Below are 142,636 nucleotides of genomic sequence, written 5' to 3'. Positions count from 1 at the left end.
CAGCCCAGCATACACACAGAGTCTATCTGCTTATGCTGGGATATTTTGTTGTTGTTCTAGGCAAAAAATACAAATCTGGGGGGCTGGCCCCGTGGCCGAGTGGTTAAGTTCGTGCACTCCACTGCAGGTGGCCCAGTGTTTCGTTGGTTCGAATCCTGGGCACGGACATGGCACTGCTCATCAGACCATGCTGCGGCAGTGTCCCACATGCCACAACTAGAAGAACCCACAACGAAGAATATACAACTATGTACTGGGGGGCTTTGGGGAGAAAAAGGAAAAAAATAAAATCTTTAAAAAAAAATACAAATCTGTATTCTTTGTCATTTGTGTCCACTGAAATCTCTGTCAAATCACTAGCTGAGGGCTAGGCTAACATAACAGAGACTTCAGTGGCTGCACACAGCAAAGAATATAGACTTTACAAAATTAACTCAGAAAAGAGAACCAAGCACACAGACAAGAACTACAAGAAGCAGCAACAATAAACCCTAGTGAGGGAGGAGAACGTGATTCCTGGAGTTGCCATATTACATACAAAATGTGCAGTTTTCAACACAAAATTATATGTCATGTAAAGAAACAAGAGAGTGTGGCCCATATACACAGAAAAAAAGAAATTAGTAGAAACGTGACCTGAGGAAGCCAATGTTGGACTTCCTGAAAAAGAGTATAAATCAACTATTTAAAATATTTTCAAAGAGCTAAAGGAAACAATGAGAATGATGTGTCAAGAAATAGAGAATATCAATATGGAGATAGAAATTATAAGAGGAACTACGGAGAAATTCTGAAGTTGAAAAGCACAATAACTAAAATTAAAAATTCATTAGAGAGGATAAACAGCATATTTGAGCAGGCAGAAGGAAGAATCAGCAAACCTGAAGACAGGTCAATTAAGATTAACCAGTCTGAGGAGCAGAAAGAAAAAATAATAAAGGAAAATGAACAGAGCCTGAGACCTATGGTACAGCATCAAGCACACCAACATGTATATAATGAGAGCCCCAGAAGGAGAGCAGAAAGAATATCTGAAGCAACACTTGCCAAAAATTTTGCAAATTTGATGAAAGACATGAATATACATATCCGAGAATCTCAATGAACCTCAAGATCCTTACTGAGACACTTTATAATCAAATTGTTGAAAGCCAAAGGCAGAATCCTAAAGTCAGCAAGAGAGAGATGATTCGTCACGTACAAGAGATCCTCAATATGATTAACAGCTAATTTCTTTTCAGAAACCATGAAAGCCAGAAGGTAGTGAGATGACATATTCAAACTATTGAAAGAATAAAATGGTCAACCAAGAATTCTATATTCAGAAAACTATCTTTCAAAAATTAGGGAGAAATTAAGACTTTTTCAGATAAACAAAAATAGAGAGTTTGTTGCTAGTAGACCTACCCTACAAGAAATGCTAAAGGAGATCCTTCAGGCTGAGATGAAAGAACACTAAACAGTAACTTGAATCCACATGAAGAAATGAAGACTAGCAAAGGTAATTATACTGGTAAATATAAAAGTCAGTATTAAGGCATTTGTACTTTGCAACTCCTTTTTTCTCTATATAATTGAAAGGACAACTACATAAAACAATGATTATAAATATATTGATGGGCACACAATATATAAAGATGTAATTTGTGACAATAACAACTTAAGGCGGGGCAGGGCTATATAGGAGCAACATTTAGTATATTGTTGAAATTAGTTGGTATTAACTTGAACTGGATTGTTATAAAATAGAATGTTAATTGTAATTCCAAGGCAACCACTAAGACAATAACTAAAAAATATATAGTAAAATAAACAAGAAGAGAATCAAAATAGTACACTAGAAAATATCTCTAACACAAAAGAAGGCAGTAACATAATGGAGGAATTGAAGACTAAGAAAAAGTATAAGACATAGAAAAAATAGCAAAATGGCAGAAGTAAGGCCTTCCTCGTCAGTAGTTACATTATATGTAAATAGTTCAAACTCTCCAATTAGTGAATGGATTAGTGAATGGATTTAAAATATAATCAAAGTATATGCTGTCTACAAGATACCCACTTTAAATCCAAAGATGCAAATAGGTTGAAAGTAAAGGGATGGAAAAATATATTCCATCTAAACAGTAACCAAAAGAGTGTTGGAGTGGCAATATTACAGACAAAATAGACTTTAAGTCACAAATTGTAACAAGAGACAATGAAGGACATTATATAATGACAAAAGAGTCAATCTGTCAAGAAGATATAACAATTATACACATATATGCACCTAACAATAGAACTCCAAAATACATGAAGCAGAAACTGACAGAATTAAAGGGAGAAGTAGACTGTTCTATAATAATTGTTGGAGATTTCAACTCTTCACTTCCAATAATGGATAGATCAACTAGAGAAAAGATACACAAAGAAACAGAAGGCTTGAACGACACTATAAACCAAGGAGATCTAACACATAAACAAAACACTCCGCCAAACAACAGTAAAATACACTTTCCTCTCAAGTCCATGTGGAACAACCTCCATGTTCATAGAGAGACCATAGGTTAGGCCACAAAAAATTTTTCAATAAATTTTAAAAGATCAAAATCATACAATGTATATTCTCTGACCACAATAAAATAAAGTTAGAAATTAATAACAGAAGGAAAATTTGGAAAATTCACAAATATGTGAAGGTCAAACAACATGATCTTAAACAACCAATGGCTCAAAGAAGAACCGAAATTTATGTAACACAGTGAAAGTGGTGCTAAGATGGAAATTTATAACTGTAAATGCCTACACTAAAAAAGAAGAAAGGGGCTGACCCTGTGGCATAGTGGTTAGGTTCCACGTGCTCCACTTTGGCAGCCTGGGTTCACAGGTTTGGATCCTGGGCATGGACCTACTACTCATCAGCCATGACGAGGTGGCAACCTACACTCTAAATAGAGGAGGATTGGTGTGGATGTTGGCTCAGGGCTAATCTTCCTCAGGCAAAAAAAAGTGAGGAAGGTTGGCCACAGATGTTGGCTCAGGATGGATCTTCCTCACCAAAAAAAAAAGAAGAAGAAGAAGAAGAAAGATCTTGAATCAAATAATCTAACTTACCACCTTAAGGAAATAGAAAAAGAAGAGAAACTAAATCAAAGCAATGAGAAGCAAGAAAATAATGAAGTTAAGAGCAGAAATAAATGAAATAGAGAATAGAAAAACAATAGAGAGAATCAATGAAATCAAGTTAGTTCTTTGAAAAGAGAAAAAAATTGACAAACCTTTAGCTAGACTGATTAAGAAAGAAACAGAGAAGACTCAAATTACCAAAAGCAGGAATGAAAGTGGGGATATTGCTAGTGACCTTACATAAATAAAAAGGATTATAAGAGAATACTGTGAACCATTGCATGCCAACAAATTAGAAAACCTAGATGAAATGGACAAATAGAAACACACCAACAACCAAAACTGACCCAAGAAGAAACAGAAACTCTCAACAGACCTAATAAAAAATAAAGAGACTAAATCAGGAATCAAAAACTTCCAAAAGTAAAGTTCAGGACCAGATGGCTTCATTGGTGAATTCTACCAAACATTTAAAGAAGAATTAACACAATCCTTCTCAACTCTTCTGAAGAACAGAAGAGGAAACACTTCTTAAATCATTCTATGAAGCCAGCAGTACTCTGATACCAAAGCCAGACACAGACATCAAAGAAAACTAAATACCAATATCCCTATGAATATAGATGCAAAAAATCCTCAACAAAATACTAGCAAATGGATTCTAGCAGCATGTTAAGAGGATTATACACCACAACTAAGTTGAATTTATCCCAAAAATGCAATGGCAGTTCAACATACAAAAATTAGTCAATGTAGCACATCATATTAATAGAATGGAACAAAAAACCAACTGTGATCATCTCAATTGATGCAGAAAAAGGGTTTGACAAAACCTAACACCCTTTCATGATAAAAAATGCTCAACAAACTAGGAATAGAAGGGAAATCCCTCAGCATGATAAAAAGCATCTATGAAAAACCCACAGTTAACATCGTACTTAATGGTGAAAGACTGAATGCTTTCTCTCTAAGATCAAGAACAACACAAGGATGTCTACTCTCACCACTGCCATTCAACATTGTATTGGAGTTCTACCCAGGGCAATTAGTTAAGGAAAAAAAACACCTAAAGATGGCAATACTCCCCAAAGTTATCAACAGATTCAGTGCCATCTCTATCAAAATTCCAACCACCTATTTTGCGGAAATGGATGAGCTGATTTTAAAATTCATATGTAATTAAATCTTGAAAAAAAGTACAAAGCTGGAGTATTTACTCTGCCCAATTTCAAATCTTAACTACAATGCTACAGTAATCAAAACGGTATGATACTGGCATAAGGACAGACCTAAAGATCAATGGAATAGAACTGAGAGTCCAGAAATAAATCCATCCATCAGTGGTCAACTGATTTTCAACAGGGTTTCCAAGACCATTCAATTGTGAAAGAATAATCTTTTCAATGAGTGGTCGTGGGACAACTAGACAACCACATGCAAAAGTATGAAGTTAGATCCTTACCTCATACAACATTCAAAAATTAACTCAAAGTAGATCAAAGACCTAAGAGCTAAAACTATAAAACTCTTAGAAGTAAACATAAGAGTTAAGGCCTCGAATTTGGCTAAAAATTCTTCGATATGGCACCAAAGCACAAGCAACAAAAGAAAAATAGATAAATTGGACTTCATCAAAATTAAAACTTTGATATATCAAAGGGTACTATCAAGAAAGTAAAAAGGTAACTTACACAATGGGATAAAATATTTGCAAATTATATATCTAATCTAATAAGGGATTAATATCTGGAATATATGAAGAGCTCCTACAACTTAACAACAACAAAACAATCCGATTAAAAACTGGGCAAAGGACTTGAATAGACATTTCTCCAAAGATATAGAAATGGCTAATAAGCACGTGAAAAGATGCTCATTATCATTAGTCATTAGAGAGACACTAGTCAAAACCACAATAAGATACCACTTCACACACTCTGAGATGGCTATCATTTAAAAAAATGAAAAATAACAAGTGTTGGCGAAGACATCAATGAGTTAGAACCCTTATTATACATTGCTGGTGGGAATATAAAATGGTACAGTTGCCGGGAAAAAGAGTTTGGCTGTTCATCTAAAAGTTAAACATAGAATTACCATATGATCCAGCAGTTACACTCTTAGGTCTATACCCAAAAGAATAGAAGATAGATGTTCAAACAAAAACTTCTACAAGAATTTCATAGTGGCACTATTCACAATAGCTAAGGGCAGAAACAACCCAATATTCATCGATGAATGAATAGATAAACAAAATGTTGTACAGTCACACACTGCTTAACAATGGGGATACATTCTGAGAACTGCATTGCGAGGTGAGTTCATCGTTGTGTGAACATCATAGAGTGCACTCACACAAACCTAGATGGTATAGCCTCTACACACAGGCTCTATGGTACTAATCTTATGGAACCGCTGTTATATACGCAGTCTGTCATTGACTAAAACGTTGTTATGTGGTGCATGACTGTATATGCACATGATGGAATATTATTTGGCCATAAAAAGGAATGAAATACTGATCCCTACTTTGACATGGTGAACCTTGAAAATATTGTGCTAAGTGAAAGAAGCCAGACACAAAAGGCCACATTTTGTATGATTGCATTTGTGTGAAATGTCCAGAATAGGCGAATCCATAGAGACAGAAAACAGGTGAGTTATGAGGTGCTGGGGTGAGGGACGAATGGGGATTGACTGCTGAATGGGTACGGGGTTTCTTTTTGGGGTTGTGAAAATGTTCTGGAGTTAGATAGTGGAGATGGTTGTACATAATTATGAATGTACTAAAAGCTACTGCGCTGTAACTTTAAAAAGGCTAAAATGGTGAATTTTATGTCATGCGACTTTTACCTCAGTAAAAAATACAGCACCCCAATCTTGCAGGATTTCACCCCTCGGCTGGCATCTTAACTTTTCTTCTAAGAGGCCCCTCCAACATTGTAGCAGGCCAACAGTAGCTGCTGGTGATGCGTCCCATGGGAAGATCAATGGGGCCTGTGATCATGTGCCTATTGTCATACTTCTTTTGCCGTTACGTGGGTCCCTTGGTGTAAGACAAGGTAATGTGGGGTCTTACAAGGATAAGTCAGACACTTTGTAAGTTCCCAGGTGGTGGTGTGGCTGAGGCACTGTGGGCAGGAAAAGCAATGAGAAGCAGACGCTGGCTGCTGGAAGCTAGGCCTGGATGTAAGGAGCTGTTAAGGCCTGAGGGGATCAGAGTGAGGAACCAACAGTACATTTTTCAAAAAAGAAGTTCAAATCCATGAAAATCTTCCTAACTGAGATGTCCTAGGACATGCCAGCACTTTTGAGAGGGGTCCTCTGGAAAAATGAGATGACTTTCCATCTTTGTTAAAAACCAAAGCCTCCATTTACGATGCAACATGGTCAGCACCTTATATATACTGTCTCTGCTGATTCTTTTAGAAGCTCTTCAGGACAAATGTCCTCACTGTGCAACCAGGGGAACTGTTGCCTGTATATCTAAGTCACTGCACTGTGATCACAGGACTAAGAGGTGGAGGTGACCATGAACATGGCTACTGCTTCTCTAATGAGGCTTGGCAAATACATGGCCCGTCTGCCACGATTACCTACTCTAGTGCTCACAGCAGACATTATCAATCAATCTTAGCTTCCTTTGCCTCTGAGTCTGGCTCAGCTTTACCATCCTTTGCAAGACAGTCACTCAATCGTAATTGGCACATAAGACGAAAACTTGTCTGCCATCCTAGCATCACACACCACACTGCCTTCCTCAATCTGAACTGGCATCTCCTGCATCTACTTTTGAGCTAACAAAAAGGCCCTAAGTCAATCCAGAAGACCCCTCTAGATGATGTGGCCATTTCTTACCTGAGGCCAGAATGAGGCGTGGTTATGAAGCCTGGGAAGTAGTGGGCCAACTGAAGACAGAGACGAGGGTCAGGAAACTGAAAGAAATAGGAGGAACTAAGGGCAGGAGGCCAGGGTCCCAGCCCCAGGTCTGCTTCATTTCCAGGAGGAAGCAAGTGACTCAGGCCTGGCCAGTCAGTCCCAGTGATTGAAAGGAGCACACGACCAGGACAAGACCCATCCTAATGAATCCTGGCTGGGTGAAATTTGAGGGAAGAGGTAGGATGGCTAAGCTGTAGAATGTCCACTTGGTGCTGCTGTGGCCATATTGCCACCATGTAGGGAGTATCTGGCTGAGAACAGGGTCAACAGCCAACAAAGCAGAGCTAAGGGATGGAGCAAGGCAGGTTCCTGGTGATACTGTCTGAGTTCCTGGATGCAGCCATACCTACAGTCAGCTCCCCGTGCTCATTGTTTTTTCCTAAGTCAGTGGAGTTGGTTTTTTGTCAATTGCCAACGAAAAAAATCCTGGTTAATATAATCTATTTGTCTTCCATAACTGCTCTTTGCCTTAATTATCATTAAAAAACATGCCCTTCATCTTCTGTGTGGATTAAGCATCTGTTCACTTATCTTTGCCCAAATTATTTCTCCCCTCCCCACTCTTCCTGCTGCATGGCACCCCACAGGAACCTCCTGGGCTATCTGCTCAAACTCCCCCGGGGTTTACGAGAGAGAACAGCCAGGCCAGCCTCTGTGCATCTTTTGGAAAATCTCCTCCTTCTAAGACAGGAACTATTGTGTTTGTTACCCAATGTTCCCTATGAAGAAATCACGACATCAAATCCTCTCAGAGTGCGGTGCCAGGAAAATGTAGGTGCTATTATTATCACAGTGGGAAACAGGGATCCTGCCAGGCCCACAGGCGTCCAGGAGGCGGTCAGCACAGACCTCCTCCCACGTCACCTGAAAGCAGCTCCCTCAGCACAGCCTGGGAGCATGGAGTCAGGGACTCTCTGCGCAGCCCACCACTGTGTCGCCTCGCGCCCTTGAGCGGCTCACTTCCCAGGTTCTCCTGAGTAGACTGTCTGAGGCAGGTTTTGAGTCAGGTTCCCCTCTGAAGACTGAAGGGATTCGATCAGACCACCCCGTGGCAGTCCCCCAGTCTTGGCATTCTGCAAGGTATTCCTCTCACAGGACATCTGGCAGAGATTTGGCGTCAGTCAAACCTCAGTTTGCCCAATATTACCTCCACTTCTGCTGAACTCAGTGCTTCTATATACAGTACTAGGGTTAATAATCCCCACCTTTAAATCGAGACTGTTGACACAATGGAAAGAACGTGGGTCTTGAATCAGATAAACTCGAGTTTGAATACTGGTGCTGCCATTTGCGAGGCAAGTCTCTTCCTCTCTCTAGAAGCCTCAGTTTCTTCATCTGTGAAATAGGCATTTAGCACCTGTCGTGAAGACCTGGAGAGGTAGGAGACAAACCATGCGTCATACCTGCATGTAGTGGAGGGTCAGCAGGTGGCAGCTCTTACGATCATTGTGCTTATTTACTCTAGAATAATTGTCTGATACCGTCCCCAATTTCCGCCACTGCGCTCGTCCTCTCTGGGGCTCTGACGCTGGGGTTCCTCCTGCCTCTCATCAGAGGTGGGGCTTCTACAGCTGAAAGCTTCATCCAGAGGCGTCTCAGCGACTGCAGCAAATTCCTTTCAGTCTGCAGAGCCCATGGTTCCCGCAACTCTTCCTGTTGAAAGGTGTGCGCTCAACTACATGTGATGTGTCCTCAAATACACAGTACCCTACGCACCCTCCTCTCCCGGGATCCTAATTCTGGTTCATGCTTTGTAGTGGACATAAAGCCATCCATTCTTCACACGATTTGAATCTCAAACTTTCCCACGATCTCATCCATTTCCCCCTTTTGTCCTTGTGTGCTGCTGCGCAGCTCGGACCATCTATTCGGAAGAGCATGTGACACTGAAAGGGACTAGAACCTCTGAATCTTCGAGTTGGAGGGGAACAAAGGGGACTTAGTTGAAGCTTCTTCTGGTGCTACCCCACCATTCGGCCTATTCTTACTTACCTCCAATGATGGGGAATTCACTAAACACAAAGGTGGATAATTTCATCATCCACACAGTTATCAGTTAGCTGCCTGGCTCACTTGATAAAATGTCACTCAACAGCAACAAAACAGCTTCTCTCATGGGGAAGACATCTGTGAATCATAGTTCTGAAGAACAATGCTGTTTTCTTATCCACCTCCTTCCCCAACTCTGAACTTTGTGGCCACAAAAAATGGAGATATGACATTTTTCTCTAAAATAACAAAACTCTGTTAATGTGTCTCTTTTATTCACTCACCCGCTAGACATTCCCATAAAGAATCTACTTTAGATGCCCACAAAGAATGCATGGTCAATTCTAAACATAATTAGTTAGCTTCCAGAACGAGGAGGAGAAGCATTTATGGACACACATAAATCACGTCCTTGGCTTAATATCCTCTTCTACTTTCCAAGAGGGAACCCGGAGCAATTTCAGGACACGACTCGGGGTGACATTGTTTTCCTTGTGTAGCTTCAGAAACTGAGGAACGGGGAAGCGAAGGTCACCCAAGAAATCAAGGGCAAAGGCATGCGCTAAATCCCAGGAATCTCAGACCTCCCGGCGCAGTAATTGATCCTCTAAGATAAATGTTTGTCTTGCTAACCAGGGAAATTTACTGTGGTCCTTACAGAGGGATTCTTGAGACTCAATATTATAAACAGGGAAACAGGGCCTGGTAATAAGTTGAGTGATTAACTGGCAGAGAAAGCTTTCAAGGAGAAAAGGGATCAATGAGCTGAAGAAAAATCAAACATCTTTTAGAAAGTTTTCCTGCTCCCTTACATAGTTTTAATTCTTCATGCTCAGACTCTTCATTACACATTTTTGAAGTGGGTTTTTATTTTGTTTCTTAGTTTTTGCTTTTTCAGTTCTTTTTCTGGCAAGTTTACTTGATTGCATCTCCAACTTAGATAATTCCTCAGGTTGAATTGAACTTAACCTTTGCCCAATGAAGCAGAACAGCCTCCTGCTTATCTGAAGTAAATGGGACCGAGAGGCCGTGGAATAATCAGAAACGTAATCAGAAATGGCTGAGATAGAGCACGTGCTGCTTTTCTGCCAAGGAAAGGGGCACAAGGAGGAATAATGTCGAGGTCACGGGATGCAGGTGGTGGAACAGCTCTGTGAGGCCGACTCCCAGCAGCCTCCCTCCTTTGAGGCAGCTTCTCAGAGCAGTGGGAGCGCATGTTTGCGCTGAGTTGTTAGTTACCTGCCCAGCTCTGCCTTGTGCTTGCTGTGTGACTTCAGCAAGTTGGGCAAGCTTTCTGAGTCATGGTCTTCTCAGCCAGCTCTTGCTAACCTGGCAGGCTCCATGGGGGTGGGGGCTGTGTCTGTCATGTTAATTAGTGTTGTCTTGGTGCCTCGGAGATAACAGGCACTCAGTAGTATCTGCTAAATGAATGGATGAAATAAGGGGATCGTCACCAGTGCTGCAGGATCACTGTGAAGATTAAATGAGAGATTGTACATAAAAGCCTAGGACATCTTAGATGCCCCTTAAACAATAGTGCTTCCATAGCCAGACTCTTTCCATCAGCGTCAGGGCTGAGCAGGAGTCTGCGGTGCACTGTAGGGCCCCTTGTCTGCACGTGGGAAAGCTGAGACTCACTCTGTGGATCTGTTTGTTTGTTCATTCACTTCACTTATAGAACTGAGCTGCCTCATAGATGTTATGCACTGTGCTGGGCCATATATCAAGACAGAAAGTCTCTATGATTATGAAGTTTACATTCTAGTGGGAGGAGACTGAATGAGGAGACAAATAACTACATGAGTAATTTCACATACTAACAAAGTGCTATGAGAATAAGAACACAGGTAGTGTGAGAGGGTGCGACAGTGGTGGGGGTGCTACGTTAGATGGGGTGACCAGCTAGGGCCTCTCTGAGGAGATGACAGAGGAGCAGAGACCTGAATGACTGGAAGGACAGAGCCATACTAACTTGGAAGCAAGAGTGCTCTGGAACACTGCTTCTTCCTTGGTTTGTTTTGATGTTTGTTCTCAAAGGGCTTTTTCCAAGGAGAGGGGGGCATGACTTTTATTTTGATATAATTTCAAACTTATAGAAAAGTTCAAAATAGTACAAAGAACTCTTATCTTCTAGATTCACCAACTGTTTATGTTTGCCCCATTCTCTTTCCTGTCTTTATGTATATAAATATATAATATACATATTATACACATACACACACTCATGCACACATACTTTTTTCAGAACCATTTGAGAGTACATGATGCAAACATATTGCCCCATTACCCTATATTTGTGTGTATTTCCTCAAATAAGAACACAGTCCATAATTAAATTTGTCAATTGCTCCAACAATAACCTTTTAAAATTACACATATTTTTCCAGGTCCCGGATCACATATTACGTTTAGTCCTCATGTCTCTTTAGTCTCCTCTAATCTGGAACAATTCCTTAGCTGTTGTTTGTCTTTCTCGACCTTGAGATCTTTTAAGAGCGCAGGCCAGTTATTTTGTGGAACATTCCCCTATCTGGGTTTCCCGATGCTTCCTGAGGAGTAGATTCAGGTGATGCCTGTATGGCAGGAATGCCAAGACATGATGCTGTGTCCTTCTCAGTGCATCACAGCAGGAGGCACGTGGTGCTGGTCTCCCACTGTGGGTGATGCTAACTTTGATTGTTGGGTGAAGGTGGTCTCTGCCAGGTTTCTCCTCTGTAAACTTCCTACTTTCCCCTTTGTAACTAATAAGTCATTTGTGGGGAAGTACTTTTAGAATATAAATACCCTGTTCCTCAAACTTTCACCCATTAGTTTTAGCGTTCACGGACGACTTTTCTCACTCCATCTTTCTTTCTATACTTACTAGTTGGCATCCTACTGCAAGGAATAGTTTTTCCTTCTCTCTTATTTATACAATCATTTACTTCTTTACATATGAATCCATCGGTTTTTTATTCAATAGGTTATAATCCACTACTATCAAATTCATCTCAGATTTGACCAGTGAAAGCCCCTTTAAAATGTAGCCCCTGTGTCCTTTTGACACGTCCCCATAGCTTTTCAAGCATTTCCTTGCTTTCTGGCACAAGATGTTTCAGGCTCATCTTCCACTTTCCCTGCACTGGCCCTAGAATCAGCTTTTTCTCCAATGAGCCCAGTTCCTTTTGGTGTTAAAAGATATTCAGAATCCAAAATCGAGGTGCCAAGTGGATTCCTGCTCCCAGGGTGTTATTGCCTCTAGGCTGTCTCAGAGGACAGAGTGGGAAAGCTCAAACTTCAATGTGCACATCAGTCACAGAGGATGCTGTTAAAGTGCAGACTCTGATTCAGTTGGTTGGCTTTAACAGCTGGGATGGTAACAGGTTCTGTTTTTCTAACAAGCTTCCAGGTGATGCTGACATTACTGGTCCACAAGCCACATCTTGAGCACCAAGGAAGGATAATGTTTCTCAAACTTAGGCATGCATCGAGATCACCTGGAGGGTTTGTTAAAATACGTATTCCTGGGCTCTACTCTCAAAGTCTCTCATTCAGTAAGCTTAGGGTGGGGACTAACAATCTGCGTTTCTACCAAGTTCTCAGGTGATGTTGCTATTGCTGATCTGGGACCACACTTTGAGAACACTGATAAAGGACATTGGTTCTCAAATGCAGCTACACATTGGAATTCCCAGGGAGTAGTTTTTTTTTTTTTAAATACTTATCCTTAAGGCCCCAGAGATCATGATTTGATTGGTATAGGATGTGACCCAGGCATTGAGAATGTTGTGAACTCTATAAGTGGTTCTATCGCTCAGCACAAGTAGAGAAGATTGTTCCTGGAAGAGGTAGGAGCAAAGCAAAGGCCTTTAAGAGGACTGAGCTTGACATTCTCAAGAGCCAACAAGAAGGCCAGGGTGGTAGGGCAGAAGGAGGTGAGGTAGAGGGCGGGGATGGGATCAGGAGGGAATGAGACGGCTGGGACGTGTAGAGGCTACTCTGGTGAGATGGGAAGCCACTGGAGGCTTTAAGCAAGGATGACATGACCTGAATGCCCTAACCATGAGCCTCACCCGACAGTCTCAAGGCCAGCTCTCCTCCTGCCGGTCCAGGAGCTTTCTACCCAATGAGTTTCCATTGTGACGAATAAAGGATGAAACAGCTTCACCTCCTTCTCTAAGTGCTCCCCATACTTTAAGTATTGCCCATTGATTTTGTTTAGAATTACTTTCCAAAGCTCTGAAATCCTTGAAAAGTAAGTTTAGGCATAGTAATAAAGTATTATGTCACAGGAGAAGGACCTATTGGATAGGAGGAATCTCTAATTATTGATAAAGACATGCAGGAGTACTTTGCTTTAATAAGAAAACAATGTATGTTGCACAACAATGTGAATATGCTTAATACTACCAAACCATTCCCTTAAAAGTGGTTAAGATGGTAAATTTTATATGTGTTTTTACCACAATTTAAAAAAAGATAATATTCATCATATATCTGAAAGACAAATCTGGAAAGCACTGAATTCTTCCATTTGTTAATTTTTATTTGTTCTTCAGGAAAGTTACCATGGGTATTTCAGTACCATATGGAAAACTATATCATACTATTAAGAATAATAAAGAATTTAAGACAAGAATGGAAAAGAAAAAGAAAATATATAAAACCATGAACTTGGGAAATGGATAAAGTCGGGGACCACTCCCTTTAACGAAAGGATTCTTCATGTGAAAGTTTTGGTACCACGTTCGCCTAGGTGACAGCGTCCCTCACAGTGTCACTGGCACTGAAAACATGAGTCACTTGACATGCAGCATTGCAGAAGCAGCACGAGCCTGGAGAGAGAGGCCCACTACAGTCCTTCTACGACTCAATTCCAACAGTGATAATAACTCTGAGATTTTGCTTATCTGCTCTACTCCCTCCAGGCCATTGCGCAAAGTGAGTGTGCTTGGATCGGCCAGGATTCCTGTGACACGATTCACATTCTATTTTGATTCTGGCAGTTGGTAACCTTTCTTCTAGGAAATGGAAAAAAAACCCTGTTGGTGATACTCTATTGTCCTGAGCATGCGAGGGCAGCAAGGCTGCCCCCGGCAAACTGAGCAGAGGCAGGTGTGGCCCCTGGGTAATTTTTAGCAACACTCCCAGGCCGATACTTGACGATGGCCTGCAACCAGCTCTGTCGACCTGCATGAAGATGACCTGCCCTTTCCCTCGGTTATTTGAGCCCTGGGTTTTTCCTGGGCAGGAGTTGACAGTGATGTCATTATCTCGTGATATTGTTGGGTGACCTTGTTCACTGAGCTGGTTCCACTCATTTCTCTTGTACCCTAAAGTTGAACTGAAAAAAACGTTGCCGAGAACCAAGCAGAGGGAGGGTCGAGCCCTGCAAAGGGGAAGCCCCCTTGTCCCCCTCATCTGATTTCCAAAACTTTATCATGACTAGCTTTTATCCAACCCAGTTTCTAGCAATCCTCAGCCTGGAAAAGCCATAAAGAAAAAACAATGCAAGAAGAGATCAATGAGATTATTTTTTAAAATGTTGTAGGAGACTCAGTAAGAAAGAAACCATGAATTCATAAAGAATGGCTTTGATCCTTGTTATAAAGACAGATAAACATTTACGAGTGGTCCTTTCGGACTCTGGACCAACCACAGAGGCCTGGAAGGCAGCTAGGAGACCTGAAGCACTGTGTGGAGCCACTGGTTTACTTAAGGGAAACAGAGATGAGCCGAGCTCCTGCTGCCCAGCAGGCCCTGAGCTACACCCTGTATGGACGTCACCTAAGCCTCAGCCCTTCTTCATGCGCTGGGCACTGCCACTACCCTCATTTTATGCAGGAGGAAACTGAGGATCAGAGACACTGGGTCTGTTATTCAACTAGTAAGTTGTGGGGCTGGGATAGGATCACAAGGCTTCTGGACTCCAAATCTGCATTCTTTACCTCGCACATACAATTGTTGGCTTTCAGATACTGTAACCAAGAGTTTTTCAAGAACTCCAAACTTAGGCTCTTTTCATCAGCAACAGAATGATCCCAGGCCTTCCCCCCAACACACAATGTTTAAGCTGAAAGGACATTGCACGGATGAAGACACTGAGGCTGTGAGTAGGTGAAAGTATCTGCTTAACAGAGTGGTGGCGTCTGGCCTCAAACCCCGACAAAGCTCTATCTGACCACCGGTCGCCTACATGCACAGGACGGAGTGCTGACAAAAGTCATCTTGTCTGGAGTGCGGCCTTGTCAACAACCTCATTTTAGGTCAACAGGATGTGGGCACAATCAGAAGGGCCTTTTACCTTACAAGCTGCTCCCTGGGGACCAGACGGCACGTTGTTTTCTTTCCTTCTTTGCTACTGGCAGCAATAGATATTGTTGGGTTAGAGTTCCACAAACTGTTTGGATTTAAGGAAATAAATGACACCAACTTTGCAGGCCAACGTTAATACGGTGAGGGCAAACCAAGAAAAGTTGGAAAACAAAGAGCACAGCGCCACCTGGTGTTGACAATACTGTGAGTTTAGGTGTGCTCTCTCCGCAAGAAGCGTGGATGCCGGCTCCCTGCATTTCTCTTCAGGGGAGGAATTGAGGCCCAGAAAGGGTGAGAGGCTTGCCAAAATTCACTAAACATGGGATGAGAGAGCTGAACCTTGAGTATTTGATTTCGGACTCTGTGTTCTTTCCACAGGCACAACTCGGGGGAAGAAAGCAGTCATTTTCCCCTTCATGAACATGGAATATGAGTTCGTATGTGCTCCAAATGGCAGCTGGTACTCATAAGGAAGACCCCTTCCTTTGAAGAGGGGAGTGACCTTTCTGGTGGTGACGACCTCTGCAAAGGATGTACCTCATTCCTCTCCAGAAGAGAAGAGGATACACAAGAAGCGACGTGCGGAGCCCAAATTCCTACTTCATGGATGTGAAATGCCCAGAATGCTATAAAATCACCGCCGTCTCTAGCCAAGCGCAAATGGTAGTTCTGTGTGTGGGCTGCCAGCCCACAGGAGGAAAAGCAAGGCTTACAGAAGGAGGCAGCACTGAAGTACCCCAATCAAGAAGAGCGGGAAACCATCCCAATAAACACATTTTACACACACACAAAAAATGAAGAAAAGAGAAGGGAAGTGAGGTATTGATGTGCGATGAGAAGGAAGTGGACCGTGCAGCTCTACACGGTGCATAACCCCAGGGGCTGTGGTGCGTGAGCAGCGCTTGCTGGTGTTGAGTCACATGGTGGCCCCGGTTTAGGTGGTAGAACTCGATTAGCTTGGACTTGCTTGTGGCCTTGGGCAAGTCTCTCTCACTCTCTTGGCTCTTCCTTCTCATGTGTACAACGAAGGTGCTGAATTACACCTGAAGCTCTGAGTCTCCGCGGTCTGGCCCCTCTGACCTCATCACCACCACCCTCCCTCGGCTCACTCTCCTCCAGCCCACTGGCCTCCGTGCTGACCCGTGACCAGGCAAGACTGTTCTTGCCTCAGAGCCTCTGCACTGGCTCCAGTTGCCTGGACTAATGCTGTTTTGCCAAATCCCCACAGGGCGGACTCCCTCCTGCTGTTTAGATGTCTGCTGAAATGTTACCTCTTTAGACGAACTTCCCCTGAGCCCCTCTGATGTTGTGTCCTCTACCCTGCTCCTGTCAGGCCCATCATCTTACCCTCCCTGTCCTTCATAGCACTTAGCATTGTGTACTCAGTGTGCTTTGCTCAGTCCTCTACTGACAGAGCCTGGCACTTAGTAGACATTTCTAATAATTTTTTAATTGATTGCATTAAATTATTTTACATTCGTGATCCTCCTGATTGCTATCTGGGGAGAAAAAATGTTGGAATAAGATGAACGAGTGACCTTAGCAAACTGAACTGGCCTCCCAACACTACCTCCACTTCTGAGACTTCTGAACTTGGTGTCCGTGATGTGTCGGTAACATTCCAGTCACTGTCATAGGCTTCTTAAATAAAGGTTTTCCAATCCTTACACCTGACCTTAGGGCATAAGTAGGCGCATACCCAGTTGGCAGGCGGCATAGCTGGGATCTGAAGCCAGGTTTCTCGCACGCCACCACACTTCCAGACTTTATGGTCAGTTTTCCATGCCACCAAGGGCAATTCTGGGGGTCCTGTCATCACCCAGAGCCCAGATCCCCACAGCACTGTAGGTGGGTGGGAAGAGCACCTAGGAAAAAATCCCTCTGGAGTAATCAGTGTTAGAAACCTCAGTGGGGCATGTTGCTTCGACATCCAGGAAGCTTCTAGAAGCAGCCAAGAAAATAAGAATCTACATGCTCTGGGTATTAAAATTGAGCAATGGATCTAAAAGAATGTTAAACACTTGGCCTTGGCTTCCTAATTTCTAGGTGTTAGTTTTCCATGTAAATTGATAACTAGTTAGATATCTACAGCTGGCATATACTGCTATGTATACTGGCATATACTCAGCTAAATGGTAATGGGAAGAAGACGGCTAGAAGAGCAAAAAACTGAAAAGCATTGTCTAGTTGTGGGGAGGATAACACAAGTATCTGGAAAACAATGTGCCAAGTCCACCTTCGAAAGTACCATTTGCCCTGAATGGATAAAGAAGTTGTGGTGTATATAGGTCTATATACATATAGTATATACACATACACAGATATGTATATATAGATTTATAGTGGAGTATGTCAGCCATGAGACAGAAGGAAATCCTGCCTTTTGCAAAAACATAGATGGACCTTGAGGGCATTATGCTAAATGAGATAAGCCAGACAGAGACAAATACTGCAATGCCACCACTTATATGTGGAATCCAAAAAAAAAAAAAAAACAAAACAAAGTAAAACCCTTAGAAACAGAGAGTAGAAAATTGGTTACCAGGGGCTGGGGGGTGGGGGAAATAGGGAGAGGTTGGTAAAAGTGTACAAACTCTTCAGGTATAAGATGAATAAGGTCTGAGGCTCTACTGTACAACACACAGTGATTATAGTTGGCAACACTGTATTACATAACTAAAATCTGCTGAGAAAGTGGAACTTAAATGTTCTCAGATTAAATAGAAAAAAAGATAAATGCGTGAGGTGATGGATGTTAAGTAACTAGATGGTGGGAATCCTTTCACAATGTATACAGGTACCAAATTTCCATCAGGCCCAGCCATCAAATAGGTCTAACCTCCATCCACAGACTTCCTCTCAAGGTGCTCCAGGGCCTCCTGCTAGATTCCAGAACAATGGCTTCCAACCAGTGTCTCCACTATGAAGTGTGTTCCAAGAAATTTATTACCAAGAATCAAGTGCCAAAGGGGTTTATCTTTCTATACAGACTACAAGTTACCTTACATAATAGGTATTCTTAGTCTCCAGCTCCCATCCACCCCTTCCTCTGGGCCCCTTCAGAGAACTGCCCCTCTCCATGCTCAGACGGTATGGTGCAGGTAGGGAGAAACCTCCTTAGTTCCAGGATAGGCATGTGGCTCAGACCTGGCTAATCAGAGCCCTACATTCCCATGGCATAATGACTGGCTTTGGACTGGCACATGAACCAGTGGAGGAGAACGCGACCACTGCAGCTGGCAGGCAGGTAGGTTGTAAGCCTGGATCGCTCCAGGGTGGGGCTTGCCCAAGAATGACACCAACGTAGTTCAGCAGAGTTGAGTGACGGAAACATCAACTGAGCCTCTTGATCCTGCCAGGGTAAGTCCCGGAATTTTCAGTTACTTTCTCTGTCCAAGCAGGTGAGCCTTGGTCACAGCTGGCAACTGCTCACACAACGGAGCACTCCTCCCCTTGTGACTGCAGGCGAAGAGCAATGTGGGCAACAGGTAAGCATTCTGTGTTATAAAGGGGTGTGGGGAACCACTTTCTGTCTCTCAGTGTGCAGAACGACCCTTCTAGTTTGGGCAGATCTTCAAAAATTCTATTTGAAACGTGAAAATTGTTCATTTGTAGCCAATGATTTTGGTCTAACTTGGGATACTCAAGTTACTTGGGTTTCACGTTGGGCACATTTCATCCAGGCTTACAACCTACCTCCATTTACAACCTACAGTTTGTCTGTCCATCTTTCTTTGTGGGAGGGAATGACGATTCCTGACAATCTCTCAGGAAATCACCAAGACAGGGCTGTAGGTATCGGCATCTGTTTGAGATGGTCAGATGTTACCTATGTGACACCGTGCTGCAGACACTACCAGTCACCAGCTCCAAGGACGGGCTTGCCAGCTTGCCAGAGCTCAGAGTGCTATGCAGCCTCTGAAGTCCAAGGCATGGCTCCTGGGGGGCCCTCTGACTGCATAAGCCCTCAGAGGGCAGCACCCGTGCAGACCTGTAGAGGAAGCCTTGATTGGAGGACTGTGGTAGGACGCTGCCTGGGCAGTCCCTGTTGTGGACTGAATCCCAGCTCCAACCCTCCAGGCAGGTAGACCCGAGCTCCAAAAGGGGTCACAGACCCCACACTGCTTCCTTTCCCTCTATCTAGTAACACGCAGATGGTTATCCTGCAACTAATCTTTCATTGCCCCTCTCCCTATACCTTAGCAGCTAGGAAGGAAGTGGACATTTGTATGTTGCAGTTGATTTTTACATGCACATGAAGGTAACTGTGTCAGATTTTAAGGCTCATGGTTTTTAGAAACAAGTATGTGCAAACAATAGTCCTCACAGCCAAAAGTTCTAGTGTAATCTATCAGTTTTAGAAGAAAAAGGAGAAAGATGATGAAGAACTGAGTAGAAAGTGTCCAGAAATTAAACATGGATATCAGAAGCCACTAAAAATAAACTCAATGCTGGAGAGACTTGGAGAGTGCGGCAGAGCAAGGGGGCCAGATGGCCAGTCATGCCATGGCTGTGGTGGATATTAGGAGCCAATTTACTACTGAGTCAGGGTCTCCACTCAACGCCTGCCCCACACTCCCACAGGTTCACATCCTGCCTTGTGCTGTGTGACCCACAGGCAAGCACTTTAAGCTCTCTGAGCTTCAGTTTCTTCTAACATTCTGCAGGACAAAGTTGCTGTAGGGATTACACAGGAATATGTATACAAATTGCTTTTGCCTGGTGTACTTTGTTCAACGAACGATGGTAATTATGATGATCTATCATCATCATCATTTAGGCAAGAGTTCTACTCAGAAAGGGTGATCCTAATGATTGACCACTTGCTGCCATCAGAACCACAGGTCCCATTTATTTTAACAGTGAACAGGTTGCTGTAAACAGGTTACCTATCAGGACTACTGAAGCCTGAGGACCAAGGGTGGGGGGCAGAAGCGAAGGGAGGTTCTCTCCCGTCTGTGCATGTAAGATAAAACCTCCGTCAGCTCACCGATGCTTATTTTTCCCTTCTCCATTAGCTTGCAGGGACAGCTACAATAAATAATGAAAATGAGACCTTTTTACACAACGTCTACTGAAAGCATCTTTCTTGCACATGGCTTAAAATACTGTGCATGTATGTTAGCATATCGTGTTGATAACGGATTAACAAACACACATTCAGCCTATTTACAAACAAGCCATTCACATATTGGATTTTCTATATTTCAAAATGGAATAATAACCTATATAGCGGAGTACATCAGGTTCTAAGCCCCATGTTAACTAAGTTTCAGAGACTGTTAACAAGTTTAACACATACCTAGACTTCCCCCCTTACCTTTCAAGCATTAAGTACTGACTGACTGAAGCTAGAAATAAATATAGCTTTGCTTTCAGCCACTTTCAGTTTTATGTGCCACTGAGATGTTGTTTTAGACCTCTCATGATTAATGGCCTGTGATCCACAAGTGGGAAGATGGTTTCTTCGAGTCACAAAATATGGGCAGCATTGGGAGCTATGACCAAGCTGAACCACACAGTTATGTAACTGCTAAAGCCTGACCTTAGAAATATGTCAGGCCAGGCAGAAGTAACAGAAATCCTGCTTTGTCTTTCACTGCAGCATTAATGTTTAAGGTGACACAGCACCCCGGCCACCCCCACTCCCCCAACCGGTTCTGATGTGCGTGAGCTCCTCTGTGCTCTCACGGCATCCTATCCGTGCATTATTCTATCAGCACTAGTCTCACTGTTCTGCAATGGTTGGAGTAAACAACTGCCGCCCCAGAAGACTCCAGGGGAGGAAGCAGACTGACAAAACTGGAGTCCCCAGTGCTCACCCGGAGCCCCGAACACAGCGGACGCACTACAAATGTGCACAAATCAAGTGACTGCAAGCTGTGCGCTTACTTTAAAGGATTCATGAGACAGGAGACTGCACTGAAAAAAAAAATCAAAAAAGGAAACAACAAATTTAATTTAAAGAAAAAAACAAAACAAACTGCCTGAAAAGACAATGGAGCAAATCAACTCCTGAAAACAGAGTTCTGCATCTTGGTGATCACATTTATTGGAAGGGGTGGAGAAAAATAAACATGCCATTTTGCTTAAGAATTTGTGAGTTATCTGCATATCAACTCATTTCGGGTGTGGAAGAATCCTTGGTCATTTCTTAATATCAAAATCTAGGCAGGCTTCTCTTTTGAATATCTTCTACATTTAAAGAAGCAATCATACACACTATTTTCCACATGGATAAATCCTTTGTTTCAGCCAACTCTCAATGGAGGGGCAACTAGTACAACACCATCTCCCCGGACAAAGAGCATCGGGATATTCCGTTTTGTTGACTGGAAGAAGAAAAAAAAAGAACAGATTTATACAAATATGTAGTAGTAGTATTTATTTTTTAAGCGAGAAATTTGAAAACAAAAGACCAAATAGATTCATCATAACACAAACTGATTTTAAAAACCTGATCACTTACCTTTGTAGCACAAAGAATCATTCCATTAACCTCACTTTCCCTCAATATTAATAATTGGCAGAGACTGGAGCTATTGATCTTAATCCAGTCTCCTCCTCTCCTGGTACACAGCCAGACTACATTTCTCATGCTTCCGTGCAACCAGAAATAGCCATGGATTGGGTTTTCACCAATGGAAAGTGAACAGAAGTGACTGACTGACCCATAAACCTCCTATGAATGCCCTCTGTGGTCTTCCCCCCACTGCTGGATGGACTCAGATAATGGAGAACTGAGGGGATGGCAGAGCCACAAGACAGAAGCAGCCTGGGGCCCTGACTGAGCACCTCTAAGAAAGCTATTGTACTGCCCTAAAACCCCACTCAGGACTGTTCTGTGGGCGAGAAATAATATTCTATTGCAGCTGAGCCATTACGAGTTGCTTCTATGTGCTACTCACTCACACATATGGAATGGAGACCTGGGGCATCAGCCTGGGGGTCAAGCCTTAGGCAGTAAGGAAACAGATATGAAATGTTTGAAAGCCTCTTATGCCTTGGCAAAACATTCGGTAAAACCATTGCCTGCAAGGACTTGAAAGTAGCCCAAGGATCTCCCAAAGCTATAGGTTCTGGGAGAAGAGGGTAGAAAAGGCCAAATGTTAGTAGATGTTGCTGTTAACCTGAAGTCCTCAGCAAGGCAGTGTAAGAGACAAGCCCAGGCAAGGACCAGCTGCTATCGGGCAGAGATTACAAGAAGGGTTAGAAAAGCCAACTGTTTTTAGACTCCAAACTGAAGACAATAAGCAGGAAAAAAGCTGAGGAACAAAGCCCAGTAAAACTTCTCAGTTAAACAAACTCAGCCCTGAGGCAAAGATCAGATTAAGGGCGTTCCCTTCCCACCCAAACCTACTTTTAGCAAATGGCCTCAAAGTAATCAACATTCATTTGAGGGAGAGGAACAGAGGTGAGGAACCAGAGAAATAAAGGTGTCTATAAGCTGTGTCTAGGGAAGAACTTTATCTGAGGTTACTGGCCCACAGAATTAACTGGAAGTAAACAGATCAGAAACATCCGAAGTCCTAAGTTTTTAAAGAAATTGCATTGCCAGAGAAACCAGAGCTTGGCTAAAAAAGCCTTTGACTGAGTCTTCCAGCACAAGCAAGAAATTAGCTGTGAAAGCTCTGCAGCTCCCATTTAGGGTTGCCAGATTCAACAAATAAAAATACAAGTCACCCAATTAAATCTGAATTCTAGATAAACAAAAAAATTTTTTTTGTATAAGTCTGTCCTAAATATTGCATGGGACATACTTGACCTAACCAAGGTATTTCTTCTACTACCTGGACAGGAACATTCGTGCCTCCCCAGGGGATTCATCATTACCAAGGACCGGTAACTGCTGTCTGTTCCCATTCTTTCCTTTTCTGAAAGGGACTTTTTACCATGGATATCCTGTCCCTGCTCTGCTGCAGTGCCTGTGAGAGGGGCAACGCAACTAATTCACCTTTTTAGCTTACAGGAATCTGTACCACAAGTGGCCAGACGTAGATCTGACAGAGAACTGCATATCGTGTGGAGAGGGTGGACCCTGAGCTGCCTGTCCTGGGGCAGAGGTGAGGGTGTTCTGTGTGTGGGGAGCAGGGTTCGGAACACCCACTCTTGTTGGTCTTCATAGCAACTCCATGATCAAACTTACAAAGCTCAGTATAGCTATGCTGAGACCAGTGTAACAGCTCGCCTGGAGGATAACACAGCATGCCAGCCAGGCAGCAGCGGGAGGTCTCTCAGTGGGAGCCTTTACAACAGGCCAAGGACTGTTCTCTAGTGACTCAAGTGACAGCTCAGTTACCTGGTGGGTGCAGAAGCCACCCTGGTTTAACTGCTCTATGCTTCACAAAGTAAGCAACTGTCCCTGAGTGTAGCTTCAAAGTCACTAAGGAGGGGCAAGTGCCACTCCAAGCGTCACATCATGCTCAGGGAAGCCCAAAGCGACAGGTTAACAGTGTTTAGAGCTTATTCATAGTTCTCCCAGTTCACATGCAGTTTGTGAAGCAGTGGCATGTTCACCATAAGCATGTTTTCTAGTAAAACAGTTGACATTCCACTTTTATCAGGTTTCTAGGGAAAAGAGAATTGGTTAATTAATCCACGGTCATTTGTCCATGGAGAAGAGGATTTTTTTTTGAAACCCTTTGCTGATAGGTATACAGAGAGATTTGGTTGCCAGAGGGGCAGACTATAGCAGAAATTGCTAGCTAGTCATAAAAATTCCATTTTCTTTCCTTCTTGGGCACAAAAACTGTATTTCTCAGGTTCCCTTGCAGTTGGGTATGGTCATATCACTGAGTTCTAGCCTAAAGAATGTGAGAAGATCTATGTGGCACTTCAGGCCTGGTTCCTAAAACCTCCCAAGAGCATCACTCTGGTTCTTTTTGCTACCACTGGCTGGATGTGAAAGACAATAAAGACTTAGGGGATGACAGAGTTACAAGAAGAAAGCAGCCTGAGCTCCTGAATGACTGTGTGGAGGAAACTTGCCTAGAACAAGTATGTGATCAAGAAACAACTTCAATTGTGCTGAGTCATTACATGTGGAGGTGGTGGGGGGGATTTGTCACCATAGTCTAGCCAACGCTAACTAATATGCCCCAAAGGGTAAACTTTCAACTATCCACGTGTGAGTTACCTCCCTTGGGCTGTCTGTTTATATTATCCACCCAGGAGACCAGGCTATAGACAAATAATTCTTGAGAATGAGGACATGAGCAGGTATAAGGGGTTCAGCATGTAAACTTAACGTCCTTTAGGTAAGAAAAGGATTCTATAAAGTCAAGATCAGAAAAATGTATTGGGGGCTGGGGGCTGGCCTGGTGGCACAGCGGTTAAGTTAGCACATTCCACTTCTTGGCGGCCCAGGGTTCGCCAGTTCAGATCCTGGGTGCAGACGTGGCACTGCTTGGCACGCCATGCTGTGGTAGGCGTCCCACATATAAAGAAGAGGAAGATGGGCATGATGTTAGCTCAGGGCCAGTCTTCCTCAGCAAAAAGAGGAGGACTGGCAGTAGTTAGCTTAGGGCTAATCTTCCTCAAAAAAAAAAAAAAAAAGAAAGAAAGAAAAGAAAAATGTATTGGCTTTCTAGTAATGGTGGTGAATTTCATCCAGAATTTAAACCACACACACATATATACACATATATGTATGTACAAATATGTATACATACATATTTATATATAAATGTTTGCATGAGTGGACTTCACATTCAGTCTCAAAAAAGTTGAATGAATTAGTTTGAAACAGGAAAGATTTTATTTCAGTGCCAAGGACTGCAGATCCAAGCCTTGCCAGCTGTCAAACATATGGCCGGGGTAGGGGTTTGGGGAGGGTGCGCACACATGCACATATATATGTGTTCTCTTTATATGATTATGTATCAGGTACTATGATAGACACTAGACACAAAGAGATGAATAAGACATAGACCCATCCTTCTAGAATCCCCATTCTAGAAGTGAAGAGAAAGCAGAGAAGGTATGAATCTACCCTATAAGAGTACTTACACATAAGCAAAAGATAAAATTATTTATGGCAGGATATCATATCAGCAATGATTGAAAGATTTGTATCAGCAAAAGATTGAAAATGGCTATCTGTCCATCAATAGGAAGTTAAATAAATTATGGTACATCTATACAATGGAGTACCATAAAGCTAAAGCCAAAAGTATAGAGAAGCTATATATGAAAATGGAAAAAGTTCAGACATATTAAATCAAAAGAGCAAGGTGTGTAACAACAGGCATGGTATGCTATCTTTTATTTAAAAAAAATGGGGAAGGAAAAGAGTTTTTATTCACATATGGATAAAGACACTGGGGGATTCAAGAAACCAGTAACAGTGATTATCTCTGGGGGGAGGGGGAGTGAAAAGAAGATGAATAGAGGACGGGGTGGAAGACTTTTCATTACATTACTTTTCATGTTTAGTGACTGTTTAACTGTGTGAATCTATTATCTGTTCAAAAAGTTAAATTAAAATGGAAGCAATTTAAAATGGATAAGAAACAAAATATGGTACGTATTCAGTATAAGTGATATATAATATGGGATCATAAAAAGAACAATTACCTATGGACTGGGAAGTTTGGAGAGCGAGAAGAATTACTTCCGTATGGGGGAGTTGGTCTAGAGCTGCTCTGTCCAATACAAGAGCCACTAGCCACAGTGGCTAAATTAAAATTAAATAAAATTGAATATTCAGTTCCTTAGTCACAGCAGCACATATTTCAAGTGCTAAATAGCCATATATGGCTCATGGCTACTGTATTATGGGACAGTATGGATATCGAACATTTCCTTTATTGCAGACAGTTCTGTTGGACAGTGCTCATCTAGAGAAAGGTCCAAGGGAAACGTCTGACGCTGTCTAGAAGGCCTGCAGGCAAAGGTCTGCTAGGTAAGGGAGGCTGCTGCAAGCAGAGGCAGCAAGATGGCTCAGGTACCAAAGACGGCACAACATCCTCAGAGAAACTGGCGAGTCAAACCATGGGGAGTCTGGCGACGGAAGGTGGTAAACATGATAGATGTTTGAAAAGGTAGGCTGGGGCCAAGTAATACAGACCTTTAGCAGTCTAGAAAACGGACACATGAATAACGGAGGGCTGAAAGCTGACAGAGTATGACTACTCTCAACCTCCCCATTAACAAATCAGTAGTCAAGTTAACCACTCAGAAGTCCATTATATTACATTACATGGAAAAACCTATGGTGCGTGGGTCTCCCTGTTTTGGTAATATTGATGCTCATTAGTAATTTCAACAGAGGAAAGAGAGAGTAAAACATAACATGAGTCAGGTTGAGGAACCATTCAGTCTGGTTTCCTATCTTGGAGGGAAGTACCATGCTGCCGAATGAAACTGACTTTAGATATTTCTCACTATATTATCTTTCCTTTCTCTATCTACAGTTAATACACATTTACACACTCCAAGGAGAAACTACCAAATACATCTAAAATCCTACAAGGTTGCTTGTACAAGAAAATAGAACTTCTGCGTGGAAAATGGAACAATACTATACTTTCTAGAGAAGAAACTGTTTTGTCCTTACAGTTGAACTGAGAAATATTTTCATTTATCCGAAGATTTAACTTTTAACATTTTGCCTAATAAATCATGGCAATGGAAAGAAAAACACCTCACTAACTAAACAAACTTTGCTTCTCTTCTGCAGCTGCAGCTCTGGAGAGGAGGGCCATGTACACTCGGCGCAGCGGGCTGTAGCTGAATGCTGCCTTTTGCAGCAGCCGGCCCTCAAAGGCGGCAGTCAGGATCTTTAGGGAGATCAGTGACTGCGCCGAGAATCTGTTCGACACTTCACTCAGAGAATGCACATGTGCACAGACACACAACACTGTCAAACAGTTTCAGAGGAACCCTGCTCCAAGCAGATGGGAGCAGCACAAGTTGTGGATCTGCGGTCAGCTCGCTGCAAACCTGAAGTGAGCAGCACTGTTCCTCTCTCTGTAAGAACGGAAACCACAGCTGAGGAGTCATTTCTGTCATAGGCAGAATTCAACACAAGAGCATGAAACGTTTATGAAGAATCTATTTCTGTGATGAAATTTTTAGGTTAATAATGTTACATGAAAAAAGTAGAATATAAAATTGTATATTCTATATTACATGACATTTAAGATATCATCAGGCGTCTTGGGGGCCGGCCTGGTGGCTGAGTGGTTAAGTTTGCATGCTCCGCTTCGTTGGCCCAGGGTTTCGCTGGTTCGGATCCTGGGCGCATCCGCTCATCAGGCCACGCTGAGGCATCCCGCATACCACAACTAGAAGAACCCACAACTAAAAATACACAACTATGTACTGGGGGGATTTGGAGAGGGAAGTGCCAATCTTCAAAAAAAAAAAGAAAAAGATGTCATCATTTGTAAGCTTCAGTGCAACTAAAAAAAGCACAAATGCTTCTAATTAAACCATGACACAATTAATTCCTAGCATATCTGTAAGATACAGCTCCATTTTAGAGATGCTAAAATGTAAGAAACAGAAAGTGCATGTTAGAATTGGTACATTATGTCATGTCCATGTTAATAATAAAAAAAAAACGGCAACAAGAAAGACTGGAAGGAAATATAGGAAAATATTTCAGTGGATATTTCTGGTTGGTGAGATGGGTGGTTATCTTCTTATTATTTTTGTCTTCTAAAGTCTCTTAGTGAGTATGCGTTATTTATACGCTCAGAAAAAAATACATTAATTTGTGTTTTTGTGTTTTTTGGAGGAAGATTAGCCCTGAGCTAACATCTGCCACCAATCCTCCTCTTTCTGCTGAGGAAGACTGGCCCTGAGCTAACATCCGTGCCCATCTTCCTCTATTTTATGTGGGACCCCTGCCACAGCATGGCTTGACAAGCGGTGCATAGATCCACACAAAGGATCCAAACCAGAGAACCCTGGGCTGCTGAAGAGGAAGGTGCGCACATAACCACGGTGCCACCAGGCTCACCCCTACGTTAGTTTTTTTTTAAGTGCAGGAGACGCAACATAATTCTTCTGAATTTCTTTCCATTGAGACCAACAGCGACAAACACTAGGCGATGTTTCAACATAGAAGGAGTCTGATATTTTTGTAGGAAAACAACTTCACACAGAATAGCTTTCAGGGATCTTGTTAACATACCACCTAACACAAAAAGGTTCTGTTGATAAGATCTCTGTTCTGAACAGAGATGATTGCGACACTGTTACATTTTGCTAACACAGTTGAAACTTTCATTTGCTCCAGATGCTTTCCAAGGTGAGATTCTCATTTTTGTCTTTGAGGCCCAGCCTCATGACCTGCCACCATAACCACCCACCCTCTTTCGGCAAGGGATTTTCCAAAGCTTTTCGGCTTTGAGAGGTCTTGCTGCTTTGCCTAAAGACTGAGAATCATGTCTTATCAGACAGAGCAGGATGTGAGATCTCTTCTCTGCCAGGCAGAAATATTAGTAATAGGTGTGTTTCCATAACTTTCTTTAAAACGTAAAAGTATGTTTTATGAGCTTCTTGGGTACTGAAACTAACATAATTTGCATTTCTAACAAGCTCAACGGTGACACCAATACTGCACAAGGACAGTTTGAGACACTCTTAGAGAAACAAATACCATGTCTGCTGTCTGCTGGTACGAAGCAGTCCTTTCTTCCGGTTTCCTTCAAGCTGCAAAAGGTGCATCTAGTTCTAGGATAGTAAGTTTAGTGAAGGCGTCTACATCAAAACCATTCATATAATTTACCCAAATCCCTTACTCAGTGGTCATATTTCTGAATTAAAAAGTCCCTTCTCTTACCTTCACATGGCATCCACTTCATCCATGACTCCCCATTAATTCAATTATAGTTTTCTGGAGATCCAGTGAACAGAAATGAACACAGCATTTTCCAGGGTAAGCACCTTCTATGATTGCTCCCCATAATCCCTGCCTCTAGGCGTTCACGCCCTTGTGTAATCCCCTCCCTCTGAGTGTGGGTGAAACCTGTGCCTTGCTTCTAACCAACAGAATACTACAAAGGTAATGGGATGTCACTATTATGATCAGATTACATAAGACAGTGACTTTCATCTTATTGGCCAGCTCTCTTGCTGGGTTTGAGGAAGCAAGCTGCCAAGTAGTTAAGGCCCACGTGGCAAGGAACTGAGGTGCTCAGTCCAACAACCCTTGAGGACTGAATCCTGCTCACAACCATGTAAGTGAGCTTGGAAGCAGATCCTTTCCCAGCTGAGCCTTCAGATGAGCCCACAGCCCTTATGCAGCCTCATAAGAGACCCTGAAGCAGAGGACCCAGCTAAACTGTGTCTGGACACCTTAACCACAGGAACTGTGAGCTAATAAATGTGTCCCTTTAAGCCACTAAGTTTTGGGGTAATTTGTTATCTAGCAATATGTATTCTTAAAAGAAAAAGTCCTATGGTTATATAAGTTTGGGAAAAGCTGTATACTATATACTTTCTTAGAGATGGCAATGCAGATTAGCTTTGACTCAAGCCTGTTTCACTGGGCTCTTACAATTAAATACAACATATATAATAACACGGACAGCACAGTGCCTGACACACAGCAGGCATTCACCAAAGGTTAGTTCTCCAATCTCTCCCATTTCCACTTGTCTACTGTTAAAGTAAGTTTACATTATGATAGAACACTTTCTCCTATCTAGTGTACACTTTCTAAGATATTTTGCTTAACTGTTTACATTCAAAGTACCTGCAACTTCTCTGTGTAGTAGGCACTTTCTAAATTAGATTTTAAAGCCTACAACGGGAAGGACCAAGCACAGCTTGCCAGATCCTAGAGATTTATACTAGCATACCTCGTTTTATTGTGCTCTGCTTTATTGCACTTTACAGATACTGTGATTTTTACAAGACCCTCTACCAGTAAAAAGATTATGACTTGCTGGAGGCTCAGATAATAGTTAGTAACTTTTAGCAAAAAGGTATTTTTTAATCAAGGTCTGTACATTGTTTTTTAAGACATAATACTGTTGCACACTTAACAGACTATAGTATAGTGTAAACATAACTTGAATACACACTTGGAAACCAAAAACTTTGTGTAACTCACTTTATTGTGGTGGTCTGGAACCAAACCCATGCTATCTCCGAGGTATGCCTTTACGATAATCTCTTGTAGTCAGTCTATCCATGTTAGCTCAGCCATTGCTGAGCTATCTAGCAGAACTTGGTGCTATCCTGCTAACACCATCCACCAGTTCTATCATCAATTACTCTGAGCCCCAGGCCCTGATACAGAGAAAGGAACCCTGCAGGCTTTGAAGCCACCTAGGCCTGGGTTTGAAACCCCTACCATCTCTCTCCCTAGCTGAATCTGGTTTCCTCAGCTGGCAAATGGGAGTCATAACACTGACCTCAGTGTTACTGGGAAATTAAATGTCATAAAACATACAAGTGTTTGGCACATAGTAGCTACGCAACATGTTACCATTCTCCCCTCTCTACTCTCTTCCTGAGTAAGTGAATATTTATTTATTTTTTTCCTTTTATGACAAAGTATTTCCTTAAAATCAAATTTGTGTGTTTTCCCCTAAACATTATTTAGCACAGAACTCAGAACAAGAGGTTTTCACATTTGAATGGAACCTAAGAGCTCATTACCAATCATCTCGTTTTTCAGGCAAGGAAGTGAATGCAGAAAGAGGCTAATCAACTTACTGTTACAAACTATAATACTGTCAAATCTTGGAAAAATAGACCCACTGACATCCTCAAATAAAATCAACAAAAAGGCAAAATATTAAAAGCCTAATAAAACTGGTTAGCAAGTTATATACCAGAAGCTGAAACTGGATAAAAATCAATTCTTGGAAGGCTGTGACTTTTCATCTATTCATGCTGTTTCCAATTCACAGCTATTTTATTTTATTTTTTATTTATTTTTTTTGAGGAAGATTAGCCCTGAGCTAACTACTGCCAGTCCTCCTCTTTTTACTGAGGAAGCCTGGCCCTGAGCTAACATCTGTGCCCATCTTCCTCTACTTTATATGTGGGACACATACCACAGCAAGGCTTTTGCCAAGCAGTGCCATGTCTGTACCCAGGATCCGAACTGGTGAACCCCAGGCCAACGAGAAGCAGAACGTACGCACTTAACCGCTGCGCCACTGGGCTGGCCCCCCAGTTATTTTAAAACTTAATAGTATGCACCTTGCCTCTCTAACAAGACTATCCTTCATTATCTCTCCTCTCTCCCCTACCCGATACTCCTTTAACGACCTGAGCATATACTTAATGCCTACAGCTACAAGGCACTATGGGGAACACAACAAATAATGTCCTGGTCTCTGCCCTCAAATAGCTCATAAGATGAAAAGCAATATACAAATGAAAAAGTAAATAAGATCACTGTCAGTGGAGAGGGCCGAGAATTAGAAGATCCAACCAAAGGAGGAAAGAAGGTCGAGATGGTCAGAGAAAGTGTCACAGAAGAGCTGGGGCTGAGCTGGTTCCTGAAACAGGCTTTGTAGGAAAGAGACAGGGAGAACATTCCAGGTAGGAGAAATATGGGAAAAGAGAAGCAGACTATAGATGGCACACTCTGAGGACAGTGAGTGGACCAACTCGGCTAGAGGAATCATCAGAGGGGAGACAGGAAAGTTATAATCACACTCTGGAGGGCCTCAGCCTGAATCTGTGCTTTGCTCTACAGGGCACAGAAGGCCTTAAAAGTCTCTAAGCATGACTGTGACAAATGAAAGCAGTGTTTGAGGACCATTACTTTGGCAGTCAGACATGCATGGGCTGGAAAGGAGGTGGACATGAAGAGTAGTACCTGAGCTAGGGTCATGGCAACGGGGAAGCAATGACACATAAATCAACGTGAAGAATAGACTGAAACAGTTACTGATCACAGTGAGTGAAAGGGAGAAGTCCCAGGAAATTCTGAGACCTATGGTCTAAATAACTGAGAAAATCATGCACAGAAATAGGAAATTGAGAATGACCCTATTTTGCAGGTGAAGAACACCAGGAGCTTAGTTTTAGATGCACTGAGTTTGAGATAACATCTAAAGTGGAAATGTTTTCAATAAGAATCTTGGAAATGAGAGAGTGAAACTCAGAAAAGGAATAAAACTGGACACACAGGTTTACCCAAAATCATAATGGCCACTGATCACCACGTCACCAGCTTGGCAAACACCAAATTCACTGTACCCTGTTATAATCCTGGGAGGCAGGCACAGTTACCAGCATTTTACAGAGGGAGTCCCTGAGGCTTAGAAAGTTTCTATAACTTTGTCTGCGTTTACATAACTAATCATCAGCAGCCAGGATTTGAACCCAGATCTCTTAAGAGCTCAAGCTTTCATGCAACCTCTCAATAAATCCTCAGTAGCTGTAGGAAGTGGTCCTATTACCATCCTCATTTTATAGACAAGGAATTATAGTCACAGACAGGTTGGGTAATTTGGTACAATTATATAGCTGGTAAGCAAGGGAGTCAAGATTTGAATCCAGGCAGTCCTGCAATCTGAATCCACATTTTCAACTACTATGCTCTAGAAGAGTTAGAGACTGGCTTCCCAATATTTAAAGGACTTAACAAATGTGATTTTCTTTTTATGTTGAACAATGAATGTGCAAAGATCTGGAAGACCTGCATAACTCAGTGACCTAATATTTTCCAAATGGCCAGCGCTTGATGTTACAAAATCACGTGTGTGTAAAGATTCAAAGTGCAAGGCAGACCAATAAATTTGCATATAACAAAAGTATGAAAAGTTCACTGATGTGGTTTCAGATTCGACAATGCAACTTTAAGAATCTACCCCTTGTTGAGTTTGGGTGTAGCATCAAAGAAGAGTAGCCACAAAAAAAACACCTCCCTTCTCAAACTACTCATCTGTGGAACTTCAGATTTTCTTCAACTATAACATATCACAACATATTAAATGCAGAAAAAAAGATGTGAGAATCTAGATATCATCAACTAAGTCAGGCATTAAAGAGATTTGCAAAAATGTAAAACAAAGACACTTCTCACTAAATATTTTGTTTTAGGAAATATAGCCATTATTCATTAAAATGTTACCTATGTTAACATGTTATAAGTTTATCATTATTTTTAACGAGTTAATAAGTATTTTTAAATTTCTCAGTTTTAGTTTCTATTAAATATTGATAGATCAAATCCACATCAAACAAAAGAACATTGCCCAGTATCACTGTTATACACTAGTACATATATGCATCTTAGACTGTCATATCGCATTGAATCCTGGCCACCCTATAAGGTAGCTGGGAGTATTCCTGCTTACCAATGTCGAATTAAGTCTGCAAAGTCAATTCCCTTGCCTCACGTACTCCAGGTAGGAAGTGGCCAAGCCAGTACTGGAAACCAGGTCTGTCTGACTCCGAAGTTTTTCCTTTTATTTTTTACTTATTTATTTATTTTGGTGAGGAAGATTGGCACTGAGCTAACACCTGTGCCAATCTTCCTCTATTTTGTATATGGGACACCACCACAGCATGGCTTGATGAGTGGTGTGTAGGTCTGCTCCTGGGATATGAACCTGTGAACCCCAGGCTGCCAAAGCAGAGCACGTGAACTTAACTACTACGCCACCGGGCCAGCCCCTCAAAGCCTGTGCTTTTAATTGCTACACTCTGAGTCCATGAGTAGGTGTCAAAACATGACAGGCTTTCCATAAATGTCAAGCTGTTGGATGTTGAGAACAACTGACATTTTAAAAGGGATGAATAGAATTGCATGACTTACTTTATATATCTCTTCATATGTTTCTTCATCAATTTCTATAGTAGTCACAGTTTCTTCTACATCTCCCAATATCATATTTAAATGCTGATCATAAGCCTGAAGTGGGAGGGTGCGGGACCAAGAAATTTAATAATCAAATTAAGAAACAATGAATAGGGCTTACAATATGCAAATGGCTCAATTACAAGTAACCACAATACTTATACCACAAACTTTCACACAAAAATAAAGATAATCCTGCTGTACTAATATACTGTTTCTCTGCAAATCATTCCAACAATAACTTAATTGACCTGATAAAAATACAACACTATGTGGCCAAAAATGAATTTACTCAAAATAACTTGAAATCATTTTTAAACTGTCCACCCTACTTGTTATTCAAGGCAGCCACATCATTTATAATATTTAATTATGAAAAACAGCAAATTCATCACTTTTCAGTAGAATTCTTTCAACTCCCTCTGGAACAGTGTGACAAGAAAGATACAGTAAAGGAGACAAAATTCTTCAGCTGCTAAGATGACGGCAGTGCAGTCTCCTAAAGGCATGAGACACTGCCATTCAACCCTCCCTGTCTCAAACTAAGCACCCCAAGGTAAAGCAAGCAGAGCAACACCCCGCCCGTTTACAGCCTAGCTACAACCGGCACCTGTGGGCTCAATCAATAAATGGTGCAACTCAGATATTCAGGGATGTCCTCATTCCAAGCTCCAAAGCTCATGCATTTTACTAAAAGGTGAACCTTCGGGGACCTTGTTCCAAACGCACTTACACTTACTTCTAACAAGGTGTTAAATGGTTCACCAGCTCACACCAAAATGAAAGCGGCTGCCAGGCAGAGCACACCAACAAGAGCAAAGATCTACAGATAGGGGCCAGAGAACAAACAGAGAAGCCTGGGGGCCATGCAGGATAGAGGCAACTGAGTCTAGGCAGGGAACTGGAGACGCCTCCAAGAGTTAAGGCAACACGTCTGTCCTGGGATGTCTCTCCATGTGCCAGTGGCCCATGTGATTAAGCTCAATTCTATTTTTCCTGGCAAAGGTGTTGCGATTCCATTTCCTGGGGTTCCTCTTCCCTCAAGGCTAGCTGTATATTAAGACTACTGCCTCCCTAAGCCCCTACTTCCTTTCCAAGCACAGGAGGTTCTTTGCCTTTAGGTTTTATGGAAGGTAGAATCATAGTACTTAAAAATGGGGCTGAAGTCAGACAGCCTAGGTTCATACTCTGGCCCTCCCTTTACAGGCTGTGTCACCTTAAGCAAGTAACTTCACCTTTCCGAACCTGAGCTGCCTCAAGTGCAAAACAGGCATAATTACTATCTACCCGCACAGGGTTGTTATAAAGATTAAATGAGATATTACATACAAAACACTTCGAATAATAGTACATGGCATATAATAAATGCTCAATAAATATTAGCTATTTTTAATCACTGTAGGGCAGAATCAAAGTAATAAAAACAACACACTCAGGAAAGTAACAAGTTATCAAGAAGAGGCAAAACCTTCAGTATGCTCTCTTTATAAATAAATAGGACCACTTCAGGGGACCAATGTTGTAGAAATATTTGCAGATATACAAAAAGAAATACGTACAAAAATGCTTACTGTACCATTATTTATAGTAGCAAGAAATGGAAAACCATCTAAATATCACTACCATCAATACAGAATTCTATGCAGTCATTAAAAAGAATAAAGGAGATTTACAGGCACTCATGATCAATAATTTCCAAGAGTAAGTGAAATAGAAAAGTGCTCAAAATATAGTAATATAGCAAGATCCCATTTACTTTTTTCAGAGGTGGTTATGTGGTGCAAATATACGCATATGGACCCATTTATACGTACACACGTGTAAAGATAGGGAAAAGATCTGAAAGACTATACACGACTTTTAACAGTGGTTACCAATTGAAAAAATGGAATTTCATCTTTTACTCTATGCATTTCTGTGCCATTTTTTACAACCAACTACAAATTTACGTACATGTCAGTAATTTAAAGAAGTTTTAAATAAGAATACAGGACAAGTAAATGTTATTTACAAATAAACAGAAGGAATAAATGAAAGAAATGGATATGTTCTTTAATAAACACATCATTTCTGTTAACAGAAAATAGGTTAAAAATATGAATAAAATAGTTGTATTCAGCTTGCAGAAATATAGGTGACTTTCCACCTCCCTCTTGTCTACATTCAAAATACTCTTCCACAGTGGACAGTTTTTACATTTTAAGGGGGAAAGGGTAGGTGGGATGACAAAGCATAATCTGATTTCCAGGTAATTTAATAAATTTACTCACATGTAATCTACCTCGAAGCTCTCTGTCATTTCTCATTTTCACATAAATTCGCTCATCCAGGCTGAGCCTGATCAGATCCAAGGGCTCTTCTACGGTGTTGGTAGTTTGTTGCTGATAAAAGAAACAGGCTTAGTAAATACAGTAGTAGGGAGAGCATGGTGTTCGAATCACTGCTATGCTGTGTGACTGCGGACAAGTTACTTAACCCCTCTGCGCCTCAGTCTCCTAATCTGTAAAACGTGGATAACAATAGTGCCTACCCAGGACTGCTGTTGTGAGGCTTAAACGACATATATGAAGGCTTAGAACAGTGCCTGGCACATACGTGCTACACAAACGAGAGCCGAAACACACATACACAGGAAGGAGTTAAACACAAGATAATCACGACTGCACTTTGTTCTCTCAAAACCTAAACTACCTGACCCAATTTCAAGGTTTAGGGAGTCACTCTCAGAGACTTTAGCCCTACCTCCAATATCACTTAGTAATTTGAAAAACATTCACTTAATGACTACCACACACTAGTCAGAATGCTAAGCAAGGATAAGGGTTTGAGGGAAGATTACGAGTTCAGTACAGGGCAGGCTGAGCTTAGGGTGCCCAGCGGCCAGTAGGATGACTACCTTTAGCAGGAAGCAGAGAATACTGGTGGAAAGTACTAGCTTTGGAGTCAGGCAGCGTGGGTTCAGCCGCTGACTCTGCTACTTACAAACTGAGATTAAAAATCATGCCGTCTCTAATTGTCTCCTTGTTTGTAAAATGAAGCAGCCAGAATCTTCCTTTCACGATTCTTGTGAGGATTAAATGAGCTAATGTATTTAAAACAGTACCTCGTAAAGAGAAAAGTACCAATAAACGGTTCAAGCTATTACTACTAGGGAACTGTTGGAAACACAGGTCTCAGAGAGATGAGGGTGGGATGACTTGGAGTCATGCATAGGGAAAGGAGAAGCCAGGAGAGTTGATACGATTCTTGAGCTTCTTCAGTGAGCACATGATGCCAGCGGAGAGTGACTGAATGCCGCAGGCTCCACAGCGTGAAAAGGCTAGATGGGAAAAAAAATCCTGACTTCAACAGGTCCCCTCCTCAGTGGAACAGGTGTTTGTTAAGGGCCAGCTAACCAATACTGGATTAGAATACTACAGAAGTCAGTCCCTGCTCTCAAGGAGCTCATTTTAGTGGGGAGAGGCGCATAAATGACTACTATACTGTAAGAACAGACTCATGACAGAGCCCTACTGCTCCTTCAACCTCAGTCTGGGATGCCCACTGTCCAGCTTTTAATCCTGTAGCTTTAAGGACTGCCTTTTCCAAGAGGCCTCCCCGATCATCCAATTCACTCACTCAGTAACTATCTGAGTGTTTCCGGCACTGTTCTAAAAGCCGAGGACAGAATAGCGATTAAAACAAAACTCTTGTTCTTAAGGACCTCACATTCCAGTGCGGGGAGAGAGACATTAAACAAAGCAGCATACACGTGGTATGAACAACTAACATGCTTTGAAGAAAAATAAAGCAGACTGGGGAAGAGTGCTATTTCCTGCAGGTGGCCCGAGAAGCCCTCTTCGATGAGGTGAGATTTCACTAGAAAGCTGAAGAAGCTGTGGCCTGATCCACAAAGATATCTGAGGAAGAGCGTTTTGGGAAGAGGGAAGAGCAGGTGAGAAAGCCTGCAGGACCGTCAATTATTCTGTATCACAGGTCCTTGCTCGTGTGCTCCATACCACACCGTTCCTACATAACGCACGTATTTATGTTTACTTTTCATCTGTCCTCCCCAGAATATAAGCTCCAAGTGGGGACAGGGATCACGTACGTCCATGCCGGTGTCCCTGGTGCTTAGAACGGTGTCTAGGCAAACGCTGATGTTCACTACGGATTTGCTGAATGAGTAATAATTGTTTCGCCCTTAACTTTACCACCACGCTTTCTTTCAGGATTTCGACAGCTCCGTGAGGCAGACAGGGATAATTATTTCCATTCTACCGATAAAGGTGAGACTCAAGACAAAGGAAGCGACAAGCGGGAGCAATAACTAGTTTTCAGGCGGGCTTCGGACAGGAAAAGATCTGAGGGCCTGAGGCAACAGTCGGAGGGGGCGCGGTTACCAACGGGCCGACTAAGGCCACGAAGACCTGGGAAGAGGCGGCATGACAGGCCACCTTCTCGCGAGTTTGCAGAAGACAACCCTGGCACGCACAGCCGAGCAGGCCCAGGGCTGGGAGCCGGGAGCCGCTCCTGAGCGAGCTCCGAAGAAGTCACTCACCTGATCCACGTCGTCCGCCATGTTTCAAACCCTGCGCTCTTTCCTGCCTCTCGCGAGAGTACGCGAGCCCCCGCCCCCCCCGTCTCCGGAAACGCGAGGAAGCAATGCACCGGAAGCACAAAGAGAACTGTTTTGCACCTTCTTGCTTCTTGAGGTTTGCATTGGTCGTTTGGGGCTGGGGCGGAGCTTCGCCCGGGGGTGGAGACTCGGCCCGTAAGGAAGGGGCGTGGCCGTGCCTCGCGCCACCTGGGCCGCCGCCCGCGGCTTGGTGCGTCACGCGTGGGGAGAGTCTTGCCCGGGCAACATGGCTAGGAAGCGCGCAGCCGGCAGCGGGCGGCGGGGGCGCGAGCCGCGCGGCCAGAAGGCCAAAGGCGAGAGCGCGGCCCGGCGTGAGCAGAAGGAGGCGGGTGAGAGCGAGGCCGAGCCGGGCTTAGGGGGAGATGCCGGAGGAGGGCAGGGGACAGGCCCGGGTGGGGGAGCGGGGAGCCGGCGCCTGGAGGTGGAGGGTCGAGGGAGACAAGCGGGGGCCGCTGCCCGGGTCCTCCCCGATGTCGTTGCGTCTCCTCCGCGCGAGGAGCGCTGCGCCCTGAGCGGCTCCCCCGCCCGACCCGACAGGAGCTCCCCTGCGTAGCCTCTTTGCTGCTGCCTGTTGCCCACAGGATAAAGTCTAAGCCTTCTGGCAAATGCACAGGGCTGGACAGGCGAAAGGCAGTGCAGTTATTTTGTGTCCGCAGAAGACGCATGGACCAGGACGTAGAGTGCAGTGGTGTGCTGACTCCCAGACTATCTTCAGCTAAGTCTCACCCAAGAGTTCGAGGTTCGGAGCCAACCTGACTCTTGCACGTGGATTTCCAATAGGCGTCTTATATGTGCCATGGGCAAAGCAAGCAAAGCAAAACTCTTGGTTTTCCCCGGTACACCTGTTCCTTCCCCACACTTTTCCATCTCGGTAAATGATCCCTTCACCCAGTTGTCAGAGCAGACCCCCCTTTTCCTTGCACGCACACATCCTGTGAGCGAGTCCTGTCAGTTCAACCTCAGAACTATAGCTCCAATCTCTCCACTTCTCTTTATTTCCGCGGCCACAGCCCTTGTCCAAGCCACCATCACTTCTCAGCTGAAGGATCGCAGTCACCTCTTCACTGGTCTTCCTACTTCCTTTCGTTCCTCTGCAGTAGTACTCTGCTCACCAGCCCAAAGGATCCTTTAAAAAAAGGTCAGATCGTGCTGTGCTCCTACTTCAAACCCTCTGTGGCTTCTCTTGGTGTAAAGTCCAGCCAGATTCCTCACCGTGGCTTACAAGACCCTACTTGATTTGGCTGCTGCTACCTCTCCTGTTGTCTCCCACCACTCCTCCTTGCCAGATACTCTCCTTGTTGGCCTCCTTTCTGTTCCTCAAACATGCCATGTTATTTCTCACCTGGAGCCTTTGCCTTTGATGTTCCTTCTGCCTGGAATGTTCTTCATGGCTCTTGTCATGGCTGATTTCTTCTGTTCCTTCAGGTCTCAACTCAGACACTCCTTGAGCATCTATCTAAGATGGTCTTCCCCAGGCCCTCTTGATCGCATAGGCCCTCAAGCCCTTGTCACAATCTGTAATGATCTTGTTAATTTGCTTGCCTCCTTTTTGATTGCTTATCTTACTAGACTTTAAGTTTCATGAAAGCATGTCTTATGTTTTGCTATATTTTATCTTGTCATCAGCCCCCCCCCCCGTATACTAAGTGCTCAATAAATATTTTAAGTAGTTGCGAAATGCATGCTTTGGAAAGGATTTCTGAGCTTCCTGATAACTGGGTAGAAGATTAGGTAACCAGCAAGGACTCTGACACTAGATTCACCAATTCTGTGATTCTGTATATAAGTTCGTTGTCTATTAGGAAATAGTCAAATGGTAACCATTTCTAAACATAGAAGGTGATTTACCTCACAATTAATGAGTTCCATTTTATCAATTCATTTACTCATTCAGATAACATTTTTTGAGTGTGTGCTATGTGCTGTACATGAGCTAGATGACATCGGAGAGAGCTTTCTTGGAAAAGCTTAGAGTGTGTAGTGTTGACATTTACAAAAAATACCCAAGGCAGAATACACAAGGTGTGGATATCATGGGAGAAGATACAAGGCTTTGTGGCTTCTGAATAATCACGTTTGACTGGAGAGATTGGGATGTGCTCTCTGGAGGAGTGATGTGTGATGCGTGATTTAGGATGGGTGATATTCAGCAGATGGCTGTGAAAGAGGGTTGGTGCTGGGGCTGGCCCCGTGGCCGAGTGGTTAAGTTCGCGCGCTCCGCTGCAGGCGGCCCAGTGTTTCGTTGGTTCGAATCCTGGGCGCGGACATGGCACTGCTCATCAAACCACGCTGAGGCAGCGTCCCACATGCCACAACTAGAAGGACCCACAACGAAATATACAACTATGTACCGGGGGGCTTTGGGGAGAAAAAGGAGAAAAATAAAATCTTTAAAAAATAAAAAAAAAAAAATAAAAAAAAAAAGAAAGAGGGTTGGTGCTCTAGTCAGACGGAATGCATTCTGAATATGTGGCAATTCAAAGATTAAAATCATTCCTCCCAGCTAAACACTTCACCTGGCACCAGCTTGGTATAGCTCCAATGCTGGGTACTTATATACACTTAGGTAAACTATTTTGGACAAATAACTTAGTGTCTCTGAACCTTGTCTGTGAAACAATACTCCCTTGCAGGGTGGTTGTGAGTTTTCAGTAAGCATATAAGGCTCCTGTCATGGTCCATCTTAGGACATCATTTGGGTTAGCTCTAACAGTTCAGCTTAAATGTGAAGATGCCCCCAGGTTTTGCTCAAACGCTGCCAGGCCGAGGAGCTGCCGGTCAGTTCCCACGGTGGCCTCCGGGAGGAGCTGCGGTCTTTGCTGTGGGTGAGCAGGGGAGCAGGTGTGGTGTGGGCCGCAGGTGCCGCTGACTCGGTGATGGTCGAGTGCAGGTTCTAACAGCACTTCCGTGCATGCAAATGAAGGGGACACTTGGCTGCTTTCAGCAGTTAGGGACAAAGAAAACATTATTTCCTTGTTTCTATTAGGGCAGCTCTGGTTTCTTCATATTTCTTCTCTGTTAATGCTTTCATTGATGTAATTCATTAATTCCTTCAACAGATATTTGTTGAACACCCACTATTTCCAAGCGCTGTTCCAGGTACTGGACTTACAGTAGGGAACAGAACAGGCAAGGTTGCTGCTCTCATGATGCTTGTAATCTTTGGGGAGGGGTGGGGAGGGCAGACAATAAGACGTTAAAAACTCGATTCACATGGTGATAAGAGCTATGAAGAAAATAAAGCAGGTTGCTGTAATGAAACAGACGTAGGGGTGGGGAAGAAGCAGCTAAGTCTGAATCACTGGTCAGAGAGGGCCTCTGGGAGGAGGTGTCATTTTGAGCCAGTTGCTGATGCCCTGAAGGAGCCATTCAGGGAAGTTCTGGGGGAAAAGGCAGAGGGAACAGTAAGGTTAAAGACTTGTAGGAGGGAATGAGCCTGACCGTGTGGCTGGACACAGTGAGTGGGGGGGCGAGTGGTAGGAATTGAGGTGAGAGAGGTTGTCAGGGCCCTTGGCTTGGGGACCAAGCTGAGGAGTCTGTGTTTTATTCTAAGTGCTGTGAGATGCCGCTGGACGGTTTAAGCAGGTGTTCTTATTGAATCTCAGTTGATGGCCAGGCAAGCCGTGGTGGTGATCCCTGCCCTGCGGAATGGCCGCGCGGAGCTCAGGGAGGCTGGTTAGACATGTTGGATAACTCGGGGTCTCGGAGGGTCCTGGAAAGTAGCCTCTAGATTCTCTGGGACCAAAACACACAGCAGAGGATAAAGAAAGAGAAGTCGTCCGTATTTCTACCATCAAGAAGTAACTACCACCAAGTAATGGGATTATTTCCTTTTAGTCTGTGTTTCTTTATGCAGTGGAAACCAATATAACTGAGTTATATTTCATCGTGTGACTGTACCGTAATTAATGATTATCTCATGATTGGAATTCAGATTATTTTTTAAACTTTTGGATATTATTTTGATTCAGTTTTTTGTTTCCATTCCTTCCTCCTTTTCACTCCTCTACCTCTCTTCAAAGAACAGAAATATACAGTGGGCCTTTTAACCAGTCAGATCAGTTTGGTGAGGAAGAAACAGTTCCTCTGAAGCGTCCTCCCCCCTGTGTTTTTAGATTAGTAAAAAGTCTTGGCATCTTTGCTTATTAATAGAGAGCTAAAGACCATCGATAAGACCCAGAAATCCTGATGTTAAGGGCACCCTGCTGAAACCGTCTAGTCCGAAACCTTTAAGCAGCTTCCGGTCTTGGAATAAGAAATCTATTCCCCAGATGCTAAATAATTAATTTTGAACTATTTTGTTTTTCAAAATTTCGCATTTTTTGTTTCTGTCTCCATTAAAATGTTTAAGACACAGGAATGCGTAAATTCTTTTAGAAGACATCTTGAAACAGCTGGATCAGTGATTCTATCTAGCATTAAAACAGATGCCCTATAATGTGAAATTTGTTTAAAGTATGATTTTATTTAGATTGAAAGGTGGGTCTTTTTCCCATATGCAGAAGTATATTCGTGGAGAATATAAATATCCGGAGAGTCAGGACAAACCACAGATGAAAAGAATGAATTAATTTGATATTTAGGTTAATATTGCAGCCCCTTTTAGAGCCTCAGTGAAGGCTAGAGTATTTTTGTTTTACAAAATTAGTTGAAGCAGAGTCATGCAAAGGCAAAGGAAGATTTATTTCAGAATCAAGATCATTTGCATGAATATATTTGCGAAGTAGAAAAATATCCTCCCCTGCCATATTATTTATTAAAATTAATTTACTAATATATTCATAGGTTAATAGATTATACTTTTAGATCCCCTAATTTAATTAAAACCGACAACTTAGGCATTTTTTACATTTCCCTTTAACAAAAACAATAATGATTTTAAGAAAATAAAGACATTTTTGAACTGCTGCCATCCTCTTCCAGCCCCAGGGTGCTTGGGATACCAGAGCCATTCAGGTTAGGTTGGCAAGGTCTCATAGCAGTGTGTCTTTGGAGCAGAGAGTGGTTCTGAAAGCTCACAGAAACGTGCATGAGTAGGAAGAAGGTTATAGTAAAACTTGGACATGTTGATGAACTTGAAACATTTCACTTAATAGGGGCAGATTATCCCTAAAATAAATAGTTTTAGCGGGTCGTAAATAAGCAAGGTGTTAATAAACGGATTGATGTATTTTCCTTGCTGGATATTAGCTGAAATTTAAGATTTGGAAGTTAGATTTGGTTTGAGTCAGGTGGTGGTCTCTCTGTAGCTTAGGAGGAGTAGAATAAAATGCTGATGAAGAAAGATGGGTTTTACTGTGAGCATAGAATGTAGACTAGCCTGAAGAGGGGGAAAGGCTAAAAGCTTGTCGTTGACCAAATGTGGCATGGCGAACTGGTGATGGAGGTGTGGTTTGGGGGGAGGTTGCAGAAGAGGCCTTTTCATGACCCTGCCCGTGAAGCGACACTGCCTCCACCTTTTTTATTGCCCCTCACCTCATGTTCCATTTGGTCGCCTAGATGTCTTTGAAGATGAGAAACCCCCAAAGAAGAAGCTGCTCTCGAAAGTCTCGCGAGGAAAGAGGAAGAGGGGCTGCAGTGATCCTGGGGGCTCAGCAGATGGTCCAGCAAAAAAGAAAGTGGCCAAGGTGACTGGTAAATCGGAAAAGCTCAAGGTTATAAAGGATGAAGCCCTCAGTGATGAAGATTTCAGGTGAGGTGGCTGACAAGCTTTCCGTCAGGCCTTGGTGGTTCCCATCAGAGAAATGCGAATAATAAAACTTGTTCTTTTTGCTTGTCACTAGGATCCATGGAAACGATGAGTCTTTAAACTTTTCTAGATAGAGCTCAGACCACTAGCAAGAGCTGGAAAGAATCTCAGTGGTTATATAGTTTACCTCCCAGACTTTCAGATGAGACAGTGGCAGCTTGCCGAAAGTGATTTATTTGTGGTTACACAGCTCGATGATGGCAAAAACCAGGATGAGGCCTAGGTCTTCTGCCTCCTGGTCCAGTGCTCTTCCTGCTACACAAAGATACTACATCTATGAAATGTTTACCTGCCATTCCAGCTTTCTCTTCTCCTGCTCTCGGATGCACTCTACTCCTGCCCAGCTGGACTTCTCATTGCTCACTTGACACATGCTCATGCTCTGCCGCCTCTGAGTTGTGCTCATACGCTTTCTTCTACCTGGACTGCTTTCTTCCACCTTGGTGATACAGATTAGAAGCCACCTACCCTACAGTCTTCACTGATTCTTCCCCTTTCCTCCTCTGATTTCTTGTAGAATCTCTTGAGAGTGTAACTTGTCTGCCTTGTTTGTGTCCGTGCCACATACCCCTGCTTACTAGCCTGTAGGCTCTCAGAGGGCTAGAACTACACCAGGTTCATTTTTGTGTGCCCTGTGGCCTCTAGGGCAGGGCCTTTTATTTGGCAGAAACTGAACAAGTATTTTTGCAGTGAATGAACGTTCATATTAATACGTGGTGAGCAATGACTATAAGCTTAGTGAACCCCTGATTATCCGCCTCCTAAGAAAGTTCGAGGGAGGAGAGGGACAGGAATAGAGAGGCAGTAGTTCCTTCTTCGCTTCAAAAATAAATCCTCACCCTTGATGTCGGCTTTTCCAGCAACTTCCAGTCCTGGCGTAGGAAGGTAGTCCAGGAGAGAGCAGCAGAAGAAGGGAGCGTGAGAAAGCTGGCACATTGTCCACCGTAGTTCATCTCTTCTTTGCCCTTAGACTTTTCCTGAGAATGCATGTGAGCTTACTGCTTCCTGGCTGCCTCTCCCCAGTAGTTGAATTCGTTCCAGAGAAATCCACATACAGAGAGACTGGGGGCTGCCAAGGAAAGCTCTGGTTCCCCCTTTCCCTCTCAGTTGAGAGTTGACTGCCGTCAAACCCATAGCACAAGGACATTTCTGTACATTTATTCTAAGGGGAGTTTTTGTTTTTATGGTGTTGAGAGAAATTGGTAGGTTAAAAATGGAGTATGTATTTTTAGAGCTGAAGACTGAGGATTGATTATTTTAAATGTCTGCTGAAATCTTAGGTAATGTTCTTACTTGATAGCAGGTGTCTACCTTAGAAAAGCTGAAAGTAACTCAGTGCTCTAAACACATTTTATATATGAGTTTGTAGGAATCTCTTGCATATTAGCAACCATTTAGTCTTGAGGCAATCTTTAGTTACTTATCTATGTGGTTATCTACTTAACTAGCTAGCTGTCCACGTTTCTGTTGGTATTTGTGACATAGCCTGTGTATAGTCACATCCCCACTTATCTTGAAGTTAGAGTTCTACCAGCTTCAGTCTCCTTACATCATATTTTTTGAAGGTGGAGAAAAAATCTCCTGAGTTGGCTCATAGCAGGATCGGCAAATGTGAATTCCCTCCTCTTCTTTCTGGCATCTACTGCACATGTGTTCGTGCAGCTACACAGCTTCTACTTCTGGAACTCATGTTGTCGTTGTGTTTTTTTCTACCTTTTCCCCATACCGTTTCTGGGCACAGCTATGTTTTCCTTCACATAGTTATAGGTTCGTGGTGGTCTTTCCGTTCCCACAGCACACCTAGCATTAGATGGATGATGAGAGCACATGTTGGTGAGAATGTGAGACCCATGCTGATGGAGATGAGGCTCAGCTCACAAATCATATTTAAATAACTGCAGCAGATCTCAATGCATAGAAGAAGGAGTCCTTAGAATTCCATTTAGCTTAAGTGTGGCACTAGGCTTCCTGAGCAGGCTTCATCTTCCTTCCTGTGGTCTTTGCACAGGGACTCTCCAAGTGCCCGCAAGAAGGCACGCCGTCCTAAGAAAGAGGCTGCCATGGACAAAGGCAGCCATGGAGAAGACGACGAGGAGGAAAGTGAAGATGACTGGGAAGAGGTAGAAGGTAAAACATCTTTCTCTGTTTACACAACTGTTCATTCTTATTTTTCCATTTGATTCTGTTTGGAGTCATGTCACTTACTGCAATCCTGTTGTTTTCTTTTGAAACGAATAAGACCAAAGATAAGGTTGCAGTAGGGAGAGTTGCTTTTGATGCAAGGAAAAGTTCGTGACCAGGTTACCAAAGAGGTTGTCTCTCCTCCTGTGGTGGATATCAGTGGAGCAGATTATGAGGTGGGGAGGCAGCATCTCGTAGAAGAGCACAGGCTTTGAGAGTAGTTAGACCTGGGTTCAGAGCCCAGCTTTGCCACTTACATAGCTGTGTGAGCGAGTAATTCCACCTGTCCGAGCTGAGTCTTTTCACTGGGAACATTCGGTAATCGTTGAATGCTTCCTATGAGCTGTGCACAGTCTAGGCTCCAGGATTGTTGTGGGAAAAAAGTTTGCAAGTGTCCGAGGCCTAGTGCACCGTATACTCACAAGAAATAGCAGCTAATGTTCTCACGCCTGAGTCCTGCCTAGCGTGACTTTTCCCTAGCTTTTTATTTTGAAAATATTCAAACCTATAAAAAAGTTGAAAATGTAATACATACACTCTTCACGTAGATTCACTAACTTTACCATTTTGCCATATTGAATGTATTTTTCTCTCTGTTAATGTGCGTTGTGGAACCATTTGAAAGTAAATTGCAGACATCCTGAAAAAATTCAGTATGCATTTCCCAAGAATAAAACATTCTCCTACATGATAAAATACTATTATCATATCTAAGAAAATGAAAAATAAGTCTCCAGTTGTGAGAATATCCTTTCCAGCTGTTTTGGGTTTTTTTCCACCCCAATCCAGGACCTAGTCCAGGTGGAACCTTGTATTTGCTTATGTCTCTTTAGTCTCTTTTAATCTAGAGCAGCCCCCCACCTACCACCTTTTTTGCGTTTCCCCTTGGATGTAGAATGTCTCATGGTCTGGTTTTGTCTGAAAAATAATCAGACATGTCCTGGTCGTGGTGAACTTGTTTCAGTATCCCCCAGATTTCTTATAAACTGTAAATTAAGTCCAGAGACCTGGTTGAATTTAGATTAAACATTTTTTTTGGCAGAATACTTCGTATTGCATCCATTAAGAGGCACTTAATGTCAGATTGTTCTGCTGGTGATGCTAAGTAGGTGGCACTGCCAGCTTGCGCCAGTGGGGAGGTGCATCATTTCCCTTTGTAGTGAACCATCTCGGGTGGCACTGTGATTCTGTGTGAATATCTTGTTCCCCAGTAACTTCTTACTTAATGGTTTAGCACGCATTGGTGATCTTGACTGAATCAGAGATCATTATATTGACCATTGCAAAATGGCAATATTCTGATTCTGTCATTTCATATACATTTATTAGCTGACTGATCTGTGAAAAAGAGCTCTCTCTTTTTTAGGAATTGTATTTAATTTGAGTATCACTATGGACTTAAGAGATTTTTTAAAAATTGACGTTATCAGTTATCATTATACTTTTTGATCTTCAGATTGTCCCAAATTTGGCTAAGTGGGAGCCCCTTAAGCTAGCTGCCCTACTGTGTCCTTTTAACATGGCCTCATTAGTTTTTGAGAAGATTTTTGTTTTCTGGTACAAGATGTTCCAGGCTCACACTGTACTTTCCTTGCTCCAGACCTGGAACAGCCTTTTCTCCAAGAAGCCCTGGTTCATTTCAGTAGGGACTGGTATGTAGAAACCAAGATCTTGGCATTAGGTGTGTTCATTGGCAATGGAGTGTTGCTGCTTCTAGGCCCAGAGCTGCTTTAAAAGGGCTTTTGCTAGTGAAGTTCACAGTTAGAGCCAGTTCAGCAAATTCCATTATTTCTCCTAGTATTTACAAGCAATATAGGGGATGAAGAGATGAAAAAGATGCCTTCCTGGTCATTTACAAGTTTCCAGTTGAGACTGGAAGACACCTGAATCGTGCCTCTCTGCAAAGCAAATTGTGATGAGCATTATTGTAGTAGTGCAGAGAATGGGATATTCTCTCTTGGCTTTTGTTTGGGTAAAGAGTCAGTCTCTACTAAACACACATGAGCATCAGCTCCTGGATACCAGGGGTCTGTATCTAATTCAATGCTGTATCTCTGTGCCGTAGTTTCCACCTCTAAGAGCTGTTTCTCTGGGTAGTTGTGAGAGTTAAATGAGACAAATAAATGTAAGACTGACCATGCCTGGTGTTTTTTAGGTACTCGAAGCTTGGTAGGAGTAGTGGTCTCCATGGGTTTTCTACCTTGCATCCGTTCCTCACTTCCTCCTTCCCAGCAGAACCTTGATTTTGTTTAGTACAGTAGCTATGATGATGATAATTATTGATTTAATAAAATTATTGTTGATAGAACTTAGTGAGCCTGTGCCAGGGGATGCAGGAGAAAACACAGCCTTCTCTAAGTCTGCTCTGCCTGTGGAGCCAGTGGAGATAGAGATCGAGACACCGGAGCAGGCGAAAGCAAGAGAAAGAAGGTAAGGTTAGACACTTTATTCCAGAGTCCTCTCGTGTAATTGGCAACAGCTGCTACTTAGTGGAAACTTTTGATAAACACATAGGAGACCAGGGCTCAGTGTCCAAGTGGTCAGGAACCTTAGGTGAGAGAGCCCTGGGTTCACCTTTAGGACTTGAATGAGAAACCTTTTTTTTTTTTTTTTTTTTTTGGTGAGGAAGATTGGCCCTGAGCTAACATCTGTGCCCATCTTCCTCTACTTTATATGTGGGCTGCTGCCACAGCATGGCTTGATGAGCAGTGTGTAGGTCCGTGCCCAGGATCAAAATGCGTGAACCCCAGGCTGCCAAAGCAAAGCCTGCAAACTTAACCACTATGCCACCGGGCCAGCCCCAACGAGAAACATTGGTGTCCTGGCTGGGGCAGGAGATGGGGAGGGGAAATTCCTGTGTATTGAACACGAGCTGTGTGCCAGGGACTGCAGGTTGTCCATTATCTTACTTAATCTTTAGGGTAGTGTATGAATGAGGAGCCAAAGGCTCAGAGAGGTTAAGTAGCGTTTCAGGAGTCACTCAGTGAGTAAGTGCATGAGCCAAGATCTAAATCCCTGTCAGGCTGACTCGACACTCAAGCTTTTCCCACCCCATCACGCTGCAGGACTTGGGGCAGTGCCCCATCGTGGTAGGGAGCCCCCTTCCATCCTGGTGTCTCCAATACCTCTGCAGCCTCTGGTGGCTTTAGAACATGGAACACAGCACCTGGTAGTTAATTGGTTAATGAGTTCCACTGTGTGATGGGCATGTTATTAGGCACGACAAGGTGGAGATAATAGAAATCATTCAAGAAGTGTCAGGTTTTCTTAAGGAAGCGTGGAACACAGACATGAAAGAGGTTTTAGACCAGAACAGCGTCATACAAAGGAGTGTGCACTAATGTAACATAAAGGGAGTGGTTGCTAAAGAGGGAGTCGGTAGTCCGGAGCTCAGACAGTCAGAGATGACCTGGAGGACATGAGCTCTGGAGCATGGTCGCGAGGCCTGATTGGGTGTAGGTTGAGACAAGGGCAGTCTGCGGGAACGTCCTGGCCAAGGTTTGCAGGTGAAGGGAGCAGAAGATAGCTAGCCTGAAGATCGCCTGAGCAGCACAGCCTTGTGCGGGAAAACAAGGAGAGTGGCTCGTGAGTCACTACGAGTACAAGGCCTTGACCGGGGGAATGGAGTCACGTTTCAGTTTCCCACTTCACTCTCGGATTTTTCAATATTCATTGCAGTGAAAAGGTGAAAATGGAGTTTGAGACATACCTTCGGAGGATGGTGAAGCGTTTCAATAAAGAAGTCCATGAAGACACGCACAAGGTAAGGGCAGCACTGCCCTTCGCCGAGGCAGAGCGGTGGCAGGAACGTGGGGGTGCTCAGTCCGTCAAACCTAGGTCTTGTTTGTGGCTCTTCTCACTGTGTGACCTTGGCAGGTTTCTGAAGCTCTCTGAGCCTGAGTTCCCTCGTCTCTGAAGTGGGGGATGTAATGGTGTCTGCTCGGAGGGCGGTGTGAGGGTTAAGCAAATACGATGTGAAAAGCACGGAGCACCGTCCCTGGCGTGCAGCAGGGGCTGAGTGACAGGCACTCTCCTTCCACCTCTTCCTCCAGCTTGTTAACAACATTAACTCTGGGCTCAGCTAAGGTGCTGTGGCTCTTGCCTTCAGCTAGTAGTTACTGAACACGTGCTGGGGACGTAGCAAGGTGCTTGGCATTGTGGGATGGGGACTTGTATAGAGCTTATCTCCTATCGTTAAGGAGTTTCTGGTCTCACAGATGGAACAAGACAGACCTCCAAACAGAGGAACTCAAGACTGAAAACAAGGAAGGAGATCAGTGTGGGTGTGAGTAGCTGAGGTAGGCTTTATTTAGGAGAAAGGACTGGAGCTGAGCCTGGGAAAAAGGACAGGCCACAGAGGTGAGGAGAGGACAGAGGCTGGGAAGACAGCTCTAGCCAGTTACAGAGGGGCTGGTGGGACAGCCAGTGTGCCTGCATCCTGGAGGCTGGGTGCGTTGGAGACTGGTGGAGAGTGAGGGACGGGAGGACTTTGATTTTCCTCTGATTGGCAGCAGGCACTGGAGAGGGTGGTGGGAGGGATGGGAGAGACACTGCAGCAGCCTCAGAAATCTAGAGCTGAGACGAGCACACAGCAAGCACGGTGAGGGGAGGAGAGGAGATGAGAACTGGAGTGGTGCCCACTCACAGGGGCCTTGCAGGGTAAGTGAGGTAGCTGTGTTTCGTTTACTTGTTGGTGTTGGAGATGAAAGAAAGGGAAGAATTAAAATGACTCCAAGATTTGGAGCTTAAGTGAGGGGAGAAGGGCAGGGCCATTGATTGAAATAGAGAGGCCCTAAGTGGGAAGGAAGGAAGACTGATTTTGAAGGGAAAATGATGCAAAGCTGTGTTTGAGAGAGGGGAAGATAGTCAGGTGCTCCTTTGAGCAGGTCATGGAAGAGCAGGGCGCGAGGTCAGGGGTGGGGTCTGCGGCAGAGGAGTCGGGTTCAAGCACATGTGCGAGTGCAGAGAGCAGCACGGTGACCGCGTTCCATCCCCAGCCTTGACGTGACTAGCACTTGAGTGGTCTTGCTGTTCCCTGCCCCACTCACTTTTCCTCTGGGTCTTTTGGGAGCAAACCCTAGACATTGTAGCATTGCATCCATAAATTGTTCAGTATATATCTCTAAAAGACTAGGCCTTTATTTTTTTAAATAAAGTTTGTATTTTGAAGCTTTGAGATTTGATTATTTCTTAGAGGGAATTAGTATCTAGAGAGAAAGGGAAGGGTGAAAAACAAAGTCTTGGGAAATGGCTAATGTTAGTATTTTTACTTTCTTATATGTAGAAATGACAACAAATATTTCCTGCTCACAAAATGTCTTTTACTTTAGCAGCAAAACTCCCTCTAGTTTTCAGCTTTCCCTTCCCCGTTCTTCCCAGGTTCACCTTCTGTGCCTGCTAGCAAATGGCTTCTATCGAAATAGTGTCTGCAACCAGCCAGATCTGCAGGCTATTGCCCTCTCCATCCTCCCCGCCCGCTTTACCAGAGTGCCTCCTCGCGATGTGGACATCTGCCACCTGTCAGACCTGGTGAAATGGTAGGCCTCCGGCCTGTCCTGCAGAGCCTTACTGTGGGATCCGTGTCTCAGAGGCTGGGTGTGGGTCAGGTCCGCAGACAGTCCCCGAGGTGATCCTGCATGCCAGGCTGTGGGCACAGCATTGACGATAGAGAAGTGTCAGGCATGGTCTCTGCCCCGGAGGAGCTCCTAGGCTGGTTGGGGGAGACCCATACACCCCAGGTAATTAGAGTAGGTGGTGGGTGCTCTGGGAGAGGTGTGCTGGGGACTGTAGGCACTTCTGTCAGCTGAGGGGCTGGGAAGGCTCCCTAGGGAGGTGAAGTCGGAGTTGGGTCTTCAGTGCTGAGTAGGAATTAGCCGGACAGGGTGGGAGGAGTAGGACGCAGGCAGGCGGGCTCACGATTCCCTTCCGAGACTGCCGCCTCTGATTGTCTTGCCCACGAGAGAACAGAGTTCCTCTTTGCCCTGACCTCTGACACAGCGGGATGCCTGGTTTCTCTCCAGGTTCATTGGAACTTTTACAGTTAACGCAGACCTTTCAACCAGTGAGCGAGATGGCCTACAGACAACGCTGGAGAGGAGATTTGCTATTTACTCTGCGCGAGATGACCAAGAATTGGTCCACGTAAGTGATTCCTCCCGGCAGCACTGTGTTTATTAGTACTCTTAGCTAATGGTGATGGCAGTCATGTGCCAGATGCCGTTCCAGATGTTTTACACATACTTCCTTATTCAGTCCTCATAAAATAACAAAAAGGGTGCTGAAGCTCAGAGAGGCTAGATAACTTTCTTAGGGTCATTCGGTTGGCAAGCATTGGAGTCAGGATGGGGACCAGTGTGTGAGTTGAAAACCTGCAATCTTTCCTTTCTATTACTTGGCATCCTGGTGTGTTAAAGCACTTAATTTTTAGTTAGTTGCCTAGAATTGTTTCCAGTAACTATTCAGAAATTGTGTTCAAAAGTCCCAAGGAGGGGTTGGCTCAGAGGCCGAGTGGTTAAGTTTGTGCGCACTGCTGCGGTGGCCCAGGGTTCGGATCCTGGGTGTGGACATGGCACTGCTCGTCAGGCCACGTTGAGGCGGCGTCCCACATCCCACAACTAGAAGGACCTGCAACTAAGATATACAACTGTGTGTGTGTGTGTGGGGGGGGGGTTTGGGAAAAAAAAAAAAAGATTGGCAACAGTTGTTAGCTTAGGTGCCAATCTTTAAAAAAAAAAAGTCTCAAGGAAATATTTTTTCGAATTGGCTGCTGGACTCCTTGAGAAAGCATTTCGGTATCTTTCAATTTGGGTGATGACACTGAGAGGCAGCCCGCAGCGAGGAGCGTTCTGTCCGCCACCAGGAGGCGTGGCGAAGAGCTGTCAGTGTAGACGGGCTTCGTCAAACACCCAGCAGTACCTCTCCGTACGGCTCTGTCTGAAGAAAACACAAGCAGAGGTAGAAATACGTCTTCATCCCTGGAAGATTCCTGTTAATGCACAGATTTGTATCTGAGCCCCCGATTTCATGTTTGCTTAGGGACAGAGATTGGACTTTTTATATCTTTAGAGGCCAAATGACTGGCATTTTTACCTCTCTTCTTCTGTTTTGGCTTGAAAAAGTCTAAGATATCCAGCATGGCCAGTAATTATGCTGTAATGCCACCACCCAGAGAAGAACATTAATATTTGAGTACTGTCCTCCCAGACTTTATTCCTGTGTATTTGTGTACATATATATTCGCTTTGTTTGTGGGGGTTTTTTAAAAAAGCAAACAATTCAGTGACATATAGTGCATTTACAGTATTGTGCAACCATAACCGCTATTCCCAGAATATTTTTACCACCCCAAAAGGAAACCCTGAGCCCATTGAACGGCTCCTCCCCGTTCTACCTCCTCCTACCACCCCCTTAAGCACTTGGCAGCCACCAGTCTGCATCCTGTCTCTCTGAATTTGTGTATTCTGGATGTTTCATAGAAAAGAAATCATATGATACATGACCTTTTGTCTAGCTTCTTTCACTTAGCATGTTTTCAGGGTTCATCCACATTTGTAGTATGTGTCTGCAGTTCGGTTTTTTAATGGCTGAATAATATCCCATTGAATGGATAGACCACATTTTATTTATCCATTCCTCAGTTGATGGACATCAGTTGATGGCTCTTTCCACCTTTTGGCTCTTGTCAAGAGTACGCCTATAAACACGTGTGTACATTTATTTATTTGAGTACTTGTTTTCAGTTCTTTTGGGTTTCTACCTAGGGGTGGAAGTTGTATGGTAATTCTGTGTTTAACTTTTTGGGGAACTGCCGAACTGTTTTCCACAGCAGCTGCACCATTTCACCTTCCCACCAGTGATGTACAAGGCTTCCGGTTTCTCTAAATCCTCACCAACACTTGTCATTTGCCATTTTTGTGAGTATACTCATCCTCATAGGTGTGAAGTGGTATCTCATTGTGGTTTTGATGTGCATTTCCCTGATGACTAATGATGATTAGTGCCTTTTCACGTGTGTATTGGCCGTTTGTATATTTTCTTTGGAGAAATGTCTATTCAGGTCCTTTGCCCATTTTTTTTGAGGAAGATTAGCGCTGAGCTAACATCTGCCACTGATCCTCCTCCTTTTGCTGAGGAAGACTGGCCCTGAGCTAACATCTGCACCCATCTTCCTCCACCTAATATGTGGGACACCTGCTACAGCATGGCTCAATAAGCAGTGTGAGTCCGTGCCAGGGATTTGAACCAGCGAACCCCAGGCTGCTGAAGTGGAGCATGCAAACCTAACTGCTCTGCCGCCAGGCCAGCCCCATCCTTTGCCCTTTTTTTAATTGGATTCTTTGTCTTTTGTTGAGTTATAGGAGTTCTTTATATATTTTAGATACTAGACACCTATCAGATACATGCTTTGCAAATATTTTCTCCCATTCTGTAGGTTGTCTTTTCACTTCCTTGATAAAGTCCTTTGATGCACAAAAGTTTAATTTTGCCAAAGTCCAATTTTTCAATTTTTTTTTCTTCCTTATATTTTTCGTGTCATAGCTAACAATCCATTGCCAAATCCAAGGTCACGAAGATTTCCTCCTGTATTTTCTTCAGAGTTTTATAGTTTTAGCTCTTACGTTTATGTCTTTCGTCTGTTTTGAGTTAGTGTTTGTCTATATTGTGAGGCAGGTGTTCATCTTCATTCTCTTTTGTCTGTGGATGGCCAGTTGTCCTGGCAGTATTTGTTGAAGAGACTGTTCTTTCAACTCTGTGGTATTATTTTTGCTGTTTGTTGACGAGACAAGTTTTCCTGTAGGGACTGAGTGGTCTTGACACCCTTGTCAAAAATCAGTTGGCCACAGACATGCGGCTTAATTTCTGGCCTCTCCGTTGATGCCATTGGTCTGCGTGTCTGTCCTGACCCCATTACCACCCAGTTTTGATTACTATAGCTTTGTAGTAAGTTTTGAAATCAGGAAGTGTGAGTGCACCTTTGTTCTTCATTTATGATGTGTTTTAGCCGTTCGAGGCCCCTTGTAGTTTCACGTGAATTTGATGGTCTCTTTTCCATTCCTGCAGACGAGGCCGTGGGCTGGTGATAGGCTTACACCGAGCCTGTGCATCGGCTCGAGCAGCATTGCCGTCAAGACAGTGTGAAGTCTTCCTGCGCATAAACATGCATGTCCTTCCCTTTATTTGTGTTTGTAATTTCTTTCAGCTGTATCTTGTAGTTTCAGTGTACGTGTCTTTCATCTCTGATTAAATTAGTTCCTAGGAGTTTTATTCTTTCTGATGCTGTTGTAAGTGGTATTGTTTTGTTAATTTCCTTTTTGGATCATTCGTGGCAGGTGTAAAGAAACAGCTGGTTTTTTGTGTTGCTCTTACACCGTACGACTGCTGAATTCATTTGTTAGCTCTGGTAGCTTTCTTGTGCGTTCTTTGGGATTTTCTATATATACGATATTACCGTCTGTGAATAGAAGTAGTTTTACTTCTTCTCCAGTTTGGATAACTTTTGTTTCTTCTTCTTGCCCAGTTGCTCTGGCTAGCACTTCAGTGCAGAGTGGAACAGCAGTGGTGAGAGCAGGCGTCCGTGTCTTGTTCCCGATCTTCGGGGGGAAGCTTCACTCTTTCACCATTGAGTATCTTGCTAGCTGTGGGTTTTCATAAATGCTCCTTACCATGTTGAAGAAGTTCCCTTCTATTTCTAGTTTGCTGAGTGTTTTTATCATGAAACTGTGTTGGATTCTTTCAGATGCTTTTTCTGTGTAATTGAGATGATCATGTGGTTTTTCTTCCTTCCATTGTACTAATATAAGGTATTACTTTGATTTTCTCATTGAACCACCCTTGCATCTCTGAGATAAATCCCACTTGGTCGTGGTGTATAACTTTTAATATGCTGTTGGATTTGGTTTGCTAGTATTTTGTTAAGGATTTTTGCATCTATAATTCATAAGGGATATTGGTCTGTAGTTTTCTTGTGATATCTGTCTGGTTTTCGTATCAGGGTAATGGTAGCCTTATAGAACGAGATAGGAAGTATTCCTCCTTTTCTGTTTTCTGGAAGAGTTTGAGAAGGATTGTTGTTAATTCTTCTTTAAATGTTTGGTAGAATTCCCCAGTGAAGCCATGTGGTACTGGACTTTTCTTTGTTGGGAGGTTTTTGATTCCTGATTCAATCTCTTATTACTAGTCTGTTCAGATTTTCTGTTTTTTCTTGAGTCAGTTTTGGTAATTTGTATGTTTCTAGGACTTGTCCGTTTCATCTAGGTTATCGAATTTTTTATAGGAATCATTCAGTTTTGTAACTTGAATTTTTTTTCCTCAGTAACACATAGTGACAGATTACTTGTTAAAGCTGATGACCATGTACATTTGTGTGGCACCAGATTCCTTCCAGAGACCATCACATACGTGATCTGTTTAATCTTCTTTATAGTCCTGGGAGGAAGACGAGGCAGGGATTATTACAGATGAAGAAATCTAGGTTTGGAGAAGTCACTCAGCTAGTTGGTGAATACTCAGGTATCCAGACTCTTACTTGGATCTGTGCTCCTTTGCCATGCTGTACACTCAGAAACTAAGAAATTAATGTGGGTACAGTATTAATTGTACCAATTAGTTAATAATTTGTTGTCAGCTAAACCATGGATAGATTTAGATTCTCCCAGTTTTTCCACTAATGCCCTCTTTCTGTTCCAGGATCGGAGCCAGGACCTCATGGGCATTGTCTGTCGTGTCTCCTTAGTCTCTTCCAGTGTGAGACAGGTCTCAGTCTTCCCTTGTGTTTCATGACCTTGACGCTTTCGAAGAGCACTGCTTAGGAATTTTGTGGAGTGTCTCTCAACTTGGGTTTATTTGATGTTTTCTCATCCCCCCCTGTTTTTAACTCCAGAAGAAACAAGGCAAAAATAATTATTTTTCTCAACATATAATGTGGCTTTTTGCGGGAAACCTGCCTTCCTGTTTCTGATTTTCACCTCTGTCTTCCTCAGTAGGGCGTTATGGTAACTCGTGGGAGAGAGTGGCACCCTGCGCTCGTGTAGGAGGATCTTGCTCAGGTGCTTTGTCGCCGGCTGTCTGGGAGGTTAATTCCCCTGAGCAGGCTCCCATCCTTACAAGTGAACAGAAGCTTTAGAAATGCAGCCTCCAGTTGAAAGACTCTTCGTGGGGAAAACGGAATATAGGGAGTAGACTTTGGGGATCTGAGGATAATGATGTTTTCTGTTTTTCCTTCTCAAAGTGATATTTTGTTTTATTATTTTATTTTAATCACAAACACAACATATATTGATTACAGAACAATCAGAAGATAGGTAAGCTGAGAAAGAAACCCATCTGTAAATGCCCATAACCCAATATATGAATCCTTTTCCAAATATACTTATATGCTCATATTTATGTATAATTCTTTTTTACGACAGTTAATATTACACATTAAAAAAGAAAAACTTCCTAGGGGCCGGCCCCATGGCCAAATGGTTAAGTTCTCCTGCTCCACTTCGGCGGCCCAGGGTTTTGCCAGTTCAGATCCTGGGCACGAACATCATACCACTCATGAAGCCATGCTTAGGTGGCATCCCACATGCTACAACTAGAAGGACCCACAACTAAAAATATACAACTACGTACTGGGGGGCTTTGGGAAGAAAAAGGAAAAATAAAGTCTTTAAAAAAAAAAAACAAAAACCAAAAACAACTTCTTAGGGCTACCCCTGTGTCGTAGTGGTTAAGTTCGTGCACTCCACTTTGGTGGCCCAGGGTTGCAGGTTTGGATCCCAGATGCAGAGCTAGCACTTCTCGTCAAGCCATGCTGTGGTGACATCCCACATAAAATAGAGGAAGATTGGCACAGGTGTTAGCTCAGGGCCCCAATGTTCCACACACACACACACACACACACACACACACAAAACAAGTTTCTCTTTTTCCTTAATATCCAGTGAACATTTTCCCATTTTTCTGCAAAGGTACATTCTGCAGCATCATTTTTACTAGTGCCGTGGGTTCCGGACTCCTGTAGGTAGACAGTTTGGTTGTTTCTCACTTTGCCCTGTTGTAAACAAGCTCTGCAACAAACAGCATTGCATTAATTAAGTTCGTAATTTTTTTTTAGGATAAATGTGTTATTCTTTTTTATTACAGATATTTTTACTGATTCTCCGGGCCCTGCAGCTCCCAACCCGGCTGGTATTGTCTCTGCAGCCAATTCCCCTGAAGTTATCAGCAGCAAAGGTGAAGTTCTCGAAGCTTCCAGAGAAAGGGGTCGTTACAGGGAGGAGTGAGAAATGATCAACTTAAAAAATAAATTGGTCGTTAGACTGTTTTAAGGGTCGGTGTTCCTGGGGCGTGGTTCCTTTGAGCCTGCTTTGCACATGCTCTGTGCTGGAAGACACGTGAAGGAGCATCTAGCAGTCTGAGCTTTGCATGCGCAACGGGGCCTGCTCGAGGGCTGGGCTCTGTGGTGCCTTGGTTTCTGTTCCGGAGCACAGTGGATGGTACCCGTCCTCCTTGTCAGCGGCGTGGAGTGATGAAGCGGAAAGGACTCTGAATTCTGTCATCACCTAAGAGGGAGGCTAAGCACTGTACTCTCTAGGGTGTTGGTGTTTTCTGAAACTTGCTGGTCCAGAATTGATTTCAGTAATTTCCGTATTCTTAATGTGTTGTTGTGTTAGTGCTGTTGAGTCAGTTCTAACTCCCCGCGACCCTGTGTACCGTAGAGCGGAACCCTGCCCGGCCTTTCTGCGCCATCCCCTCACCTTTTGGCGCTGCATCAGGCAGTGCTCCACTGCTGTTCGTAGGGTTTTCATGGCCCATTTTTTCGGAAGTGTGTGGTCCCTCTTCCTAGTCTGTCTGAGTCCGGAAGCTCTGCTGAAACCTGTCCACCATGGGTGACCCTGCTGTTTGACATACCAGTAGTGCAGCTTCCAGCAGCACAGCAGCACACAGCCGACAGGCAGCTGGTGTGGTTCCTTGAGTGAGAAATGATCGCACACACGCTGTGGTGATGGGAGTGCCGCATCTTAACCGCTAGGCCACCAGGGCTGGCTGATGTATTCTTAATGCTGCAAGTTTATTACGTCTGGCAGTGTTTGTTTGCACAATGCCTTGTGTGTGAGGTGGGTATTGCAGTCACGCACTGTGTAGTGGCATTTCAGTCAGTGACAGACCGCATGCAGATGGTGGTCCCGTAAGATTAGAACCGTGCAGTCTTGGTGTGTAGCGGTCTACACCATCTGCCTTTGTGTAAGTACACTCGAATGTTCGCACAACGACAAAATCGCCTACGACAGTTCTCAGAGTGTATTTCTGTCGTTTAGCGACACGTGACTGTGTTACTGCTGAGGAAACTGAGACTCAGGTGACATAAATGACCTAAATCACGTAACAAATGAGAAGCAGAACTGGATTGTGACCCCAGGTTTGTCTGTTTCCACATCCTGAGCTCTTTTCCCTCTGCTACACGTTAGAGTGAAAAGAATTACATTGTGGCCTATCTAAGGAGCTGTAGATTTTAGCACATGCGTTCTTGTAATCCTAAAGGATAGCCAGTCCATCATAGTGAGCTGGGGACATCTTGTCTATGCTGGTTCTCTAGCCAGTGACCTAGCCCCATTAGATTACAGGATCTCTATCATAGCATTAGCAAAAAAGAAAAAGCCAAATTTTCTATTCTGTTTAAGGGAAAGAAACCTTCCAAGGAGAGATCCACAGAGGGTCCCAGAGGCTCCTCACAAACTTCCAGCCAAGTTCCAGAAAACCAAACCAAACCAAAGACCAGCAGAGGAACCAGACAAGAGGAAACCTCTTCTGAGGGCACTAGCAATCCAGGCACCAAAGGGAAGAGGAGCAAGCCAGCAGCAGGTGGACGGAAACGGAGGGACCCCTCCTCCAGTGGGGAAGAGGAGGGAGAGGCGGGGGCGCGGGAGGAGCACACCCCGAGACGGCTGCGTGCCCAGGAGCGGCGGGTGGCCTCCAGGGTGTCTTACAAAGAAGAGAGTGGGAGTGACAAGGCTGGCAGTGGCTCTGACTTTGAGCTCTCCAGTGAGGAAGCCCAACATTCATCTGATGAGGATTCTGAGCCTGGCCTTCTGAGGCGGAGGAGGGCCCGGGCCCCTCAGAGGACAAAGACAGAGTCCAAGAGTGACTCTAGGACCCAACATGGAAGACACCCTAAGAATCCTGGCTTTCCAGCAACATCCTCAAGCTCTTCAAGCAGTAAGAGTAAAAAAGGCAAGAAAATTCACCATGAAGGTGAGGAGGCCGAAGGAGGGAAAGCAGCTGGTGTAGACCAGTGGCTGGAAGTGTTCTGTGAGCAGGAGGAAAAGTGGATGTGTGTGGACTGTGTGCACGGTGTGGTGGGCCAGCCTCTAACCTGTTACAGATATGCTACCAAACCCATGACCTACGTCGTGGGCATCGACAGTGATGGCTGGGTCCGGGATGTCACCCAGAGGTACGACCCAGCCTGGATGACAGTGACCCGCAAGTACCGGGTTGACGCCCAGTGGTGGGCCAGCACCTTGAGACCATACCAGAGCCCGTGTGTGGAAAGGGAAAAGAAAGAAGACTTGGAGGTAAGGTGCTGGCTTCCATGGGCTCTGAGACCCTGTTGGATTATTCCGGTTATTCTCATTTTTGAGCAACTAGTGTGTGCCCAGCACTTTGTTGCATACTTTTAGTGTAGCTCATTTAATTGTCACAACAACTCTGTAAAGCTGGGGTTATTATTGCCTTAACTTATCAGTTAAACCTTTAGGATCTGACAGGTTAACTGACTTGGTATTTGAACCTGGGTCTGTCTGGCTTTGAAGCTTGTATACTTTTAATTATTGCCTGGTTATAAATTTGGAACTTTAAAGTAGTTTATGCAAGTCACCTAGTAAATAGTCCTAAGGAAAGCAGAAAACGTCTTCAGTAGAGCTCTTACGCCACCTGCTCAGCATGCACACGCACAAGCACAGACACCTCTCCCCTGACCTAGAACACTCATCTCCTGGGGAGGGCAGGACTCGGGAGCAGGAGATAGCCTCAGTCTGCTGAGAAGGCACACTAGGAAACAGACTTCTTAAACAGAACACAGTGTCTCGCTTGGTCTTAGGACCAACCTCTGACCAGGAAGAAGGCCTGAGCTGCTTGTGCCCAGCATTGTGGTGTTGGGTGGGGCTGGCGTTTCCACATGGGGACGTGCCGACTTGCTGGGAAGTTATTCCCAGTCCTCAGATGGTGTGGCATGGGTTCATGTAGCGTGCCCTGTAGCATGCAGGGCTTTGAGAGCTTGCTCCGGGGGTGTTCCTGGCTCATTTTGCTTAGAAAGGACGAGTGAAATGGGAATTGTGCAGAGCTGTCATGACTAACCTAGTGAAGGTATCTGTAGTGGAAGCTGACCGTGCAAAGGATTGCTCCTACTCCTAGTGACTCCACATTGCCAGTCTTCACGAATGTGTCGGGGTTTTCAGGAGATGCTAAGGGAAAGCTTAGGAGATCTTGGCGAATGGGATGTGACTTACAGCAGTGGAATTGCCCACTGAGAAATCAGAACCCTTGAAGAAGTGCCCAGAGAAGAGAGAGCAATTAGAGTGCACTAAGGAAGGCTGCAGGGTTTCCTGTGAGAGCTGAGACAAGTAGAGCTGTGTTGCAGAATAGGGATGTCACTTGGAGGTAAGGCCTCCTTCCTGAAGAAAGCTGCGTGTCTTTCTTCCTTGAAGCTCTTTCATAAGCAGGCGCTGATCTGCTGGGGCTGACAAAGGTGTCTAAGGGTTGGGGATAGTTTAGGTGGCTTTCCAACATTGCCACGAGCCACAGAAGTACTTGATTCTTCATAGCTTTTGATTTATGTAAAACCTACTTAGTGGCCATCACTACAGACGCAGTGTTCCACAGTCATTGGTTCTCATGAGACCTCTGGTCAGCCGTCTGTAGTCAGAACAAGTTGGTCTGAGGACTACCTGCCTCAGACCTGCTCCTCTGCACAGCATGCTCAGCGTTGTCTCTCTGGCCTTTGCAGTTTCAGGCGAAGCACCTGGACCAGCCTTTGCCCACTGCGATTGGCACGTACAAGAACCACCCTCTGTACGCCCTCAAGAGGCACCTCCTGAAATTCGAGGCCATCTATCCCGAGACGGCCGCCATCCTCGGGTATTGTCGCGGAGAAGCTGTCTACTCCAGGTGTGTGGCCTCATGGGCTTCCTGTGGCCTGGGATTGGCCGTCTCCCCAGGCAAGGGGCTAGTGATGTCAGCTCCTCTCACTGTCAGATGGGAGGAGCTTTAGAGCGAGTGTGCGCTCTTGGGTGTGTGATGCGTAGAAGAGATTAAAGCTTGAAAATTAAAACAATGATTAAAAGACCAGCAGGGGAAAAATAAGGTACAGGGGAAAAATAAAAAGTAGGACGGATAGGGTTTATGTTGGGCACTTGAAAACACCCCTCAAGTATAAGTTAAAAACATACAAAAGGGAAGAATTAAAGGATTTGATATAATACCACTGAACCGATTACTTAAAAATGGTTAAGTAAATTTTATGTATATTTTATCCACAGTAAAAAGGAATTGCTAGAGAAGGGGGAAAGGAATTAGAGTAGAAAATGAATGTAAAATATGTACAAAATTAAAACTGAAAAAATCTTAATGATTTAAATTTCAGGTAAGCAAAAAATAAAAATAGCAGAACTTTTAAAAAATAGCAAGAAAAAGAAAAGTCATTTTTAAAAACGTTGAAATGCAAGACCAAAAAATAGATGATGTTCTTAATATGTGGGAAAAGAAAGTGAAAACAGAAACAAGGAGACCCACACGCAAAGGTGGTTTGGGTCCTCTGACTGGGGACCGCCTCCTGCGCGTCGGCCCTGCGGGGAGTCACCCTGGACCCTGCGTTCAGGGCCTTCCTTGGAGTGTTCTGTTCCACACCAGGAAGGGCCACACCTGTCAGGCCTCAGCTGTCAGCAGTCAAAGGCTGCCGGGGGCCGGGCCACCCTGACAGAAGTGAGAGGGCACGGGCTTCCTCCCGCGGTTGGGAGAGAGGAAGTCTGGGCAGAGGCCGGCATGGTCCACAGAGACCTTGTCAGTCATGGGAGAAGCGTTAGAGGTCGACTTTTTTTTTAATATAGTAAAATGCACATAACAAGATTCACCAGTTAATCATAGTTAAGCGTACAGTTGGGTGGCGTTAAGTACACTCACATTGTTGTGTAACCATCCCCGCCATCCATCTGCAGAACTCTTTCATCTTCCCAAGCTGAAACTCTGTCCCCATTTAAACACCAGCTCCCCTTTCCTCCCTCCCCCAGGCCCCAGCAACCCCCATTCTACTTTCTGTCTCTGAATTTGACAGCTCTAGGGACCTCATATGAGTGGACTCAGTATTTGTCCTTTTGTGACTGGCATCCATCAACAGCACTTGGGTTGCTTCCTCTTGTGGCTGTTGTGACTGGTGCTGCTGTGAACACGGGTGTGCAAATGTCTCTTTGAGATCCTGCTGTCAGTTCTTAGGGATCTTTACCCAGAAGTGGGTTTGCTGGATCATATGGTAATTCTCTTTACTTTTTGAAGAACTGATGTACTTTTTTCCACCATGGCTGTATCGTTTTACATTCCCACCATTAGAGAGAGTGCAGGGGGTCCCAATTTCGCCACATCCTTGCCAACACGTATTTTCTGTTTTTTGATAGTAGCTGTCCTAACGGGTATTAAGTGATTAGAAAGTTGAGATTTAGAGAGGGCCATGTCTACTTCTGTGCTGCTCTCTTTGGGAATGTCCAGAAGATGCCCACCTGCACCCTCCCCACCCCCCAACCCCCACCCCACGCCTTCCCTGCTCCTATCTGAAGACCATGACCTTGACATCATTACTCCTTCAGGCAGAATGCAGCCCTCAGTGGAGCGTAGGTGGAGCTCTCGGCTCTGAGAGGGTGCTGCTGTGGACAGAGCCCTGCTCCAGGCCCTGGAAAGGGTCTGGTCTTTCCAGCAGCCTTGCAAGGCAGAGAGGACAGCTCATTATCCCTGATGGATGGAGGAGGATATTGAGGCTCAGGAAGGGAAAGTGACTTGTTCAGGGTCACCCTGCTAGGCAGTGGCACAGAGGAGGTTCGACCCGTGTCCCTTGTACTGTGAGTGAACGTCGGCCTCAGACTTGGGTAGCTGAGGGCCTGATTTCTGCCCTGGAGGAAACTTGGTGCCCTTGCTCTTTGGAGCCCCATCTCTGGGCCGAGTTCAGGGCTGCACACTAAAGAAGAGATTGCTTTAGCTCTGGAAGGAGGGTGAAGCCAGAGGATGTCTCCCTGTAATCACAGGGATTATTTGACTGTTCCATGTGCGTGGATCTTAATTCCACGGTGATTTCTTAGCTTACTGTGGGTCCTGTGTGGTCTCCTTTTGGATTTGCTGCCCCATCTTTGGACGCCTGTCCCTCCCCCACCTCTAGTGTTTAGCAGCAAACCAGGCCCTCGCGGGGGGTGCGGAAACTCGCCTGCACTGCTTGGCTCTTACTTTGCCCTTGGGGCTGCAGAGGGACTCTCACTCTGGGAGGAGAGGCGAAGGCGGGTGTGAGGCTCCCCCCCCCCCCCGTTCAGGTTAGGATGTGTAATGGACACTGCTCCCAGGAGACAGGAAGTCCAGGTTAGCTGTCTGCCTAACGCCCTGGTTCCCTCCGAAGCAGGCCTGAGGAGAGTCGGGCTGGGATTTTCCCTCTCCTGGGAGGGGACGTGAGGCGGCAGGGTCCCGCAGTCCCTCTGCGTGCAGTGCACGGTGCTCATCAGGCAGTGTGGCCTGAGTCTGTCCTTTGTCTCCCCCTGTTGGCTCCTGCAGGGACTGCGTGCACACCCTGCACTCCAGGGACACGTGGCTAAAACAAGCAAGGGTGGTGAGGCTTGGAGAAGTGCCCTACAAGGTAAGCAGGGGCCTGAGGGCAGAGCAGCACATGCCCGGGATAGGCACCCGGTCTGCATGTCGGCTTGGGGAGGATTAGAGGAGGAGAAAAGCAGGGGAATTATATTACCTGAGGGAAGAGGTGGTCAGATGGCTCCTCCAGAGCAGCAAGAACCCTTGGCGGGAAGGCAGCGCTCAGACTCCCGGGTGCCCGTCTCTGCTCCGAGGCACTGTGATGGGAACTGTCACTGAGTCGTTCCAGGGCCAGCATCCTGCCTGCGTGCACGCTGTCCTCCGCGTTGCCTTGTGTGTCAGAACTCCCCACTTGTTTTGCATGCGTGTGGTCTCTGTGGAGACTTCACCACCACAGGAGTTAGCATGATGACGCGCCTCTTACAGAGGAGAGAACAGGAGCTCAGAGAGGGGAGATGGCTTGTCCAAAGCTTACGGTCCTTGGGATGGCAGCGCCCGACAACAGTCCCAGCGGTCGTTCTCACTGTGTGCTGCCCCACTGAGTCGGGGCAGCTGCCTGTAGAAACATGAGCTCAGCACAGGGCCGCAGAGGCTTTCCAGGGACACGCAGCCAGGGGAGGACAGAGGCAGGGCACAGAGGCACCTTTGCTTTTCTTTCTCAGACCCCCAGGAGAAGCTGTTTGGGTGGGACACTGGGGAGCTGGGGGGTGTGGAGAGGCCTCAGTGTCGGGGAGGGGCTGCGGGCGGTGGGAGCCAGTGACGTCAGCCACAGGCTTGAGGGCGTCACGCTCGCTGCCTGCCTGGGCCCGCAGGAGCAGCGGGCTTTCCCAGAGAGCCTCAGCTTGCTTTTGTGCTCCTTATCAAATAACAGTTGCTTCATTCTGCAGCAGCACTGTCTAAGAGAAATATATATGAGCCACAGATTTGAATTTCTTGGGTTTTTTTTTCCTTTTTCTCCCCAAAGCCCCCCAGTACAGAGTTGTATATTCTTAGTTGTGGGTCCTTCTAGTTGTGGCATGTGGGACGCTGCCTCAGCATGGCTTGATGAGCGGTGCCATGTCCGTGCCCAGGATTCGAACCGATGAAACACTGGGCCGCCCACAGCGGAGCGCACGAACTTAACCACTCGGCCACAGGGCTGGCCCCAGATTTGAATTTCTTAGTAGCCATCTTCAAAACTTTAAAAGAAACAGGTGGAATTTTAACATATTTAAATTCAAATATATCTGAAATGTTGTCATTTTAACATGTAGTATCTTGAAACATTAATGAGATATTTTGCATTCCTTTTTTATTAAGGCTTTGAAATATCTGGAGTGTGTTTCTCTTTCAGGACACCTCCATGCAGACTGGCCATGTTTCGCATGTTCAGGGCCATGTGTGACTGGTGCCTATCCTATTAGCACAGTTCTAGAATAATCCCAGATCTCAAGTCCTTCCCTTGTCCTGAGCTCTGCTGCCCCAGCTCCAGCCCCTGCCTCACTGTCTCTTGCTTGGATTACAACCACTTTCCCGCCTCTGGCCCAGCCCCTCAGTCCGTTCCCGGCATCGCAGTCACGGGATCTTTCTGAGACACAGAGCCGTGAGTGGCACTGCGTGTGTAGTCTGCCCTTAGCCCACCTAGATGCCCGTGTCTGTCCAATGGCACAGAGACCCGTGGTGCTTTGGTGCCTGCCTCCTCTCCACATGCTTCCTCCTGTGTGTCAGATGACTTCCACAGTCCCCAGATACTCGTGTGCTCACACTTCTGTGTCCCTTTGGTCCCTTCTCCCCAGCCCTGTTCACCTGACTGGCCCCTCTGGGCCCTTTCAGACCCGGCTCCAATGTGGCCTGTTCTGAGCAGCCTGTCTTAGCCTGCCCCTCCTCAGGGCTGGGCGAGGGGCCCCGCCTCTGGGCCGCATTCCACGCGTCCTCTTCACGCTGAATTGCCATCTTCTCGTCTCCCTACAGGAGCCTGCGAAAACAGACTGCCCCTTCTCTGCCCCTGAGGACGGGTGTCATGGCATGGCTTGTAATAGATGTTCGCTGATGTTTACTGAACGATGCTGGGTGGATAGTTTCCTCAGAAAGGGATTATCAGGCCGCAGGGGTGACGGAGATGGCATGCCCAGAGGCCAGGGCTGGAATGGCTGCTAGAGCAGCGGTCAGCAGGCACAGCTCGCAGGTCACATCCATCCTGGGTCCTCTTCTGGTGGCACCCTTGATCTCAGAATGGTTTTTACATTTTTTAAGGGTTGTAAAAAGAGAGAAAGAAAGAATATGTGACAGAGGCTGTTCGTGGCCCTTTCCAGAAGAAGTTTGTCAGCCCTTCACTGAGGCAGCTGTGCCTGCGGCCTGGAGCCAGCGCTTTCCCCCCCAGCGGCACTCCTCGTGGAAGTTATGCAGCCTTCTCCTTGCCAGTCCCCCATGCCTTTCACCCCTTCCCTCCACAGGGAGAGTTTTGGTGTGGGCAAGTACACATTTGTAGGGGAGCTTGCTGGGGGTCCCAGACTGTCCGTGCCTTCCCGGGCACATGACACAGGTCTCTGGGTCTCGGTCCTGGCCCTGTCACTTACCCAGCATTAAGTCAGTGACTTCGTCTCTGTGTGCCAGCTTCCCTTGCAGTGATGAAAGTATGGAAGATGGCATGGCTGGTAAAAGCACAGGCTCTGGCCTTAGGCGCTGTGTCACTAGGTGAACCATTGACACCTCTTAGGGTGGTCATCTGTAAAGTGGAGATGGTGCTAGGACCTCCCTCCTGGGTTTGTCGAGAAGATTAAAGAAGACACATAAAGCCCTGAGAACAGTGCCTGGGACAGCGGGCACTCTGACGTTGGCTGGTGGGAGTCGGAGTGCTAGTGGGCCTAGCAGTCGGACAAGGGGAGAAAAAGCACACCCGTCTCAGGTTTGTTGTGGGGTTAAGTGAGGGGACAGCTGTACAGCACCGAGCACCATGCTGGTGTACAGTAAGCACCCGGGACGGGGCAGCCCTTGTGGTGAACTGGCTGTTTCCTCTGGTGTAGATGGTGAAAGGCTTTTCTAACCGGGCCCGGAAAGCCCGCCTTGCTGAGCCCCAGCTGCAGGACCAAAATGACCTAGGCCTGTTTGGCCAGTGGCAGACAGAGGAGTACCAGCCGCCTGTGGCTGTTGACGGGAAGGTAAGGGCAGTGCCCAGTAGGGCGGGACCGGGCCACTCTGCTCTACAGCTGGCCAGACCTGGTGTGCCACCCTCCGCAGGTCCCCCGGAATGAATTTGGGAACGTGTACCTCTTCCTGCCCAGCATGATGCCTGTCGGCTGTGTCCAACTGAACCTGCCCAATCTGCACCGTGTGGCCCGCAAGCTGGACATCGACTGTGTCCAGGCCGTCACTGGCTTCGATTTCCATGGAGGCTACTGCCATCCCGTGTGCGTGAGGGACCTCCCATGGAGGCCAGAAGGAGGCACGGGAGGATACGGGAAGTTGATGTAGCGCTGAAGCCCACTATCTCTCCCTGTCATGGTTTACTCTGGATTTGCAAAATCCATCTTAACACTTTATCTTTCACATTTACACGTTTACTCTGGCTTCTATCCAGGGGCAGTCAAACCAGTGAAACCAGCATCCTAATTAATGCTGAATTACAACGCTGTTCCTGGGGCTGGTCACAGGTGACCTGGCAGGCTCAGCATCCTTCCTTCTGTCCTGCCATGCAGTGGGGAGAGGGAGGCGCTCCAGCTCTCTTAGGCAGGACCTGGGGGAGGAGATATAGGGCCCATGTCCACAGACCTTTCTCTGCGTGGGGGGTGTCCATTAGCAGCGGTGGCCAGAATTGTGGACCTGCTGACCTTCAGGGCCCCAAGTGCTTAGGAGCGGCCCACTGTCCTCTGTGAAGGGGAGGAGGAGAGGCTGGAGCAGGAGGCAGGCTTAAGGAAGACCAACTGTGCTGCATCCCCACAGAACTGATGGGTACATAGTCTGCGAGGAATACAAAGACGTGCTCCTGGCCGCCTGGGAAAAAGAGCAGGCGCTCATTGAAAAGAAGGAGAAGGAGGTGAGCAGCGTGGCCAGGGTGGGCCTGGGGGTCTGAGGGGGGACCAGAATGGCGGACAGCAAGCACACGGTGGGGCAGGGACCTCGCTTGCACCGTGTGAAAGAGGAGAGTGTGCTCTAAAGCTCTTCCCAGCTCTGACCTCATGGAAGGCGCCCTGGGGAGCCAGCGCTGACAGAACAGGGTCCTGCCTGCATCAGAGTCCACTCTCACTGTCCACGTCTGCCTGGCTCAGCTCCAGGGACCGCGCCCCTTCTGTGACACCTGCCTGTTAAAAGGAATTGTCCATGGTCCAGGTTCTGGGCAACCTCCTCCCCTAAAAATTTTAGAGTCGGAAACAAAAAAGCTTTTAGTTTTAGTGCCTTTTGTATGTATCACTTTATAAATCACACCAATTTTAAACTGCGACTTGGTAGGATTTAGAAAGCATTTTTTAACTAAAATGTTATCTGTGTCTTTACGTATGTATGTTCACAGGTTCCATCTTGACATTTTCCCTGAAAATGGCATTACTTAACATATTCTGTTCTTCCATTTCACTTTGCTGATAGAAAAAGGAGAAGCGGGCCCTAGGGAACTGGAAGCTGCTGGTCAAAGGGCTGCTGATCAGGGAGAGGCTGAGGCTTCGCTACGGGGCCAAGGTCAGTGCAGGTCCTTCTAAAGAAACCAGCCCCCCCCCACCCCCAAAATAATAAGCCCAGGTTGGAGGGGGGACTCAGATCACTGGCCCAGGTCTGCTCAGATGTCCAGTCACAGACAGCTCTGTGTTTTGAAGCCACAGTCCTGTGTCTCTGAGGCCCTGTGTCCTTACTTGTTGGGACAGATGTTCCCAGAGTCCACCTCAGATGGCTTTTCCAGCCCCCTGCTCTGCCCCTGCATCCCCTCTTCTGCTCCTGTCTGCACGACTGAGCACCTGCTGTGAGTCCGGTCTGGTGCTAAGCCTGCGGGGAGGCCGAGTTCCTGAATCTCTGTGCGCTGCACCACTCCTAGCCTTGTGCTGCTCCCAGGGCCTGCACCACCCTTCAGGCTGGGGTTCTCACTTAGTACAGCTCCTGCCACGTGCCAGGCCAGGCTGTGGACACTGCTGTGAATTTGACGTGAAGCCCCCTAGGGGCTCCCATCTTGGGGCGCACAGGGCCCTGGATGCAGTCCCGTGGTGTGAACAGCACCAGGTCAGAGACAGCAGAAACGGGAGCAGTTGTAACCACGCCTCTCGGTTTTCTTTGCCCTCTCCAACCCTACATGTGCCTGTCTGCCCTTAGAAGATAGTGTCGTGCTCCTCTCTCAGATCCCTTTGGTGACCCCCTCCCCTGGCTTTGTGTTATCATTGGCTCCTTCCTGGTGCTCTGCTTTGCCCTCTGTGTCCAAACCCGGCCCAGCTCCCCAGCCTTCAGGGAGGGTGTCCTCAGAGCACTTGGGACTGAGGTTGGTACTGTGCATCTGGGAAGGTAAATACAATGCACTTTCATTCAGGAACGAGGTCATAAACGCAAGGCCCCGGTCAATCACCTCCTAGATTTGATTGTGCGCCCCATGAGGGCAGTTCCTTGCCTAGACACCTCTGTGTTCCCCAGCACTGAGTGCCTAGCAGGTTTTCCATTACCTGCGCTGCCCCCAGTCTGCAGAAGGTACAGGAAGAGCAGTCTTGGCCCTTTCCCAGCCCCACGCAGTGCCCTCATCCTTCCAGAGTCACACAGCTCAGGGCAGGCCATTGCTGGGAGCTTTCCTGCCTCTTGACGGTGCTTCCTGGTGTCTGATCACTGAGCGGGGCCTGTGTTTCCTCTCCAGTGTGAGGCAGCAGCTCCCCATGCAGATGCAGGAGGTGGACTCTCTTCTGACGAAGAGGAGGGGACCAGCTCTCAAGCGGAAACGGCCAGGATCCTGGCTGCCTCCTGGCCCCAAAACCGAGAGGCCGAAGAAGAGCCAAAGCCGAAGTGCCCCAAGACCAAAAGGGGAAAGAAGGCGGCGGCTTCCCACCTCTTCCCATTTGAGAGGCTGTGATGTAAGTGGCCACCTTGTCGTAAGGTCTGCTGCACAGGCCCCACATCTCCCCCCGGGGGTGCCCGGGCCTTGGGGTGGTGACTTCTCTGAGAAGGCACAGAAGCAGCAGGTGCTGCAGACGGGCTGGGGCCAGAAGGCACAAGCCGAGGTGGGGCTGCAGGTCTGGCCCCAGTGCTTGTCACCTTCCCCCAGGGGAGGGTCTTCTTCAAGCTGCTCGCTGCCACGTGCTGTGCTTTTGAGCCACAGAACACTTCCCCGGAGACCCCGCCACCTAGTCGTCGTTCTCCCTGTCCTTGGAAACACGCGTCAGGTCTTTCATAGAGACCGCTGGGAAATTTGGGGATGACAGTGCATTTAGGAACATGCCAGTCCTTTCTTCCGGGTGGACTCTTCTCCGTCAGACACTCGCGCTCTTGCCTCTTGCAGACTCAGGACCCTTCCTCTGCAGGCCCCTCGTTTTCCCTCGGTCGGGTTTACTAGTACCGCCCAGTGCTGCCTCTGTAGTACGGGAGACAGCAGGTGAGAAGCCCCGGCCGTCTCAGCTGTGGGATGGTTGGGATCTACTTTTCGAAATAACATTTCACGGTGGCAGAAGACTAGAATAGAGCTAAAATCAGGAAAGAAGAGGAAAACCACTAACTTAGAATTAAAGAAATGTTAGTACAACTGGATCAGTGTTAAACTAGATTTTATTCATTACTAGATAAATTTATAAAGCTCTATGCACTGTAGATATTCAGGAGAAATAATTTTTATAACATTTTGAGAAAAAAATAAAGCATTTATCTAAAAAGACTTGGCTTGACATTTTTTTTTTCAGATTTTATATCAGCTAAGAAAACCTGGGTGATAGAGTGATCTGTACACTTGTTGAGGCTACGTTAGTGATCAGATTTTGTTTTCATGTAAGCTGGCAACTCACCATCACACACATGGAATTTTTTTCTCTGTGTTGAAGTGAGATGTTACTTAATCAGTGAAAGAAACCATTGAAAGTCTGAATCAGCTTTACCCAAGAGAAACAAACAAAAACTTGGGGTGTGACTCATATGCAGCAAGAACTTGGCTGCAAGACTCTTGTTGAGAAACAGCTGGGGTTGCCATGGAAACCGTCTCACACTGCACCAGAGCCTGTGTGCTCCTAGAGATAGTAAGTGACTTGTTTTCTGGGAGTTGAGTTAAGAGCATGGCGCTGTCTCTGCAGAAATAACTTATTACTCAGGCAGATGTCAGCTCCTAGTTGGAATTGGGGAATGAAACATTAGGTTTTGGGAAGTTACCATTCACCTGCTTCAAATCTTGTAACAGAAAGAGTCCTCTAAGTGCTAGCTTCAGAGTGGATATTAGTTGCAGTCTGTTGCTTCAGAACAGGAGGCAAAAGAGAATGAAAAGGTAATGTTAGGCATTTCCTGGGCTTAGTTGTCATAAGAACCTGTGAGGTAGAAAAGTACTGTCCCCCTTTTACAGATGAGGATACTGAGGCTCTGAGAGTACTGACAAGCCCGCCAGACAGCCAAGCATCACAGACGTGGGAACAGAGCTCAGGTCTGTCCCAACCCAAAGCCCATGCTGCCTTTTGCACGGGATAGTGCTGTGGCTCCGTCTCTTCCAGCACATTCTGAAGATGGGTGAAGTGTGAGTCATTCATTTGAAATCAGTCCAAACAAAGTAGGCTTTGCTATGTTAGGCTTCTTAGTGCCAGGAATATTGAGATGCCTTTTTAAAAAACTGAAACCTATTTTAACCACTAAAAGCAAAGTAGAATTGAGTTCTAAAACTTCATATCGTTCTTAATAAATTCTATGGTTAATTCTTTAAGAGAAATTTCAGAAAGAATGCCAGAAAAAGAAGGGATAATGGCAAGGTCCTATAACAAAAGATATTTAAAAATTTATTTTCAATTTTTATCAGAAATACAAAGATAATACAAATTTCATGATTTTCCAAAGGCTTCAAATATCTAACATTATTTTGCTCATTAACAACACTTTTGAAATTGGCAGTAATTTAAAATCTGCTAGAAAAAATTGCACAAACCAGATCCCAAGGATTTTGCATTTCACCATCATCTAGTTACAGTGTTGTCTCCAAAAGCATCCTTTAAAAGTTGAGAGATTGATGAAACTGCTTGTTTAACAAGCAGTAGTGAATACTATTTCAGTCCTTCAACCCAGATAAATCATCGCTGGGACTGGCTGTTTTTAACACGAAGAATCTCCGTTTATAGCACAGATGACCCAGGACAAGAAGATTAGCTCACTAGTTTCAGAAGTTCTGACCCCTCACTTGACTACCAAATACTTACTTGCTAAAACAAGCACTCCAGCAAAGCAGAACAATTTCTAAATAGCAAAAAGATAAAGGACATACAAAGAGTCTTTTAAGGCATCATGGTTATAACATAGTTTATCTTTCAAAGGGTATGAAACTTAGAAACTAAGTGAATTAAGCGTGGGTAGGTTTTAATTAGGAGTAAAGCTGTGGACACTTAACAGATAAACCAACCACTCAGAAGCCGCCACGGGAGGCCTGGACACTCATGTAGAAGCATTGATGTGATGAAAGGAACAAGGTCAAACGAGAGTGCTGGACTCCAGCAGGCTCCAGGTCTCTGATCCCTGATTCTGGCCGATGGGAGGTCACCGTGAGGAGCCCACCTAACAGAATAGAGCTTCCAACGTCTTCCTTTGATGGTTGACTAAAAACTGAATCATTCAAGTAAATCGGTAGTTTCTGATGCCAGAAGATGAAAGGAAAAGCCTTTCTCTGCCCTGGCGAGTCCCCTCTCCAAGGGTGGAAACACTTGGTCCAAAGCATCTTAAAGTGTCCCAGCAACCCAGAATACTGACAGAAGTAATAGTTTTTCTCACCAGGTAAGCCACACCCCCACTTAACACCTTTCTGTGCTCTGAATCAACTTCCACTGACGGATTAAAGCGTGTTTTTCTGTAACAGTCTGAAATGTGAATCATTCCGGTGGTTTTTTTGTTTTGTTTTTTAAATCTCAACTCCCTCATAGGGTAGGAGAGTGCTCTGTCCTGTTGCTGCGGTCCTGCTCCAAGGCGACTGTGACGGTGGCCCTTTAGGGTGCGGTGTGGCTGTGGCAGAGCCCAGGCACTCACCTCCAGGAATGAGAGGCAGCAGTGATAGGCGCAGGTCTCCGAGCATCACCGCCTCGTTGTCTGCAGACATCAGTGAAGTGAGATGTGCGGAGCGGCGACACTCGGTCCCAAGAAAAGGAGGCGAGAATGCCTGTCATGCTACAAGACCAGGAGCTGCCTGCTGGCAAGAGAAGGGCTGGGGACGATGCTAACTGAGGGACACCAAACCTGACACCTACGTACGCGGTCAAGTCCAGCCCCTTGAAGAGCGGGGTGGGTGCAGAATCCAAAACGGATGCAGACTCATGCTCGGGCGTGGAGTGGGGTGGGGCCGGGGGGCGGCCTGGATCCGGGGGCTCACGCGGGTGTCTGGTGGGTGCCAGGGCCTGCTTCACTCCAGCTTTTTGGCTGGCACCCGTGTCCGAGCAATGATGATGGGCACCAGGGCCAGGCAGCCGATGAAGAGGGCCCACAGGGGCCTGTAGAAGAGCCAGCCCGCAGCCACGGTCAGCAAGGTCAGCGAGGTGGCCATGCAGAAGGCGAAGGCCTTCAGGCCAATGTTGACCAGGTCTCGGAAGACGGGGAACCAGTCCACTGTGGGGAGAGAAAGGCAGTGAGGCTTCCAGGGCCGCCACGCCGCCTTCTCAGGACATCAGCAGGTGGGTCCTGTCTCTAGACGGGCGGGGGCCCCAGCTGCCAGGTGACCAAGGAGAGGAGGGGGCAGTGGTAGGAGCAAAGAACCTCCTAGTGCGGATGGAAATCCACGAGGAAGGAGCCCACCAGAGCTGTGGCTGGGCACTGAGCCGCCATCCAGGGAGAAGGCGCGCAAAGTGCTCTGCAAAGGTTCTGTGTTGATGGCAGCTGAGGCCAATGTAAAGACATTCGCCTGTGACACTCAAATACCCTGTGTGCTGCACCCTTACGAAGACTGTGGCCAGAACCTTCCGTGGTGTCTACTTGGGCCCCTCAGCCATTCCTGGAGGTGTCTGTTCATTCATGCAGCGAGTTATTACCAATTACCTGTGTGCCTGGCTCTGTGCAGGGGCCAAGGGAAATAAATAGGCCTAAGGTGGCCTCCGCCTTCAAGGATCTCACAGCTGTTGCCCCAATATAATCAAGTCTAGGATCCAGCTGAATCCATAGAGAACTACCCTCTCCTTGGCCTGCCCTGCCCTCCAAGTTGGCATTCTGTAGCTGATGTCCACTGGGGGATCTTCAGTCAGTTCCCAGGAGGCCCCAGTGGCCTGGCACCCTTGGGTTTGCAGAGCAAGCCCCAGTGCCCTGCCACGACTACAGGACCCTGCAGGTCAGCTCATGGTTCACCTTGGTCTCTTCCCATCCGCACCCCTAGCTGGCCCTCGTAACCAGTAGAGCTCATGTTTTTGAGTGCTGGCCATGTGTCAGGCACTATGTGCACCATCTTACCAAAGCCTCATGCTCAAAGCTGGTACTGTGCTTAACCTCATTTCACCCACAACGTCACTGAGACCCAGGGAGTTCAACTTGCCCAAAGTCCTACAGCCAGAAAGTGCCAGGACCAGGATGTCAACTCCCGACTGACTGAGCCCAGACCCTGAGCTCTCACCGTTGCCCTGGGCCTTGAGAGGACAGGGGCCTTGTCTGTCCTGCTCACTGCATGGTCTCCAGGGCTTAGAGCAGTGTCGTGCACACAGCAGGCACTTGGGAAGCACTTACTGAACGAATGCAGGCATGAATGAATGCTGCGGTGTAGCTTCCTGAACCACCCCCCCTGCACTCTGGATCCTGGCACGCTCTGACATCTGTCCTGACCCTGGAGTGTCAGCATTCCAGGATCACAGACTGTCAGACATTCAAAGGGCCCTCTGAGACAGATTCCCAGCTCTTCATCTTGGGAGACAATGGGAGACTTGAGGCTCAGAGAGGGAAAATGCCTGTCCAAGGTCACACAGCCACAACGGGCTTAGTGCAAAGGAACGGCGGGGGAGTCTGTTCAAATTCTAACCTCTCCCGAATGGCACCCAAGACCTGGCCGGTCTTTCTGGGCACAATCCAGCTGTCCCAGGAAAGCCTCAGAGGAAGTGTCCTTTTCCCTGTGGCCTCAGTTTCCTGTCTGTAAAACAAGGGCAGCGGCCCTCCCAGCTCTGCCAGTCCGGGAAGGACTGCAGCCAGACCTGTCCGCAGCTGGAAAGGGTAAGTGGGGGAGAGGTTGTGGTGGGGCCCAGAGAAGGCTGGACGGAAACGTCTGACTGGTTGGGACACAGTGGGGCAAAGGCCTGGATGGGGAGTCCCCCGAGGAGCCCTGTCCTCCCAGAGCCACAGTCTAGGCCCAGCACCTACTCAGTCACGCTGGGCTCTCCGTCCTGGGCCAGGCTAGGTCACTCAGGCAGCTACTGGGCTCACTGGTGCCAACCCCAGGCCAAGTGAGAAGGCCACAATCTCGCTGGCTGCCCCAAATCTAGCCCAAGTCTTGGGGTGGGGAGGGAAGCCATAACAGTTTTAGAGTATTTCTTATTTGCCAAATATTTCACAAAATTCTGCAGGTTAGGTGTGAGGTACCTGAAGCTGAGAGAAGGGAACAGCCCCAGCATCCAGAGCTCTAACATCACAGACCTCAGGTCTGGCTCACTGCAAAGGCTGGCCAGCCTCCGCACCACGGCTGATCGTGTGGAAGGAAGGGATGGAGGAATGAATGACTGAGCGAGCCGGGGATGGGTGGGCCAGACCTTCGGATCACGGAAGCTGAACCAGCCTCCTGGGAGTCAGCACCCACCCAGCCCACACCCTGGCAGCCTCTTGTCCCTCATACTTGCCTTCCTCTGCCTAGGGAGCACCTGTCAGGCGGGAAAAGCTGACACAGTGCTGTCATCAGCACGGCAGAGGCACCTGGGGCCGTAGCGGGGGCAGGACCCCCAGCCCCGTCCACACCTACCCAGGGTATAGAGGATCCGCGTCATCAGGGTGAGGCCCGTAAACATGGCCATCCAGCCGGCGGCCCGCAGGCCCCATGTCTTCATGGAGTTGCTCTTCTGCTCTCTACGAAACACCTCCTGTGGGACACAGTGGGTGGGAGGGAGGGCTCATGTCGCATGTCTCTGACGGAGGCGTGCCAACCCGGGAGCTGTTGGCCCCTCTGAACAGATCGGAGGGAGGAGGGCACATCTCCCACCCAGGTCTAAGGGCCTCTCCCGCTGGGACGGCCCAGAGCAAGGCCCAGAGATGCAGGGGGAGGTACGGCCTTCAGGTCACAGCCCACCTCCTTCCTGCGTCCTTAGCTCGCTGTCCTGTCAGGGAGAGCCTGCTTAGCCCCCTCCACACTGCAGCAGCACCCAGGGGTCGCTGGTCACCACCCGCCACAGTGGCAATGTCTGAGTGTGTGTGCTGCCCCCGGGACATGCTCCGTGCAGTCTTTGACTCCATCTCAGACTCGGTTCTCAGGGTCGGGGACGCTGCACTCTCCTGGTCTCCCTCCTTCTCAGGCTGCTCCTTCCCTCTGGCTGTCCTTCCAATGCTGAAATTCTTCCACGCCCCCCCACCCCCCCCGCCGCTGCCCCCACCCCAGGGACCCCTCTCGATGCCCAGGCCCTCATTTAAAGCTGCAGCTCTGGCACCTTTCTGTGCCTCACCCCTGGGGTTCCCACTGCCTAAGAGACATCTCCACTTGACGTCTTGGCACGTTGACACCAACATTGGAGCCTCCACCCCACTGCTCCTCTCCATCGTCTCTGTCTCGGCAGGTGGAGCAGCCACCCGCCCCCTGCACAAGCCGAAACCTGGGTGTCAAACGTGGCTCGCTCCTCCCTCACCACCTCCCATCCAGGCCATACGCAAGTCCTGGCAACGCTCTGTCCACACTTCCCCAAATCTCTCACCACCGTCACCCCTCCCCTGTGTCGGCACCGTCTCCCACCTGGACCGCTGCGGCAGCCTCCTGCCCCCTGCCCATGTGCTCCTGCCACCCTCACCTCCTTCTCCACACTGTGACCTGCTACAGCCCCACCGTCTATGCCCCAGCCCCACTGGCTGCCTGTCCAGAGATCAGGTCAAGTGTCTGCTGCCTTGGGGCCTTTGCACACACCTAATCCTGCCTTGCCAGCTCCTGCACTCTTCCAGGCTCAGCCTAAGTGCCATTTCTTCAGAGCCTCCCCGACCCCAGGCTGAGTCGGGCTCCCTTGGCCTTACTGTAACAGCAGTGATGGCAACTAACACTTACTGCTTCCTAGTTACCAGTCGCGTCCCACATGCTTTCTAAGTATTATCTTATTTCACCGCTGAGGGTAGGCATGCTTATTTCCACTTTACAGAAGAGGAAACTGAGGCTCTGAGAGGACAAGTAACCCACTCAGGGTCTCACCCGAAGCAGCTGACTAAGCTACAGGCTTGAGCGTAGGGGCCATGTCTGTTTTGTCCCTCACTGTGTCCCTGGTGCTCAATAAAAACACACTGAATGAATGACGACCCTTCACAACCACCAAATAAGGTGGAGGTGATAACAATAATGCAAAAGGTTCCATTTTCCAGAGGAGGCAGCAGGCTAAGAGAGGAGAGAGCCGGCTTGGGCCCCACCGCCAGCGGCAGGCAGAGTCCACGATCATCCTCCCTGCACTCTCCCGCCCCAGAGCTGGGACGTGGGCATCCTGGCTCGCAGGCTCTGGCTTCTCCTCAGGGCCATGCGCTGCCTCCTCGGCTCAAGGTCTTCTCTCCCCGCTTGGCAGAGACCCCGCGCTGCTCCTGCCGGTCTGTCAGAGCCTTCCCTCCTGGGAGTTGTGCAAGCCAGGAGCCCCGCCGCTCCTCTCTGTGGGCAGCTCTGAGACCTGGGCCTCCACCTGCAAGAGGCTGGAAGCCAAGCCACGGCTGGGGCTCTGGGAGAGAAAGGGAGGCCGGGACAGGGCCTCTTCACGTCAGAAACTCCCTAGGGCCCCGGGAGCTGCAGGTGGAAAGGGTGACTCATGACCTACTAGGCTGGAGGTGGCAGCCCCACCCTGACGTTGGCAACTGTGCTCTGGGCCACACCCTCGTCCTGGCCAAAGGAGTAGGTACAGCCCCCACCCACAACATGCCCCGACCCCAGGGCTGGGGGCTGGAGTGAGAGGGATGGCAGCTGAGGGCCTAATGACAGGCTCAAGAGGGTCACAGCTAAGCCCTGCTGCCTGCCTGTCTCTTCCAAGCCAATTCTGGATGAAAATCCCACAGTCCTGTTCAAGGCAAGTATGGAACGTCCCACCAGTGACACGCTGTGTTCAACAACAAAGTAAAAACTGTTTTCCTGTTGAAGAGTAGGATTTCCTGCCTGGGAGAAGAAAGGCTAACATTTAAGGCACGCAACTGAAGAGACCAGCGCCTCTGAGCACCTCTGCTCCTCGCAGCTGAGGCAGGACCCTCCCCGCTTCACGAGTGGGGACAGGGCTGCCAGGCCTGGGACCACTGTCCCTGAGGCACCCGCCCTCCCTCGCAGTCCTGGACTCTGCAGCTCCAAGCCCCGCTGCCCCTAGTGCTCTTAAAGCGGCAGCGCATCCTCACGGGGGCCTCCGGGCTCAGCAGCCTCGTCTACCCCACGCCCTCCTCTTGGGGCGGCGGCCACTCGGGCACTCCCAGTGCCCCTGACATGATGAATACCGTCCTGCCTGAGCTACTGAGGGACCCCGACTCCTCCAGCTCTGACCGATTCCCTTCCGCTGGGACTCAGCAAACTGTCACTCAAATTGTCACTGCCTTGACCAGTGCTGAAGCAGCCTTCTGTGATCGGGTCTGTTTCTCTCAGAGCGTCTGCCACCCCTCCCAACGCTCCACACCATGTGTCCTTACTCCCCCACACGGCGGGAAGCCTGTGAGGGACGAGGCTGTTCTGCTCGCGGGTCTGTCCTCAGCACCTGGCCCAGTCTGGCACACACGGAGATTCTTATTCCTTCTATTTCCTTCTCTTGCCTCATGGCACCAGCTAGGCCCTCTAGTAGTAGGAGCTTACTAAATAGCCACCAGAGTGGAGGACCTGCCTGTCCCGCCATCACGCAGGGGGCAGCAGCAACTCACCTCTGCTGAGAAGTCCCCATGGTGCAGGAGAAGCAAGGTGTCCCCGGACCTGGTGGAGTATGGGACTAGCTGGTCACCCCGCTGCCGGGCAATCACGGTGACCTGGTCAGAGAATTTGGGGTTAGACCTGAGGGGATGATCAGCCCGCCCGGTCCCAGCGCCCCTCTGCACTGTGTGCCGACTAGGGGAGTGAGGAGACCCAGGCCAGCCCCGGAGCCTCTTTCCACACCTCGGCCGGCGTACAGCAGCCCCCCGAGGTCGGCCAATCGGCTCCACTCCAAGCTCCAGGGAGGACCCTGGGCAGAAGCAGGATTCCGGGCAGAGCAGGGGCAGGGGCAGGACTGCACTTGACGGGCTCAGGAACACGAGACCCAGTACTGACAGAGCAAAAAACGGGCTGGGGGAAGAGGGCCCGCGTGTGATGGGAAGAACTCTCATCAGGCATAATCATGAGATGCCTCTAGAACTGCAGCTCCTAAGGCACGGTTCACGGGTGTCCAGGGTGGCTGCGGGGACGCGGACCTCGGAAACTGCTCCAGGCAGGCCCGACGGTGGGTGAAAGTGAGCACTTAAATGCTTTTCCTGGAGGGAGGGTCCGAAGCATTCACGACACTGTCCGAGGTGTCTGTGCCCAGGAAGGTTAGGGAGCCCTGCCTTAGTCTGCCCTGGGGGAGCTGGATTACCACGTGAGCTGGGCCCAGGTCGGGGTCGTCGCCGCTCAGCCCCGCGTAGGAAAAGGAGACGCGCAGGTCTCCGACCTGGGGGTGGGAGAGAAGTGAGGGGAGTGAGGCAGGCGGCAGTCAGCCTGGGCCTGGGCCCATGGTGCCGTCGAACCCCGCGCTGGTGCTCTCCCCGCCTCCACCTCGGCCCACGTGTCCCCATCACCCAGGAGGCCTCTCCTCTCCCATTTCATTTGGCCGAGTGCAGCTACAGGTTCAACAGAACAGAGGCAGAGTCGATAGCAGGACTGTGACTCCTGCGTGCTGTCCGGGATGCTCCTCCACGGCCCTGATCTTTGCTATCTGAGCAGCCCAAGCCCCCAAGCGTACCTCCGGATACTTGGGGTTTTCACTGTGGTAGAAATAGTCTCCCCGGCGAATGATGTCCACGTGGGGGTCCTCCAGCTTGGACAGGCTCAATGGCTTGAAGTTGTCGATTTTGTCAATGAGGCCTGGGAGAAGCGAGGTGGTTAGAAACAAGAGTATGCAAATTAAAACACCCCTGGTCTGCAAGCCCCTCAGCCTGACACCCTGCCCACGACGCCCTCACACCCAGCTCACAGCCTGGCCCTGCTGCCACCTTCAGACTCAGCCCCCTCCGGGCTTGGTATGCCCTTCTCCAATCCACCTCTTCCACAGCTTGTCCTCTGCCAGCCTCATCTCAGTCACCATTTCCTCCAGAAAGCCTTTCCTGTCCCCTCTCCCTGTCCAGTCGGAGTGACCACAGCTCCAGGAATGGTCCTAGCCCTGTCCCCACCCCACCTTGGGTCCAGTCACCCATGTCCAAGCCTGGCTCCCTGGCTACACAGAGAGCACCTGAGGCCAGGGCCGGCAGGCACAGCAGGCACAAGCTGAGCGACAGGACAGATGGCTGCCCCGGATCTCCAGGCCTCCCCTCCCACCTTCCAGGGTCAGACTCAGGGAAGGAGCCCCAGGAGTTACTGTGGCCAGTGATGCCACCTTGTCCCTTGAAAGCTTCTCTTGGAGTCACCTGGGGGCAGCCTGCAATGACCCACCCCCTTCCTGGCACGGGGCTGGATGCCAGGTCTCTAGTGCTGCTCGAGGGCCACCTGAGGAAGGCTCTCGGCTGTCTGGCCAGAACTGGCACGGCAGCAGTGCCTGGCGGTCATTCTCTGCAAGAGCGGCGCTTCAGAGGAACCCGGCCGGGGTGCGAGCGTTCTGCACGAGCCTTGGCACCCTGGGATCTGCCTTCCCTCCGGCCCACAGCCCAAAGTATGATGCTGGGGAAGTGCCGGCTGACCCCTTGCCCAGGGGAGTGGGACCCTTTAACCCCCCGCCGGCTGGGTGCTAGGAGGTGGCCGCGTGGAGGCACAGGGCCTCTGCGTTGGTGCTGGCTCACCTGAAGGGGCTGGAGACGTACCTGCCGAGAGGAAAAACCTGCCAATTTGGACGAAGGGGGCCGTTGCTGTGAAGGACTCCACTGCCATCGCACTGTGGGAGAGAGCGCTGCCGGTGAAGAGGGGCACCAGCGGGGAGCGCTCTGGTCCCTCTGGGTTGTGCCAGGAAGGGCTGCCATCTGGGGGCTCTGGCAAGTGCAGACCAGCCCAGGCGCTCCCGACGTCTTGACTTTACACCCTGCTCCACCCCCGAGACGGAGCACCCTCACTCTGTCTCCCATGCCCCAGAGCCTCAGAGGTCTCTTGCCTAGGCCCCTGGCAGCCCATGTCACCCCCCACCAGCCGTCAGCTGGCCCTCCATGGCCTTCACACCCTCACTGACCCTCCCCAGCCCTGGGCAGCATCCAAGCCGCCCTGTGCACATGTCCCAGACCCTTCCTGGCACAGCCCTGCCCGTGGCCGCAGGCAGCTGTGCTCCAGTGTTACGCCTGTTTCACCATCCCCACATCCCTGAGCTGCTAACCGCCCTCTGCCGAAATCCTCTGAAAGCCCGGATCGAGTGCCACTGCCTCCTGAAAGCCCTCCCTGATTGTCCTGCCACTCCCATGGCTAACAGGTAACAAAATGCCCCCCTGGTGCAGTCTGTGCAAATCCTTTAAGGTACTCAGCCTAAGCCTTCTATTTGTGACCTGTTTGAGGGGAGCTTGTCTGGGGTCAGAGAAGTTGGGTCTTGCCTCCCTGTGCTCCTGGTGCCCAGCACAGGAGCTGGCCTCAGAGCCATGTCCCACGCTTTCATCCTCTCATGACGCAGAAGTCAGTCAATCCCATTACACAGATGAGGAAGCTGAGGTGGGACCTGCCAGTGGCAGGCAAGGCTGTGCTCAGGCTGGGGCCCAGCTCTCACCTGGGGTTTTTGTGGCCAATCTCTCTGTCGAAGTTTCTGCTGTTGACAATCTCTGACCTCCATTCGGTGTCTGTCGTGGGGAGAGGGAACAACTCAGAAATGGTGGTAGAGTGGCCACAGGTCTGAGGATTACTGGCCCTGCATCCTCTTATCCAAACCCGTGACCACATGAGGGGCGAAGGGACAGCTCCTCGAGCCTCATGGGATGGATAGGAGAGCAGGGCTCTGAGGACCGGCACCCAGGGATCCCCGCGCCTGGTTCTGCACCCTTCCTGCTGCCATCAGCCTCCGCCAAGAGCAGAGAGCACATGTGCGCAGGGACATGCCAGCATCTGCTCGCAGGCAGGGGCGGGGCCCCGTACTCACTGTAGGAGTACCTCCTCTCTGTCTTCACCTGCCCATCCTCGGTGTATTCTCTGCAGGGAAAGCACAGGCAGCCCCAGCGTCAGCCCATCCCTCCGGAGGCATTCCAATCTCTCAGCATCTCCAACAGGAAGCAGCTCGCAGCGACCAGGCCAAACTCCCCAGTGGAGCAGGCTTTGTCTGCAGCAGCCCAGAGACAGGGCACTCACTCCCCAGCAGACAGCCAGTTCCACCCCTCGAGGCCCTGACCGGAGCAAAGAGCATTCTCATCCTGAGCTCACACCAAGGGGCCCAGCCCTGCCGTCTGGGCTCAGAGGTCTGCCTGCACCCTCTGCTCCAGGACTTCCTGGGAGAGTCCCCTGCAGCTGCCCTTCTCTGAGCCAAGCTGAGCTGTCCTGGCTCCCCGACTCCCGGCCAGCTCCCCTCCCTACTCATAGTCCATGTGGCTCAGCTCCAGGGGACCCTGCCTGGCCAATGGGAGCCTGCCTTGGGACTTCTGTCAGAACTGACAGGATGCAACCGGGAGGCTGCCTCTGCCCCTCGGGAGAGAAGATAGGACTGACACACGGGAAAGCACTGTTTGCAGCCTGGATCCGGTCATGCCTCGAGCATGGGCATCCCTGGATAACTTCCTAGACAAGAGCGATCACTCCCGCTTTCCTCTTTGAGCCGCTCTGCATTAGGTTCCTGCCACCTCCAAAAGATCACTGGCTAACAATTGTGGGGTAATCTGGCATTTGTCTGATAGGAAGATTTTATACTTTCAATTTCAGAAGCGTCACAATGAAAGCCACCTGCGTGTCATCGTAGCGTCTGCGCCTCCTTACCCCCAGCTGACCCTGCGCTCCCTGCGCCTCACCTGGACTCCTCCGTCTCCACCCACTGGTACATCTCCACGTGCCGCCGCAATTTCACAGCCGGAAGGTGGACCCCGTAGTTTGGATCAGACAAGAGCTTCAAAAAAACCAAGAAAAATAAGGGCTAAGACTCACATCAGCCCAGAAGCCCGGCTCAGGGGAAGCTGGACTGGAAGAGAAACAGGAATGGGGAACAGGGACAGGGCGCGGAGTCCTACAGCGGCTGCGTGTGGGAGAATCCAGTGAAGCTGCCTGTTCAAGGCCTTGGCACTCTCCCGTGGCCACGAGCCGCATGGTACAGGCTCAGGTTGCACGGCCCAACAGCAAGGTGCCAAGGACACGTGATTGTGTTCCCACAGGAAAGCACCCGTGGAGCCTGGCTCTGGACACACAAGCTAATCACAATCACTGAAGCGCCGTTTGTAAAGCTTGCACCACGTGCCCAGGACTGTGCCAAGAGGCTGGCTACTCAATCCCGCGCATCTGCAAAATTGGCCCCCGACTTCGTTACGATCATTCTCCCCAGGCTACAGATGAAGATGTTGAGACTCAGGAGGGCTGGGTCCACACAGCTGCTGAGCGGTGGAGTTGGAAACCACACCCACGCGTGTCCATCTCCAAGGCCCATGCTTTCCAAATCCTCAAGCAGACAATATCCAGCAATAGGCCCCAAGCCGCCGGCAGGCCGGCAACCATTGCCGAACCTACCTTGGACGTCCGCAGGGCCCCAATGATGTGCACCAGCCTCCCCTCGTTCTCTGGAGCCACACTGTGGATGCTGTCAGGGGACACCACGAGCGAGAGGCCCTCGGCCAGGGAGGTTGCTGTCTTCAAGGCGCGGCCCTGTGAGCAAAGGGGAGTGAGGATGCCAACACTCAGGCATGGCTGAGATGGTTGTGCTTACTGCAGTCTGTCAGCGCAAGATGGGCCTCTGGGTGCACTGAGGCTGATCTCCCCATTTTACATCTGAAAAACTGAGGTCTGGCAAGTGGCAGAGTTGGGATCCGAACCCAGAATTCCTGCTTTTCTTGGCAGACCTTGTCCCACCACTCCACCCCACCACCAATCTCAGGACTGCCCTCATGGTGGGAATAGCTCGGGCTTCTGTCTGTCCTGTCCCCTCCCCTCATTTTCCCCTGCTTTTTCCTCCCCTGCCCTCCTCTCGGTCCATGTAAGTTACATGGGCCAATCTGCACTGCTGTCCAAATTATGTGACCCAGACCCGCCAATCAAAATGTGTATCCACGGGCCACAGGGACTGGTTCAGAGAGAGGACTGAGACCCAAGCCAGCCACTGAGAGATCTCCCTGCAACTTTTGATAACTGATTTACAAAGAGATGGTTCCCCTTTTCTCTGGGGTTACTAAGCTGGTTGGATGTGACTCTGGAGTTGCTGGGCCACCTGTGCCACCACAAAGGCAGAGCCTGCCAAAGAGAAATCCACAATAGAGAAAAACAGGCAAGAGCTGGAGAAATGGAAATTCCTGGTAACCCAGCATGAATGCCTGGATCCAACCATGCCTGAAGTTGGTACCGCGCCCAGGATTTCAGACATGTAAAATGATCCATTTCGCTTCCTGATTCTGTCAGTTGTGAGGTGGGTCAAAACAGAAAGAATTCTGATTAATTCAGCAGCCCCTCCTCCTCTCTTTTGTAAAACGTCGGCCCTTATTACCAAATCCAGCCTCTAGATTCACAGCCTTTGATCCTGGTGCTGTGGGACCCTCACTCTGCACAGAGGGACCCTGAACATTTTACCTCATTGGTGAAAATCAAGTAGAAGGAGAGCAGGAAGGTCATGAGCCCCACAAACATCCCGCCTGAGGTCTCGCTCAGCCGCTCCAGGAAGCCTGGCTGGGGCTCGGTTGTAGTTTTGACATGTTCTCTCCTGTTACTTGAACTGGAATACTGAAAAATGAAAAATTCAAAAAAAAATCAGAAAGAAAATCGGTTTTGAAAATAAACTGAATTTTGCTATTTATTTATACTCAGCTTTTACTGCTTTTTAATTATAAAATAAATGCACAGATAATAAGTGTGCAGTCTGATGGGTTTTGACAAATGCATCCATCATCTGACCAACACCCAGACTGAGCTACAGAACATTTCTATCACCCCAGGAATCTTCCTTGTGTCCCCGCCCTGCCAATCCTCCCCTCTCCTCGCCCACCAGGGGGACAACCATTTGAATCTGTATCACTGTAGATTCGTGTTGGCTCTTCTGGAACTTGACATACGCGGAATTATACAGCACAAACTCTTTTTTGTCAAGATCCTTTAACTCAGTGCACGGCGCCTGAGGTCCACCTAGGTGGTGCGTCAGTGGCTTACACCTTTTCAAGGCTGAGTAGTACTCCACAGAGGAGCACACCCGTTTGCTGAGCATTCACCAGTGGCTATCTGTCCTGGTCGTCTCACGTTCTTAGATATTAAGGACACTCATGTACACATCTTTATGTAGACAGGAGCTTCCACTTCCCTCGGGTATTGGGTAAACACCTAGGAGTGGAAGTGCTGGATCACAAGGAAGATGTATGTTTTTTAAGAAACTGCCAAATCATTTTTTTTCATTTTAAAGATTTTATTTTTCCTTTTTCTCCCCAAAGCCCCTGGTACGTAGTTGTCTATTTTTAGCTGTGGGTCCTTCTGGTTGTGGCATGTGGGAGGCCACCTCAGCATGGCCTGATGAGTGGTGCCATGTTTGCGCCCAGGATCCGAACCGGCGAAACCCTGGGCCGCTGAAGTGGAGCACGTGAACTTAACCATTCAGCCATGGGGCTGGCCCCCCAGCTTGTTTTAAAAACTGGTCATTACAGATATATTTTTAATTCAATCTGACAGATTGCGGCTGAGCTTCCAGAGGGCCATGCTGGCTTGGTGGGGTGAGAGGAGGGTAAAAAGGGTTAAGGGCCACTGAGTCACACAAATAGCGCTCAGCCATGCTGAGTGTCTGGGGAGAGAAGTGAATCCAGTGCTAAAGGAGTGACCCCTTCCAGCGGGGGATCAAGGCGGGCTCCCTGGAGGAGGGGGGATTTGAGTGAGCTCTCAGAGGCAGACCCTGGGGTGAGGGCATCTACAGCAGGAAGAACTGTGTGGGCAATGGTGAGGACGGAGGAACTGCTCCCTGGGGATCAGTACCCATCTTCTCCGGCGGGGTGTGGGGAGGAAAGGGGACAGCAAGGCACGTCTAGGCGGGTTCACGGTCAGCCTCAAACCAGAGGCAGCGGGTCAGGCCTTGTCCAATGATAACAGGAGCATGGTCTGGGGTGTGTCCACTGCTGATGGAGAGTGTTGTCACCCAGGGCAGGACTGCGGAGCCAGAAGACTGGGTTTGAGTCCAGGTTCTGCCACACACCAGCCATGAGACCGGGGGCAAGCAGCTCAAGCCCTTTGTGTCCTCCAGGTGCTCATCTGTAAAATGGGGATAATAATCCAACACAGAGGTTGTGGGGAGAGGCGAGGACATAAATACAAGCTGGCTGGTGGAGGGTTAGCAGCTTTCCCTGCAACTGATACCAAGCCTGGCACGGAGGCTGGGGATGAGCTGACAGAAGCCACAAAGATGTACAGCGGCTCCCAGGGAGTGCTCCGGTGAGCCAGGCCCTGAGTGCAGGGCTGGGGCCAGAGAAGAGACTCAAGTTGGAGTCTCTGCTCGAAATAGGCAAAGGCCACGTTCTCTGCTTCTCCCACATGCCACAAGTCCAGGCCTGCCAGGGACCAGATGCCCAACGCATTCAGAAACGGTCTTGACCTTCCATGCCATTTGGAAATATTAGTGGAGCAATTCGCTGCAGGCGGGTAGGTGACCATCAGCCATGACAATGATGACAATGGCAAACACACCAGTCTATCACAGGCCAGTCATGGGCAAGCCTAAGGAGGTGGGGGCTGTCACTACCCCACTTCACGGATGAGAAAACAGAGGCTCAGAAGGGGTGATGGCGAGTCACACACCTGGCCGTGCTCTGAACGGACCTCCCAGTAGACACAGGATCACGGCGTCTCCTCCCTGCCCACTCCTCGCCACCCACCTCGCCCCGCCCTGCCCTGAGCGGCCCCCTCCTATGCCTTTCTCTTTCTCTTCAAGGCTGTCTGTAAGCCCGATCTTGATGTTGGCTCCTTGATGTGTGTTAAATACATGTATATATATCCTCAGTGACACATGCCCTCGCAGTCCCAGCACTCTGGAACTGAAGCAATGAGCAAGGAGTACAGGCCCTGAAAATCACTTGCTGTGCAACCCTGGGTATGTTGCTCTACCTCCCTGATCCTGTTCACTCACTTATAAAATGGAGATGGTAACAGCATCTCTGTTACAGGACAACTGTTACACTGATTATAAATTCTGTTGCCTCCCTGCTCCACCCTACCATCTTCAGATCTTTCTCCCTCACCCGCCCTGGTGGCTCCTGTAAATGTGCACCCAGCTACTGGATGAATCAACAAAGGTTTGGCAGCAGAGGATACACAAACTCTTCCACATTCCTTGGCGAAGGTGAGGTCCTAACATACCCGAGGTGCTCTCTGCCCACCAGCATTGTGAAGATCAACTTTCTTTTCCACATATTAGGTACCTACTGTGTGCTGGGCACTGTGCTAAGCACCGTCTCCCTTGAACTTCACAGTAACCGATCCCAGGAGGAAATATAAACACCCAGAGATTAAGGCCACACAGCCACTGAGAGGACGAATCTGGACTGGCCCCCAGGCCGGCCTGACTCCAGAGCCTGCGTTCTCCAGCACCTTCCATGACACCTTCCCGGACGCAGCCCGCCCTCTGCCCGGGCAGACCCTGGGTCCCCAGACCACCTCCGAGGCTTTTCTAGCTGCAGCCCTCAAGGCTCCTAGGCCTCCCAGACAACCCTAACACAAGGCGGCGTGTGCCAGGGCTCTGGGTGACACAAACCCTGGCTTCTCTGGGGGTGTGGGTGGCAGAGAGGACGCTCGGGGACAGAGGAGGGGCCTGAGAAGAGGGTGTGACAGACCAGGGGAGAGTGGCCAGGACGCTCCACCAAAGCAGGAGGGCGGGAGTGTCGGGGCTGGCAGGGCTCCCGAGCTGGCCCAGAAGCCCTTACCGAGGACGGAGTTGTGAGTCACCAGCTTCTCACATAGCCAGCGCCCTGGTGGGAGGTGTGCCCGGTTTGTTGAATGAATGCTGGACTTACATGGGAAGACTCTCAAGAATGGCTGGCTGTAGGGAGAAGCAGCCCGCAGCCTTTCAAAGGGAACGCCTTCCGCCAGGGCCTCTCTAACCAAATCCACGCTAGGAGGACGAGGGGCGCGGCAGCAGGGAAGCGCTCCCTCTCACGGGCATCCTAACGCCTGGGCTCCCAAGCTAGCATCGCAGCCTCGGTTCACGGCCCCCCCCCCCCCCCAGCCCCGCCCGCCCGACAGCGCGGTCTGTGCGCCGCTGGACAGCTCCCCGGGCCGTCCCGGCCGCCCCGCCCTTCCCGCGCACGGCTCTCTCCCGCCGAGGTCCCGACCAGCTCTCGAGCTCCGCCGGCTGAGACCCGCGAGCGCCCAGGCCAATGCCGGGAGCACCGCCTCCCAGCCCGCCTCCCTCCGCGCAGACGCGCGAGCCGAGCCGGGGGCCGAGAGACCGGACCGACGGACAGCGCCCGGAGGCGCAGAAGCGGGCACGCGGAGGGGTCAGCCCGTCCAGACGGACCTCGGCGGCCTCCGGGGAAGAGGAGGCCGCGGCTGATGGGGAAGCCCGGGTGTGGCCCGGCGGAACAGAGACACTCACGTTCGCGGCCATGGTGGGAGCCAGCTCGCCGCGCCCTCCCTCTGCTTCGCTGCGAGACGCGCCTACAGCCCGAGCGCGGAGTCAACTGCCTCTCGGCCGCGCGCGAGCTGCGAAACTCCCCGTGAAACCCAGAACTAAGGGGACGCGCCACAGTTACCGCCCCTAGGGTCCCTGGCTTTTCTGCTCATGCGCGCCGCAAGGCCTCCTGGAAAATGTAGTCCAGGGTCAGGAGCTTGCTCGGCAAAGTTGCCGTAGGCACAGTACTTCAGTGATGCGCCTGCGCACTGCGTGACTTTCTGGGAAATGTAGTTCCTACTGCCAGCAGAGTGGCCGAGCGGCGCGCGGCCTGCAGGGAAATGTAGTTCCTGGTTGAGGGGTCAGGCTGGGCTGGGAGGGCGCGGAAGCAGGCGCGCGGCGGGCAGGCCTGGAGGGGGCGGGTCCGCGCGGGCCTCGGAGCCGCCCGCCCCGCCAGAGGAGAGGTCACGGCGTGAGCCGCCGCCGCCGCCGTCGCTGCGAAGTCTGAACTCTGGGCTGCAGCCATGGCCTACTGCCGGCAGGAAGGTAGGGAGGGCGGGCTGCCATGGAGACCGGCCTACGAGGGCCTGCAGGGGACACGCGGTGCAGGCAGGCCGTGGCGCCCCGGGACCCCGCTGCCGGCGCGGGCGACCCGAGGCGCGGCTCGGGGTACCCTCCTGGGGACCTTTGCAGCAGGTGGGCGGCGGGGTCGCCATCCCGGTTTTGCAGATGAGAAAGCCGAGATTCTGGGAGGAGCGAGGCTGGTCCAAGGTCACGGTGAGGCTCGAACCCGGACCGCAGAGGGACCCGCACGTGGAGATTTCATAAACTAGGCCGGAGGGGTCAGGGAAGCGCCGAGCACGTTTCCCCTGGCTCGTAACTAGCCACATACTGTTATTAATAATTACCGTCGCCCTCACCACGCAACACGTGTTTCCATTTGCACGCGTCTTTTAACTATCCCCAAAAGTTGCCGCTCGGGTTACGTGCTGTGCTGGAGTGGTAGACGTGCCGCCAACGGGAACACTTACTGAGCCCCAGCTACATATCACGCACGGTTCAAGGAGCTTTATATGGCTTATCTCATTGGTTTTGCAGCGACCTTTGTAAGTCAGGCCCTGTTATCTTCCGCATTTTACCAAAGAGTAAACTAAGACACAGAGGCGACATGGCTAAAGCCATGAGGCTGGCCCCAGTTTCCAGTCCTGTAAAATGAGAAGTTGGTTTTCATTCATTCAGCAGATATTCATGAAGCACCGTCCCTGTGCCGGGTGATGGGGATGGTGGACACCTGAGAATATACAATTGCAGAGAGAGTTGGAACTCACCTGGAAATTCTTTGGTGAATAGTCCAGGCCCTCAGTTTAATTAAGGGAATCTGAAACCCAGAGAAGGGGATGACCTACCCAAGGTCAGACATCCAGGTGGGGGAACAGCTCAGTCTAAAATGTGAAGCCTTTTCCCCAGTCCGCCGCCGTTTCTAGAATCCCTCCTCCTTCCCTGGGTCATAAGCCCTAGGGCGCACCCATGGCCCTAATGGGCACTACTTCTCTTGATTAATCCTGCGTTGTGCCTTGAACAGAAGTCCTCTGCCCTCACCACTTTGTTAGCCAGTAGGTCTCATGTTTTTAATTTCCTTTCTCTGAGTCTCTAATTTACTTCTTCATCTAAATGAAGAAATAATTTTGAGCCTTTTCCATATAATGAGGCCATGCAGATAAATAAGGCCCCTCCTTGCCCTTGATGATTTCTAGACGTCACAGGTTATCTGCAAGCGAGAGGCAGTTTCCATCTGCTACCAAAGCATGGACCCTTAGCTTTTCCTGGGTTGGAGATCTCTCTCTTATTGTGGCGATGAGGATTGATAGCACTCACTTTCAAGCCTTCCCTAGTTTATGTTATCTGTATCACTGTCCCCCCAGTTGTCAACTTTTGTTTTTCTACCCACTGATTTTTCTGTGCTTCCCATAGGACTCAGAAAAATGATCCCAAACTCCTTGCCATGGAAGGGCTCACGTGATGGAGCCCTGCCCAGCCAGCTCCAGCCTCCTCTCTTCCCGCCTCATCACTGCTCAGCCACACTGGCCTCTTGGCTCTTTCCTTAGCCTGGTACATCCTTCTCCAGCTCTTCCGTGGCTGGCTCCTCATCCTTCAAGACTCAGCTCAGTTCACCTCCTCAGAGAGGTCTTCGCTGCCCCTTTGTGTCTTTCACATCCTAAACTTTCTGAAATTACCTTCTTCATTTTTGTCATCTTGTTTCTTGTCTGTCTTTTCCCTCTGAGCTGAGAGCATTAGCTGGGCCATATCCCCAGCACTGAGCACAGGGCCTGATGGACAGGTGGGTGCTCACATCTTTATGGAGTGAACCCATATGCATGCCTGCCCTGTGTTCTGAGAGAATCGCTGCCTGTACAAGTTTACTTCAGGGGTCCACCCACCACCCAGCCTTCAGGACAAAGGCCTTTGCTTGGCATTCAAGGTGTCCCACAACGTGGGCTCAGCCTTGCTCCCTGGCTTTTGCCCACCCACACTTTTCTGTGTCGGCGCCACACTGATTCTCTCTTTAGTCTCCTCCTTTTCCTCAGCCTGCCCTTTTCTGTTCAGTCCACGAACATTGAGCTCCTGTGATGCACCAGCCACTGAGCAGGTAGCAGTGAGCACAGGTGACAGTCTGCCCACGTGACACAGTGGGAGAGGTGGGTGCTCCTTCTGAGTTGGATATGCTGAGAGAGACTGGTGTGTAAAGATCCCATGCGTGTTCATGTTCCCTTTTCTGGGGGAAATGAGACCACCCATCCAAGGGTCTTCTCCCACCTTCTTAATGATGATAACAATTCTATCTTCCTCTCTCTGCTGGGGCTGGGGCTTTCACGTCCTAATCCAGAGTTCAGTGTCTCCTTTTAGTTTTTTTCTTTTTTAGGAAGATTAGCCCTGAGCTAACTGCCACCAATCCTCCTCTTTTTGCTCAGGAAGACTGGCCCTGAGCTAACATCTGTGCCCATCTTCCTCTACTTTATATGTGGGACGCCTACCACAGCATGGCTTGACAAGTGGTGCCATGTCCACACCCGGGATCCGAACTGGTGAACCCTGGGCCGCTGAAGCAGAACATGCGAACTTAACTGCTGTGCCACTGGGCCGGCCCCTAGTTTTACAAGTATTGTTTACCCACTGTGTTCTGGGCACTGTTCTAGGCTCTGGACATACTGCAATGAGTGGAATAGACAAATCCTTGCCCCTGGAGAGCTGACATTTCAGTGGGGGAGACAGGTGGTAAACAGATCTATAATACATTAGATGAGGAGAAGCACCTTGGAGGAAAAAAAGGAGGGTGAAGGAGATGGGGGATGGTCAAGGAAGGCGGCATCTGAGCAGGAGGTGTGAAGTCAGGGAGAGGGTGGCTGTGAGGATGTCTGAGGAGAGAGCTAGAGAGACAGCAGCCTGTTCAGAGGCCTGGAGGTAGGTGTGGGCTCAGCGTGTCAGAGTAAAAGCGGGGTGCTGGAATGGAGGGAGCCGATGGTGGGAGATGGGCTCATGGAGGTGAGGGATGCAGATCTTTCTGGATGTATTTGAAGGTAGAGCCAACTGGATTTGATGATGGAGATATGAGAGAAAGATAGGCATCAAGAATGGCTGTATAGAGAGTAAAACTGCGGAATTGGGGGAATTGGGATCCAGCTGCTCAGTCAGTCCTGTTCTCAGCCCCACCCTGAAGTCCAGCTTTCAGAGTGACCGCTGGGGCCTCCAGTTCCCAGCCTGTGCTGGGGCCCTGGGGTGGGGATTGGTTTTCTTCTAGTTGGCTTCCCCTCCTTGTGACTTTGGGTTCAGCTTTCTCCGATTGTCAAGTCAGAGAGCACTTCTCTAACAGCTTTCCCACTTCCAAAATCTTATTGACGGGGCTAGCCTCTGATCCTCTCTTCCTGGCCATTTTACCCTTGTCATTTGACGCCATTTACAAAATTACTGTCTTTTGAGTGGAATTTCAGGTGAGAGTAGAAACTCATTTCGCCTCCTTTGTTAACCGAAGTCTCTCGATTCTTGCCCTAACCACAGGAGGTAAGTGGCTGAGCTGGTGGGGGCCTGTTTTCTGAGGCCCCAAGAAGGTGCCTGAGATCACAGCTGTTACGTGCTTATGCTCAGATTTGATCCCCAATCTTGAGACGGGGACATTGATGCCACTGTGAGCCGGCCCTCCCAGCGCTGGGCTTGAATCTCAGGCTCAGGCCTGTGCTTTCGTTCTTCCTACAGCTGATTTTGAGCCCTTCCTGTTATGTCTGTTCAACAAACATGAGCACCATCTGGGTACTGGGGTTGGGGATGCAAAGATACATGCCTGCCCAGAAACCACGTCAGGTCACCCAGGGGCCCTTCTTTCCCCAGTGCTGTGGTAGGAATGTGTCCCCCTGTAAATTCATATGTTGAAATCCTAACCCCCAAGTGTGCTGGTGTTTGTAGGTGCTTTGGGAGGTGCTTAAGTCATAAGGGTGGAGCCTTCGTGAATGGGATTAGTGCCCTTTTAAAACAGGCTCCAGAGGGGCTGGCCCGGTGGCATAGTGGTTAAGTTCACACACTGCTTCCATGGCCCGGGGTTTGTGGGTTTGGATCTCAGGCGTGGACCTAGCGCTGCTCATCAGCCATGCTGTGGTGGCGTCCCACATAAAATAGAGGAAGACTGGCACAGATGTTAGCTCAGCGACAATCTTCCTCAAGCAAAAAGAGGAGGATTGACAATAGCTGTTAGCTCAGGGGCCAATCTTCCTCACACACAGATTCACACAAAATAATAAAAAATAAAAGAGGCTCCAGAAAGATCTCTGGCCCCTTCTACCCTGTGAGGACACAGTGAGAAGGCACCAGCTGTGAACCAGGAAGAGGGCCCTCCCCAGAAGGTCACCGTGCTGCTGCCTCATCTTGAACTTGCAGCCTCCAGGACTGTGAGCAATAAGTTTCAGTGGTTTCTGAGCTACCTGGTTGGTGGTATTTTGCTATAGCAGTCCAAATGGACCAAGACACCCATCCAGAATGGGACGGTGCCACCAAACAGGCTCAGAATGGTCAGGGTTCAGTGGGATTATTCCCTCCTACACTTCATTTCTGTCTGTGAAGCCTCTAAGACTTAGGTTAAGCCACCACGGTCAGCTAAAGGTGTCAGTAAACTTCAACTTAATTTTAAAAGTGTAAGTAAATGCCCACTAAATAAAAGACTAGTGGAAGAGGCAAGGGGCAGCAAGATCCAGCACTTTGCTCTCAAGGCACTTGGAATCTGAAAGATGGTCCAGATCAAGCTATTTTTGCTTGTGTCATTATGGAACTACAGTGCCAGAGGGGTTCCCCTGTGCTCTGGTGAGACCATTTCTCTGACACTGGAGGGATGCGCTCCTGTCAACAGTCAGACAGACCCCAGTTCCGCCTTGGTCTGCTCGCCGGCTGTGTGGCTGTGGCCTGGTTGAGGATTGGAGGATCCCACCCTGGGAGTTCAGTGTCAGGGTCACGGGGCTGCATAGTTCAACCCTGTAGGGGCTGCAGTTTGATAAGCATAAGGGAGCTGGTCACAGGAGGGCAGAGCGTGCGTGGGAGATATGGCTGTGAGCTCACCACCCAGGGAGCCCCCGAGGAGATGGGTGTGCATGGTCCTCAGAAGGGGACAGTGGGGAGCGGGAGAGCCAGTTATGTGTGAGGTGTCAGGAGTCACACTCGGCTGGTGAGTGAAGGCCTGAGGCCCAGTTCCAGGCTTTTTGAAAAGGTTGACTCTTCTGTACTGAGTCCAGCGTTAGGGAATGTCTGCTTCTTAAATTTGAGAAATATGTGGATTCCAAAGGATACAAATTCTTGTATTGATTTAAAAATTTTTCTTTTATTATTATGAAAATGTCTAAGAAACCTCCACTTAAAAGGTGCAAACATTTGCCTGTAGTCTTAGCTGACTCTAAAACCAACAATGAGTGGATTGAATTCTAACAGCATTCAGTTTAGCAACATCAATTCAATCTGGTAGACGGTGCTTGACTGAAAACCTTAATTGGCCTTGTATGGAGACCGCGTTTCTGTGCCACGCGGGTCCTTTCCAGTCAACCGTGCCTGTGTGCCATCGCTCCGTGGCCAGGTGGTCCAGGCTCAGTCTCTGGCTGAGGAAGCTTTGCTCACCACGTGCTGCGGTGATGGGAAGCCGTTTGGCTGTCTCTGGCTGGGAAGGACGGTCCTTTTCCCAGCAGCTGGGGTAGTTAATATCTTTGGATTCAGAACTCTAGGAGGTGTAAGGTTAAGGTGCTTATCCACATCCTCCTGAGTGTGCGTATATCAATTTGTTTAGGTTGTCTTGGAAGTAAAAATAAGCATTTTTGTATTTCTCTAGAGAAATTCCTGAGAAGTTTAATGAGGTCTTCTGGTCTAGCTGATTACCCCTCGAGTTGGCATTCTTATGACTAGTCCTTTCTTTCACAGGTCTGTTCGGAGTAAATAAGCATCATCCTTGTGTTCCCTTTTAAACATTCTAGGAAGCGAAGGCCTGGTGGGATGGGTATGCAGTGGCCAGCACAGTCTTGTGTCGCTTAATGACGGGAAAACGTTCTGAGAAACGCGTCATTCGGCGATTTCACTGTTGTGCGAACATCACAGAGTGCACTCACACAGACCTGGATGGGACAGCCTGTTGCACACCTAGGCTACAGGGTACTAATTTTATGAGACCACCATCGTATATGCGGTCCCACGTTGACTGAAATGTCATTACATGGTGCGTGGTTGTGCGTAAGGTGGCACACTCGGGATCTTTCAGACCAGAGTTTGTCTTCCTGCTCTGCCTTCACTTACTGTGTGACTTCCGGGCGGTTTCTTACCTCCTCTGGGCCTCCCTTTCCTGTGTCTCTGAAAAGGAGATAAAGTAATACCCACCTCACAGCGGACTAAATGAGCTGACAGGTGTAAAACACGTTGCACTGAGCCCACGTGTTTAAAAGATGAATTGTTATGTTCTGCTCTTAAGGATTCCAGTCCCAGTGTGTGGCTTTTTCCCCACACCAGTTCTCCAGCACCAGCTGGGTGTCCTACAATTCACCCCACTTCTGACACCTCTACCTGGAGGAAGTGTCAGATCCCACAGATGAAGGCAGTCCCACAGGACTGCCCCACCCCTCCTCAGGCACCAGTCGCCAATCCTCAATATGGTTTATCACCTGTGCTTCTGACCGACTGGCTCTAGATGGAAGGTTGTAGCCACCCCCTCCTTGGGTTCTGTTAACTTGCTAGAGCGGCTCACAGAACTCAGAAACTGTTCCCTCACTGATTACTGGTTCATTATAAAAGGCTCTAACTCCAGAACAGCCAGATGGAAGAGAGGCAGAGGGCAAGGTCTGGGGAAGGGGCCCGGAGCCTCCGTGCCCTCTCCGAGCACACCTCTCTCCCCAAACCTTTACCAACCTGGGCGCTCTGCACCCCGTCCTTGTGGGTCTTCATGGAGACTTCGTTACATGGGCATGATTGATTAACTCACTGGCCATTGGTGAGTGAGTCAACCTCCAGGCCCCTCTCCACCCCGAAAGTCAGGGGGTGGGACTGAAAGTTTCCACCCTCTAATCTTGTGGTTGGTTCTCCTGGCAACCAGCCCCATCCTTAGGTGCCTTCTAAAAGTTGCCTCATTAACATAACAAAAGATCTTAGCCGCCTCTCACCCCTTGGGACTTTTCAAGGGTTTTAGGAGCTCTGTGCCAGCAATGGAGTCAAAGACGAAATAAGTATTTCTTATAAATCACAATATCACATTCGTTGATCCCGTGTAACTGTTCTCTAAAGGGGGCGTCCGGGAAGGTGGCACAAGAGGACTGAGCCCTGTGGGAGGGACCTGGAACATTCTCCGTGGGGTTGTGCCAGACCTGTGACCCCAAGCGTGCCTGTCTCAGGCTAACCTGTGCAGCCTGTGAGCGTTGTGGGTGCCAGAAGGTTTGACTCAGCTTCTGCTGCTGGAGGCCTGGCCTCGCCCTCACACACCCCATGGGTGTCCGGCCAGGTTTGGACCCCTTGCCTCTGGGGCTGGGCCAAACTAAGATCTTGGTAAACAGACTGTCCGGGCTGAGGTGAGAAATTTGCTCCAGCTTATTCTCCTTAGCGTTCAGCATTTTTGCAGGTTGCTTTCGAGTGTTTTGAAAACTGGCCAGAATTACCAAGGTCATTAGATACTTTAACGTGCCCTGGCCACCTGGCCCAAACCCTTTCCCAGGCCAGTGGGAGACGCAGTCTTCTCTGAGATAAAATGGGAGGAGTTGAGGCGGAGACCAGGTCTGGAGCAGAAACGTCATGTGGCCTGGAGGTCCGGTCCCCACGTGTGCCGAGGGTCAGCTCCCCATGTGGGAGACCCTGTGCAGGTATGAGGAGGATTTAAGGCACCAGGGGCCTTGCTCTGCCCCTGCACTGTCCTCTCTGGAGGTGTCGCCCTGGTTTTTGCTGTCACCCCCCATGCTTTCCCCAAGCCTCTTCCTTAAGTACTCCCACCCAGTGTGGACCCAAACCTTTTTCTTTGGTTTCTCTCAGCCTGCCTGTGACTGAACTTTCCTAAATATAAAGGGAAAACAAAGAAGTATGACGTAATCAGAGAAAATGCAGCAGCTCTCAGAGAGCCACATTTCTGCAGGCGCAGCCTCTGCCCCAGCCGGGCTGGCTCGCTGCAGGCCACTGACTACGGCCCTGTCCAAGGGCCCATTCCCATGGTGCTAGAGATGTCTTCTTAAGTGCCGGGCACCTCGCATCCCCTTCCAGATGAGGCTCCCCTTGTCCTGGGTCACAGTGGGCAGTCAGTAGGGCTGTTGAAACTCTCCTTGCCCTTCACCAGGTAGGTACCTGTAGCTTAGAAGAGCGCTCCTGTTTGTTCACTCAGCAAACAGTCACTTGATTCTAAGCTTCCTGGGTAGGGATTAGGTCAGTATTTATGGTACAAAACATTTATTCCTGCCCAAAGCACACAAAGCTCTCAGGACAGTGTCTGAGTCATGCCCAGTACTCAGGGTCAGCTGTCGTTTTTATTTGTGTGTCTGTGTGTGCTGGGGGTGGGGGACAGTGTGGGCATGTGCGAGGGATCTCCACAGTGTGGCCTTTGGGGACACAGCTGGGTTCAAATTCCAGCCCTGTGTGAGCTCGGCCAAGTCGCTTCCAGGCCTCAGGCTTACCACCGGAAAATGGCGCTCCTGCTGCCTCCTCAGCGTGGCGAGGGGATGGCAGGAGCTGGCTGACATGCAGAGCCCAGGAGGGACCGTCTGCCCACCAGGGACTACGGGAGAAACCGAGCACCATGCTGTGCGGGGTGAGGACCCCCGGCAGGAATCCCAGACAGACGCCTGCTGAGGTTTCCCTGAGGGTACAGGTTTAGGAGGGCGAGGTCAGGTGTTGACAGCTACAAGGTTTTCCGGGAGAGAGCCCAGGAGGGAGCTGGACAGGGGAGCTGCCTGCCTTGCCGTTTCCCTCTGATTGACTTGGAGTGACCACTCTGGCCTTGGTTTCCTGCTGTGTAAAATGGGGCCAGAGGATGGTAAAACTTGATAGCCATTGTAAGGTCAGCTGAGACAAGCCGCGGAATGCACCTGCTGTGGCATCGTCCGTGCTGATTGCCGCTTCTGCTCACCCGGCCGCCCCTGAGGAGAAGCTCCTCCCATGCACTTGGCCTCCTCCAGTCTGCTTCCCTGGAGGCTCAGGACCTGCTGGCAGCCAGGCTCGTGGGACGGGGGCTCTGGCCTGACCGGGTGCGGTTCACTTTAGGAGCTGGCTGCCTGGTGCCTGTCCTTGCAGGGCCTCAGTCCTGACCGACCGCCAGCCTGTTGTTTTTGGGGTTTGGTGATTGTTCTAAAGAATAACCTACTGCAGATTGGCACAGAAGTTAACGACATCAGCAACTCTGAAATCGTCCCTCCTCCGCCTAGTCATTCCACTTGTGGGGAAGTAGCCCCCAGGCCTCGCGGACTGAGGGGAGCTGCCGCAGTGTTCTCCACCCGCGTGATCCCTTCCTTCTGGCCACAATCAGGCGCCAAGACGCTAGAGGGAGTCTTGCCCATGGGCACTCTCAGACCTGTGTCCTCAGCCTGTCAGAGGCAGGTGATGGTGATATTTTCCCACAGGGCGTCTCCTTGGACAGACTTCACTGGCTCCATCAGCGGAGTGGGCTGCTGGCTGGGCACCCCCCTCACTGTGCGCTTCTCCTCTTGTCAAAGTTCTGTCTTTCTCAGGCTTTTTGTGCCTTCTGAACCCTGTGGGTAAACCCCTAGGGGCTAGAACCAGGTCTTCTTTTCCTTTATGCCTCTTTCTTTTTTTAAAGATTGACCCTGAGCTAACATCTGTTGCCAATCTTTTTTTCATTTGTCTTCTTCTCCCCAAAGCCCCCTGGTACATAGTTGTATATTCTAGTTATAGGTCCTTCCAGCTGTGGCATGTGGGATGCTGCCTCAGCCTGACTTGACGAGCGGTGCCATGTCCGCGCCCAGGATCTGAATAGGCGAAACCCTGGGCCACAGAAGCAGAGCGCAAAAACCCGACCTCTCAGCCATGGGGCGGCCCCGGGACAGTCTTTGAACTTGGTTTGTGTGGCTGCTTTGGGATTAGGGCTGCTTGGCTGCTCTTGAGTGAAACTTTCTTCCTCTGCTCTCCAAACTCCAGGAAAGGATCGAATCATATTTGTGACCAAAGAAGACCACGAAACTCCAAGCAATGCCGAGCTGGTGGCTGACGACCCCAACGATCCGTACGAGGAGCATGGTGAGTGACGCGGGGCCTCCCAGGGACCTGCAGATACGTCCTGGGGTGAAGTTCGATGTCCACAGTTCCTTTCCCATTTGTCCTGGCCGAGGCCGGGTCTGCAGGTTTCCATGTCAGCGTGGCCTGCCTCCCTCAGAGGTGTGAGGGCTGTGCTTCCACCTTTCTCTGATCTCTTCCCCGGCCATCAGGCCAGAACCTGGGAGTTTCTCGTTACTGAAGTCTTCTGCCTCGTTCTCTTCTGAAGGTTTGCACTGACTTCAGCTCAGTGGATGCTTCTCAGTGATGAAGTTTGGGGGGCACGTCAGAGGATTCTAGCAGTTACAAGTGGGTTATGATGACAGGGACCCTCCTGCTCAGTCGTTACCAGACTGAGTTCTGGCACACCTGCAGATACTGAGCAAGCTGGTGTGTGGGTGTCACACCCTCGTTCTGTGAGGGGGTGAAGTCGCTGCTCCACTTGTATCTGCTCCAGCACACACCTGGCATGAGAAGCTCGCTTGAGAAAGAGGGACGGTTTCCCAGCAGCGGGATTCAGCTAACCTGGTCAGAACTGCTGCACACAACCTGGTTAGTGTGGTCAGTGGTCACTTGGGCCTAGAGAGTCACTCCAAAGGCGTGGGGGGCTGGACTTATTAGAACTTACTCAGCCTCTGTCAGGTGTGGGGGTGTGTGCGGTGTTCATAAACAGTCCACATATCATCAGCAGTGCTCAGTTCACCAAACTAAAGCCATTCTGATGTCCAGGATGACAACCAACAAACGGTCTAGTGCGGAGTGGCGATAACTATGGTTCAGGGAGGTGGTCGTGGCTGCCCATGGAGTGTGGGCTGCTGGCTGGGATTTCTCACATGCTGACTAAAGTGTGTATTCTGAGGCAGGGTGCTTCTCCTGCTGCCCTTCCTGCTCCGAGGGCTCAGCGTCTAGCTGAGGATGCATACCGAGCACCCTGTTGGGAACAGGGGGACGTGCAGATGGTGTACAGTGTTGGCTTCTGAGAACGGCAGCTACAGGAGGGACCGTGAATCAGCACTCTTGTAAAGAAAAAGAAATCCCGTCTAAATTCCAGCACTTTGCCTGTCTTTAGATCCTATTAGTTGAGCACATTTCATTAATTGGTTGAGACTCTGTGGAGCCTGCAGAACAAATCAGGCCTTGTTCTGTTTGCCTCATGGTGTTTTTAAAAACTCAGTGTGCCTGCCTCAAGACTGCGCACTCCCTTCCAGTTCCCGCCGGTCTTGACTGTCCCTCCTGCTTTCTCCCCTCCCTGCTTCTGTCAGGTATATCTGCTTGGACTTTACAGGTATTTGCCTTTGCACCCCTTTCTGGTGACTAACTGTGTGAAGAAGCATATAAAACAGTTGGGACCCACGGTCTGAGCTCTCATTTACAAAATGACTAAGCAGCCTAGGGGACTAAGGAGGTCGCCAGTTTACGCCAGCTGCCCGCATCCCAGCACTGTGCTCTGTGGCTGAGATGGCACCTGAGCAGCTAAGAGCGCCATGAGAAAGAGGTTCAGAGTTAGCTTTCACAGAACAGGAAGACAGGAGGGCGTACAAGGCCACCTGGGCCACTGGGAAAGCCAAGGGCCTGGGAGGAGGTGGAGGCTGGCCAGGGAGGTCAGTAGAGGTGACCAGAACTCTAGGCCTTTTCTTTTTTTTTTTTTTCTTTCTGCTTTATCTCCCCAAACACCCCCAGTACACAGTTGTATATCTTAGTTGCAGGTCCTTCTAGTTGTGGGATGTGGGACGCCACCTCAACGTGGCCTGACGAGCGTGCCATGTCCGTGCCCAGGATCTGAACCCTGGGCCGCTGCAGCGGAACGCGTGAACTCAACCACTCGGCCACGGGGCCGGCCCCTCTAGGCCTTTTCTGACATGTGTGGAGACGTGCTGCGTCTGGGCTTAGTGCAGCACCTGAGGCTGGTCTGTGTGGTTAGACACTGTGTCTCTGCAGATGGGCACCGTCAGCGTTCTCCATGAGGAGCTGCCTCATTCTAGCTCACCTTCCCCTGAGAAAGGATGAAACTAGGACTCCTGCAGACCAGGGCGGTTATTTTTAAACGTTAGTGTTATTTCCTTTGGAAACTGGTTCTGTAGATTTGTTGCCAGTTTTGAGCCTCCAGGGGACAGCATTTGCCTGTTTCCAGCACTGAGATGGCCTGCGGGGTAGGAAGAGGTGGGAAGATGGGAGGGAAACAGCGCAGGCTCTGGAATCCCACGGGCCCTGGCTGTGGTCCTGACGTGGACCCCACTGAACCCCCAAAATCTCATCTGAAAGCTGGGGTTAGTAGTCCCTCCTGCAGAAGGTTGTCAAAGGCTTCTGTGATGTACCGTGTAGAGCTGGGCGCACAAGAACGTGCTCCGCAGCTGGCGGTGCTGGTGGAGAACTGCCTGCTCGGGGCGGCGCCCGTGGACGGCTCACTGCCAGCCCATTCTGTCGTCGGGGAGGATTTGTCTGTCAGCGAAGCTTCCTGAGCTAGAAGTAAGAGGCAGGTTCAGCACAGGCCCAGGACTTTGGACACTAGCTCAGAGTGCCATGCCCAGGTACTTCCTGGAGTGAAAAATTGTGTAATTTCACTGGGCGTTTGAGAGTCTTTCTTAAAGAGCGCTCTCAGTCTCTGGAAGACTCAGGCAGGAACTTCTGTGTGAAGCGTATTTCTGTGACAAAGCTGAAAATGAAGCAATCATCTTGAAAACATTTTAGAAAGCCAGGCAGTAGTATTTAGGTGTGAACAAGTTTCATATAGAAGAAAAAGTGTAAAATTCAAAAGTAAGGAGCCTATGTAATACTGCAAATGAAAATCCATCTGTAATCACCCCCTTCCCAATATGTATGTGCAGTTCAACAGTTTGGTAAATACGGTTAATATTCCTCTAGGTTTTTCATTTTCACGAGACTGGAACCACACCACTCTGGCCGTTTCCTTGTCTGACGTGTCGGACATCTTCCCATCCACCTCCTCTCTGCTGGTCCTCACGCTGTGCTGAGCCTGTGCGAGCAGCCGCAGAGCGAGAGGGCCTTGAGGGCAGGGCGCGTGGGCAGGGCCGGGTCCTGATCCCAAGGAGGGGAGCGGAGAGTGAAAGAGGAGATCAGTACCTCAATACTCAGCTCCTTAAAGTGTTTGCACTTTCAACAAGCTTCTTGCGAACCATCCAGGTGATGGCCCCTGCTTTGGCTTAAACGGTTTCCAGTAGGTAGTGCTTGGAGCACAGCCACAGCCACAGCACTGGGAGGCGGCTTAGAACACAGAACTCTCTTGCACGTGGAGAGATGCTGATGCTGGCTTTTCTCCCCCTGAGCTGGGAGTGCTGGATTTGTGCCAGGCGTTTGAACCCCATCTGAATCGAGAGGTGGGTCCACAGGCGAGTGCCTCCCAGGCAGCAGTTCTGCACCTTCTCAGGGGCCTGTGAAGACTGGACTTGGTTTTACTTTTTCTGAAACCTTAGGGAACATCTCTCACATTTTCCTTGCCTGTCTTCCTGTTCCAGGATTGATCCTGCCAAATGGGGACATTAACTGGAACTGCCCGTGCCTTGGGGGAATGGCCAGCGGCCCCTGTGGGGAACAGTTCAAGTCGGCCTTCTCCTGCTTCCACTACAGCACGGAGGAGGTCAAGGGGTCAGACTGTGTAGCCCAGTTCCGGGCCATGCAGGAGTGCATGCAGAAATACCCGGACCTCTATCCCCAGGAAGACGAGGAGGAGGAGGAAGAGAAGAAGCCCGCAGAACCCTTAGAGGAAAGAGCTCCCACTGAGGCTGCTGCAACCACAGAGGAGGAGGGGTCAAGCTAGTGAGGCCGCGAGGCCCGGCTGCCGTCCTTCACCTTCAGAGTGATAGGAACCTTTTGCACAATGCCTTTTGGTCACTCTCCAAGAAAGTGTCTTTCCCTCTGTTGTTCTGTGCACTGTAATGTACAAAATAACTTATTTTGATCCTCAGGGGTCTTGGCCCCTTGACATATACACTGAGAAAGATGGAGTCGAATGTCTGTGTGTGTCACATAAGCCTGTCAGCAAATGTAGCTGCCACTTTTGAATTTTCTTCTCAGATTGCCCTGAATTTTGCCACTTTGAAATAATGTGCTGAATATTCTCAGCATTGTGAGTGAGCTGATTTATTCTGATTCATTATAGCCCTTTTAGTAGATTTTATACTGCTTTGGGAAATGAAATAGAAAAAGAAACACCAAAAACTTCCTTTAAAAAATGCTGGAGTGGGTCCATTCCTCATAGAAGAGGCCAGAAGATCAGATACTTGTTTCTCAAAAACCGTCTTACCCTTGAGTATACGAGCAGGAACTGTACTCCGTGTTTCGCAGATTTGGTTTCGTTTTACATTGAGCTCCAGGTTTTCTGTGGAAAGCGGAGCTCTGGACCCTCAGGTTCACAGTCCTTCCTAAGTGAGAGAAAGGCTGGTTTCTGCCATTCTTATTGTTCCTAAAGCCTGGATCGGGGCCTGCGCTCACACGGGCTCTGTCTCAGCCTGTTCAGATGCCATGTTCTTGAGAGAAGGGGACCTGATTCTTACCAAAGTAGCAGCCAAGAGAGGACATGCTGTGAACTAAGTAGTCAGTTAAAAGGAAAACATGATTTTTATCTAATTCTGAGTATGTCCTTTGTTTTTGCTAATTAAAAGTGTTTTTGATGTAAGGAAATAAAATTATGAAAATTTAATTGAAATTCCTCTTTGAATTAAACCATTTGGAGTCTGTTAAGATCTGTGCTAGTTCATAGCGAGCTAACGCTTGTCTCTGAGCAGATACCTTCCTACACACAGGGCAGTGATCCCTCGGCGAGGAAGCCTCTTCCTGTTTGAAGGTAAGGAACTGAAAGCCCCTGCAGGTTAAGTAACTTGCCCAAGGTGCCCGCTTGACAATTTTCAGGCCATGGTGTAGTAATGCCCCGTTTGTCCTGGGTGTGTTAGTTATCTATTGCTATGTTAACAGTTACCTTGAAACTGAGCACCTTGAAACAACAGACGTTTATTATCTCACAGTTTCTGCTGGTCAGGAATCCCGGCATTGTTTACCTGGGTCCCCTGGCCCAGCCTCTCAGGAGGCTGATGACACTTGGGGTCGAGGTGTTGGCCAGGGTTGCAGTCATCTCAAGGCCTGACTGGCTTTCCGGAATCGCTCAGGTGGTTTCAGGCAGGATTCAGCTCCTTGTGGGCTGTTGGATTGAGGGCCTCAGTTCCTCACTGGCTCTTGGCCAGAGTCCTCCCTCAGTTCCTTGCCACGTGGTGCTCTCCGTAGGTCAGCTCCCAGCATGGCAGGTGGTTTTCATCAGAGCAAGCGAGAGAGCGAGATGGAAGGCAGAGCCTTTTTGTAAACTAGTCTCCAATGACAGTCCGTCACTTTACCATATTCAGTTTGTTAGAGTGAGTCACAGCCCGCGCCCAACAGGAGGGACCCAGGGGCCTGAGTGCCGGGAGGGTGCCGCCCACACTTGAGAACCAGGGAACAGCACGTTGAAGCTTAAAAGCACAGTTACATGCGAGGAGCTGTGGTTCTGAGGTGCTGGGAGGCAGAGAACTTGGTATCTAGATCCCAAACTTTTTAAAAACTTTGTTAGGAGCCGAAGACCTGGAGCTGGCCAAGTTTGGAAGCTATCACCACCCCAAGAAGGGCCCTCGTGGCTTCTTTGAGCCTCACACAGCCTTGCACATTTAACAAACATACCTCTTTTCACTGAAAATTTTGATTACCACCAAGATGTTACTGATTGTGACCATGTCATGGATCCCATTCATTGGATGCCTCAGGAAACCTCCACGGTCCAAGTCCCGGGACGCGGGCAAGTGATTCCTGTCTGGTACCTGCCTGCGTGAAGCTACAGTCCAGTCAGGAAGCCAGCGTTGACGAGGAAGCAGAAAGAATCGAAGGGTATTGCCCAATGGCACTGGCTTCTCAGGGTAGATTATTTTCTTCTAGTCGTGGCACCTCTTACAACAGAGCTGCTCACACTGTCTTTGCCCAAGTCCACTTGGTTAGACAAAAGGTTTCATCCTTTTCCACTTCTCAGTGGAAAAACAACTGGGTGATAAGAAAGCGCCACTGCATGAGCAGTGTGATTGGGGAGAGTGGGTGGAGGTTATGCTTTAGAATCAGGTTTGGCTAATTTCTTTTTGTTAAGATATAATTGACATACAACATTATATTAGTTTCAGGTGTACAGCATAATTTGATATTTGTATATATTGTCAAATGATCACAAGACTAGTTAACATCCGTTACCATATGTAGTTACAGAATTTTTTTTTCTTGTGATGAGAACTTTTAAGATTTACTCTCATAGCAGTTTTCAAATATGTAATATAGTAGTATTAACTGTAGTCAGCCTTGGTGGCCCAGTGGTTAAGATTTGGCACTCTCACCACCCGCAGCCCAGGTTCGTTTCCCGGTCAGGGAACCACACCACCCATCTGTTGGTTGTCATACTGTGGCGGCTGCGTGTTGCTGTGATGCTGAAAGCTGTGCCACCAGTATTTCAAATATCAGCAGGGTCACCCATGGTGGACAGGTTTCAGTGGAACTTCCAGACTAGACAGGCTAGGAAGAAGGACCTGGCCACCCACTCCCAAAGGAATTGGCCATGAAAACCCTGTGAATACAGTGGAGCATTGTCTCATGTGGCGCTAGAAGGTGAGAGGATGGCACGAAAAGTCCGGGCAGGGTTCTGCTCCACTGTACACAGGGTCGCTAGGAGCTGGAATCGACTCAACAGCACCAACAACAATTACCCACTAGAGTTGCCATGCTGTACATCACGTCCCCATGGCGTTTCTTTTATAACTGGAAGTTTGTACCTTTTGACTCCCTTCACCCATTTCTCCCACCCTCTGCCCCCACTACCTCTGGCAACCACCAATCTGTTCTCTGTATCTATGGGCTTGTTATTTTAGATTCCACGTGTACGTGAGATCATACAGTATTTCTCTGTTTGACTTATTTCACTTAGCATAATGCTCTTGAGGTCCATCCCTGTAGTTGCAAATGCTAAGATTTCATTCTTTTTAAGGCTGAATAATATTCCACTGTATATATGTGCATGCGTATATATATATGCACATACCACAATCTCTTTATCCACTCATCTGTTGGTAAACACTTAGGTTGTTTCCGCGTCTTGGCTACTATAAATAACGCTGCAGTGAACCTGGGGGTGCAGATAGCTTTTTGAATTAGTGTTCTTGTTTTCGTCAGATAAATACCCAGAAGTGGGATAGCTGGATCATATGACGGTTCTATTTTTAGTTTTTTGAGGAAACTCCTGCTTTCCATAGTGGTTGCACTCAGAGTTTAATATTTTTTTCAAATCGTATAAACTGGACCAAAATTCCTACCTTCTACCTCCTGGGTTAGATCTCTACTTTTCTTACCATGTTGGCGATCTCAGGCACATACCTAAGGCTGAGTGCTCGAGTGGAGGCCCGAGTTGTAAGTGAACACAGCATCAAACTGAGAGGCAGGGGGAAAACACCACAAAAACTCCCACTCAGGACGAGCTTGCCAACCTCCAGGCCAGGCAATCACCAGGTGAAATACAGTAGGCTCAAATTCCTTTTAAGTAAATGAGTCAAGTAGATAAGGGAAGCAGTAACGTAGATAAAGGCAAGAAATTTCCCCATGGATTCTTAGATTTAACACCAAAAGCATTAGCAACAAAAGAAGAAAAATAAATTGGACTTCATCAAAATTAAAAACTTTGCATCAAAACACATTATGGAGAAAGTGAAAAGACACTCCACAGAATGGGAGAAAATATTTGCAAATCATCCATCTGATAAGGGTCTGGTATCCAGAAAATCTGAAGAACTCTTACAACATGCCCTGCCTAAAGAAAAGGACAACCTAATTAAAAAATGGACAAAAGTCTTGAATAGATATTTCTCTAAGGAAGACACGCAAATTGCCAACGTGAAAAGATGTTCAACATTGTTGGTCGTTAAGGAAACAAGTCAAAACCACAATGCGATACCACTTCGCACCCACTAGGATGGCTATAATTTAAAAAAAAAAAAGGAATAAATGTTAGTAAGGATATGGAAAAATCCTTGGCGGTTCCTCAAAAAATTAAACATACAATTAGCATATTACCCAACAATTTCACTCTTAGGCTTATACCCCTCAAATTGAAAACAGGTAGTCAGTTACCTGTGGATGAATGTTCACAGCTGCACTCTCCACAGTAGCCAAAGGTGGAAACAACCTAAATGTCCATCAATGGATAATTGGATAAACAAATTGTGGCATATACATACAATGGAAAATTATTCAGCCATGAAAAGGAATGAAGTACTGATACCTACTACAAATTGGACAAACTTCAAAAACATGCTAAGTGAAAGAGGTCAGACACAAAAGGCCACATTGTACAATTCCTTTTATACAAAGAGTCTAGAGTAGGCAAATCCAAAGCCATAGAAAGCAGATTAGTGACTCCCGGGAGTGGGGGAGGGGGAGTTGGGAGTGAGTGCTTAATGGGTGTGGGGTGTCCCTGGGTGATAAGGAACTTTTGAAACTAGAGAGAGGTGGTGGCTGCACGACATTCTGGATGCACCAAATGCCTGTAAGTTGTACATTTTAAAACAATTAACTGTATGTTATGTGAATTTCACCTGAATTTTTAAAAAAAAGTATAGAGAGAAAGGAATCAAGTAGAAATGGTACAAGTACAATATGGTACAACCATTTTAGAAAGTTAAACACACAGTCACCACATGGCCCAGACATTTTATGCCTACCTATTTATCCAAGAGAAACAAAAACATTTGTCCACATAAAAACTTGCACACGAGTGTCCATAATAGTTGCAATAACCCAAAACTGGAAACTACTAAAAAGTCCATTAACAGGTGAATGGATAAACAAATTATGGTGTATTCATACAAAGGAATACTACTCAGCAATAAACAGGAATAAAATGTGATACACACAACAACATGGATGAATCTTAATTAAGGTAAGGAAGCCAGATAAAAAAGTACATTCTATGTGATTCCATTTCTACGAAAATTCTGTAGAGTGCCAAATGATTAGTGTTGGACCAGGAGGGGAGAGAGGATTCAGGAAACTTTTGGAGGTGATAATACATTCATTATTTTAATTGTGATGGTTTCACGGGTGTAGACATGTCAAAACTCATGAAATTGCATGCTTTAAGTATGTGCATTTTATGATGTATCAATTATGCCTCAACAAAGCTGTTTTTTAAAAAAGATATTTTCTCCTAGGAAAGAACAAAAACAGGCAGAAATAAATCAAGTACAATTAGGTATGGCCAAGTGGTTAAGTTCGTGCACTCTGCTTCAGGTGGCCCACGGTTCACCAGGGTCTGGTTTGGATCCTGGGCGCTGACCTAGCACCGCTCATCAAGCCATGCCGTGGTGGCGTCCCACATAAAAGAACTAGAATGACCGATGACTAAGATATACAACTATGTACTGGGGCTTTGGGGAGAAAAAAGAAAGAGGAAGATTGGCAACAGCTGTTAGCTCAGGGCCAATCTAGAAAAAAAAAGATAATTGAAAGAAAAATTCCTCAAATTTTGAGATCAAGTTTAAACCAACGGCCCATGGCCAATAATTTAATCAGCTGTGGCCAACATAATGGAGACCCTGTAAAATCCTCTAAATAATGGGGTTCGGGAGCCTCTGGATTGGTGAACGCATCCATGTGCTGGGAGTACGGCAAAACCCAACTCCACAGAGACCGATGCTTCTGGGCTCGGGACTCTTCCAGACCTCACCCTATGAACCTCTTCATCTGGCTGTTGATTTGTAGCATTTATAATATCCTTTATGGTAAGCCAGTAATAGTAACTAAAAAATATGTTTAAGCTGGTCACAAATGCAGCACAGTCGTGTACAGAGATTTTTTTTTTTCTTTTTCTTTTTGGTGAGGAAGCCTGGCCCTCAGTCAGCATCTGTTTCCAATTTTCGCTTGGGGAAGCTTGTCATTGAGCTAACATCTGTGCCAGTCTTTTTATGTTTTGTATGTGGGACGCTGCCACAGTGTGGCTCGATGAGCGGTGTGTAGGTCTGCGCCCAGGATCTGAACCCATGAACCCTGGGCCACTGAAGCAGAGTGCACGAACGAACTTAACCACTACACCACTGGGCCAGCCTCCAGAGATTTTTTTTTAAGAGTAACTATTAGATATTGAAAATAAGTTGGACAATTTCAAAATAAGTCTATTAGGGGACCAACAGAGAGTAGAGAAAAAATAATTGGGAGAAATATCCAGAGACTATTACTGAGAATTGCCCAGAAAGGAAGCAAGACTTTGTCCTCAGGTTGCACACAAGTAGGGAAGCTACAGACATATCAAGGATAAAGAAAAAAATCTTAAATATCTGCTAGGAAAAGAGACAACTTTTAAAAAAACGAGTAACAATAAAAATGATGTGGATCTCTCATTAGCAAAATAGATGACAGGAAATAATTTGAGTGCTACCTTCAAAATGCAGAGGGATCACAGTATGTGGGAGCTCTCAATAGAATCTACATGCAATTAAACTGTTAGGGGGAAAAGGAAATAGACAAAAAACATGAAATCTTTCTACTTATAAAGTCTTGTTGAAAATTAAGAAATTTAAAGGAAAAATTTTCAACAAGAATAAAATTCCTTTAGCCAGAAGCAGCTTTTCGGCTTCCATGTAGTTCTGTGAACTACTTGGCTGTAGTTGAGAGCTGGCTCTTCAATAGCAGAGCAAACCTCCACCTGTGCCATGTGTCATGCGGCCCCTCCAGTTCCATGTCATTGTAGGGGACATGGCGGATGGGGACATGACAACAGGCTGATCTTGCCTGAATCCATGCCGGCTTGTTGCATCCTTACTGGTCGACCCTATGGACTTGTGGAAGCCAAGCTCGCAGCTGCAGGAGTGATCCCTGTGGCCCTGTGCGCCACCATGCAGCTGCCTGGGGACCGCCTATGGCGGGTAAAGGAGAACGACGAAGAGATTACTGCAAACATAATCATGTGCCGATGCAATGTGCAGCTGTGATTCTAGGCACCTGGCACGTGCTTATTTTCTGGCAGATGCTTTATTTTCCATTCCAACTGATAATAAAATCAAAGTAGTTTGTCTATGCTGCCGGGACAACAGTGACCTTTATTACCTTACCTTAGTGCTGTATCCGCTCTTCCCTCTGTCAGAATAGAGTCTGGGTGAACTTGTGCATCCTTACATTCTCCAGATCACCATGTTGGTTCACAGCACCGTGCTAATGGGATCTGGCAGGAAGGCAGTAGGAAGCACTCTGCATATCTTATTAAGACAATTAAGAGCAACATGGTGGGAGAGAAATCCTGTGAAAGTTCAGTGGCATTGTCAAGTGGCTGGAGTTTCTAAGAGCCCAAAATTCTGGAGCACGTGGAATATTCCTTTGAGAGATAAGTTGCTGCCTTTTGTACTATCCACAACGAAGAAAGAGACATAATCTTGGTGGGCCGCTTAGGATTTTTGGAGGCACCGTATTTCACTGTGGGACAAGCAGTGCTGATCCATTTACTAGGTAACCCACAAGGCTGCCAGCTTGGAATGGGACTCAAGGCCGGAAAGGTCTCTGCAACAGGAGCAAGTCGCCCTGGCTCTTGGTCCTTAAGCCTCAGTAAACCCAGCTGTATCAGAGGTGTTCGTGGCAGACAGACTGCTGTAGGGTCCACTGGTGAATCATGGAATAGGATCACAGTGCTGACCAGACGGAGTGAAATGATGCCTTTCCCCTTGTCTGCTGTCCACTATTGTCCATTTTAAGTTATTCCTGCTTCCCATGAATACTGAGAGTGACTAAATACCTAGTCATGGGACAGCAAGTGAACTGAACTTATCATGAACTAGGTATAACGGGATCCACTGAAGCACAATACTGCATGAAAAAGAAATATAAGTTGGTTTCACACATACAAGTTTGGGCGCAGGCCATTTTGAAATCCACAAGTAAACTTTGTGGGCTGGGAGTTTGGATAATCATGGTTCTTCTACTGCTTTACCTTTCCTCCCTCAATTTTTACCTACAGTCTCATGGTGAACTCTCTTTGACCAGCTAACAGTAAAGGGAAAAACCCAGGGCCTGATCTGTAGATAGATTGTCATGGTTTGCCAGCACCGGCTGGGAGTGGTCCGTCGCAGGACTACGCCTTCACACAGGGATGGCCTCTGAATTAGAGAGGTGTCAAGAAACACTCCCAGTGGACAGAACTTGTGTGGTCCATCTGGTTGGACACCTCATATGGGAAGAGGAGATGGCCTGGGGTGTAGCTCTACAATGATTCATGGGCAGCAGCTAGTAGTTTCCCTTTGCTGATCAAGGCCTTGGGAAAACACAGACTTGGAAACTTGGCGACGAGGAGGTCTTAAGGAAAGTGTGAGCGTGAACCTCGAAGAGTAGGGAGAATATGCAGACAGTCATTACCACACAAATGCCCACCAGAGGCATCCACATTAGAGGGAGTTCTCCATCATCAGCAGACACAGGGACCTCTCCTGCAGGTGTCACTCAGCTTCTTTCCCAGCCTCCTTCATATTCGTTGTGATCGTGCACTAAATGGCCGTGGCGGCAGGGATGAGGCTCTGTGGGGAGTGGACATCAGGATCTTCTGCTCACCAAGGCTGGTGTGGCTACCACCTCTGCTGTGTGCCCAGCCTTCCAGCCACAGAGGTTGGTGCTGAGTCTCTGATATGGAAACGTTCCATGGAGACAGTTGAACATATTGACCTCTCCTGTCATGGCAGGAGGGTGATGTTTTATTCACCCAGGCAGACAAATTCTAAGTGTGGATATGACTTCTCTGTGCACAGCTCTTCTGCCAGCACAACCATTCACGAACTTCCAGAACCCTGTGGGCTTGGGCTGCTGCCGTCTACATGTTGTATATTCAATATACGAGCTCTTACCTCAAAGCCAGGTGAACATACCCGGAACCCAAGGGGAAGGTGGGCCCCTCCACGGTTACACTTAATAATCCACTTGGAGAATTTTTGTTTCCTGTTTTTACAACCTTAGGCTTGGTGGGTTTGGCGGTCCTGGTGCCTCTGTATCAGCTTTAGAATCAGGCTTCACATAGAGCGGATCAGCTCCCACCCTCTCACAAGGGCACATCCGGCTAAAAGAAGAAATACCCTGTTTTTCAGAACCTAACAAAAAGTTTATTTCCCTAGTAGGCTCAGGATTGGTTCACATGATTATCTCTGAATCAGTCCGTGTAGATGAGAGAAACATCCTGGCTCTGACCTGCTTCTATGTGCTCCTCCTGAATTGAGCGGTGGAGTCCGTGCTACAGAACCACACAGAGTGAGAGAAGGGAAGGACGGGCTTTCAGTGGGGAATTGAGGTGACTTTCCCCTGGAGCATCTGCTATACTCTCTGACAAACTTTTAATTTCTGTGAAATGGCGTAGCCTATGGTTACCTCTTCAGATCATCTATTTCTAGACCCTGTCTTTGTCTACGTGGGGATACACACTTTCTAGGATCTCCAGATACCACATTCTGCATGTCTACATGTCTCTAATCCTCACAGGCCTCACTCAAAATTTCCATGATACCCTTGACGTACTCTGTCCTTTAAATACTGCATCTGTTCTTCACGGGATTCACCATATTTATCTTTTACATTTATTTGTTTGAATATTTTGTTAACGTCTGGCTCTCTTCTTAGGCTGCAAGCTTTTGAGAGCAATGGCTGGGTATGTTTTGGTCACAAATTTGTCCTGTTTCCATGGGTGTATGCATATGTTCAAACCCATCAAGTTGTATACATTAAATATATGCAGTTTTTTGTATATTATTTACACCTCAAGAAAGCCGTTAAAAAGTAACAAAACAAAAAACATTTACCCTTGAAAGCCTTACTCGGTAGCTGACATATATTAAGGGCTCAACAATATTTTTGGATGAATATATATATAAATGAAAAAAATATGAATGACTGAAAATGACCTGTGTTTAGAATGAGCAGGGAAGTAGGGAAGAAATCCAGGGGAATAGGTGAGTTATCAGCTTCTGCAGACTGCAGGAGCACAGGTCAAGGCGTGTGGCTCAGAGAAATAATCCGAAGTAGGGTGACACGGCTCACAGCTCCTTGGACGTGAACGGGCTGACCACAGCTGAGAGCAGCTCTTGGATTCTCACAGTGGAACCAGAAGGGTAGAAAGGTCCCGCCTTGCCTTTCCCACTTCCTGCAGTAACTAGTCCAAGGTCGTACTTTTAGTGGGTAAAATTATTATCTGGGATAATGCAAATGAGAAATGATGTGGTGTCTTTGAGAAGTGCGAACTTTGGAAATTTTTGGAAATATTAATCCTTTGACATTTATATGTCCTATAAAGATCTTCTCCGAGTTCACAACTTGTTTTTTACCCTGTTTAGATACCTTTTCCAAACTTTTAAACTTTTTATTGTAGAGAACTTGAAATATAAACAAACCCAGAAAGAATGGTACAATATCAGCAAGAAATAAAGATGTAAAATTGAGGAAGTGTAAGAAATAAATCTGTAAAATTGATGGAGTATGGTAAAAATCCTTAGTTCTCAATTTGAAATTGGATTATCAGTGTAAACTCATATGTGTTTTTCTTTAATATTTTTTAGCTTTGCTATAGAAAATGCCTAGAAATAACTACAAACCCAAAAGTAATGAGTTTTCTAGGACCCAGATTGGGATCTGTACAAACCATTTTTACTAAATGGTCCCAGGGCTTCTTGGGGAAGTGGCTGACTTCAAGTCTAGGCAGGAAACGCACAAGACGAGCTTGGACCTTCTTACACAAGGAGGCGTGGGTGCCGTGCTGTCAAACGCTGTGGGGTCACGTCCAAAGACCGGGAACCAGCATGAATAGGCTCCCGTTTGCCAAAGACAGGACAGGTTGACCATCAGTAAGCGTAATAATTGGAATATATTTTAAACACACTACATATGTTTAAATCTATGAGTTCTTAATGATACAAAATGACTCTTCGATCCCTTGGGATGTTGCTAGGAAATAAAGTAAAATGGTGAAAACCAGGGTTGTCCCAGACCACTTGGGATGCATGGATACCCTCTTAAATACACATCAATCGGTCACAATGTATGTACTTTATTTGGACCAGATTCAAACAAACTGGAAAAAAACAAAAACAACCTGGAACATGCAAACATCGAATACTTGATGATATAGCTAATTACTGTTAAATTTTTGGGTGTGATAATGATATTGTGATTATCTTTAAAAGAGAAAGTTCCTATATTTAATAGAAACATTGATTTTTTACTTACAAAGTATTATTAATGAGATATGTTTCAGCATAAGATGGGGGAAGTAGTGAGTATAAATGAAGCAAGACTGGCCATGAGTTGATGATTTTCAAAGCATACTGAGCGCACAGCGTAATGAGTACATAGCTGATATCACACTACCCTTTCTGTTTTTGTTTACATTTCAAATTTTCTATAATAAAAAGTTTAAAAGTTGGAAAAATATACCATAAACACAGTATAAAACAACTTTCAAACTGGGAGAAGATATTTGCAGTGTATATAATTGGCAAATGATTAATATGCAGAACATCTAATGGACTTATACTAATAAAACTGTAAACAACCCAATAGGAAAATGGGCAAAAGACATGGACAGGCTATTCAGAGAAAAAGAAGAAAGAATGTTTAATATGCATTTGAAAATATATTTATCTTCATTTTTTTTTAAAGATTGGCACCTGAGCTAACATCTATTGCCAATCTTTTCTTTTCTTCTTCTTCTTCTTCTTCTCCCCAAGGCTCCCCAGTACATAGTTGTATATTCTAGTTGTAGGTCCTTCTGGTTCTGCTCTGTGGGACGCCGCCTCAGCATGGCTTGATGAGTGACGCCATGTCTGCGCCCAGAATCTGAACCAGCAAAACCTCAGGCGGCTGAAGTGGAGCGTGCAAACTTACCCGCTCAGCCACGGGGCCAGCCCATCTTCATTATTAACCAGAGAAATACAAAATCAAAAATAAAATAAGGTACAATTTCAAACTCAGCAGATTGACAAAACTTAAAAGCTTTGATCACGGTGTTGGCTAGAATGAAAACTCGTACACATTGCAGGTATGGGAGGCAAATTTATAGAGATATTTGGAAAAAATTTGGCATAAACTAATATAAATCAGCACAGGTATAATTTCAGAACAAGCAAATACTCTCAAAGGTATGTGCCCCAGGGAAGATATTGCACATGTGACCGGGAAACATCTAGAGTGATGTTCAGAGGAGCCTTGTTACAGGCGCATAGACAGAAGATTGGAAAAACACGTTATATTCATATGATGTCATTCCATGGAAGTGCTGATGGATCATAGCTTCATTAATCAACAAGGATAATCCTATGAACAGAAGGCTTTGCCTGGGGAGCAAGTCACTAGGAATGAAAATAGAATGATTCCGTACATATACACTGTGAAATTAATGAACTATCTTAATGACATTTAGTGTGGCTGTGCCCAGTTGTGCAAGCAGTGCAGGATAGGTTGCAGAGAGACCGAAGCAAAGATCTGGAGCAGCGTACGAGACATAAGATTTATTGGGACTTACATACGGGGAGTGTCCGGGACAGCTGGCTGGATGGGGTTGTGCACTGCTACTGCGGGCAGGGAGGAGCTTGCTTACATAGGCCGGGGGCACAAAGGCTATGTGCTTGCCAAGAGGGGCCATGCCTGGTATGGCCAGCGTCCCCAGGAACGGTTCACGTGGAAGGGCTCTGTGTTCCTTTGTGGTGTTCTTTGAGTGATAAGTTGACATCCGGGCTGGCCAGGCCCCGGATCCTTACAAATCCCAGCAGCTGGGTGCCCTGCCCAGAAGTTTGGCGTCCTGCCCATGAGGGGCCAGAGGGGCACAGGCTCTTAAAGGGCAGTTATTGCTGAGTAAGCATGACCCTGCACATACTTATAGACATATATGCCAACAACTTTAAAATGGAAAGCAAGGAAAATGGTTACAACAATCAAGATAGCGATTCATTTTGGAGAAGCGTTTTTTGGTTTAATGCGTTCAGAGAAAGATAGATGGGCTTCAAATATAGGAATAGATTCCCATTTTTTACAAGCCGAGTGGTGGTTTTAGTAAGGTTAATCCTATTTAATATAATAATTATTATTATTCTTTAACATATTCATTTCCCAAATTAAAAAGGTAAAAAGGGAAACAAAGATCCCTTGAATTTATTTTGGACCATTTGCAAGGTAGGTTTTTCCACGTGGATGCCAACTGTTCCCCCATATTTGCCAAGTGATTTACCATGCCTCCGCCGTCACACACCGAGTCCACACGGACGGCTGGATCAGCTTCTTGGCTCTCTCTTCTGATCCATCGGTCTAACCATACAGGCCTACAGGAAAACGGCATGGTCTTACTTATTATAACAGAATGTTATATTTGATACTTATTAAGCCAAGCTCTTCTTATTTTTTTCTTCTTTTCACTCTCTCCATTCCTTACTATCTTCTTTTCTTCATTTTTCAATTTTCATTGTTACTTTGGCTCTTCTTTAATATTAATTTTAAGATCTGATTGTAAATTTCTAGTGATAACCCTGTTGAATTTTGATTGTTGATTAATTTGGATAATAATTGGTATTTTGGGGATTCTGTCTCTTCCTATCCATGAACACCTTGCGGTTTATTTGGGGCTTCAATTGTGTTTTTATTAAGTTCTCCATTTAAGTTTGCGCATATTTGTCCTAGGTACCCCATAGGTTTTTCTGCCACTATGAATGGCAGCATTTTTAAAATTGCATTGTCTATTAGGTCTTATACAGCCATCTTGCTGAACAAATTTTATTCCTACAGATTTCTCATGCATATTGTTAGATGTTATATTTAGAGAATCCTATGATGGGAAATAATTAAAAATGTGAAATTTCCTTTCCAGTAGATTTAGGTTTTTTCCTTGTTTTAGTAACTCCCTTACAATATTGAATAGTAAAATTTAATATCAGCACCCTGGTCTTGCTAATGACTTTAAAAGGAATGTTTCTATTTCTTTACCTGTAAAAGTAATGTTGTCTAAGGACATGTTTACAGGTACATTTCGCCGCTTAAAGAAGTTGTCTTTATCTGGATTCCTAAAGCATGTTATCATAAGTGATTACCCAACATTCTAGATTACATTCTTCTGCATATATTGATATAATCAGATTTTCTTTTAATATGGTAATATGGTCACTTCCGTGGATAGATCTCGTGATGCTGAACTTGCCTTGCATTACTGGGATAATTTTTTCTTTATTATGTAGTGTTACTGTTAAATCATTATTGAATTTTATTTTCTGATATTTATTAAGGGGATGTTTCTCAATGTCCACAATAAAACTGCTATACAATTTTCTCTTATTGAACTGTATTTACTCTGTTTGGTATTATGATTATACTAGTCTGATGAAATGAGTTGAGCATCTTTCCATATTTTAAAATTATTTTTATTATTTATTTTTCAGTGTTTTAATATTTTTATTATTATTTAGGGATTGTTCATTCACAGTCTTTTAAAATCTTCTAAAGAATGGTCTGATCCTACGCTTTTTGTTCAGAAGGATTTCACTGTTCATTCATTTGCTTTAATCACTTGGTTTATTCAGGCTTTTTGTCTTCTTCACTCACTTCAAAAGTGACTGACACACTTAAACAGCTTGATCTAATGAACATATACAACATTGTGTCCCACAAAAGGAGAATTCGTATCTTCTTCTAGCACTCAAAGAATGACCATAAATTAGGTTGAACAGCTAACAAATCACGCCAAACATATATAACAGGTCATACTCTCTAGCCTAAATATAATGGCACAAGATACTAATAATAAAAGGATGGTCTAGAAAAATGGCGTATCTACTTTGAACATGTTAAATTCTATTCTACATGATTTTTGGATTATGAAGGATGTCAAAGTTGGACTTATAAATATACAGGGACAAATTTTCTGCGAAAATTTGTGTATTGGAGCTATATAACCTGAATTCAGCTTCCAAACTATTAGTTTTATAAACTCTGGAAGTAAATAACTCCACATATGCAAGTGTCTTCTTTGTTAAAATGGGGATAAGAAGTCCTAATGTCATGCAGAACTGAAAATAACGCATTTGTGTGTTGAATTTGAAGCACACCATAAAACTATATTTCTCATATTAACATATTAGAAAGAGCACAGGACATCACAAAATCAGTATTCTCAAGAGACCCTGTGGCCTGACATAAAGCTTTATATAGTTAGTCTGAAAAGTTTTTCCCTTATATGTAGAGCAGTGGCTCTTCTGGTAATAGAACGGTCTAGAGACACACGAGAACTTTGCCCACAAGCATGTGATAAGCCACGTCTAAAGGAACCTTCTTTTAAATGCATAACTGAGTTTACAAAATAGTGTGGGACATCCACAGGGGGCTAAAATGAAGAGGGAGCTGAAACCAGGAAGCGCAGGTTCCTCTTGGGTTATTTCCTGATAACAGGAGCCTGGGAACATGGATCTTAGCTACACAGACAGGAGACAATCTCATGCATCCACACAAGGCAGAAAGGAGGAACGAGGACTCCTACATAAGGCCCATGAGGATCGGTATCTTTAGTAAAAATGTGAGCTAGGAAAATCTGGAAAAGGAGGTCAGCAATGAAATTACTCTGTTACTTCCTTGGCTCCTTCTGGGGAACAAAATCTTGCTTTCATGTCAGTTGGGAGTTCAAATTTATCCCATGTGCAGAGTCCAGAAAAATCTAAACAAAAGATTAATCTGAAAATTCCCCACATTGGTGCCATATAATAGGAGGAAGAAAATTAAAATCCCCTCTGGATAAATACATCTCAACTAGGATGTTCAGTTTTCCAGTGTACTAAGATTGCCAAATATAGGCCCATAATCTAAAGTGAAAATGCTAAGAAGAGCCATCATAAACTAAAGTGGAATTATATTTCCATGGATATCAGATATCAGATATTCATAGAGAAAATTATTTTTTAAATGTTTAAATATATACAAAAGTTAATCAAATATGACCAAAATATGTTTTAAAAAAACAAATAAACTCAGGAACAAAAAAATAAATCTAATTCACTATTAAAGGATGCGTGAAATAGCAGTTTACACACAGGTGAAGAGAGAATTAGTGAACTAGAATATTAGACTAAAGAAATTATACAGGATGTAGTTTAGAGAACAAAGAGATGGAAAATACGAAGATTAAGGGACATAGAGAATAAAATAATAAGGTTTAACACACATGGAATTGGAATTTCACAAGTAGTGAGTGGAGGAAAGGAAAACAAGTATTTGAAGAGATAAAGACATAGCACTTTCCCAGAAAGGAAAATTACATGGATTGAGGCTTAATAAAACACATTATGTATCAATACAAACGTAGAAATGCTATCCACATGCAGATACATTTTAATGAAAATATAGAATACTTAAAAGTAATACAAGAAATTAAAACTAGCCTGGAGTGGAGGGAATTTCCCTAAAAAGGAGTAATATCCAGAATGACAACATAATTCTCAAAATCAACAGTGTAAACCAAAAGACAATAATAATTTCTTCAAAGTGCTGAAAGAATATATCAGCACACATAGCACTGTGTATCTTGCAAAAATTTCTTTCAAGAAAGAGTACAACATGAAGACATTTTTAGACAAAAAATGGACAATGGGGGCCGGCCCCGTGGCCAAGTGGTTAAGTTCAGGTGCTCCACTTCAGTGGCCCAGGGTTTCACCAGTTTGGATCCCGGGTGCAGACATGGCCCCACTCATCAGGCCATGATGAGGCAGCGTCCCACATACCACAACCAGAGGCACTCACCGCTGGAATATGCAACTAGGTACTTGGGGGCTTTGGGGAGAAGAAAAAAAGAAGATTGGCAACAGTTGTTAGCTCAGGTGCCAATCTTTAAAAAAAAAAAAAAAAAGGGACAATGTACCTCTAATAGAACTTCACTGAAAGAATTTTCAAGGAATGTAATGCTGGAAGAAAGAAAATAATCCCAGAATAAAGGTCTGAGATGCAAAAAGAAGTGGAAAACCAAGAAATTCATACAAATAAAAATTAATCTAATGGATATGGATACAGGGGAAATTCTCGACAATGTACTTGCTAGCCATGTATATATATCGAGATTACTCTGTTATGACAGAAAATTTATAATCCCATATTAACCAATTTTTTTCAGAGAGAAAATTGTGTGAAACACAAAATTGTTCTGAGAGTGAAAATTTTTTTCTTAAGATATTTCTGTTGTTGTTTTGTTAAATGCTGACCTTTCCTCTTCCGTATGGTTTGCATAGTTTTTATTATTTGTTTCTCAGCCCTGATTAGCATCAAAGGGCTGACTGTGGCATAGCCATTGGCCCCAAGCATATGGATACATACCAGGATTGGGTCGTTTGTCCATGTCAGGCCTACGGAAGACGAAATGATGAAGTCCACACAATATGAGACCACAAATCACTAGCAGCAGAATCATCTGAGCCATCCTTATTTCTGGGGAGTTTCTTGGAGAGAGGCTTTTGCTGTGAAGATGCTGGGACCGCTGCTTATATCTGTGGAAGAGAAGTATCATGTCTCCACTCGACAGGACCATAAGCCCCATGAAGAAGAGATCCCTGAATGCCATCAGTGTGAAAAACAGGCCCCTGTGGATGTAGCTCATGGGTGAAAAGGAACAGCGCTCAGCGAGGACCAGAAGACTAGCCTGGGTCTCACTGGGCGCGCCCACAGTGTAGAGGAGCAGGTTGCTACAGATGACACGTTCAGGACCCATGAGAAGAGAAATAAACATAGGATGGGATTTGGAGATTTAGGTTTGAATTTAGCCAGCCTGGAGCTGCTGGGGCTGCTGGCGATGGCCTGAAGCACACTCAAGAGGCGGGCGGTACAAATGGAGAGAACCCTCAGTACCTTGTTAAGGAAGACAATCGCCTTACATTTGAAGTCACTCTGAATACCCTGTGCCCCCCAAATGTCCGTAGACACCAAGAAGCCCATGGTGAGGAGCATCATTATATGTATTATAGCCAAGTGCATGATGGGAGGTCAGTGAGCTTGGGCGTGGGTCCCACAAGGAAAATTGACATGTGGAGGAAAAGGAGAAAGGTGTTTGCTGAGATCCCAAAGCCAACTTGGGGATAAAAGGCACTTTTTACGGCAATATAACTGGAATATTTGTTCATCTCCATGGGAACGTTAAAGCAAATAATATATTTCTGGAAAGAAAAATGAGATTCTGACAACAGCAGTGTTTTCATTGACGTGCTTGCATCACACTTTTCAATCTCTGGAATCACCACTTTAGCTAAAATAATTCTATATAATTATGACTTGCTCTTATTCAGCATTTAAATTTCAACTCAACATCATTCATTCCTCCAAGGAAATCACTTTTGTGTACTCCCTTTGCCTCCCAGTGGCCCTCACATCACACCCTGCTCTGTGAGCCTGTGGCACCAACGCTTTCCTTTATGGCGCACGTCACCCGGTTTAATGGGGAGCTTTTGTTTACTCTTCTATCTCCTCTGCAAATTCCTCACGAGCAGAGATGCTGTCTTATTTGTATTTGGATCCACAGTATTTGGCACACTGCTGCATTCCTAAGAGTTGTTCACTAAAGCCTGTTGATGTAGATTTTGGGTGAGTGGAAATAAGAATCTTCCAGTTAATCCCAACAAGACCATTCTCAGGATTTATTTATAGAAGTGCAGAATCTAGGAGGGGTTTCATGGTTCATACCCTAGATCCACATGGCCTTTGTTTAAACCTAGATTCCACCCCTTCCAGCTGGGTGAGCACTGTCAACTCACTTAAATAGTTTTGTCTCAGTTAACATCATGAGTGAAAGGGGGACAGTAACAGTCCTTCTATCATAGCGTTGGTGGAGGATGCATGAGTAAATATGAAAAGCATTTAGAAAATGCCTCATATATGAGGCATTATAGAAGTGTTGATTATCAATTTATTATTTATCACCACCTAACTTTGGCTTGAGAGAGTTAACGTAGTATATTAAGGATTTCACAGCTGAGAAGAAATGACTACCATAACATCGGCCTCCTTTGACAAACTGATCCTCGCACCCCGGCAGTATTCTAGCTTTTTTTATTTTCCAGTGTCCCCAGAATATAGCTCTGGATGTTTCCCCCATTCACAACCCACTCCACGAAAATGGAGATATCTGACAAGGTCTCCTTCTCAATGACCAGTAGTAAGAAATGCCACATTTAATGTTCACCTTTTCTCAGACCTGTGGGTTAGAGACAATGCCTCCACCACTGAATGGCGCCGGGCGTGCTTTACTGAAGATGTTTCCTGCAGGGTGTTCACTCACCCTCAGGAGAGGGAACCTATGCCTTCGAGTCCCCTGTAATTGATCTTTAATATTTACCCAGAGTTCTGTGGGACATGTTAGGAATCACAGTGAAGGGTCATGACCTGAATTCAGGCCTTTTACTCAATTTCTTTAATATAATCTATGCCTTAGCATTTTTGATCTTTATAACACTGTGAAAGTGATCATATTTCCCCTCAGAATCTCCCCGTGAACAGCCAAAATGATGGAATAACAACTCTGAAAATCTAGTATAACTCTCTAATTTTATCAAGATACATTTCTAAGGGAAATCAGAGATATTGAGACCATGTCCTGGACATAACGCTCATGAAATCAATGCCCAAACCATTGAGAGAAATAAAGACACAAGTGGCACAGCCAAGGGAGGCCAAACATGCCCTCCGTGCAAGATACAGATGCCACGTGACTAGGATGAGAACACGACACACCTTCGGATTAAACAAATGAAGCTGAATCCAGTGAAAGGTGGAGCTGACATTCTTCCTTGCTACTGCAGTATTTACTACCCAAGGCATTTATATGTGTCTGGTGAAGAAGTAGGAGGACAGAAAATGGTACTGCAGAGCTGGGAGATGGGAAAACCAGAGGAACTCTATCATAAATATGATGTGAAATTTAGCTGGAAACCCAAACATCAAGTCTGGAGATGTTTTTGTAGCAAAGAACGAGTGGGACTTTTTACCAGACAACTTGCCAATTGTTTTGCATCTCAGCAGAGGGAACAGGTCACACACATTCTCACAGCAAGTGCAACGCAGCAGCCAGTTTCCAGGAGAACCAAGTATTTAAGATCACAGTCCAGGCATTGTAACAGGACCAGTCAAATTCGACCTGGCACATTCTGCTTCGTAACTGCAGCCGGCACACACATCGCCAACAAGGAGAGAGGATATTCTGCCATGAATAAGTTTAAGAACATCTAGAAGTTTTCCCAGTCATGGGGCCACTATTTGAATGATACCAGGACGTCCTTTACCTAAGCTGTTTCTTACAGCGCATTCACTCAAGCCCTGAAAGACACTTAGCTGTTCAGGAGTAGCAGCCCACGCCTTCGCATCTCCGCCAATAAATCTGTCCACGTTTGCCCAGATTATGTTGTTAGATATTTGTGATCCAGGAAAGGAAGAGTCTCCATTATGATGACACTGTCATCACTTTCTTCTCCTTCAAAAGCACTTAATTACTGGACAACAGATTTAACTTACCCTATAGATACACCCCAAATTTGAAATTTGTGATAATTCAATGAATGGATTAAAATTTTACTTGGCAAATATTTTGGGAGGAAAGTTCTCAATGAGAACATCATCATTTGAAATTTGGGGGGAAGGAGCAGTGAAAAATCCTTTAGAAGATAAGATATTGTTGATCAAAATATAAAATATTTTCTCTAAATTATTATGAACTTCTTTTACTTATCACAGAAAATTCAGTGAAACTACAACGAAGAAATTTCTCGTCTTTAGTTCTAGAGGCTTTAGTAAATTTAATATAATAAAATATTCTAAAATGATAGCTGGAATTAAATTCTATATCCTCTCCTCCATGATTATGTTAGTAAAGAATAACTCTAATGTTACTTGATTGGCTGAGAGAAGATGGTCATTCCAGGTGTATGTCAGACAGCAAGGAAAAAATGTTCTCTAATGTAAGGAGATGTAAATTGTAGCCAGATAATGGCCCCGGTGGTGATCCACAATGATATCACTCTGCCAAGCCAGGAAAATACCATGCCTTATTTTATCACAAATTTACATTTATTCTACTATTTTAATGTCTCCTTACATCCCTAGAATGTTTTTAAAAGTATAAAATGTGCCTAAATTTAAAAGAATACATATGTGATAGTGAGAAGGAAGACTAAGTCATTCTGATATACTGTCACCAACTATATTTTAAAGGAATGCAACGCCATTTTCATGTAAATATATACTACACATTTTATTTGAAATTATACTAAAAATAAGATTATATTAAATAGAATTTTTAGTATTTCAGGTATATCTTTGAGCTTGTGAATTACCAAAACAGGATATAAACAAATTTGTCATAGAAATGAATATAAACCTAGGAATCGCTGGCTTTTTGAAATATTTTTACTTACGTGAGTCTTTATTCAAGAAAAATCACTCGTTTAAGATATGAGTCATTAAATAATAATGCTATGAAAGTGCAAGGAAGTTCTGCGGCACGTTCGAAATAAATGTCTGTGTTCTGGTTATGATTTAGTAAAAGTCAGGACTTCAACTGCCTTCTTCCCCACCTGCCTGGGAGCCTGCTCCGCCTCCTGGCCCACGGCCTCTGCCACTCAGATTTTCCAAAGCTGAGCAGTCGAGACACTTTCCCAGCTGGATCTTTGCAGGGAGTCAGCGTATCTGAGTTCAGCCTACAAGATCTGATTATATAGACAAGACGCCTTTAGCTCATCTCTTGGTAGGCCAGTAATTTTGCCGTTGCATCTAAAGTCTGACAACACCTGTCTTCTCATAGGGCAAAGGCAGTCCCCAGAGGAGAAGACGGATACTCCTTTCATTCTCAGGAAATGGTAAACAAGCAACATCTGGATGAAAACCTTTTAGGGTGTAGTTCTTAATTTCCAAAGCCAAATGAGCCTGGGTTGTTCATCATGTGTCAATCATGGCAAACAAATCTAAGGCCCCTCCCACTGATGCAAAATTGCTGGGGCCTGGTGTAAAAGACAATGAAGTCTACAAAGCCACGTAATGTTACACGCAAATGAAAACACATTTAAAATATGTCTCTTAGCTCTGTCTACTGAAAATAGCTAAAAGCAATGGCACCTTAATATCAGTGGATGGACCTCACAGCCAGGTTTGGGTTTCTAAATGCTGTGGTTCTGAGCAGGAAAAATGCAGATTGAACCGGGACGTCCTGTGCCAAAAAGAAAGAAAGAAACCGTTCAAAGACGAATTGGGTTGTTTCAAATAGACGTGAAGGTAGATTAAAGGGGCTCCCACAGGCCCAATCTTAGGAAAATTTGAATATCCTAAGGAAAAATGACTGTAATTTATGGAATCAACATTAATATATATTTTTTGAAGTTCAAATTAAAATAATTTCCATAAAAAGACATGAAAGAAAGGAAATTAATTGGCCATATTACATATGAATATCAAACCAACTCTTTCTATTTAAAATTAGTAATTAAAGGAAAATATTAGATATTTATTTTACCTTTCCAGAGCAAAATGTACCTCAGGATAACCAAATACCTCTAGTCATTGTTATCAAGGGAAAGCTCTTAAAAATCAGTGCCATCTAGTAACCCACACGGCAATCCCTAAGGAAAGAATTGCTTCAGCTTAGGGGCTAAAATGGAGGCTAACACCATGAGCTGAAATGTGCATGGGAAGCTGGGGAGCCATGGCTCTCAGGCATCACCAGGCGCATGACCGGATGGCTGCAGCGGGAAACACACAGCCCTGGAATGGATGGGTCTGGCTGCCACCACCTTTCAGATCAATCCTAGTGCCAGAGACTGTGGGGCAACCAGACATTACGTGGCTCCTCACGTGATGTGGAACAGCATATACAGCTACCATGAAGTGTTCTTGCTGAAAGGGTTTGACTTGAATCTAATTAAGGCTTTATATACAGCCTTAATTATCTTATCTTCTTCCTGAAGATAGAGGAGATTAATTATAGTAATTAGCTGATGTATTTTTATTATTAAAGGAAAAAGCCATTATGGAAACTACATCAGCCAAATCAGTTCTTTGAGATGATTTTACCAGCTACCAGCGACTCTGGTCAAGAAGAGACATTGTAAGGATTTCAGATGTCAGTCACCCAATACTCCTTCCCCACCAGCTTAGTGATAGCGAAAGGGGGCATCCTGCCTGTTAGCTTTGGCTGAAACAATTAAGGGGCGCTAATGACTAGCCCTTGTCAGGTGCCCACCCTTGACTAGATACTATTGTGAGGACAAAGTGGAACTCGGTTGGCCAGAATTTATTCACAGGCCTTTCTCTCTGCTTCTGCTAAGTTAGTGTCAGCCACAGTCAACCCCCAGAAATGGGTTGCCCAAAGCAAAAAGGGTTATGCTATTAGAAAAATGAAGACATACTGTTGGGCAGAGAAAAGCACCAAATATCTACTGCTCCGACTCTGCTCAACTACTCTGTTTCATAATAAAATTAGCACAAAATATTTAACTATTTAATGTGTACCAGCTGACCGCTTTACATGAATTCTCTTGCTGAATTCCCACAAAAGCTTTGCCAGGTAAGAGAAAGTCTTCTCCTTTCATGTGTAACACAGTGGAAGTGAGATGGACTATTTTGCAAACCGTCAGATCATTTTCTCGAAAGGACGGAGTTAAATCACTTTGGAGCGTATTTCTTTACTATTTTAGAAATCATCAGTTATGGAAATGTGAGTTAAGAAGCCACTCTTGTTCGGTGGAAGAGGGTATCAAAACCTGTGGGCATTGAAATAGCCTGTCCCCTCCCCGAGGCCTTTGGTTCACTGATCTCCGTAAAGAGAGTGCAAATTGCAAAAATGGGATTGGTTGACCTGCTGGAAGGAAAAGGCCACTGAGACCTCAAAGGGAAACACACTAAAAAGGAGGCAGAGTCTGCGTAGGTGACTAAGGCTCAATACCAAGTCACCGTGTGCGTCAGGCGAGCTGGTCCTAGCGTAGTGTGGCTGAGGCTGGGTGCTCCCCTGGACCTGTTTATTTCTTTGTTTTAATTAATAGGCTTAAATTTTTTATTGAGATATAACATTAGTTTCAGGTGTGCAATGTAATAATCCAATTTATGTATATATTTTGAAACGATCACCACCATAAATCTAGTTAACATCCATCACCATAATAGCTACCAATTTTTTTTCTTGTGATGAGAACTTTTAAGATCTACTCTTGTAGCAACTTTCAAATATACAATACAGTATTATTAATATAGTCACCATGCTGTCCATTACATCCCTAGGACTTATTTATTTTATAACTAGAAGTTTTTACCTTTTGACCACCTTCACCCATTTGGTCCACCCCCCACCCCCCACTTCCGGCAATCACCAATCTGTTCTCTATGAGTTTGGGGTTGCTTTTTTTTTAGATTCCACATATAAGTGAGATCATATGGTATTTGTCTTCCTCTGTCTGACTTATTTCACTTAGCATAATGCCCTCAAGGTCTATCCAAGTTGTTGTAAATGGTCAGATCTCCTTCTTTTTTATGACTGAATAATATTCCACAAATATATACACCAAAATGTCTTCATTCATTCATCCATGGGCACTTAGGCTGTTTCCATGTCTTGGCTCTCGTAAACAACACTGCAGTGAACATGGGGGTGCAGATATCCTTTGAGTTAGTGTTTTATTTTGCTTTGGGTAAATACCCCAGATCATGTGGCAGTTCTGTTTTTAATCTTTTGAGGAACCTCCATACTGTTTTCCATAGTGGCTGCACCAGTTTGCATTCCCACCAACGGTGCACAAATCTTCCTTTTTCTCCACATCCTTGCCAACAATTGTTATTTTTTGTCTTTTTGATAACAGCCGTTCTAACAGGTGTGAGGTGATATCTCATTGTGGTTTTGATTTGCAATTCCGTGATGTTGAGCACCTTTTCAGGTACCTGTTGGCCATGTGGATGTCTTAGAAAAATGTCTATTGAGATCCTCTGCCATTTTAAAAAATGTACTTTTTTTGTTATTGAGTTGTAACAGTTCTTTATATATTTTGGAGATTACCCCTTTATGGGATACACGATTTGCAAATACTTTCTCGCATTCAGTAGGTTGCCTTTTCATCTTGTTGATGGTTTCCTCTGCTGGACAGAAGCTTTTTAGTGGGATGTAGTCCCAATTGTTTATTTTTGCTTTTGGTGTCAGATTCAAAAAATCATCACCATGTCCCATGTCAAGGAGCTTACTGCCTATATTTTCTTCTAGGTGTTTTATGGTTTGAGGTCTTACATTCAAATCTTTAATTTGTTTTGAGTTGATTTTTGTGTATGGTATAAGATAGGGGTCCAGTTTCATACTTTTGCACGTGGCTGTCCAGTTTTCCCAGCACCATTTATTGAAGAGACTGTCCTTTCCCCATTGTATATTCTTGGCTCCTTTGTTGTAAAGTAATTATTATATATGCGTGGATTTAATTCTGGGCTCTTTATCCTGTTCCATTGATCTACGTCCCTTTTTATGCCAATACCATACTATTTTTTTAAAAAAGATTGACACCTGAGCTAACATCTGTTGCCAATCTTCTTTTTTTCTCTTCCTCCTCCTTCTCTTCCTTCTTCTTTTCCTCCCCAAAGCCCCCCAGTACATAGTTGTATATTCTAGTTGCAGGTCCTTCTGGTTGTGCTGTGTGGGACTCTGCCTCAGCATGGCCTGATGAGCAGTGCCATGCCCACACCCAGGATCTGAACTGGTGAAACCCTGGGCTGCCAAAGCAAAGCACATGAACTTAGCCACTCAGCTGCGGGGCCGGCCCCTACCATGCTGTTTTGATTGCAATAGCTTTGTAAGATAGTTTGAAATCAGGGAGTGTGATGCCTCCAGCTTTGCTCTTCTATCTCAAGATTGCTTTGGCTTTTTGGGGTCTTTTGTGGTTCCATACAAACTTTAGGATTGTTTGTTCTATTTCTGTGAAAAATGCCACTGGGATTTTGATAGGGATCACACTGAATCTGTAGATTGCTTTGTGTAGTGTGGACATTTTAACAATATTAATTCTTCCAATCCATGGGCACAGAATATCTTCCCATTTCTTTGCGTCTTCGATTTCTCTCATCAATGTCTCACAGTTTTCAGTGTATAGGTCTTTCACCTCTTTGCTTAAATTTACTTCTAGGGATTTTGTTCTTTTTGATGATATTGTAAATGGGATTGTTTTCTTAATTTCTCTTCTCTGATAGTTCATTTTTTAGTATATAGAAAAGCAACAGATTTTTGTATACTAATTTCGTATCTTACAACTTTACTGAATTCATTTATTAGTTAAAACAGTTTTTGGGTGGAGTCTGAGGGTTTTCTCTATATAATATCATCTGCAAATAGACACAGTTTTACTTCTTTCTTTCTGATTTGGATGCCTTTTCTTTCTTTTTTTTTTTCTTTTTTTCTTTCTTTCTTTTTTTTTTTTTGGCCTACTTGCTCTGGCTAAAACTTCCAATACTGTGTTGAATCAAAGTGGCGAGAGTGGGCATCCTTGTCTTGTTCCTGATCTTAGAGGAAAAGCCTTCAGCTTTTCACTGTTGAATATGATGTTAGCTGTGGGTTTGTAATATATGGCCTTTAATATGTTGAGGTATGTTCCCTCTACACCCACTTTGTCAAGAGTTTTTATCATAAATAGATGTTGAATTTTGTCAAATGCTTTTTCTGCATCGATTGAGTTGATCATTTGATTTTTATCGTTCATTTTGTCAATGTCATATATCATATTGATTGATTTGCAGATGTTGAACCATCCCTGCATCTCTGGTCTTCTGCTCATGTCTTTGGCTTTGGTATAAGGATAATACTGGCCTCCTGGAATGAATTAAGTGGTGTGCCCTCCTCTTCTATTTTTTGGAAGAGTTTGAGAAAGATTGGTGTAAATTCTTCTTTAAATGTTTGGTAAAATTCACCAGTGAAGCCATCTGGTCCTGGACTTTCCTTGGTTGGGAGGTTTTTGATGACTACTTCTATGTCTTTACTTGTTATAGGTCTGTTCAGATTTTCTATTTCTTCTTAAACTCAATTTTGGTAATTTGTGTGTTTCTAGGATTTTGTCCATTTAATCTAGGTTGTCTAATTTGTTGGCATACAATTGTTACTGGTATTTCATTATAATCCTTTTTATCTCTGTAGAGGGGTGGTAATGTCCCCATTTCCACTTCTGATTTTAGTTATTTGCATCTTCTCTCTTTTTTTAAAAGTGAGTTTAGGTAAATGTTTGTCAAATTTGCTGATTTTTTCAAAGAATCAAATTTTAGTTTTGTTGCTTTTCTCTATTGTTTTTCTGTTCTCCATTTTGTTTATCACCACTCTAATCTGTATTATTTACTTCCTTCTGCTAGATTTGGGTTTGGTTTCCTTTTCTTTTTCAAATTCCTTAATGTGTACATTTAGGTTGTTAATTTGAGATGTATCTTCTTTTAAATGTAGTCCGTGTACTGCTGTCTGAATCCCCTAAGTTTTGTTTTCTTGTGTTTTCATTTTCATTCATCTCAAAGTATTTTCTGATATTCCTTGTGATTTCTTCTTTGACCCACTGGCTATTTAGGAGTGTGTTTAATTTCCACATATTTGTGAATTTTCTAGTTTTCCTTCTGTTATTGATTTCTAGCTTCATTCCATTATAGTAGGTAATGATACTTTGTATGATTTCAATCTTTTAAAATTTATTGAGACTTGTTTTGTGGCCTAATACATGCTGGAGCATGTTCCATGTGCACCTGAGGAGAACGTGTAGTCTGCTGTTGCTGGGTGGAGCACTGTGTGAATGTCTTCTGTTAGATCTAGTTGATTTATAGTGTTGTGCAAGTCCTTTATATCCTTATCCATTTTCTGGATGGATGTTCTATCCATTGTTGAAAACGCAGTATTGAGGTCTCCAACTCTTATTGTAGAATTGTCCATATGTCCCTTCAATTCTGTTAGTGTTTACTTCACATATTTTTTTGGCTCTGTTTTTTAGTGCATGTATATTTATGTGTTATATCTTTTTGATGAATGGATCCTTTTATCAATATACAATGTCCTTATTTATCTCTATTAATTTTCTGCTTAAAGACTTTTTTGTCTGACATTACTATAGCCACCTGGATCTCTTTTGGTTACTGTTTGCACAGAATCTCTTTTTCCATCATTGCACTTTCACCCTATTTGTGGGACTGAAGTGAGTCTTTTGTAAGTAGCATATGGTTGGATCATATTTTTAAAATCCATTATTCTAATCTTGGCCTTTTGATTGGAGAGTTTAATCCATTTACTTTTAAATTAATTACTGATAAGAAAGGACTTATTCCTGCCACTTTTCTATTGTTTTCTATATGTCTTACACCTTTTTTTGTTTCTCATTTCCTCCACTACTGCCTCTTTTGTGTTTAATGATTTTTTTGGTAATGTTTGGTTTTGATTCTTTTCACATTTTCTTTCTAACTTTTAAAAAATATTTTCTTAGCGGTTACTATGGGGGTTACAATTAGCATCTTAAATTTAAATCAATCCAGTTTGAATTGATACCAACTTAGCTTCAACATCATACAAAAACTCTGTTCCTATGTAGGTTTCCCTTCCCCCTTTATGTTGTTATTTTCACAAATATTACCTTTATATACTGTGTCCATTAACACAGACTTATCATTATTGTCTTACGCATTTGTCTTTTAAGCCATGTAGGAAATAAAAAGAGGAGTTACAAACCAAAACATTGAATACTTGCTTTTACATTTACCTGTAGGTTAACCTTTACTGGAGGTCTTTATTTGTTCATATGGCTTCAAGACACTGTGTAGAGTCTTTTCATTTCAGCCTGAAGGACTCCCTTTAGCATTTCTTATAGGGCAGGTCTCCTAGTAATGGATTCCCTCAGCTTTTGTTTATCTGCAAATGTCTTGATTTCTCCTTCAAGGATGGCTTGAAGGATATAGGATTCTTGATTGACAGATTGTTGTTTCTTTCAGCACTTTAAGTAGTCATAACAATGGCTTCTGGCATGCATGCTGTTTTTTTAAATGAGAAATGAGCTGTTAATCTCATTGAAAATTCCTCATATGTGATGAGTTGCTTCTCTCTTGCATCTTTCAAGATTCTTTCTTTGTTTTCGGCTTTCTTATGGTTTCATTGTACTGTATCTCAGTGTGGATATATTTTAATTTATTCTACTCTGAGTTTGTTGAGCTCCTTAATGTGTATATTCATGTCTTCCGTCAAACATGGGAAGTTTTTGGCCATTATTTTTTCAAACGTTCTTTCTGCTCCCTTCTTCATCTCTTCTCCTTCTTGGGCTCCCATTAAGTGTACGTTAGTAAGCTTCGTGGTGTCCCACAGGGTTTGCAGGCTCTGCTCATTTTATTGATTATTTTTCCTTTCCTTCCCTCAGACTGAATATTTTCAACTGGCCTATGTTTGGTGGTTCTTCTGCCTATTCACATCTGCTATTGAAACCCTCTAGAGAAATTTTCATTTCAGTAATTGTACTTTTCAATCCGAAGTTTTAGTTTGGTTCCTTTTTATAATTTCTATCTCCTAATTGGTGTTCTCGTTCATTCTCTTGGTTTTCTTTAGTTCTTTGTTCATGATGTATTTAACTTTTTGAGCATATTTAAAACACTTGATTTAAAGTCTTTGTCTAGTAAGTCTGATATCTGTGCTTTGTCATGGAGAGGTTTTAATTTTTTCTGTGAATGGGCCAGATTTTCTCACTTCTTTGTATAGTTCATGATTTTTGTTTAAAACTGGAAAGTTCAAATATTATGATGTATAACTCTGGAAATCAGATTCTTCCCACTCTGCATGGATGTAACTGTTTGTTTAGTGACTTTTCTAAATTACTTTTTAAAGTCTGTATTCTTTGTCATGTGTGGTCTCTGAAATCTCTGTTCCTTTATCTTGTGTTCAGGGAGTGTCTTTTAAATTTTTTTATTGAGGTAACATTGACTTATAACATTGTATCAATTTCAGGTGTATGTCGTTATATTTTACCTTCTGTATAGACTATATCATCTTCCCCACAAGCAGTCTAGTTGCTGTCCTTCACCATACACGTGTCTTTTACCCCTTTAGGCCTCTTCTCACCATCCCCCTACCCTGGTCAGCACCAGTCTGTACTCTGTATCTATGTATTTTTTGTTTGTTTATCTTCCACATGTGAGTGAAATCATATGATATTTGCCTTTCTCTATCTGACTTAATTAGCATAAGACCCTCAAGGTCCATCCATGTTCTTTTAAATGATAAGATTTCATCTTTTTTATGGCTGAGTAGTATTCTATTGTATATATACCACATCTTTTTCTTCTAACACATTATTTTTATTTTTTATGTTATTGAAGTCACATTGGTTTGTAACAGTACATAAATTTCATGTGTACATCATTATATATTGACTTCTGTATAGACTGCATCATGTTCACCCCTAAAAGTCTAGTTTCTATCTGTTACCATACATGTGTGCCCCTTTACCCCTTTTGCTCTCCTCCCCATCCCCATCCCCTCTGGTAACTACCCATCAGTTCTCCATATCTATGTGTTTATTTTTTTGTTTACCTTCCATATATGAGTGAAGTCGTATGGTAATTGTCTTTCTCTGACTTATTTTGCTTAGTATAATACCCTCAGGGTCCATCCATGTTGTGGTAGATGGCATGATTTCATCTTTTTATGGCTGAATAGTATTCCACTGTATCTCTATACCACATCTTCTTTATCCATTCACCCTTGATGAGCACTTAGATTGCTTCAAAGTCTTTACCATTGTGAATAAGGATGCAGGGAACATAGGGGAGCATATATATTTTCAAATTAGTGTTTTCAAGTTCTTTGCATAAAAACCCAGAAGTGGAATAGCTGGACTACACAGTATTTCTATTTTTATTTTCTTTAGAAATGTCCATACTGTTTTCCACAGTGGCTGTGCCAGTTTGCATTCCCATCAGAAGTGCATGAAGGTTCCCTTTTCTCCACATCCTCTCCAACACTTATGATTTTTTTTCTTTTTGATAACAGCCATTCTAACAGGTGTGAGGTGCTATCTCATTGTGGTTTTGATTTCCATTTCCCTGATGATTAGTGATATTGAACACCTTTTCATGAACCTGTTGACTGTCCATACATCTTCTTAGGAAAAATGTCTGTTCAGCTCCTCTGCCCCTTCAAAAAATGTATATATACTTTTTGCTATTGAGTTGTAAGTGTTCTTTATATATTTTGGATATTAACCCCTTATCAGATACACGATGTGCAAATATTTTCTCCCATTCAGTAGGTTGTCTTTTCATCTTGTTGATGGTTTCCTCTGCTGTGTGGAAGCTTTTTAATTTGATTTAGTCACACTTGTTTATTTTTGCTTTTGGTGTCAGATTTAAAAAACCATCACCATGCCCTACACCAAGGAGCTTACCACCTATGTTTTCTTCTAGGAGTTTCATAGTTTCAGGTCTTACATTCAAGTCTTCAATCCATTTTGAGTTAATCTTTGTGTATAAGATAATAGTCTACTCTCATTCTTTTGCATGTGGCTGTCCAGTTTTCACAACACCATTTCTTGAAGAGACTTTCCGTTCTCCATTGTATGTTCTTGGCTCCCTTATCAAAAATTAGCTGTCCATAAATGTGTGAGTTTGTTTCTGGGCCCTGAAATCTGTTCCATTGATCTGTGTGTCTGTTTTTCTGCCAGTATCATGCTGTTTTGATTCCTATAGGTTTATAGTATGTTTTGAAATAAGGGAATGTGATACCTCCAGATTTGTTCTTTTTTCTCAGAAGTGCTTTGGCTATTTTGGGTCTTTTATTGTTCCATATAAATTTCCAGATTGTTTGTTTTATTTCTGTGAAAAATGTCATTGGGATTGCCTTGAACCTGTAAATTGCTTTAGGTAATATGAACATTTTAACTATGTTTATTCTTCCAATCCATGAGCATGGAATATCTTTGCATTTCTTTATGTCTTCTATTTATTTCAATAATGTCTTATAGTTTTCAGTGTATAGATCTTTCATCTCTTTGGTTAACTTTATCCCTAGGTATTTAATTCTTTTTATTGTGATTGTAAATGGGATTTTATTCTTGATTTCTCTTTCTGCTAGTTTCTTGTTAGAGTATAGAAATGCAACTGATTCTTGTACATTGATTTTGTACCATGAAACTTTACTCTATTTGTTAATTATTTCTAATAGTTTTTGGGTGGATTCTTTAGGGTTTTCTATATATAAAATCATGTCATCTGCAAACAGTGACAGTTTTACTTCTTCCTTTCCAATTTGGATACCTTTTATTTCTTTTTCTTTCCTAATTGCTCTGGCTAGGACTTCAATAGTATGTTGAATAAGAGTGGGGAGAGTGGGCATCCTTGTCTTGTTCCTGTTCTTAGAGGAATAACTTTCAATGTTTCACCATTGAGTAGGGTGTTAGCTCTGCGCTTGTCATATATAGCCATTATTATGTTTAGGTATTTTCCTTCTATACCCATTTTATTGAGATTTTTAAATCATAAGTGGACGCTTAATCTTGTCAAATGCTTTGTCTGCATCTATTGAGATGATTGTGTGATTTTTATTCTTCCTTTTCTTAAGGTGGTGTATCATGTTGATTGATTTTCAGATGTTGAACTATCCCTGCATCCTGGAATAAATCCCAGTTGATTGTGGTGTACGATCCTTTTAATACATTGTTGTATTCAATTTGCTAATATTTTGTTGAGAATTTTGCACCTATGTTCATCAGTGATATTTGCCTGTAATTTTCTTTTTTTGTGTTGTTTTTGTCTCGTCTTGATATCAGGGTGATGTTGGCCTCATGAAATGAGTTTAGAGGCGTCCCATCCTCTTCAATTTTTTGAAACAGTTGAGAAGGATAGGTACTAAGTCTTATTTGTGGGGCTGGGCTGGTGGCATAGAGATTAAGTTCACACACTCCACCTCGGCAGCCTGGGGTTCACAGGTTCAGATCTTGGGCACAAACCTACACACCACTCATCAAGCCAGGCTGTGGCAGCATCCCACATATAAAGTAGAGGAATATTGGCATGGATGTTAGTTCAGGGACATCTTCCTCAAGCAAAAAGAGGAAGATTGTCAACAGATGCTAGCTCAGGGCCAATCTTCCTTGCACACACACACACAACTTTATAAAAGATCTTCTTTGCCTGTTTGTTAGAATTCACCAGAGAAGCCGCTTGGACCTGGACTTCTGTTTTTGGGAAGTTTTTGATTTCTGTTTCAATCTCTTTACTTGTGATTGGTCTATTCAGATTATCTATTTCTTTCTTATTCAATTTTGGAAAGCTGTTTGAATCTAGGAATCTATCCATTTTTTCTAGGTTATCCAATTTGTTGGCATATAGTTTTTCATAGTATTCTCTTATAGTCCTTCATATTTCTGTGGTATCAATTGTAATTTCTTCTCTTTCATTTCTGATTTTTATTTATTTGAGCCTTCTCTCTTTTGTCTTAGTGAGTCTAGCTAAAGCTTTGTCAATTTCAATTTTTGTTTATAGCTTCAAAGAAAAAGCTCTTAGTTTCATTGATCTGTCTATTGTCTTTTAGTCTGTTTCATTTATTTCTGCTCTAATTTTTATCATTTCCTTCCTTCTACTGATTTCAGGCCTTGTTTGTTCTTCTTTTTCTTGTTCTTTTAGGTGTAGTGTTAGATTGTTTATTTGGTATTTTTCTTTTTTTGAGGTAGGCCTGTATTGCTATAAACTTCCCTCTTAGTGCTGCTGTTCTGCATCCTGTAAGTTTTGGTATGTTGTGTTTTCATTTTCATTTGTCACCAGGAATTTTTTGATTTCTCCTTTGATTCAATAGTTGTTCAGTAGCATATTGTTTAGTCTCCGCATATTTGTGAGTTTTTCAGCTTTTTTCTTGTGGTTGATTTCTAGTTTTATAGCATTGTGGTTGGAAACGATGCTTGGCATGATTTCAATCTTCTCAAACTTATTGAGGCTTGTTTTATTTCCCAACATATGGTCTGTCTTTGAGCATGTTTCATGTGCACTTGAGAAGACTGTGTATTTTGCTGCCTTTGGATAGAATGTTCTATGTATATCTATTAAGTTCATCTGGTCTAATGTTTCACTTAACGCCAATGTTTCCTTGTTGATTTCTGTCTGGATGACCTATCCAGTGATGTAAGTGCTGTATTAAAGTCCCCTACTATTATTGTATTGCTGTCAGTTTCTCCCTTTAGTCTGTTAATAACTGCTTTATATTCTTTGGTGCTCTTATTAGGTGCATATATATTGATAAATGTTATATCTTCTTGATAGACATGATATAATGTCTATCTTTGTCTCTTGTTATCTTTTTTGCCTTGAAGTATATTTTGTCTGATATAGTATGACTACACCCCCTTTCTTTGGTTGCCATTTGCTTGGAGTATCAGCTTCCATCCCTTCACTCTTAGCCTATGTTTGTCTTCAGAGCTGAGATGTGTTTCCTGGAGGCAGCATATTGTTGGGTCTTGTTTTTTGTTTTTTTTTTTAAAGATTTTATTTTTTACTTTTTCTCCACAAAGCCCCCCAGTACATAGTTGTATATTCTTTGTTGTGGGTCCTTCTAGTTGTGGCATGTGGGACGCTGCCTCAGCGTGGTTTAATGAGCAGTGCCATGTCCGCACCCAGGATTCGAACCAATGAAACACTGGGCTGCCTGCAGCAGAGCGCGTGAACTTAACCACTCGGTCACGGGGCCAGCCCCTGTTGGGTCTTGTTTTTTAATCCACCCAGCCACTCTGTGTCTTTTGATTGGTGAATTCAATCCATTTACATTTTGGGTGATTGCTGATATTTGAGGACAATACTGCCATTTTATTTTTGTTTCCTGGTTGCTCTGTATTTCTGTTGCTTCTTTTTCCTTGTGTTTCTGTCGACGATTTCAGTTTGGTGGGTTTTTGTGATGCGTTTCTCAGTTTCTTCTTTTTTTAATATTCTGTGACTCAGTTCTGAATTTTTGTTTTGTGGTTACCATGTGGTTTCTATGAAAGTTCTCACAAATAAGGTAGTCTTTTTTTGCTGATAGCTTGTTATCTTCATTTGCCTCTTAAGGTTTTGTCCTTTTCCTCTTTCCATTCCATATTTTTGTTGTCACAAACTATCTTTTCTTGCACTATGAGTTTGTCACCAAGTTGGTAGTGGTTGTAATGCTTCCCTTCCCTTTAAATTTTATGTTCTAATGAAATGTGTACTATCCCATTCTGATATGGATTTGCAATTTTCTGGTTCTGTCTATCACCTTGCTCAAAGCTTTGTATACTTTTGCCTTTTTGCTCAGGTAGGAGGGCTCCTTTCAACATTTCTTGTAAAGCAGGTCTAGTGGTGATGAACTCCCTCAGCTTTTGTCTGTCTTGGAAAGCCTTTATTTCTCCTTCACATTTGAAAGATAACTTTTCTGGATAAAGTATTCTTGGCTGCCAATTTTGACCTTTCAATATTTTGAATACATCATTCCACTCTTTCCTGCTCTGCGGGGTTTCTGCTGAAAAATCTACTGATAGCCTAATGGGTATTCCTTTGTACGTTGTTTTCTTTTTCTTCCTGGCTTATTTTAATATTATTTCTTTGTCATTGATTTTTTTTGGAGGAAGATTAGCCATGAGCTAACATCTGCCACCAATCCTCCCTTTTTTGTTTGCTAAGGAAGATTGGCCCTGAGCTAACATCCATGCCTATCTTCCTCTATTTTATATCTGGGATGTCTGCCACAGCATGACTTGATAAGCAGTGTGTACATCCACACCTGGGATCCAAACCAGCAAACCCCAGGCCACTGAAGCAGAGTGTGCAAACTTAAATGCTATGCCACTGGGCCAACCCCCTCTTAGTCACTGATTTTTGAGTTTTATTATCATGTGTCTTGGAGATGGTCTTTTATTTCCATTTTTTAAATTGAGTTCATAATAGTTCACATCATTGTGAAATTTCAGTTGTATGTTATTTCTTGTCTGTCACCACATAAGTGCTCCTCTTCATCCTCTGTGGCCAGCCCCCACCCGCCTCCCCTGGTAACCACTGAACTATTTTCTTTGTCTGTGTGTTTGTTTATATTCCACATATGAGTGAAATCATGTGGTGTGTGTCTTTCTCAGTCTGGCTTACTTCGCTTAGCATCATTCTCTCCAGGTCCATCCATGCTGTTGCAAATGGGATGATTTTGTCTTTTTCATGGCTGAGTAGAATTCCATTGTGTGTGTGTGTGTGTATATATATATATATATATATATATATACCACATTTTCTTTATCAAATAATCAGTCCATGGGTACTTGGATTGTTTCCATGTCTTGGCTATTGTGAATAGTGCTGCAACAAACATGTTACTTCAGATTGTTGATTTCAAATTGCTTGGTAGAGACCCAGTAGTGGGATAGCTGGGTAGTATGGTATTTCTATTTTTAGTTTTTTGAGAAATCTCCATACTGTTTTCCATAGTAGCTGCACCAGTTTGCATTCCCACCAGCAGTGTATGAGGGTTCCCTTCTCTCTACATCCTCTCCAACATTTGTTATTTTTAGTCTTAGTGATTATAGCCATTTTAACAGGTGTGAGGTGGTATCTTAGTGTGGTTTTGATTTGCATTTCCCTGATAATTAGTGATGTTGAACATCTTTTCATGTGTTTATTTGCCATCTGTGTATCTTCTTTGGAAAAATGTCTGTTCATATCCTCTGCCCATTTTTTGATCAGGTTGTTTGTCTTTTTATTGTTCAGTTGTGTGAGTTCCTTATATATTATGGAGATTAACCCCTTGTCAGATATATGATTTGCAAATATTTTCTCCCAATTGAGGGGTTCTCTCTTTGATTTGATTCGATTCTAGTTTCTTTTGCCTTGCAGAAGCTCTTTAGTCTGATGAACTCCCACTTGTTTATTTTTTCTTTTGTTTCTGTTGTCTGAGAAGACATGGTATTTGAAAAGATCCTTTTTAGTTCAGTGTCAAAGAGTGTACTACCTATATTATCTTCCAGGAGTTTTATAGTTTCAGGACTTATCTTCAAGTCTTTGATGCATTTTGAGTTTATTTTTGTGTATGGTGTGAAATAATGGTCTACCTTCATTCTCTTGCCTGTGGCTGTCCAGTTTTCCCAACACCATTTATTGAAGAGACTGTCTTTTCTCTGTTGCATGTTCTTGGCACCTTTGTCGAAGATTAGCTGTCCATAGATGTGCATTCTTATTTCTGGGCTTTCAGTTCTATTGTGTTGATCTGTGTGCCTGTTTTTGTACCAATACCATGACGTTTTGATCACCATGGCTTTGTAGTACATTTTGAAGTCAGGATTGTGATAGCTTTGTTCTTTTTCTCAGGATTGCATTAGCAA

General features: G+C 45.8%; 4 protein-coding genes across 5 annotated transcripts; 2 read left to right on the top strand and 2 right to left on the bottom strand.

Annotated features, from left to right (window-relative positions):
• Positions 1 to 21,354: 21,354 nt before the first annotated feature.
• On the bottom strand, positions 21,355 to 38,723 carry LSM3 (LSM3 homolog, U6 small nuclear RNA and mRNA degradation associated). The gene is made up of 4 exons (XM_046643985.1): positions 38,649 to 38,723; positions 36,379 to 36,489; positions 34,067 to 34,162; positions 21,355 to 21,659 (listed from the first exon to the last, which is right to left on the bottom strand). Exons 1-4 carry the CDS (start codon positions 38,667 to 38,669, stop codon positions 21,579 to 21,581), a joined length of 309 nt encoding a protein of 102 aa, XP_046499941.1. The 5' UTR covers positions 38,670 to 38,723; the 3' UTR covers positions 21,355 to 21,578.
• Positions 38,724 to 38,889: 166 nt separating this feature from the next.
• On the top strand, positions 38,890 to 72,280 carry XPC (XPC complex subunit, DNA damage recognition and repair factor). The gene is made up of 16 exons (XM_046672861.1): positions 38,890 to 39,055; positions 44,226 to 44,418; positions 46,484 to 46,602; positions 48,963 to 49,086; positions 50,335 to 50,419; positions 52,036 to 52,193; positions 52,677 to 52,797; positions 58,786 to 58,875; positions 60,324 to 61,217; positions 62,648 to 62,808; positions 65,443 to 65,524; positions 68,478 to 68,612; positions 68,692 to 68,861; positions 69,394 to 69,487; positions 70,036 to 70,125; positions 71,273 to 72,280. The coding sequence occupies exons 1-16, from the start codon at positions 38,953 to 38,955 to the stop codon at positions 71,483 to 71,485; spliced, it is 2,832 nt and encodes a 943-aa protein (XP_046528817.1). The 5' UTR covers positions 38,890 to 38,952; the 3' UTR covers positions 71,486 to 72,280.
• A 1,073-nt stretch (positions 72,281 to 73,353) lies between these two features.
• On the bottom strand, positions 73,354 to 90,719 carry TMEM43 (transmembrane protein 43). The gene is made up of 12 exons (XM_046672867.1): positions 90,543 to 90,719; positions 86,555 to 86,704; positions 85,505 to 85,639; positions 84,799 to 84,893; positions 83,943 to 83,992; positions 83,577 to 83,646; positions 82,696 to 82,766; positions 81,645 to 81,766; positions 81,279 to 81,353; positions 80,596 to 80,697; positions 77,498 to 77,615; positions 73,354 to 75,180 (listed from the first exon to the last, which is right to left on the bottom strand). The coding sequence occupies exons 1-12, from the start codon at positions 90,552 to 90,554 to the stop codon at positions 74,978 to 74,980; spliced, it is 1,203 nt and encodes a 400-aa protein (XP_046528823.1). The 5' UTR covers positions 90,555 to 90,719; the 3' UTR covers positions 73,354 to 74,977.
• Positions 90,720 to 90,936: 217 nt separating this feature from the next.
• On the top strand, positions 90,937 to 105,960 carry CHCHD4 (coiled-coil-helix-coiled-coil-helix domain containing 4). 2 transcript variants are annotated; one of them, XM_046670400.1, is made up of 3 exons: positions 90,937 to 91,103; positions 101,190 to 101,288; positions 104,777 to 105,960. In XM_046670400.1, exons 1-3 carry the CDS (start codon positions 91,082 to 91,084, stop codon positions 105,076 to 105,078), a joined length of 423 nt encoding a protein of 140 aa, XP_046526356.1. In that variant the 5' UTR covers positions 90,937 to 91,081; the 3' UTR covers positions 105,079 to 105,960. The 2 variants fall into 2 exon arrangements, with proteins under 2 accessions (XP_046526356.1, XP_046526271.1); XM_046670315.1 differs by lacking the exon at positions 90,937 to 91,103 and adding an exon at positions 99,597 to 99,846.
• The last annotated feature ends 36,676 nt before the right edge of the window (positions 105,961 to 142,636 follow it).

Source organism: Equus quagga, chromosome 1 (assembly GCF_021613505.1).
Source record: "Equus quagga isolate Etosha38 chromosome 1, UCLA_HA_Equagga_1.0, whole genome shotgun sequence".
NCBI lineage: Eukaryota > Metazoa > Chordata > Mammalia > Perissodactyla > Equidae > Equus > Equus quagga.
Note: the sequence above shows the minus strand (reverse complement) of the source record. Positions and strands in the feature narration are given on the sequence as shown.

Excerpts from the sequence above, each read along its gene's own strand:
- TMEM43 (XM_046672867.1), bottom strand. Across the intron at positions 83,647-83,942 it reads AGAGAGGAGGTACTCCTACA|ACACCGAATGGAGGTCAGAG; the intron begins GTGAGTACGGGG and ends TCCCCACGACAG. Across the intron at positions 77,616-80,595 it reads ATGGGGACTTCTCAGCAGAG|GAGGTGTTTCGTAGAGAGCA; the intron begins GTGAGTTGCTGC and ends TGTGTCCCACAG.
- XPC (XM_046672861.1), top strand. The coding sequence starts at position 38,953 with ATGGCTAGGAAGCGCGCAGCCGGCAGCGGGCGGCGGGGGCGCGAGCCG. Across the intron at positions 39,056-44,225 it reads GCGTGAGCAGAAGGAGGCGG|ATGTCTTTGAAGATGAGAAA; the intron begins GTGAGAGCGAGG and ends TTGGTCGCCTAG. Across the intron at positions 50,420-52,035 it reads TCCATGAAGACACGCACAAG|GTTCACCTTCTGTGCCTGCT; the intron begins GTAAGGGCAGCA and ends CGTTCTTCCCAG.
- LSM3 (XM_046643985.1), bottom strand. The coding sequence starts at position 38,669 with ATGGCGGACGACGTGGATCAG. Across the intron at positions 34,163-36,378 it reads AGCTTCGAGGTAGATTACAT|GCTTATGATCAGCATTTAAA; the intron begins GTGAGTAAATTT and ends CTCCCACTTCAG. Across the intron at positions 21,660-34,066 it reads CATATGAAGAGATATATAAA|TCAACAAAACGGAATATCCC; the intron begins GTAAGTCATGCA and ends TTCTTCTTCCAG.
- CHCHD4 (XM_046670315.1), top strand. The coding sequence starts at position 99,777 with ATGCAGAGCCCAGGAGGGACCGTCTGCCCACCAGGGACTACGGGAGAA. Across the intron at positions 99,847-101,189 it reads CGAGCACCATGCTGTGCGGG|GAAAGGATCGAATCATATTT; the intron begins GTGAGGACCCCC and ends TCCAAACTCCAG. Across the intron at positions 101,289-104,776 it reads CGATCCGTACGAGGAGCATG|GATTGATCCTGCCAAATGGG; the intron begins GTGAGTGACGCG and ends TTCCTGTTCCAG.